Source organism: Strigops habroptila, chromosome 9, assembly GCF_004027225.2.
Source record: "Strigops habroptila isolate Jane chromosome 9, bStrHab1.2.pri, whole genome shotgun sequence".
In the NCBI taxonomy this organism is placed as follows: Eukaryota; Metazoa; Chordata; class Aves; order Psittaciformes; family Psittacidae; genus Strigops; species Strigops habroptila.
Genome location: NC_044285.2, coordinates 40,984,591 through 41,128,460, shown reverse-complemented (window position 1 = coordinate 41,128,460; position 143,870 = coordinate 40,984,591). Strand labels below are relative to the sequence as shown.

General features: G+C 46.9%; 3 protein-coding genes across 8 annotated transcripts in view; 1 reads left to right on the top strand and 2 right to left on the bottom strand.

Annotated features, from left to right (window-relative positions):
• FGF13 (fibroblast growth factor 13) overlaps positions 1–5,805 on the bottom strand; it is a 252,064-nt gene extending 246,259 nt beyond the window's left edge. Inside the window, exon 1 of one of the 4 annotated variants that reach the window (XR_003993173.1) lies at positions 5,595–5,733. Coding sequence is in view for 2 of the 4 variants with exons in the window: in XM_030497626.1 (XP_030353486.1) it covers positions 4,391–4,439 (49 nt within the window). In the remaining 2 variants the exon portion in view is untranslated. Of the gene's footprint in view, positions 1–4,390; positions 5,428–5,594 lie in introns of those variants that run through there. The other 3 variants (XM_030497629.1, XM_030497626.1, XM_030497630.1) reach the window with 3 other exon arrangements.
• A 54,776-nt stretch (positions 5,806–60,581) lies between these two features.
• On the top strand, positions 60,582–85,931 carry F9 (coagulation factor IX). Of its 3 annotated transcripts, XR_003993212.1 has the most exons (9): positions 60,582–60,696; positions 63,518–63,681; positions 63,996–64,020; positions 65,952–66,065; positions 67,771–67,899; positions 70,078–70,316; positions 72,082–72,199; positions 73,516–74,116; positions 85,920–85,931. XR_003993212.1 is itself a non-coding variant. In XM_030497894.1 (8 exons), exons 1-8 carry the CDS (start codon positions 60,627–60,629, stop codon positions 74,061–74,063), a joined length of 1,407 nt encoding a protein of 468 aa, XP_030353754.1. In that variant the 5' UTR covers positions 60,582–60,626; the 3' UTR covers positions 74,064–74,177. The 3 variants fall into 3 exon arrangements, 2 of the variants coding, with proteins under 2 accessions (XP_030353754.1, XP_030353755.1); XM_030497894.1 differs by lacking the exon at positions 85,920–85,931 and having other exon boundaries at positions 73,516–74,177; XM_030497895.1 differs by lacking the exon at positions 85,920–85,931 and having other exon boundaries at positions 70,078–70,321; positions 72,087–72,199; positions 73,516–74,177.
• On the bottom strand, positions 75,619–142,309 carry MCF2 (MCF.2 cell line derived transforming sequence). The gene is made up of 30 exons (XM_030497893.1): positions 142,054–142,309; positions 128,990–129,058; positions 128,351–128,465; positions 123,808–123,898; positions 116,753–116,872; positions 115,523–115,639; positions 107,192–107,341; positions 104,388–104,512; positions 103,684–103,798; positions 103,190–103,309; positions 101,587–101,778; positions 99,886–100,077; positions 99,574–99,745; positions 95,995–96,083; positions 95,343–95,431; positions 95,052–95,118; positions 93,110–93,225; positions 92,927–92,996; positions 92,475–92,567; positions 91,739–91,831; positions 90,651–90,776; positions 89,664–89,885; positions 86,053–86,145; positions 85,068–85,146; positions 84,501–84,564; positions 83,555–83,661; positions 83,361–83,473; positions 82,968–83,080; positions 81,425–81,525; positions 75,619–77,591 (listed from the first exon to the last, which is right to left on the bottom strand). The coding sequence occupies exons 1-30, from the start codon at positions 142,184–142,186 to the stop codon at positions 77,551–77,553; spliced, it is 3,387 nt and encodes a 1,128-aa protein (XP_030353753.1). The 5' UTR covers positions 142,187–142,309; the 3' UTR covers positions 75,619–77,550.
• Positions 142,310–143,870: the final 1,561 nt, after the last annotated feature.

Genomic DNA, 143,870 nt, shown 5'->3' with positions numbered 1-143,870 from the left:
AGTTGACCACAATAAGACCCGATCTACTTCTGGCAAACGCCTTGAACAGATACTCAAGTTCATGTGTCAAACCACAACCCCTGGGGCTTTTTGTCTGGGCTGCAAAAGGAATGGCACCCAAACTTTGGATAAAAGCACAAGGAAAAGCCCTGCCTCCCACCTGGGCTGGCCCAGCAGCAGGGAAGTGTGATAGCACCCTGCTCCCTTCCCTTTCTCTGCACTTGCTGCTAATTTTGATCTTGTGGACTCAGCCCAAGACATGGTCAGCTTACATGTTGCCTCTGCGCTGCTGCTCTTCAGTTCCTCAAGTAAGTTACTGTCTCATGATTCAGTACTATAGAAATATAACTGTTGAGATCAGCTGCTTTATTTCTGTCAGCTTTTCTCCAGACCTTTCAATCATAAGCTGCATTATACTATATTCCCATAAAGCCAGGAAAAGCAGTAATAGATACCTCAAAATCCTGACTTCTATTTTTCCTGCCAAGTGCTTTGTTTTCTGCTGTCACCAAATCAGAACAGTACCTACACTTCCACAATCTTCACCCATACTGTCACTGTTTCAATACACTCTTCTTAGGTTAGAAGCTATCAGCTTCAAAAACACTCCTCCTATTTTGCTTTCTGGAGAAGAACAACATACTCTGCATTTTCTCACAGCTTATGGCTGAGGTTATCAGACTTGTGGGCAAAGCTATCAAAGTTCCTTGCAGTGAGAACACGGTGACAGGAAAAGATCTCCCCTGTCCCTGCCTCGATGGGGAAGGCAACAGCACAGAACCCAGTTGGTAAAGAGAAAAACAAATGCAGATGAATCCTTTCCTCGGATTTTGTTTCAGATTCTCTACTCGGTCTCTTGACTTTCCTTGGAGGAGCCAGGCCAATTGCAAAACAGCCTCTGGAAAGAGCCTGGCTATAATGCCAAACAGCACGAGCTGCTTAAGGCCCAGATCCAAAGCACAAGGTCTCAGCTCACTCTCTAATGCCCTATATTCTCCTACAGCCACATGCCTCCCCCCAGATAAAAGGTTAGCAGAGATTTCTTTTGAAACAGGTTGTGTTGATACAGCGCCGAGGCTCACTGCCCACACTGCTCTCAAAGTGCAAAATGAAAGCTTTTTGAGGGAGAACTGAGGACAGCCAATTGTCCTGACACACACCAGCCACATGACAGGAGAAGAACCTGACTGGTGAGAACTGGGAATGTGCCAAGGGCGGTTTCGTGAGCACAGAACTAACCCCCATTGAAGCAAAGTTGCTACCAACCATCAGGCCACCACTGCAGGGTGCTGAGCTGGAGTTACCCAGGTCCTTACACTCCTGCTAACCCCAGAGAGAGTGCAAAGTGAGAACAGACACAGGAACCTGCCCCATGCTTCACACAGCTGGGACAAGGCTGCTCTCCAAAACAAGCTGCTTGGTACCACAAAGAGCTTCCACCCTGGAGCAGCATCACTGCTAATCCACCTTAGCGAGGCAGCTTGGAGGCTGTCACGGCTTATGGTATCCAGCAGCTCTCTGACACTCACACAGTTAAAAGAAGGAGAAAATAAATACATGAATGCCATGATCTTATACATACACATTCAGAGTTACTGCAGGGCTTTGCAGAATGTAAAGGTACACATCCCCGACTACAATATGTTAATCCACAAGCTTTATTTAGATGGGAGTAAGTTAATTCTCAAACATTCACTGCCAGTTTGAAAAGCAGCTGGATTTTGAGCACAACAGTCCTCACTGGGTTTTCTAGGCAGGACTTCTAAGTGAGGCAACAAACTCCAAATTGAGCAGTTACTTCCCTCCGGCTTAAAAAAAGGTATGAACTGAATATATATATATTTTTTTACAAATAGATTTTGGTACTTCTGTTACACCTGCACAGTGCCACTGATACTACTACAAGCTTTACAAAAGAGAGTAATTTAAATGGAAATACCCATTGCAAGACAGTGCCCACCTGCACTCAATTGTGTGCTGATTCCTACCAAAACCCATGGCCTTTCAAGGTCCTGTATAAATCAGGCTTTTCTACAAAGACCCACCCCAAAAGCTGGTTGTAGAAAGCGTCATTCCACATCTTACACAAAGCAGCTCCTTGCATGAGGACTGAATATGGCTCTCCTCAAGTCTCATCTCCTGCACAAGCCTGTAATGCATAGAAAGCTTCAGGAGTAAGAAAGGCTGACACTATTGTTGCTAACAAAGTACTCCACATTCCTCATGCAAATACAGCCCTGGGACACCTGCATTTACAGCAGGTGTTAAAATTCCATCCTATACCTTACAGAACGTCGGGTACATGCACATATTGTCATAAGAAGCTACTCTCATGTGAAACCTGCTTACACCGTCCTTTGAAAGGGTGGTTAAACCACACACGCTGCTGTCAGGACTGAAGTATTCCCAGTGCCACACCATAGCTGTAGAAACACACAGGAAATGGTATCCCGTGCTTTCCAGACAAATCACTGTTTCACTGTATATTTAAAAAGAATAAATAAAGCCTGGTTTTCCTGTGACTAGATCCAAATGAGACATTCCCATTAAGAGCAATAATAAAATGACCAAAAGATAATTCAGGTGGTTCAGAGAAAAATGGTTCAGAGGAAAAAAAGCATTTCCTATTTTAGTCTATGACTCCAGAGGCTAAAGAAGGCCATGCAGCCTCTGCATTAACTGGTAAATACTCCCTCCTTACCTGCACCTTAAAACCTTAGGTTATTAAAACCTTATTTCACAGACTGTAACATCACTCACTTCTTTAATGCAGCACCCAACCACCTCATACATGTACCAGCTCCTCCTGCTGCAACTAAACCTGCCTCTTGACTTTGGGATAAGGGAGAAAGTTTTGATATGAGCTCAAAGAGCATCCCAGCATCTCCAAGATGATCAGCATCAACTGTTCTGCTTGGGATACTCAAAAGTAATGCACCTTCTGGTACACTGTCACTACAGGAATCAAAGCCTTGTGCATCTAAGTCGTTACTGACTCAATAACAGCAGATACAAATGCCTTTGTCCCAGTGTTAAGAAATACACAGATGTCCCAAATCCCATACGCAGGCAATTTCAAACATGAAGTTAATACGTCACTAAAACTTGTAATTATAGCACAAAATGGAATATGTAAGTTTGATTTAAAACAACCCAACAAGTTTACAAGCAAGTGTAGCACAAGTACGGTTCTTTGTGTGTAGGATTATAACACAGTTCTAAATCATGCAAAATAATTCCTCAGAAAGGCAGGAATCTTTTGTTCTGCGTTGCTTGATCAATTATTTAAAGAGCATTTTAGTGAATAAGGCCACCATAAAAAAATACCAAACATCAAAGAAAATGTAAAAGCAAAAGATATTTAGATAGAAAATGTAGGGGGTTGCAATGCATCTGGATGGTGAACTTGATTGGGTTGTTGCGAGAAATACTGCTCAAAAGGCTGAGGGTTTGAACATAAGACGGAACATAGAATCGGAAAGAGTTAGACCATAAGAAAAAAGAGGGAAAAAATGAAAAAGATCTCAAAAATCTCGCATAAAACACAAACTTTCAAAATAGAGAAAGCTGAAAGTTTTTACAAAATACCAGAAAGACTGAATTGTTGTGATTTGGCCTCTCAGGCTGCTCAAAAAGTAAGTGCCAGGCAAGTGCTCATCACGGTTTATAAAACTAGTAAATAAGGAGCAGTTTTTCCCGGTCGGGGAGGCCCGGAGCATCCCACCAGCCCATCCTACCGGAGGCGTACGCTTGAGAGGACACACAGACTGATCTACAAACACATAGAACGACTCACGGGGGGCTGTCAAGCGCACCCCCCCATCGCTGCCCTGCAGCCCCCGGGGCAGGCGCCGCCGCAGCGCGGGGATGCGGAGCACGGCGGGGTGCGGGGCAGGACCACCGGTGCCCCCCCGGGGCGCACACACGCCGCATGCCCTGTGCCCCCCCCCAGGCGTGCAGCCCCGCAGCGGGCACCCCGTTCCCCGCCGCTCCGGGGGGAGCCGGGATGGGGCACCCTGCCCCTGCTGGGGGAGACCGCACGGACCCCCCCCCCGCCCCTCCGCGTCTCCATGGCGATGGCTCCGCGCTCCGGGGCCGCCCGCAGAGCTGAGCACCGCGGACCCGGCTCCCCCCACCCCAACAAGGGGATGGGAGGGGAGGGGGGGCACTTACTTCGGCCGGTACCGCATTAAGCCGGGCCCCCCTTCCCCGTGCCGGGGTAAAGGTGCAGCGCTCCGCACGCCAGGCACAGCTCACCCGCGCCCGCGGTCCCCCGAGCTACGGGCTTGCCCCGGAGCGGTGCCCCCCCCTCTCCGTCCCTCCCCGTAAGGTCGGGCTGCCCGCGGTCGGGCGCTGTTCACCGGGGCGGCTGCGCCTGCGCCTGCCTTACCCTTGAAAGCATCTTTCTCTTCTTTGGGCTTGATCACCTTCCCGCTCATAGACCCCAGCTTGGGTGGGAAAATCCCCGGGAGCGTCGCGGATTCCGGCTGGACCCAAAGAAACCTCGGGCTGGGGGCAGCGTGCGTGCAGGGTTGGGGGGTGGGGGGAGAATCTTCCACGCCGAAAAGGCAGAAAGAACACCAATAGAAAGGGAGGGGAAAGGGAAAAAAATCCCGGAGCAGGCGAGCTGCCCGCTCCCCGGCGCGGTGCCTCGGAGCCCGGCGGCGCCGGCGCGGTGTCTGCGGGAGCGGAGCGGTGAGCGGGGGGCTCCGGCAGCCGCAGCACCGAGCCCCTGCGCCGCTCAGCCGTGCTGGAGACAAAAGCGATTCTCCCTGTGTCTGCTTGGCCCCGGCCCCTTCCTTCCCCCCGCCTCCCCGGCTCTGCCTCCCCTCCCCAGGGCCAAGGAAGCGCAGCCGGTCCTGGAAGTCCCACCGACCAGGGGGGAGGGGGAACCGTGAGTTGTAGGGCGGGGGGTGGAGGATGTTTGCTTGGGTGTATTGGGTTCTGGTTTGTGAGTGGTTTTTTTCACCTCTTCCTTTTCACATCCTCCCTTTAATAATACTGGGATGGAGCAGCAAAGCTGCAGCCGCGGATAGGAGGAGGACGCGAGTCCTCGGTACTGCAGAAGAGGCGGCAGGTTTACGCTCGCCAGCAGCAAGAAGGGCTGGAGACAGAGCTGCCCCCCGTCCCCCTCCGGGGCCGCGCATCCCCTTCCCCATCACCCAGCCCGGCCCCCCATGAAACGGTACCGAGGGGGGCAACGCGCATCCCTACTGCCCTCCAGCCCCGGGATGGTTCCCCAGCGCCGGGCTGAGGGTGGCACAAACCCGGCTGCACCCGCTTTGGAGAATCACTTATCCCCCCCATCCCACGGAGGGGAGGCTCCGGGCCGCGGGGCTGCGGCCGCCGGCATCGCCTGGTCCCAAGCCCAGCAGTCTGTTGCTGCCGTTACTGAAGTGAGAAGAGCCGGAGGACAGTGGGGGGGACCTGGAGGAAAAGGGGGACATGGAGCTTCTTTTAACCGGGGACGCTCAGAGCTTGCGCTGCCCCGCTGCTCTACCCTGGGGTGCGGGAAGGGGCTGACCCGCCTCTCCCACCCATCCGCCCTCGAGGAGGAGGAAGGGACCCCCAAATGCCGCCGATGCTCTTCTCACCTGTGCTGTAAACTGCTTCTCCCCGCCCCGTCCTCCTCGGCAGGGGCAGAACTTCCTACACCGGGGGCCGCCGTCGGGGGAGGGAGGGCTGTTCGCGGGCACCCATCCTGCCCCGCCGGCCGCGCAGCGAGGTGGGGGGGTGACGGAAGAAAGGAGGGGGGAAACCCGATGCAGCCGGCGCCCCTTGGAGCCTAGCCCTGCTCGATAGCGCCCGAAATAAAGTGTTGGGTAGGGAGAGCTGCGAAGTGCCGGGGCGAGCCCCTTCGATGCGGCAGCCGGACTTCTCCAACCCACCCCCAGATTGGCTTGGTTGGAGGAAGGGACATGATAGACCTCGCTAAAATCAGCAGGGAACAAGGCAGGGATAGGCACTCCCCACCCCATCCCTGGGGAAGGCAATATGCTCAGGGCACGGCCCTCCCCGTGGCCTTTGGGCGCTACTCCGCTTATTCTGCCCTCCACAGGGGGAGACGCAACGCGCCTCCGGTGTAGCCCGGTACCGGAGGGGGGGTCACCGGGAGAGGCAGCAGCAGCCGGGGCTGCGCGGCCGCTAAAATTAGCGGAGCCGAATTCCTCTCTCCAGCGCTGGGGACAGCTGGGTGCAGATCGGCTTACGGGGGGTCGGCCCTGGTCCTGCCCCTTGGGAAAGGGGCCGCACTGCCAGGACATCACCTGTAATAGAGGAGGTAACCAGCCACAGCTTCTCCGTGGTGAAGTCCCACTCCCACCTCATCCAAGCAGATGGAGATCAGGTGTGGTGAGGGAAATGAGGGCTGATGGAGCTAAGAATGAAGAGCCAGGATCAGAGCTGCCACTTGGAAGATCTTGATGTTTGCGCTTATTAAATGACTTGCCCCTAAGAAAAGCACAAAGCACAAAACTGAACCTCAGGTCCTTAACAGAGCTCCTACATGCATCCATCTGCATTATGGACAACCTCTGCCCTGTGTCTGGAATCAAGGAATCACCCTGGCAGGGTTAGCTTTGCTTTGCCAAGGTTCAGGCTGTCCAGGGAAATGGTGGAGTCACCATCCCCGGAGGTATGAAAAAGACATACACTTAGGACATGGCTTAATGGTGGACTTTAAGAACATTGGACTCAAAGTTCTTAAAAGTCTTTCCCTACCTAAATGATTCTACAATTCCATGATACAGTAAGCCCTGTGATGATAGTGGACTATCACCAAAGAGCCCAAATATGACCCTCTGAGTGTGTCTCTGTGCTGCAGAAGCCTCACGTTTCATTTCACACTTGGAGCTTGAGAGACCTTGCTGTCCTTGGTATGATCACGTCTGTGCCTCTGGGTAGGAGAGCTCAGGAGCCATAAAAGGGTACAGATGATGCTTTGACTGCTTGTGCTGCTTCAATATAAGGCTGTTTTCCATGAGCCTTCTCAGTGATTATTTTATCACTTCAGAGACTTGCCAGAAGGATCAAAACCGTGGGCTTCCTCTTGGCTGCTTCTCTCCAGTCAAACTTGGACCACTGAAAGCAGGGAGTCGGAAGTGGAGGAGTGAGGAAGGAGGGATGCTGTGGTTCAGCCGAACCAGTGTGAGCCCCAGCAAGGAGATTTCAGCTGCCTGATATCAGCTCAGACCCTGATATTCAAGGCTCTTGCAGTGACTTTGATGAGAGTTATGGACAATTCACGCTTCTGGTCCGAGATCTTTCCCTCAGAGGCCCGTGATAAACGCTGTGCTTACTATTGACAGTGATGTTGCCTTGCATGAACCATTCTTGCCTTTGCTAGGAGATCTGTTAAATTTTATGGCACTAGTTATTCCATTGACCAAATGAGGCCCATACACTCAAGCTAAACACTGGAAGGAGGCAGCAGCTCAGCATGATGTGGAGGAACTGTACCTACTGGTGGGCAGAGAGAACTTCCTCTGCTGTTCTGAAATGAGTTCGTTTTTCCCCTTACTAGCTTGCAAGGCTTAGAAGTGTCAGTTAAAACAGCAATAAAATATGGTGTTCTGCATGCAAAACGTAAGGGGATTTGCATGAAGGCTTACTGCAGCCTGGGTTCAGTTTGCACAGCCTTAACTTTTAAAGCTATCTTGATAGACCAAGTATTCTAGTGGAGAGGATATTTGGGGTTGGGGCACTGATTTATGTCTTTAGATTCCCTCATCAGTTCCTTGCTTTGATGTGAGCATCTCTGGATTTGAGGTAGATCCTGTGAAGTCTGGCTTTGCAATGGAATTTTGTTAACTAACACCCAAATATTCAAACACAAATCTCAGCCTTAGTATCTCTGTACATCCCTTTCCCAACTATAGTAGGGAAAAGCATCACCTCCTTGCTTTCCAGCTCTAATACTGGAAACTGAGCAGCACTCGGATGCTGTGGTGGCAGAACTGATATGCAACAAGCTACACACCACAGCCAGGCTTACGCAGAAACGTACCTACACATGGCCCTGACGTGGAGCTTGTACCTCCCACTGACAGCATTCCTGAGTTTCTGAATTAGAAATGATTTCTGCACTGCCGGATAAACCAGGTACCCAGAGGAAGAAGATTTAGTGATGTTTAATGCAAAGAAATCGGATGCGTTCTGTGCACCTGAGTGGCGAGGGAAGATTTAAATTCAAGACTATCTTTGGCAGGGGAGCACAGTTTAACGTTAAATATAGCGAATTGCTCTAATTCACACCTTTTGTGCTCCTCCCAAAGCTGGGATGGAGTCATCTATTCCGAGTGGCTGCAAGGCAGTGCAGTCAAAGCATCATCTGTATCCTTTCATGGCTCCTGCTCTCTCCTGCCCAGAGGCACGGACGTGATCTCCCCAAGCACAGCAAGGTCTCTCCAGCTCCGAGTGTGAAGTGAAACATGAGGCTTTTGCAGCAGAGACACAGGCTCAGCAGATCATATTTGGGCTCTCTGAACACTTGCAGCTCGGGGCCGCTGTCTGGGAGCAGGCACACAGCAGAGCTGACGTGCTGCACGGAGCTCTGCTTCCACATAGGGTGTTTATTCCACCCCAAACATCTCCCAGAAGGTTCTAACTTGGCAGGGGCTTGGCTAAGATGGGTATCATTTACAATCTCAAGTTGTCAACTGTAAGTGCCTTTATACAGCATAACTATTGCTGTTTAATGTCCAGTAGCTGTATGGTTTGTCCATAAAACACACACTCAAGTCACGAACACGCTTTTCCCACCCTCGTAAAATATCTGTAGAGACATATATCCCCTGAGGAATTCTGGAGCTCACACAGATACAATAATGGCATTGCTCCTCAGTGTACTTTTCCCTTGGTTCTTTGGCTTATTCTCAAGTTGAAATGTTCTCTTTTCTGCAGGCAGTGGTTTGTAAAAGGTCCAGATTCTCCTCTTTCATATAGCAGGAATTATATATTACGTCTTTCAAGCCATCCAGCAAGTTTAAATTAGCTTTGTCATGATGGTTCCTGGTACGTTCCCAGTTACATCTAAAACCCACCCTACATTCAGGTGGAGCAGGATTAAATTAAGCCTTAAATTTGAGATTCCAGACATGATAAAGTCTCACTAATACAAGCATTTACTTCTCATTTCAAATTACAATTCTATATTCATACTGGCATCTAGAAGTATCTGTTGCCTTATGATAAAATAAGTACATGATTAAGCGGACATGTCTATAGTTTTGTTGCCACCGTTTTCTAATGATGCCTGTAAAACTGGTCCAAATAAACCCATTGCGCATCTCCTTATTGCCTGGTCTACCACTGATGTTTTAATTGGGATGCTAAGGCAAATTTCTTTACTACCAGTTGTGTGTTTTAACACAAACCACAAAGATGAGACGAATAGCACATCCAGGGCCAAAGCACAGCACATTTTCCAGCAGGCACATCCTTGTTCTTATGGATGTTTAGTTTGGTCCCCATCTTATTTTTACGACTCCCATTCCTACGCAGTCTTAAGCACTACACAGAAGAGCTTGTTTTGGCAGCCAGCTTGCTGTGCAGCATCTTCCTCTTTTTGGCTGCCAAAACTCAACTGCTATATGCAAATAGAGTTCCAGCTAATGGACAGTATGGAGATTGCAGTTTAATTTCTCTAAATAATGCAGTCTGATCAACAGAGAAGCCCTGAGCAGACGCTAGTGGTAATGATCACACTCACACAGTGGGCGGGTGTAACGATCACACTCCCACAACTAGGTGGGTTGGTCTTGGCTGGACACCAGAGCCCCCCAGAGCTGCTCTATCAGCTCTCTCCTCAGTTGGAGAGGGCAGAGAAATGGAAAGAAAGATTCATGGGTCCAGGTAAGGACAGCGGAAGTTCAGGTTAGATCTAAGGAAGAAGTTCTTTATTACTGTGAGGGTGGTGAGGTGCTGGCACAGGGTGCCCAGGGAAGTAGTAAATGCCCCATCCCTGGCAGTGTTCAAGGCCAGGCTGGACAGAGCCTTGGGTGACGTGGTTTAGTGTGAGGTGTCCCTGCCCATGGCAGGGGGTTGGAACAGGGTGGTCTTCAGGTCCTTTCCAACCCAAACCATTCTATGATTCTATGACAGGGAGAGATCACTCACCCGTTACCATCACAGGCAAGACAGACCCAGCTTGGGAAAAGCAAACTATTTATTGCCAATCAAACCAGAGTAAGATAAAACGAAATAAAACCTAAATCTTAAAAATTATCACTTGAAATCTTCATTTAGCAGAAATGTTTACACAGATTTGTACTAAGCCTCAGTAGATCTACAAAAGGATTCTTTTGTCTCAAAATCCTACTCAGATTACCCCTAGCAGAAGATTGCTTGGCAGCCTGCCTTGTTATGAGGTTGCCCCTCTCCTCAAGTTAGGTGAATTGCAACTGTTTAAGAAATCTCACCTTCTTTGCACAAGTGGCATCATTCTGACACCAGAGCCTTTATACATCCAGTAACAGTTTACCACCAGCACACTGTGGCTGCCCCATCCCTGGCAGCATTCAAGGCCAGGTTGAACACAGGGGCTTGGAGCAACCTGCTCTAGTGGAAGGTGTCTCTGCCTGTGGCAGGGGGGTGGAACTGGATGAGCTTTAAGGTCCCTTCCAACCCAAACCATTCTATGATTCTATGAAAACAGATTTTTGCCCAAGGCTCTTTCTCCAAAGCTGGTGAAAGGTTTGCTATAGAGAGCACGAAGATGAAAGACTTGGGAGTGGTTCTGCTGCTATTCCCAGCACAAGTCAAAGGGTGAAGGTGGTCCCTCACCCCTCATGAACATAGTAAAAAGAAGCACGAATCACTGTCACTCACTACTTCTTACTGTTTCAAGAAAGAGGAAAACGCCCTTCACAGACCCCATCATCCTGCACGTTACAGCCTTCCCCTTACAACTCTTGCTGCTACTTGGTCAAGTCTTAAAGCTTGAAAGGTTTTGAAGTCGAGCTGGAACAGGAGCTTTGATGTTAGACTCTGCCAAACTGCAGACTGGCAGTGGCGGCTCATCTCACTCCAGCCTTTGTGAAGCTGAGAGAAAACAGCATCTGAAGAAGAGGCTGAGGAGGAAAAATGTGTATGATACCAGATCTGGGCCTGAAACCCAGAGGTAAACTCAGATGGACGTGAAGTCCCAGTGCAATGGGAGACCTGACATTAGAAACCTTGGGCCACCTCAACGATAGGCAGGCAAGGACTGTGAGGAGCATTATGTGCTTGATCTGAGCTTTCCCTGGAGTTATACCACAGTTCCAGACACAGAAAGATAATAGAGCAAGAGAAAGATCACACAGCAGTATGTGAAAGGAAACTTGTCAAGTAGAGCACTATCATTATTGCAGGCTTGTACATGTAATGATATCACAAGATAACATTTTTTCATGCCTGACTTTTTCCTTAAGCATTGTAAAAATGAATCAGTGTTTGATTTTTACATGCCTGAGAGACAGAGAAATGTAATGATCAGTCTTTCAGACCTACTTTTGGGCTCAAAGAAATCTAAAACACACCAGTTATGCTTAAATTTCAGAGTGGATCCTTAAAGGAAAAGTGAAAAGACATTAAATTAGTTTGGGAAACTCATCTTAAAAGTAAGTTCTAAGTGTTGCAAGAAGCCTACACTGCATAAGGCAAGATTAATTTGAACACAGTCTTATGCACCAAGCAGACCTAGAATTGTAAATCCACAAAATAAGTTGCTTTTCCTTGTCATGAACCTATTACCTCTCTACTACTTTCTGTTCCTTTCCTGCATGAAATTGTCTTCCCCTTTAAAGCTCTATGCAGTTCATCCCAGATGCCTCAGTTCTCTCTAACTTGCAGCAATTTTAAGCAGCATTTGATGGAACTTTTCTAGCATTTCCTTCACTAAGTCATGAGCTGGGTTCAGTGCTCAGCCAGGATCTGAAGATGAAGCTCACCTAGATTACACTGGGCAGTGATGCACCGTTCCTCCCATTTCCTCTGGCCATGGCACTACTGCCATGCCATGTCACTCTGAGGCTTCCCGTTCATTTCCAACCGAGCTTGTAGCTGCCTCATAAACCTCTCATGTCTTAATCAGATGGTAGCTGGTATTTCTCATGTGTCAACTGAGTTTTGATGTTATGACATGCACAGTGCCACGGGTGAGCACAAGCAAAGAAAAGAGAAAGACTTTTCCCCTTTGGTTTCCATAGATTTGCTTGAGCTCTCATGACCCATAAAATTCCCACCTCACCAAGTGGGTGGCTGTGACAGTGGCCTAGCAGCTAGCTTGATCTTTGAGGGAAAGCAAAGCTTTAGCTCTGAAAGTCAATATTGCATGACCCAGAGACTTTCTTTTACAAAGGAGACTGCAGGTAAGTTGGGGGATTTGGATTTGCTCAAGGCAGAACATGCAGCTACAGCCTTTCTCCTTCAAACTGGCATCAAGTGCAGGTCCTTGCCTCACAAACCCAGGAGGATTTGCCTGCTCATCCTTTGAAGAAAACCACAACCCTTTAGGAGACGTCCCCTGTTCAAAGAACTGCATTTGGGGTTCTGAAAGGGGAAGAATTTTGAATTGGTTTATGTGTGTTTAAAAATCTCTTTCTAAAGCTCCATTTTAACTGTGTTGGCATAACTGATTTTTCTTTGACTTCTTGCTCTTGCCTCCTTTCAAAGCAGTAGCTGAACAGCGCGTTCAGGTCAGGAACATTGTATGCAGCACTGGTGTGCACCAACACTTGGCATTTTGGTTGAAGGCAGGACTGCACCCGGGTTCAGGGCTGGTGACAGCTATCAAATGTAGCTACAACTTGATTACTTCTTGTCCTGACATTCTGATTTGGCCTTTTCCTGAGCTGTTGCTAGATACTGCCTTGGAGCACCACTAAGAAGTGGTGTTTTCAGGCTCCCTGTTCCTCATTTCTCTCCTCCAGAAGTATTCCTAGGTATATATCCTTCCCACTTTCTGGTGGCACCAGGATATCTACAGATACATTATTTACAGCCACAAGGTCTGTCTTCCTGTGCCTCCAATCTGAATGCTCCCTCAGCATCTTTTAATAGCTATCACTATTTTGTATCCCTTTTTGGGGTTTTATTTCCTCGAGGGAGTATGCCAGCAGGGATGGGGCTGAAATCCTTCTGGATCAGGAGCAGAGGCAAATGCTGCTCTGTTTGTAAACACTCCATGGCTAAAATTAGCAAGAGTCAGAAGAATCATGGATAAACTTCAGGCTCCCCAAGCCACCCTTAGGAACGTCACAGGCGTATTGACACATCTGCTGCTGGTTTAAATAGCAACCAGCATTACCTTCCTCCAAGTGCTCCCCCAGCTGACTGAGGACACCACCAGCACCTTTTCAGCTGGAGAAACTATCCAGATCCTCCTTAACACCTTGCAGAAACTGGAAGGAAAGCCTTGGTGAGCTGCAATATTGTCCTACGTTTCAGGGTCTGATTAGACATTGGAAGAGCAGGAAAACCCTCACAGCATGAGCAGTTTGTAAGCAGGTTTGTGCTGTGCAATTTCAAGCTTGAGGGAAAACTAAGCCACACTGGGTACTGCAGACAACATTATCTAGGATGGGTAACCTCTACATATGCCTCTCCTTTCAGCAGTCTTGGGCAAGGGCATAGAAAACTGACCTTGGCTGTGTCTGCGTCTGCAGGAAAACAGGACAATAGAGAAGCAGTGGTATGCTCAGTGTGCTCAATAAAATCTATGCTCTCAGAACAAGCTGCCAACCAAACGATCTGAATATATCATGTTAACAGTTAAACTCACGTCTTTGTAGATCCTAAAGTAGCAACTTGGTTTTTTTGTTTGGAAATGAATACATACAACTACCTATCTAAAGCTTCTTTAAAAGGCATAGCAAAACCATAGCATCTTCTTTTTTTTGTCATCTATTGGTGTCATAAGACTGAAGGAGATTAAATTATACACAAAAGAAGTAGGTGGTATATTGGGGGTTGGAACTAGATGATCTTTAGGTCCTTTCCAACCCTAACTATTCTATGATTCTGTATTCTAAAAAGAAACAAAAGTAGTGGTACAGCCAAATCAATCAAAGATCTTCAGAAAAGGCCAGAGGCCAGAACAATACTGTTTGGAGTTTTATTCAGCGTCGGAGGATATGGTCACTTTTGATAGTGCAAATTCATGCCTATAAACCTGAGATTATCGAAAGAACGTACAGAAGGAATAGGTTTTATATAAGAGAGAAAAACAACTGAGCTGAACAGTATAATCCTCTCTGCCTTGTGTTACTGGCTCAACATGGTTAAAATGAACATCTTCATCTCCTCCAAAGAAATGAGGTAGAGAGAAGAATTCAGAGGGAATGGATTGCACCCAGTTCGCAGGCTAGGAGATGTTACTGAGCTTGTTCTGTACAACTAGTACAATTGCTGGTGCTCCTGGATCTTATTTGAGGAAAAAAGAAAAAAAAAGAGAAAATATTAAACTAGGTGTTTGTTATGGGCAATCAGGATATTCTGGACACCCAGCTTTATTAAATACAGCTGCTATTAAATATATAGCTGCTATCAAATATATACTGCTAAATATAGCAGTACCGCCCTACTGCCTGCTCAGTACTTTGCTCTTGAAGAGCAAGGGAACTGCTCCAAGGGAAAGAGCTCTACACAGTCCTGTCTATAAGGGTTTGCATAGGAAGTATTTGCCCTGATGCTTCTGACTGCTGTGCTCTTCATAGAAGCACAGAATCAACCAGGTTGGAAAAGACCCTTAAGAACATCAAGTCCAACCATCCCCCAGCACTGCCAAGGCCACCACTAACCCTTGTCACTGAGGGCCTCGGCTACACGGTGTGTGAACACTTGCAGGGACAGTGACTCCAGCACTGCCCTGGGCAGCCTGTTCCAATGCCTGAGCACCCTTTGGGGAAGGAATTGTTCCTCAGCTCCATCTAAACCTCCCCTGGTGCTGCTTGAGGCCGTTTCCTCTTGTCCCATCCCTCGTTCCTTGGGAGCAGAGACCAGCCCCCTCCTGGCTCCATCCTCCTGTCAGGCAGTTGGAGAGAGCGATAAGGTCCCCCCTGAGCCTTCTCTTCTCCAGACTAAACCCCCCCAGGTCCCTCAGCCGCTCCTCATCACACTTGTGCTCCAGGCCCTGCACCAGCTCCGGTGCCCTTCTCTGGCCCTGCTCCAGCACCTCTATGTCTCTCTTGCAGTGAGGGGCCCAGAGCTGAACACAGGATTCAAGGTCCAGCATCACCAGTGCCCAGTTCAGAGGGATGATCACTGCCCTTGTCTTTTACAGCCCTCTTCCTGCAGCAGACACAGCTGAGGCCATCAGTAAGAGGGCCTCCAGCATCATTAACAGCAGGGACTTTCCTCCTGGGACACTCTGATCCATCACTACTTCTCAGGGTGCTGCTGTCACTGAGAGTAGCTCCCCTGCACAACCTCATGCTGTCAGATACTCTCCATTTAAAAATGGATATTTCTTCCCTTATTCTTGTCTAATCCTGGACATTAAGGATCCACTTTCAACTGATTGTAATCATGGGTATCCCCTCCACTGACGTGAAGTGCAAGGGACTGGCACATGCTCTGCTGAAGCTCCCTCCTGCATGAAGCATAGTAGGAGAAAACCTCACCATGGCGGGAGACGGGCTGCCTGGGCAGGCTCTGATGGCAGAAGCCACCCCGCTGCACAGCCACCACCAGCAGCAGAGGTGTCATTGGGACTGAACAGCCTCAGGTACAGTCTAGAGGGAAGCAAAGCACTAATTTTGACCCTCCCAGTAATGGATATGGGAACACCGGAATGGGTGACAATGCACACTGCCATCCCTTGGGTAGACACATGCTGGGCACCGGGGACGCTGATACACCCAAGACCACCAAAAGCCACAGATGCTATCAAACAGACTCACACATGAACCCAGAGCTGCTATATTTGGAAAGCAACAGCATCTCCTAAAAAGAAGCAATAAGAGTCAAAGTACGTGACTGGAGGCACTTTTGGAAGAGCCATATCCTTTCCATTTAAAGTGTGGTGCTTGTCGCCATTTCCATTTCTCTGTCCTTGGCAGAACACATACACACGTACACCCTATCATGCCCACAGAATACTTGGCTGTGATTTAGATCCCCCAAATCTTTACCATATGCAAAATATCCCATCCATTTAAATAGGAGGATTATAGGAGTAGGAGGAAGCTTAGCACAAACAATAGCTGTGATCAGACCCAGCGTGCACGAGTGATTTGTGGGAAGTGCAAGACATATCAAAGATGGCAGGTGCTGCTCCTGCGAGCTATTTATACTCGTGGAGTCACTCTAGAAACACTTCTTAGCACACTCGTAGGATTCCTTTTCAAAGGGAGAGCAGAGGTGTAGAGCATGACTGCATGGGCCAAGCCTGTCATTTGAAAGATAACAGAATTAAGTCTTGCATAAAAATCCCTCTGTAACATACAAAGAGGAGTAACCTGCTATAACTAGCTTCAAAATAGGGAATCACAACAAACCAGGAGATATGTAACAGGAGGAAAAAAGGAATAGAGGGGAAGCAAATAAAGCATTTTCTTCTTAGAAAGCACTGATCTTAGAGATTGAGGCTCTGTTGGGATTTGGCCTGTTCTTTTCTTTAACAAAGGAATCCCTGTCTCCCATAAGAGGTAAATATACTTGGTAACCAGGGCTTGGCTGCTTGCTTCTGAGGTTCAAGAATGCAATGACTTCTTGTCCAAGAAATGCATTTAGGAGGTTTTGTCCCCAAAAAGGGATCCCTTGGGCATCGACAGGCAAAAGGCTGAGGGCAATGCTGTGGGGCTTATGGCTATGGCATGGGACGATGCTCTTGCACCTTCCCCCCAAACCACTTCAGGACCCTATTACAGGATGAAGGCTTTTGAATTCAAATGGAAGTAAACCCTAGAGCAAGAACCATCTGGGGACATCAGAGTCTGTCACAGCATTTCTCAGTTGGAGTGAGATGTTGTAAACCCCAGGATTAATGCCTTACACACTCTCCTTGGGCACAAGGAGGAGCAGAGATGCCACCATGATCTGAACCCTTCATCCCCACTGTGAAAACAGAGGGAGCTGCGATTCAGATGCCCTTCCAGTGATAACACCCGTGGTGCTGTCATCCCCGCTTGCATGTGTCTGGAAATAACTGTTTGAATTTGAAATAACTGCTATTTCTGATGCAGGGTTGCAGTTGTGAGCTGTGTAAGATGAAAAGGTTAGTGCCTACGTTATTTACATGTCAGCACGGTTCAGAGCCTCTAACAGAGGTTAAAGAAAGCAAGCCAAGATGAGTGCGACCTATCCTTTGTAGTCCTGATCTTAAGGCTTTTAGCCTGGCAGATCTGCATTAAAATGAACAACAGTTTCTGTGCTAAAGCTGGGAAATTCACTAAAAATCATTCTCCTTGTGTTCTGTTATTACAGCTGTGTAGCTTTCAATTGCTCCGCAGACACAGTTCTTGGAGGCACAAACTGCATCATTACCAAGTATCACTGTCACTGTGTCAGAACGAAGGCAATAACACAAGTCTCAGCAGTGAAAAGTACCCCCAAATCTCATTAGCAAGCATCTTCTTTAAAGCAAACTACCACAAGTCATTAATCAGAAAAGATTCTAATTTCAGACATGAGTTAACTGAACTTAAAGGGAACAAGCAGCTCTTAAAAACTGTCACCACAAGTGCATATGCATTAAACTGGAGAGCATTGCAGAACGACCTATTTCATTACCGATTCCGGGAAGCGCTCTGCCAGAAGCAGCTTGAGGAATCTATGAAATCTGCAAATTCCTTTCAAGAATTCTACTTATTTATGGTACTTGGTATTCCGGGACAGAGCTGAGGTCACCACCATGGTATGACTGCAGATACTTTTAGAATTAGTGAAGCAGATGCCATGCCACATCCCAAATGGTTGCAGATGGTGGGAGCTGTCATCCTTACTAAGAAATGCAGGGATGCAGTGACCTCCCCAAGCAAGAAGGCTGTTGGAGGCAGAGGAGGGCTCCATCTCATGCATGATGCTGTTATATTCCCACCTCTCCTGTCCTTCAGCTTTTTAACCCATCAGTAAGCTGGGGCCTGCAAGGATGCTGGGCAGGGATTCTTCATCAGGGACTGTAGTGATAGGACAAGGGGTGATGGGTTTAAGCTGAAACGGGGAAAGTTCAGGTCAGATGTAAGGCAGAAGTTCTTTACTGTGAAGGTGGTGAGGCCCTGGCATAGGTCACCCAGAGAAGCTGTGAATTCTCCATCCCTGGCAGTGTTTAAGGCCACATTGGACAGAGCCTTGGGCGACATGGTCTAGTGTGAAGCATCCCTGCCCATGGCAGGGGGTTGGAACTGGGTGATCTTAAGGTCCTTTCCAACCCAAACCATTCTGTGATTCTATAAGTTGGGAGGAAGAGGAGTGGACCAGGGGAGGGCACAGAGGGGTTGGCCATGACCATAGCATATCATCCCAGTGCCTGCGCTCCTAAGGTCTCTTCCAGACCAATGTCCAGACTAATGACCTCAGGACATCAACACAGATGCATGCGTTTAAAACCAATATAGAAGGGAGCAACCTGCTCTAGTGGAAGGTGTCTCTGCCCATGGCAGGGGGTTGGAGCTGGATCAGATTTAAAGTCGCTTCCAACACAACCCATTCTGTGATTCTATGATTCTTCAGCAGAGATCTCAGGCTCAACACCGCTGCTGGGTCCTCAGAACAGAGCTCTGTCCCCAGAGAGGAGGGAAGGATGCGGGTGCCCTGAGCAACCCCCGAGGCTGGGGAGCAGCTCTGCGGGTGCCGTGTGCCTGCATGTTGCATTGCCACTTAGTGACTAGCACCATAGCCCAGCAGCCTGCAATAGTTTGGGGGCAATAGTTTTGCTCCCATAAGAGTAAAACCACAGATGGGCAGTGGCTCTCTGCTTGCCTGCAGCCAGGGTCACTCCATTATCTGCCCTCATGTCCAGGCACCACAAAGCCACAAGATTTTAAATGAAAGCCTTGAGTGGTTAATGTACCAATTACCAATCACAGTGGTTACTGCTAAAGCAAGAAGCCAAACACATCAGTAACATGCACTGGAGGGTCAGACGCTTTATCTTGCAAGTGACCTTGCCTCACTGGATGCTGCACTTGCAAAGCGGATTGAAATCAACAATACAAGTGACTTCATCCCACTGTATTTAACCAAATTTGACTGTAAGCAGTTTAAGAATCTTTGTACTGTGTTATTTGATACAGCATACTGTCATATTTGTTTTTCCGTTAAAAGATAATTGAGGCAAACAGCATCAGCCAATAACTTAAAAAGAGAATGGAATCAACTAAAAACTCCCTTCTTTGTGCAAAAAGTTAGGTACACCTGTACTTACTGACGTCTAGTAGGGTAAGATAATGCTTCTCGAGAAACAATTCAGCTTCTATTCCTGAATCAATAAGAACAATTCCCATTAAGAATACCTAGAAGAGCTGCTTCTTCCTGAAGTGGGGATGAACTGAGAGCTCTTCGCTAATGACTTCTGATTCATTTCCTCAACTACCGGTAATGAAGTACTGTTGCATTCACTTCCATGAGGGAGGCACCTTCTCCTTCACCTTCTGAGCTGTGCCCAGTACACAGCTTCAGGTTTTTCCCTTTCCTGACTTAGCCAGAACTTCGTAATGGAATTACACTATGTGGGTACCTTTGGTCCCCAGGAAAACCAGGTTATTTCTAGCAGAAACTTTTGCTGTTTTAACAGTGCTGCTGGGAATACAGGATGGTCAGCAAACCAGCACCCACCGGCAAGACATTGAGGTTGGAAATTGCCACAAAGTCACATGGACAAATACACAAAAAGTGCTGTGCAACCTGGTCTTTTTTTCCTGCAGCCACCCTGGAAGTAACAAAGCATTGCAATACCAAGAAAGCATTTTATGGCTTTTCTAGGGTTCTTTATTATCCAGCAGTATTGAAGTAGCTTCCTGTGGCCAATACTGCTCTGAGCTGTGTGAAGCCAGTTCTCACTCAAACAGGCAACATGCTTCCCACACTTCAGAAAGAGCCAAAGCTCGTATCATGAAGCCTGTATCATGCAGCACAACTCCAAGAACTGAGGGCTCTGCCTGTGGGGTCATTATCCATAGAGGAGAGCCTGATGCCTATTCCTTCCCCTCAAAGCTGTCATTGGTTCCAAATGCTGTCAGTACATTTCTGCTTGGTTGTACAGTCACAAAAAATCACGTCAATTCTCCTGCTTCACTAGTTGTACTGAACCCAATTTGGCCTTTAGTCAAACTCATAATTAATGTGCAATGATTTAAATAGATACTTCTTAAAGAACCCACTCTCCGTACCGGACCATTATTGTATGCGGTTGGCTATTTAGCTTGGCCTCACCTTAAGCAGGAACAGAGAAAAGGGCTCCCCAGCTTTATAGAAAAAGAAGATATGTTTTTAAACCACATGAAACATGCCCTAGAAACTGATCTGACATTATTCACCATTGCAGGACTCTAATATCACTGCTTATTAGCTGAATATAACTGGGTGGTGACCCTTCAGAGCATTACAGCTAATGGCAAGATGGTTGTTCCTGGCAGCAAGCACAGCTCAGCCCTTGTCACCAGCCAGGGGTGCGGATGGGCTCTGAGCATCTGAGCCTCTCATCCATCCATCTGCTTTTAAACACAGCCTAATGAAAGAAGTCGCTGTTCGTTCCTTGAAGGATCACAGTACATAGAGTCATAGAATATTTTGGGTTGGAAGGGACCTTAGAAATCATCTAGTTCCAACCCCACTGCCATGTATAAACACAAAGAAAATGACCTTCCATCCAAAAATGTTGGTATTTTACAAATTCCTCATTTGTCTCTTTTCTCCCTTTGTCTCCTTTCTCTTATGCTGTCAACTAGATGCTAGGAAAAGCAGCGCTGGACCTGTGCTAGTCTGAATCATATTAGGCTTTTAATTAGAAAAGAAAAAGTCATGTCACCTAATGTCATGCAAGAAGATGCTCTAGAAGCACAGTGCAGGTGCTCGTGAGATGCTGAACAGATCAGAAGAGCACCGTCTGTGCTTCCAGGCATCACAAGCGTTCAGGCCCAAGGTCTGGCCCATCTCATCTTCCTCCCCATGTTCTATTAACAATGCCTTTGTCACTATAGATTAAACAGCAACGGATCAACTCTCATAAAAGCCTCTTGTCCTATTCCCTTCACCCCTTCCCACCTCCCACCAGTAGTACATTAGTCAGTTGCAAGTGCCGACTCGTGTTTGCTGGGCAGCAGAGTCAGGGCTCTGAGCATGCTGTTTGGGGATGGAGGAGGATCATGCCTGTGGAGCATGGAAGTCCCCAGGCCCAGCGAAACACACAGAGCTTGGCAGCTGCTCAGTGCCCAGTGCTCTTTGTGAGCTGCTTTTCAAGGGTTGGGTTGTATGAAATGTTAATTGTGATTCTGCAAGTTTCCAAACACCCTTTCCATTAAAATCAAGCTGAAGATATAAAATCTGTTGCAGAATGACACAGCAAAGCTGTCGTTTGATTTCTGTCCCATTTATGGTTGCGTTTCTTTGGATTGGCCACATTTTGTTGGGCTGCAGGGAGATAAACCCATCTTTTGTACAAGTCTGGAGTGTTTGTGGTAGGGACCATGTTCCTTTCTCAGCAGAGGGTCTGTGCGACGCTGAGGGTGTGAATGCCTCTCTGGTTTGAGACGCTCATAGCATCACATTCACTGATTCCTGCTGTCAGCAGGAAAATCCCAATTACCCCCATGAGGGAAAGAACATTCCCACAGAGAGGAGAAGGTGGTGGGGTGAGAGCTCTCTCCTCTATGCTGGAGCTCAGCAGCCACAATTAGCACTAGATGGGGGTTTCTAATGGGCTAACTATCTATGACGTACACTGGACCTGACTTCCAGGTACCCTAATGACAGAGATGAAAGGGCTTTTTTGTCCATCTGCGTCTGAGGGAATTTTGCATCCATTAGCAATTATGGTAATGGATCTATTTCCCGAGAATTAATTGCTCCTTTGCTCAAGTCCTAGACAAGTTTGCTGTAAAAATTAATTACTTGGCATATACAATATGCTTAACAGTCAAGCTATAAGCTAATTTTCGGGCAATGCATGGAGGGTCCCCAGTCTCCCAACTTCTCAGAGGAGTTTCCAAATATACAGTGAAAATCAGTTGTTGTCTCTCAATTTTTTCCATGGTATTTGACAGCCCCCAAATACCTGACCTGGCACTTGACAGCTCAGGACTCAGCAAACAGCCCAGGAAAGCACAGGGGTATGAATATAAACCACATCTGCAAAACAGCCTTCTCAACCAAATAATTCCCTCCTCCCAAAACCCCTGATGCTCTCCTCAGCGGCAGCATGCATTATGCCTGGAAATGGAGGAGGATAATACCAATAAGCAGTGGAGAATCTCGTTGGACAAAATACACTGCTCTCCTTTCTCAATTCCCATCTTCCTCCTGGGAGGGCTTTTACACCAGTGCTATGTACCAACAGGGAAGAAAAAGAGAGAGCTTTGTTGTCAGGAGATCCCCTAGCACTAAAAACCTTCATCTTTAGATCACTTTCTAGTTCAGGGACTTGATATTACAGCTCCACACCTCCCAAGTAGGTACCACATCCATTGTCAAGGTGGCTGATCCAAGACAGGAATGGATACCTTTGTGCTTTGCTGTCTAAGACAACTTGAGCTCCCATCACTGCCTTTTCTGCAGGAATCTCTGCTTTCTGCCTAGCTACCAGTTTTTATAAAACCAGAAAAAAGCCAATATTTTGCAACCTCTGCTCTTTTCGCCAGTTTAGTTGAAGCTAACCAAGAATATTCAACAGAGAAGGACAGCAGGATCACAATGAGGCTTCTTTTCCTTAGGGAAGCAGACTGACAATTTGCATAGCATGTTTGCAAGCAACCTAATTACCTCTCCTGAACAAGCTACCACCCACCAGGTAGCCCACAGTAACCGATGCTACGTGCTCCTCTTGCCTGCCCTGACAGCAGAGCGAAACAGTTTTACTTACATCAGCACAAAGATGTTGGCTTTGACCAAGATACGATCCTTTTGACCAAATGCCCACAATAAGCAAAGCTAAATGCTTTCTGTGCATGCATGAACACAAGATAGTTAATCTGCTTAGTTTCTAACATCTTCAAACAACAGGGATGCTCGGCCATTTTTCTTGGAGTTTATTGCAGCTATTTGCAGTCCCTGTTTCTCTCAGTAGCTTAAATATTAGGTTTTTTTATAGCTCTCAAGAACATATGTAGTACTTTTCACAAAAAAAACCCGTACAAACAGATGCAAAGGGATTGTACTTATATAATAGACATGACCCAACGTGTAGATGTAAATGAAAGGAGACAAGCTGGCAGAGGACAGAGAGGCTGGGTGCTCAAGCAGGAGAGCATGGGTAGCAAGGGTAAGAGCCTCCTGGGGCAAGCAGGCCCCTGCAGACCTTCTCAGAGCCAGTACAGGGCTTGGGAGGTTTTGCTGCTATTCACTAATAAGAACTGAGCATCCGAATGCCAGTATCAGAAATCTCAGTCTAGTTACTACACCAATACAGAGATGGCTTTCAGAAGTCCTGCCCAAAGTGTGGAAATTGCTCCAGCTGAGGAGGAAGTCAGTGATCAGTTCCCATGGGTATCAACAGGAAATAGCATTAAGGTAAGGTTAAGCATATTTAGAGGGGGGAAAAAAACCACGCAAATCAAGAGAAAAACCCCAAAGCCACCAAACCAGACAAGCAGCACCCTCCTGGTGGTAAAGACTATGACTTTCAACATAAAACTCCTTTTTGCCAACTTGTTTCACAAAGAACTGGTAAATGCTCTATTCCTGGCAGTGTTCAAGGCCAGGTTGGATGGGGTTTGAACAACCTCGTCTAGTGTGAGGTGTCTCTGCCTGTGGCAGGGGGTTGGAACTGGATGATCTTAAGGTCCTTCCCAACTCTAACTGTTCTATGACACAAGTGCCTTTAGCAACAAGACCATCCTCAACCCATCAGCAAGCAACCTGGATGTTAATACATCTTCTCTTTAGGAAATCAACGTTGAAAATGCACAGAACAGCCGTGGCTCAATGATTTTCTTAACCTCCTCCGTGTCCTCGAGCACTCACAGTTCATACAAGGAAAGAGCATTTCTAATTTCACGTGGACATGTGTTATACAACCTCGCAGAAGAATGCTGGAAATGATCATCTATGGAGAGCATGGGGCTTCCATCTGGCACCGCTTTGATTCAAGACTGGCAAAAATATCCAGTAGAACTGCATAGAAAATGCTGAGATCACCAATGACCTGAATGGTGTCTTCTAAGGGGAAAGGTGGGGAAGAAAGGCAATAAAGATAACAAAAATCAAGCCCTCTGCACAAAGTAATTTTAAGTAGAAAAAGGGAGATTTGTGGCTTGTTTTTTCCTGTGGTGATGTGAATGCACTGACTCCTGCTGCAGGGAGCCACACAAATCTTTTCCTCAAGTTTTAGTTACAGGAGGTGGGGAAATCACAAGTGCCAAAGGAAGACAGGTCAGGATTAAAAGCATAAAATACGTTGTTTTGGTCCCAGAAAATTCAGTAGCAAAGCCAGTCAGAAACCTTCAGTTCTGTGCTGAATGCAAACTGAAATTTGCCTCCATGTGATACCAAACCATAAACAGTGTCAGTTCAAGGGAGAATTTTAAGAATACAAACAGGTAGGAAAAGAGACATCACATGGGAAATTACCTCTTGGTCCTTATACCCAGAGATAACTGCTTGAACTGGAATAACTGAAAGCAAACAAACATGGACAGATCAGTTTTAAACTTCCCAGGTGGAGGCTTCACACTGCTGTGATCCAAGACAGAGATGGAACGCTGGGAAGGTTTCCGCAGTGCTCTGCTTCTTGCTCCCATTCAACTAGCTGCACTTTTATGTGCTGGGAAATGGAGGCAATGGGCTAAATCTCTCACATAACAGAGAAAAAGTACTTGGCCAGGAATAACTTCCAGAGAATGCCAGGGTTCAGGCTGCAGCATCACACTTGTACAGACTTCCAAACATCAGGAGACTGGCAAGACATTTTACTGTAACCCAGGGTATTTTTTTCTGAGGAAACTTTCAGATTTATTTCATAGCAGGGCTTTAAAAGGAAAAATGAGCTGCTTTCCTGGGACTCCAGAAAGCCCATTATGGCTTATTACAGCCATTTTGCATCTGACTGGAGCGATGAGAAGTTTTCATATCATTTAAAGGGGTTTTATTAAGTTAAGACCACAGATAGCATTTAGAGATATTGCACAAGTTATGACTAACAGGGAAATATGAGAGAAGACACTCCAGACAAAAAAACATAAGGCAAAGCAAGCCTATAGCACAACCTGATAATAGCAAGGACTATACCCCTCCTCTGTTGCTGCTCCACTGGTGCTAAGAGGAGGAACATGCCATCCTTTCATCCCACTCACATGTCTGGCAGCCTCTACATCCAGGACAGAGAAAGAAAGATCATCACCTTCTCTTTGCAGCTAAAATGCTGTGTGGTCCCAGGAGCAGGGACCCCTAACACAGGGATTGCTATTGCATCTTCCTCTTGCAGGCCATTTTCCCCACCTACTTCCCAAGCAAAAACCAAACATCCTTCCCAGCTCTTCTTGCTTGGCTGTGTATTTTATCTGCAGCATCTCTCCTGCTCATTTCCCCTCATTGCACACCACATGTGCCTCGTTTCCTAGGAAGGGACTCAGCAGCAAGACACATCAGTGTCTCCTACCAGCTGCACTCAAGCTGGAAATCAGGCAGGTCAGCACTAAACCTGGGGTGGTGCTGCCCAGGCTCTGCCATTCCATCCTGTCCCAACCTGGGGGCAAGTAGATGGCTGCTGCCACCCTGCTGCTGGGCTGGACCATGCTTACCATAAGCTGGCTTTATCCCTGCTCCTGCACAGTTGCCCAGGCTTTGCCCCTAAACCATCACAGCGTCCACACCCTGCAGGTGTTTGGATCTCTTTGGCCCCTCTGCTCTCCCAAACACACAAGCAATTTTTGGTTTAAATACTGAATAAACCAGCTCCTTTCAGCTTGTGTTTCCCTACCAAGGCTGCTTATCATAGAATGGTTTGGGCTGGAGGGGATCTTACAGTTCATCCCCTTCCAACCCCCTGCCACAGGCAGGAACACCTTCCACTAGAGCAGGTTGCTCCAAGCCCCTGTGTCCAACCTGGCCTTGAACACTGCCAGGGATGGGGCAGCCACAGCTTCTCTGGGCACCCTGTGCCAGCACCTCAGCACACTCACAGGGAAGAGCTTCTGCCTAATGTCTAATCTAAACCTCCCCTCTATCAGTTTAAAGCCATTCCCCCTTTTCCTATTGCTCTGTACCCTTATAAAAAATCCCTCTCTAATTTTCTTTTAGGTCGCTTTAGGTACTGAAAGGCTGCTCTAAGGTCATTATCATAGCCTAGTCCTTTCCATATACCCAGACAGATCTGCATGCACCCTTGACATACATGTATTTCTGTGTTTGGGGAACATGAAACATACTTTGCAGGCCCCATTTCTGCCAGAAGAGAACAGAACATCCCTGTAGCACCTCTTCCTTCAGTGGTATTTCTAGGATTGGTTTAGAGGGTGCTTTATTGAAGCCATTTCCAACACAAACCCTTCCAGGGCCTTTGCCCATGTCACTACCTTATCACAGCTGGGAAGTGGGTCAGTATCTCACCAGCACAGGGGGTATAACATGTGGAAAGCACTGAATGAAAACCAGCTTTATAACTCCCTGGCACCATTCTTAGAGGCTTAGCTGCTCTGCCTGGCACAGAATATTTCCCAGCCTGCAGGTTTTGCTTCAGAACATCCAGAGAAATGTAGAGCAGCTTTAAACACTATGTTTAAAGGAAACAGCCAGCTGCTAAATGCCTTGGCTGCCTACCTCTCTGCAGAGAAGGATGCAAATTTCTGAGTCTAGGCAGTTTCCAAACAAGAAAATCCAATTTCTGCCCAGCAGTGCTACTGCTGAGTGTTAAGAAATCCTTCTCTTTCTCTGAGCCACAATGAACTTAATCCAGGGGAAAACTTTCTCTTAAAATAAAGGGAAAAGCAAAAGATACAAGACATAAAGCAGTCTGGTGCCAGTTTTGGCACTGGAGCATCCCCAGCTTCACCTCCTGGCACAGCCTCTCTGTGCTGCCTTCCTTTTGCTATACAGTCATGGCAATAAAGGCAAGCAGGTTTTATTTCAGGGTGTGCAGCTCCTCATTTTATAGAGCTATAGATTAGATTTAGATGGACTAAATGCTGAAAGACCCTATATATTTCCCGATTGCTCCTCAAGGAGAGCAAGTGCCTTTGAGACCTCTGAATAAATATGCTTTAGGACCGAAGTGAAGAGGCTGCAAAGTGCATGCTGCCTGTGTGTAGCATGTTACCAAGGGAAGATCTCAAAGGAAAAAAACCCTCCAAACTGTGTGAAAACAAACTTAACTGGTGAAAACCACAGTTGGGAAACATCCCAGGCAGCTGTTCTTCAGCTATCTGGGGACCTGCCAAGTCTTATTTATCAGCTTTGAATTGAGAACAAGGGTGATAAATTCCCACCAAGAAGGTAATGTTTTTGAGTTATAAGCACCTAAAAATAGGCCTATGTAATGAAATTGCCTCCTCAGTCATAACTGGAGTGTCACTGGTGTAATGCACCATGTCCACCCAAAAGCTGGTGGGGTCCTGCATAGGGGTCATATTTATGAGGGGTACAAGTTACTCCCAGGGAGATTCCAGTTGGGCACGGGAAGAATTTTTTTCCCAATAAGATCAGTCATTGGAATAATCATAGAATCACAGACTGGTTTGGGTTGGAAAGGATCTTAAGATCATCCAGTTCCAACCCCCTGCCATGGGCAGGGACACCTCACCCTAGACCATGTTTCCAAGGCTCTGTCCAACCTGGCCTTGAACACTGTCCTGCCCAAAGAAGTGGTGGATTCCTCAACACTGGACACTATTAAGGTTTGGCTGGACTGGGTGCTGGGACATCTTATCTAGGTCATGCTTTGCCAAGAAAGGCTGGACCAGATGATCCTCGAGGTCCCTTCCAACCTGGTGCTCTGTGATTCTACAAACCCACTGAGTGAGGGATAGGTTCCCGTTGCTGTTGGTGGGCACAGGGCATCATTAGTGAAGGGTCGCCTGCAAAATCCACTCACCAGGCTGCCACACAGGCTGAAAATCATCACCAAGAACAGGTCCTCCCACTGCCCATGCCCACTTCACCCATGACTCAGGCAGAAGAACCTGCTCCATCTGCAGCCAGAGCAGCAGTGTTTTCAGCACCATTATTCATGTTCCTACTGGGATAACGCAGGATGATCATTTCTAAACATTACTCTTTCAGTGCACACAGAAAGCTCAGTGTTAATCTCTCAACATTTGCAAGGAAATCTTTTTAATCAGTAATGAAAGCCAAACATTATCTAGCCTTTATTCACCTGCAATAACAGAACACCACTGGTACCTTTCCCCCACGCCTCTTACCCAGGTTCATTTGACTCGATCTGTGGTTGATGTTTACTCTTAGCTCACAAAGCTCAAAGAGTTTATATTATTGATTTGCTGTATTTCAGGTTCAATCCCTTGGTGCCCGTCAACCTGAATGAATTAAGGCAGAAAGAGTTAACACCTTTTCTTCCAAGGCACAAACACGACGGTGGTTTATGTAGTCCACACATCAATTTGCACTCTGCCAGTGTTCAGCACATTAAGTGGGAAGTGCCAAATGCTGCAGCAATATTGATATCTGCAGCAGCAAAGGTATTCACAAACAGAGCCTGCTCCCAGCAGAAGAAAAAGCAATGTATTCAGAAAAGGAGAGTGAAGAGGCACAGCAGAGAAATCCACACTGCATGGGAACCATCCTTCCTTCACTAATGGCTATACTGGTGGGTTCTTACCCTGTGTGCAAACGTAGCCACTGCAGCAGTTTCCAAATCCTTTTTGTCACCACTTATTCATGCCATGTACCTCTTACAGTTGGTCTACAAGTAGATGATATGCACATGGGGACAGGGGCTATCACTTTATCTGGTGGCTACATGGCACTTGCTCGCTATCTCTCACTGCAAGAACCAGGCAGCACGAACTGAAACCATTAGATAGAAAGTTCAAAAGCAAGAAAAAGAGAGGCCATTGCCAGCAGCAATCAGTGACCCGTGGAATGCTTTCCCCTGCAGATTTGTGGATGCTCATAGCTTATAGTGAGTTAAGGAGTGATTGGACAAATCTATGAGAGAAAACTTCACCAGGACCATTAAAAACAAAAGCCGCTGCCTCAGGAAATCCTTGAGTCACTGATAAAGAGAAGCCTTTATATGCCTCCCAAATATTTCCACATGACAAGGACCCATGATATTCCCAGTTGCACAGGATGCTCTGGTCCAGCATCAAAGTATACAGCTCCTCTCATAGAGCTTCCCGTGGTACATTTGGCTCTGCTTAGGACAGGACCAACTGTTGAGACATGCTATCAACCATAACCTGTTAAGTTTAATTCCTTCAGATCCTCAGGGTTTCTCTAACCCCAAGAGGGGTCTCTAATGCTGGGACCATGCTCCACCAATGCCCCTAGGTGCTGGTTTGGCAGCAGAAAACACATGCATGTCATTGCCTTCCTGAGAGCTTTATGGTACATAGCACGGTTCCTTGGGCTTTCTGCAGTGTATGAGCTTTTTCAAGAGCATCTGCTTCCTTTTCAAAAGGGGCTTACCCAGTGTTTATTTTCAGCTTAGAGGAACCCAAAGATACAGTAAATGTTCTACAATTTCCATGTTATTTTTATCTCAATATATTGCATCCCCGAGGACATGACAAGAGGAGCTTCAAGAAGATTTAATAAGTAGCACAGAGAGGGAACAGGAACAGACTGGACCACTTCCTGCTCTGTAGTAGCTATGGAAAAAAATCTCACAGGTATATCAGCTGCAGGAAAATGTTCTTCATGTTCTTTCTTTCACTCTTCAGAGCACCAAGCACCAGCCTGAGGCATTGCTGCCTGGGTGCAACCACAGGAACATGTTGTGCCCAGAGTCATCTGAAAACTGCACTGATCGCAGCGAGGTGGGAGAACAGATATGGAGATGGCAAAACTGCTTTTATTTTCCCTTCCTTGGGAACTTTCTTTCCCTTCCTTGGGAACTTTCCCAATGAATTTGAGCTGAAAATGTGCCTTCTGGAATTTGGCTACACCAGTAACATAAGAGCAGCAACAGCCACAGCTGTGCACCTTAAGTGGCAATAAGGTTCCTGACTCGTATTCCCAGTGTCATGGCTCCATGCTGAAGCCACCTCTGTAGTCAGTCAAGTAGTATCACAGGAAGCCTTTCAAGCCTTGGCATGGGGCATTGACATGTAATAATACACCTTAAGAAGTAAATATGACTGAAAAAGCAAACTATTGCAGTAAAATATGGAGCATAGAAATAAAAGAACCTCTGTCTGGAGCACAGACAGGAGCTCCTGCAGTACTTCAACCACCAGCAATGGGAATCTTGAAACAACTACTACAACAGCCCATGTACCATTAACATGTTATCCATTAACCCTTTTTTCAATGCAAAAAGCTGAAGCAGAGTACTCCGGCGCTTGGTAGGTCCATAATCACCATCTCACCCACCTCCTGATGCTGTGCAGCATTTCACAGATTCAGCTTAGCCCTTTTCCATTCATGCAGAGTGGGTCAAGAAATGGATTGTGCCAACGTGAATAGTCAGCTTTTGCATTAATGCAGTTCCCTAGCTAAGTGTTTTTCGAATAGATTTGTGCTGGGGCTGCATGTCCAGCCACAGCAAATTTATAGTGACCACAGGGTGACAAAGCACTAGAATATTAAAGTCTTTGTATTGCGATCGTACTTGGGAATTGCTCGGTTGGCCCTGAAAAGTAGCTATAACTCTATAAATAGTAAGTACTTCATCATTTCTTGCCCACTTTAAACACACGGCTGTATTTCAATCATGGTTCAGAGTAAATCGAATTCCACGTGAGGTGTGGTAGAAGTGTTGTGCGTGCCAGAGGTGCACCTTAAGCTCATATAAATCAGCACAGCTTCATTGATGTCTGGGGAAAGAGTTCCAGTTTATGGCAGCTGAAGACCTGCAGGGCAGCTTTAGTATCACTCTCTTAAGACTGAGACACAAGTAAGTAACATTGAACATCACATTATTCACTATGGTCCTCACTGTCCTCCTGGGATCTACTGAATAAAAGGCACTGTAAAAGGGGTTATCCTCCCCTACGCAATTCACTCCTATAAAAATACTAGAAGACTTGTTTAGAACTACTTATGATTTGCCATAAATCTCAGTGCTACGACGGTACATTTTGCTTAGGAATATTACCTGGAAATTAGAAACCCAGTGAGCCATTGATTTTTAAAATGCCATGAATCCAAAATTCCTTCACAGCAGGATGCAAATAACCTCAAAGTAAATTAGTGTTTACCAGAGGGGAAAGGAGAACAGGATCTATATCCTAGGTAATGTTACAAACCAAAAGATTAATGAAGCCTGCTCTTGAAAACTCTAATGGCCAAGGTTCTAAAAAATGTACTTGTAAAAGGTAATATTAATTGAAGAGCCATGGGGAAATACACAGCTGTTAGAGCACAAATGTATTTTCCTCCTCTCTGCAGCTGTACAGCTTACTGTGCACACCTGAGTTGGGATTATGACTGTCTTCTTAATGCATAGTTGCACAGAGTCTTAGGTCAGAGGGAATTAAGTCACCCAGCCTGGCTTTCTACATAACACAGAAATACATATTTTACCTATTTACCTCTACATTGAGCCCAGCAACTTGACGTAGCCAATATTGTTTTGTCTTGGCCTCAGAAAAAGAAGGTCTTGAGCTCAAAGCTCTCTTTTCTCTGAGGATGACTACACCTGGTGTCTCAGAATGAATGGAAATACTCTTATATTACTGCTTTCAAAGGACTGTGAGGTACCGAAAAGGCAGAAGCAAAGACTCTTCTTATCCCATGTTCCTGAAACCTGGCTTTCAAACACACTCTGCTGGTGGCATCAAAGCATCAAAGTCCTCATCTGCTCCCGCAGGATAGTGCAACAGGCAGAGCCACCACGCAGCACATCAACACATCCTCTAAAGAGTTAATGCAGCACCACATAAAAGCAGGCAGCAGTGCTAAAAATAGACAACTGTTCAAAAACAGAAAGAGAAAGAGAAAGGGAAAAAAACTCTCCTTCAACACATCTTAAATAAATCCATTTATTCCAGGGTTTCATAGAAACCATATTGCTGAAATTGCTACAGGATAATTCCTTATAAGCCTTATAAGAAATGTTGCTGTCCCAGAGCCCCAGTACAAATCCTGGCAAGAATATTGGAGATAACAGATTGGATGCCATGGAAACCGAGACAGACCTAATTTGAGCAGTAACCATTGCTGTTATTTATTTAATTCTGATAAGCCATCTAAATGTAGAATGACTAAAGGTTCCTCCGCACTAAAAATAGCAGGCTTGTAATATTTTAAATCACAAATCGCTTCTGTTTAACAATATTTTGGGCAGCTGACATGAACGTTGTGCATGCACTTTTGAAAGCTCAAAATTAACCCCTTTTTGTTTCATATTGTAAGAAGAGAGCTTTGTCCCTTCCTTTTATGTTAACAGTGTATGTTAAGGGTGCCTTCCACCAGCCCAGGCTTCTCATGGTAGAGTGGGAGCTTGGATGTCCCTGCTGCCCCTCTCATCCTCCCTCAAGCTTAAAGCCAGTGTTGGAAAGAAGGCAGAACTAGGCCATACGAACCAAATTCCCCTTCTCCAACTGATAACAAGGATCTTCTGAAATTGTTTGATGTGAATATCTCCATAAATACAACATGTCCTGAGGCTTTGTGTTAGTTTGGAGCTGGCTGACAGCTCTCATCTGGTTTTGCACCCCTGTCTCCCATTCCTGAGCTGGAGAAGCAAAACCTCACAGGTGTAAATTAGCAATTTCTGGGGCTTTGGGATTTTTCAATGCTGCCAAAATGCATGGAAGCATGGGAGAAACAAGGCTGCTGTTGGGATGTCAGTACCACCTAAAGGCCAAATTGAATTTCTTCATGTCTCGGCTGTGTTTTTCCGCCTTGTAATCTTCACTGTTTCCACAGCAGGAATAACACCTCCATTTCTCTCCTAGTTTGGATTTTAACCTTAAAGTGTAAATGCAGATGTATTCCCTGGGAGATTGTACACACGGTGTACAACAAATAAAATCCTAGATACATTTTGTTCCTTGTATATTCACTGCTTAATGCACTCCTACCTCCGAACGGATCTTCATCAGCCCTGCTCCTGTCCTTACAACCTGGTTCCTCACAGCAGCGTTAGCATTTGCCTTTTGTGGGGAGCATCAGGAACCCGCCATGCCTCAGAAACATCCTTTTCCTCCTACACCTGCCTCAGTTTTCCATTTCACCATCTTTTGAGCTAGGGATTCATGGTGCAGGCAGCAAGGAAAAAGCAGCTGCTGATAGCACTAAGCTGTCCAGGGAAGCCCGATGCATGGGCTGGACTAATGACACTACAAAGCTGGATCCTCTTAGAATCACAGCCTGGTTTGTTTTGGAAGGGTCCTTAAAGCTCATCCAGTTCCAACCCCTGCCACAGGCAGGGACACCTTCCACTAGAGCAGGTTGCTCCAAGCCCCTGTGTCCAACCTGGCCTTGAACACTGCCAGGGATGGGGCAGCCACAGCTTCTCTGGGCACCCTGTGCCAGCGCCTCAGCACCCTCACAGGGAAGAGCTTCTGCCTCAGAGCTCATCTCAATCTCCCCTCTGGCAGGTTAAAGCCATTCCCCTTGGCCTGTCCCTACAGGCCCTTGCCCAAAGCCCCTCTCCAGGTTTCCTGGAGCCCCTTTAAGCACTGGAGCTGCTCTAAGGTCTCCCCTTCAGGAGCCTTCTCTTCTCCAGGCTGCCCCAGCCCAGCTCTCTCAGCCTGGCTCCAGAGCAGAGCTGCTCCAGCACTTGCAGCAGCTCCGTGGCCTCCTCTGGCCTCGCTCCAGCAGCTCCACGTCTCTTGCATTAGAGGATTTGCCAATTAACACCAAGTGGCACTGATGACATCAACATAGCAGTGCCAGTCTGCATCAGCTAGAGGTCCTGGCACTTCATGGTGGCCTGGATTTTGTACAGAAAGGAGGGAAATGACCACTATTCCACTTCTTTTTGCAGTTAGCTGAGCTCTGTAACATTAGCTGAGCCTCTCTTGTGTGCAGCACAGGGCTGAGGGGTGAGTTGTCACTGTTGTTTTCTTCAGTGATTCAGAAGTAGGACTGCAAAAAAGATATTCTGGGCAAGAATCAGAATGAATAAGAATCGCTTTCAGGATCTGTCACACTGGAGTCAGCATATATTTAGCTTCTATTGCTCTCGTTTAGAAACAGGGAGCAATGCTGGGATATTTATAGCCCTCAAAGAGCTTTTTCAATGGATTTCAGCTCCAAGGGTCCATGCTGGGATGGACAGCAGTGATACGCTGTATTAGTGTACCATGGTATACCATTCAGTCTATATATGGCACAATAAGACTGGAATTATTTTGGACAAGTACAGGTTACAATTACAGCTCTTTACCATTTCACTGACTGTGTGCCACAGGACTTAAAGCCAGTTTAAGGCTTTAATGGTTAGTAATCACACTCAGAAATGAAGGGTTCATTCATCGGCTTGGGTTTAATCTCAAGTAAGGTATGACTGCACAGTGAATTATTCCACAGCGCACGGCTCATGTTATCTCGGTAAATGAAATCCTGTTGGGCAGGCTCAAATGAAGAATCAGATGTGGCATTTTCCTCCAAAACCCTGCACAAGGCTTCTAACAACCAGGTTTTGTCTGTTACAGAAAGAGAAACAGCTTCTAATCCAACTTTCTGAAAGAAAAGTTGTAGGGGGGAGAGGGCATGCGAGATCTCACATCCTGGTTAGCTCTTTTCTCATTAGAGTCTGCGAAGATGCTCCTCTTCTGAAGAATATCTGAAGGCTGCTTTTCATAAAAGAAATCTCTCCCGAGTTAACCAAGTAAGAGCAAAGAAATACTTTCTGAAAGGATTTTTGTTCAGGCGGTTTCACAGCATGATAAAATGCTGATTATTCAAATATAATAGGAAGAGGTTGAATAATTTCGAACAGATTTCACACAATAGATGTCAAGCTGTCTATATTTAGACACCCAAATCTATACTCAAATTCCTATGTAAAAATGACCAAATGGAAGTTGGTTGTTACAGCTCATATCGTTGTTGGTATGAGTTTGTTGGTACCATTTCATTTTTCCTTTCTCTTTCTAACCCTCCTCTCTGCCACTAAGCTTCTTCCCCCCTGCTCTCTCTGCCTTTCAATAGCGACACATGGAAACTGTATTTGTCTTGGAAGGTGCTTGGACAGCAGCACCTTTGAAAACTTGGACCAAGACTTTGAACAATAACCAAAGACTTCCGTGACCCTAAAGAGATGATGTGGTGAAACCGCTGTAAGCCCAGCTCCTTCCTTCTTCTTTGGAGACCCCATCCACCACCCACCCATCTGTACTGATACCCCGAGACACCAGAGAAGAACATGTGAGGCTTATTAATGGATTACACATAATATTGTGTCTTAAATTTAAATACACACATTAGTGACTCTGCAGACTTCAAGGTACTTGTCTCCATACACACCAGTGCGTTCAAGATGAGAATCTGGCCACTATCTGTGTAAAAACACAGTGCTGTTAAACACCCAATCCTTTTGCCACCCCTTCACTGCTTCAAAGCTGAAACAACCTCTTACAGTGGAGAACATGGGAAGAAGTTGTTAATTCTGCCTAATTCTCGAGCCGCCCTTGACATTCAGCACAAAGACATGAGTGTACTGAACCAAGTGTAAATAAGGTTAACACATCAAGAGAATTGCTCCTAAAATTGAAATATGTAGTCATCTGCTGACAGCAATCTATTCTCCCCTCGCAGAGTCATAGCAGGGCCACTCTGACTACAGCTACGGTTGAGTCAGCATTCCCATTACCAACTGCCATTTTCAAGGATTTATATCTTGGACATTTGAAAAAACACAAAGAATTCTTGGCTGGAATTTCCATACAAGCTCCTTGGGCCTGATCACGCTTCTGTTCTCCACCTGGTGCTATCAGCTGTTCTTGCACAGCGTGAGTACGAAACACTCCAGCACTGAATTACTGGAGATGGAATCACTTTGCACAACCAGCACCAATGGCTGAAGGGGCAAGAGATCAGCGAATCCAACCCTGCAAAATCACTGCCTTTGCTGAACGTGGGTATCAGCAGCCTGCCAGAGCTGGAGGGTTATTTGTGTTAGAATCAAAGAAATTAGGTTTGGCAAATGATTTCCCTACTGTGCTGGGTAGCACCGTCACAGAATCAGGCATGTTATAAGCTGAAATCACAACTGTTGGGTTTGCAGTCAAAGTTTTTCCCTTAAAGACAGCTCTTAATGGGTTTACCGTTGGTTTGACTCCTGCTTGCAGTAGACAGGCAGGCTGACAGCTCCTTTGCGATGCAGTATTCACAAAGCTATTACCAGGGTTTAAAGACTGTTTATAACAAATTATTCAGCTACACAGGATAGATCTTCTGCAATGAAGAGATTATTCACTGACTATCAGTTTAGCCACAGGAAGAGGCACTTTTATCAAAAGAGGGAGCAGAAGAGAGGTTGTGCGCACATCAGCTGCCTCACTATCACCCTGTGGAATCAGAGGGAGGCTTAGCTCAAGATTTATGTTAAGGTTCTCCATCTGGCTTCAAGTCAGACCACAGATTCACTGCCCTACATCAGCTGGGTGAACTGTGAGAGCCACCAAATAACACACTGGAAGTTACAGCAAGGGTTCATATCAATCACAGCTTTGCCTGCCAGCCTGGCCGCTAAAGGCAACTTCTAGTCATAGAGATGCTCATGGAGACCACGAGTTAATTTTACAAGTTACTTTTAAATTACTAATTCGCATCCTACAAGCTGGTTATGTGTAGTAGTAATATGTAATAAATACAACTTAGAGTTACTTAAATGAATCTGACTTCACCAGGGCCAGTTCACTGTGAATGGGTTGTTATGGTCCTTCTTGATGTTACAAGAGCATTCCAACATGACATACTTGTGACCAAGTCCTTCACATACATAGAGGTTAACCTGGGATGGAGAGAGTATTTTTCCATAGCTGCTTCCACCATCTCTCCCTGCCCACATCAGCCAGCCTGTGTCCTGGGGTAGGTATGGAGCTGCAGGAGCCTTTGCAAACAGTGATATTGCCTGCCCTACCTGCTCTTTTGGGCATCCCCATGCTGAAGAACTTCTGAGTCTTCCTACCTATGGGCTCTACTGGCACAACTGAGGTCATAGCACATACTTCAATAAGAACTACTTTGTTTGGTGGTGTTTACACAAAACCTTGATGAGCTTTGTGTTTTCACTCTGTTTTCTTTGTGCTATTTTTCTCCTGAAGAAGGTGGTTTTATCCTATCGGCTTTCATGCAGTAGTACTGAGTAGTAAGAACACTTTGTTCTTTCCTGCCTTATGAAGCCTCCAGCACCACATCCATTGCTCCGTGCCGACTGTTTTTTCCCCTCCTGTGATCCATTGTGGCTGTCACTTACCTCTTAATGGCATTCAAATGGAAGTGCCATGCTGTCAGGCTAATCAATGCTAATGATATAATTTAAACGATCGACTACTCTTCAGAGACTGTGTTTAGTTGTTTTATACATTAAAGAAATTGAAGAGAAACAAAGCTAAAAGCTGTAGACCTCAGAATGCTGCTAAGTAAATCAGGCACATGTAATTTTGGCTAGAAAACACCTCACAGCAACTATTTATGTAAATATTGAGTACGTCTCAATGAGAAGTGTAATTCATCTCTTCCCTGGCTTTTCCTAGCTAGAACTAAATATTGCCGTTGGGATATATTTAAGTTACACAGAAGAATGAATGTAAGTCTCAATGGGAGGCTTCAACATGGACAAATGCTTAAGCCCTTGTGTAACTTAAAAAGGACACGAATAGTCCTACTGAAGTCAATGGGATTTAATACACATGCTTTAGAGACAAGTTGAAGCACGGCCTGAACAAATGTTGGTTTCATCTTCCAGAATTGTGTGACCTGATACCCTACTTCCAGCCGTAGCCCAGCTCTGCTGACTGCTCTCCATCATACACAGCACAAACACTAAACCCAAATCCTGTCACACTTGCAGCTTAATAGGACTCAGTTTTTTAAAAGTCACATTCCCCAGTCATTTTATCTTTTACCTTCTCTACTGGAAGTAACACTAGATATAGACTCAAAGAAGACCTTAGAGCAGCTCCAGTGCCTAAAATGGGCTACAAGAAACCTGGAGAGGGGCTTTGGACAAGGGCCTGTAGGGACAGAACAAGGGGAATGGCTTTAACCTGCCAGAGGGGAGATGGAGATGAGCTCTGAGGCAGAAGTTCTTCCCTGTGAGGGTGCTGAGGCGCTGGCACAGGGTGCCCAGAGAAGCTGTGGCTGCCCCACCCCTGGCAGTGTTCAAGGCCAGGTTGGACACAGGGGCTTGGAGCAACCTGCTCTAGTGGAAGGTGTCCCTGCCCGTGGCAGGGGGTTGGAACTGGGTGAGTTTCCAACCCAAACCAGTCTGGGATTCTATGATGATTCTATAATATGGCAATTATAAAACAAGATTCCAGGGAAAACTATTCACTAGTCTCTTTGCTTTATGCCCTTGTCAATCATCAACGTTTCATCACTGACATTACACTGGGAGTCCTACTGTCTGTATCTGACAGTACTCTCCTACAGGTCTTTTGCATCACCAGCATGTCCCTGCAGGAGGCACAGCAAAGAAATAAAACACAAACACACCTCTATAAGGACATGAAACCTGCAGGAGCTCTCGAGGTAGAAGAATACAGGGATTGGTATCTCCAGGGGTGGACACAGTCCTCATCTAACTGGGAGACATGCCATGCGGGAGCTTGTCCACCATCCTGGACAGTGCTAAGGAGAGGGAGGGTATGTGGCTATCAGGCTCCCAACTACCACAACCTCCTCCTAAGAAGGAGGTTTCTCTCCTTCTTACTGTCCCTCCCTCTATCCCAGCCCAGGTAGACATAAGGCAGGGCCAGTCACTGCGACCAGGAGAGAGGCTGCAGCACACCCATGTCCCCCACAACCCCCTCTGCCTTCAGCATCCCTCCTTTGACCTTATGGATGCGGAGAGGGACCATGGGCCAGTGCACTTTCTCCATACAATTCATGCAGGGGGGTCAAGCTGAGTCCAAATGCTTGTCATCCAAATCACTATTTAGCCTTGCATTCAAGCTGGTTTGGGTCTGTGAGCTATAAATACCTTCAAAAATCGGGAGGAGGAGATAAACTCTGTCTCAGGCAGAGGAGCAAAGAGGTGACTTGAATTTTAAACTCTCCTTGTCTTTGAAAGGGTTTGATGTGCCTACAAGATGATTTTTTCTGTAGGCAAAGTTTCTCTGTACCTTTCAAATCAGCAACATCGGAGAGGTTTAACCGTGGACAACACAATCTCACAGCTGTGTCAGACAAGGAGCTTCATCCCTACCCTATATAGAAGGTTTTCCAAGCTTCTGTTACCAAAAAGGGAACAGGCAAGCTGAGCAAACCTGTTTGCTTGCCAATTTAAGGATTACAATTCAAGCGAATGCTATGGCTCTGCACACCAAAGCGACTAAAATATTGACAAGGCTACTTCCAGGACTGATAGCACTGCTGAAAAAGAACCACAGTAAATAGGGCAATTGACTGGAAGCTAAAATGGTGCAGGCTTTCTGGGCTAAAAATTCCTTCAAAGATATTTATTAATTCATTATTCAATGATGACGTGCACAGTGCTGCACACACTTAAGCAGGAGGTGCCGCTGAAACTGCTTCTTGAAATTCTGATTTGCTTAAAATATTTAGTCCATTTTCATGCTAATTAAGGAGCAGTCAAGAAGGGAAACCATAAACCTGTGAGAAGAAAAGCAGACCTCATTGAAATGAGATTTGCCCCTTCCACCTTTCCCCACAGCCAAAATCTTACATGACCGTATAAACACCATCATGTATTTCAACCATTTGAAGAAATTAGTCAGAGCTACAGGACAGATTACAGCCAGCACGGGTCAAGAGATGAGGTATGTCAGTCATGGTCAAGAGTCAGACATGGAATCATAGAATTATAGAATGGTTTTGGTCAAAAAGATGATCTTAAGATCATCTAGTTCCAACCCGCTGCCATGGGTAGGTACACCACACACTAGACCATGTCGCACAAGGCTCTGTCCAACCTGGCCTTGAACACTGCCAGGAATGGAGCATAAGATACAAAATGCATTGCAACTGCTGTCAAAAGCAAATCAAGCTACTGCCGTGCTCCCAAACCAGGCTCTTCTGCTACTTCAGTAGCGGTAATTGTACATCTGGCAGTGAGGATTTGAGCACAGAAGCAGCTCTCCAGCCATCTCTCAATTGAAATTGTGAGTGGAGGATGCCAGAGCTGGCTGACCAGCTGGGAAACAGCAGGTTTTGCCAACAGGATCAAAAGACTAATCTTTCTGAACACTGTGATATTATTACTCTTGAGCTCTAGGTTTTGGGGGCTTGGGATTTTCAGCTCTCTCCATCTGTTTGCCATCCCGCCCACCTCCCTCCTCAGGCAACAAGCAAAGTGACCCACAAAGAGCCAGTCTGTGGAGAATGAGGGGCTGGCAGCTGCAACCCAAATCACAGATTTTGTGATAACAACAATTGGTTTTGGACCCAATCCAGTCATTAAAGTAGCATTTATTGAGACAGTGCATTTCATAGGGGTTCCAAGGCTGTTCCAGACAAATGTCCCTCCTTGGCTGACAGGAAGAGATTGACCACAGCATTGCAGCAAATCTTGCTGGAGGTTGCCAATCGTGGTACAACATGGAAACTGCAACCCATCACGGTGGAGAGAAGGCAGAGTTCCAATTTCATTTTACCTATCGAGCTGAAAGCAGTTTTCAAAACATTTCCCAGAAAATGTTGCCTAAAGAAACTAGTCAAATGAGTAAAACAAAAGAGAGCGATGCCTGGGAAAGCTGCTGCTGTGTTAGAGAGAACATTGCTCCAAGAAACTCTCTCATTGCAAGTATATATTCCAGCATTTCACAGTTCAAATGAGAGAGGAAGGAGAACTACCCAAGAAGTTTTGCTGCAGTGAACTGGTACAAAGAGGCTCCAGACAAGAGACAGGCAGTTGCATCTTCCTAGATTACTAGATTCCTAGAGCTATTTGCAAAGGATATGAAATGGGATCTGGGTGACTCTTCCCACCTGCGCAAGTTTCACGAGCAATTTCATTACTCTTCCTGCTTTACTCTTCTGTAGTCATTGAGAAGCGCCAGCAATGCTTTGGTGATACCTAGTCCTCCACACACACACAAAAGAAGGCAGAAAGGAGTTCTCCTTCTAGAACAAGCCCTGACTCATCCTGGTGAGTCAGGCTATCATTCACTTAAGTTTGTCTGGTAGCTCTGAATCTCCGACTTTGGATGGGTGCACAGATCTTTCCATTGGCAAGTGCCAGAAGTTAACTCTCTACACACTCATTAAAAGCCATGATGACCTAAAAACAGTGAACCAGGAACTTGCACTACATTTAGGAGCTATAACTGATCGTTGTCTCCTACATCCGTGCTCTCAAAGTGCATCTGTTTGCATAGAAACTCAGAAAGTACTTACTATTTACAACTCATCATTTTAGCTTTGATTCTTCACTGAGATCTCCAAATAAATATCCTATGATCCACCAAAACCTGCCGGAATGCCACCCACCCAAACAGACCCTATTGTGAATCTGAGTGATTCCACTGCACTTCCATTTTGATGGTGCTCTTGTGCCAGCTGAAATTTCTAGCTGCAAATTACATTTGGGAAGATGTGCAAATATTTTAGGTGCACAATCAATACGCTGCAGATGACAAATTACAAAGTAGGAAAGGAAGAGCTGGCCGTAAAGCATGGCTTCAGTGCTGAATTAAGTAGTCTAATAAAGTGACAGCTACCATCATGCAACACAGAGTTCTGATTCACTCTGCCAGAGAGTCCATTATTTCAAAGAAACATTTATATCGTATTTATCTGGGCCTATTCATCAGCTCCCATCAAATCAAGAGTGTCTCTACACTACAGATTCTTTACCCTTAAAATATAGCTGTGAAAATTATAAGGCAGAAGAGATGAAAGTTACATTACAGATAATGCAAAAACATCTGCTAATTATCTGTGTATGGAGAACTTCCCCTGCAGCTTTGAAAGCACTGGTCTGCGTATACCAAGCAGTGAATGACACATGTACAATGCATGTGGGGAAAGCACTTTGCAATGTTTTAATAAATATTTTCCTATTAAATCTGATCCTGATTTTTAAAGCGATCATAGAATCACAGAATGGTTTGAGTTGGAAAGGACCTTCAGATCATCCAGTTCCAACCCCCTTCCATGGGCAGGGACACCTCACACCAGACCATGTCACCCAAGGCTCTGTCCAACCTGGCCTTGAACACTGCCAGGGATGGAGCATTCACCACTTCTCTGGGCACCCTGTGCCAGCACCTCACCACCCTCACAGTAAAGAATTTCTTCCTTAGATCTAACCTGAACTTCCCCTGTTTCAGTTTAAACCCATCATCCCTTGTCCTACCACTACAGTCCCTGATGAAGAGTCCCTCTCCAGCATTCCTGTAGGCCCCTTTCAAATACTGGAATCTGACTGGTACAATCAACCAGATGATAGAGAAGCATCTCATCCTCCTGGTGTTCCTAGGATACCCTGACTCTGCCGTGCCTCTGGATGAAAGCAGGCATGCTGGTGCTTAGTGTGTCGGCAGCATGTCTATTCCAACTTGCCTCCCCGTGCCTTCAAAGGGAATTATGCTTTGACCAAGAAGGTTGAGCTTTTGCAGAGGATACAGCACAATTCTGCCCTCTTTCCAGAGCAGGCCATGCTGTAATGAGTCTCCTGAACTGCAAATCCAGCTGATTGCCTGGGATGTAAAGGCATTAATAATACTCTTCTACAAAGCCTCACCTATGAGTCCATGTCTAGTCCCACAGTTAGATGAAGCTTACACAGACATCAGTAACAGCTATAGCAGGTCCTCTGCCTATTTCCACCACAGCCCTTGGTAGGCAGCCCTAGCACAGCTTTATATAGAATTCCAAATAAAATTTAGGGACTCACCTATAATTTAGGGACTCACATCCCCAAGTCTTTGTGTACAGCCTCAAACCTTTCCCCAACCAGATGTACGCTAGTCCATAACTCCAAGAGTTGATGCTTCTCTTTCTCTGGAGCAGGGAAAGGAGGATGGTGGGTGTCCTGGTTTCAGCTGGGGTAGAAGTTGAGTTTCTTCATAATGGCGAGTACAGTGTTGTGTTTTGGCTTTAGTATTAATACAATGTTGATAACACACTGATGTTGTAGTTGTTGCTAAGTAGTGCTTATTCTAAATCAGGGGCTTGTCAGTCTTGCATGCTCTGCCAGTGAGGAGAGGCACAAGAAACCAGGAGGGAGCATGGCCAGGACAGCTGGCCTGGGCTGGCCAGAGGGATAATATTCCATGCCACGGAATGTCATGCTTAGTCTATAAACTGGAGGGAGTTGGCTGGAAGCCACTGATCACTGCTCAGGGTGGGATGGGTATTGGTCAGCAGCTGGCGAGCAATTGTATTAGGTATCACTTGTCTTAAACCACGACAGTGGAGAAGAGGTGAAGGAATCCAGGATGTACACAGGCACCATTCTGAGCTTGTCAGAAGATCCTAAAAGGGATTTAGGAGCCTAATGGCAGCATTCCCATTTCACACACACACCAGTGACAGTGTAAAGAAGTCCTCAGCTTAGAACATCTGAAGAGCTGTGGAGAGACCAAAGCCACCCAGTAGAAGGCTCCATCCATTTGCACCCCCTGCAATCACAGTGCTTTGGGAAGTCTTCCCCACACAGCTTAATATTTTCACCACTGCAGGAAGAAGCATAAGCAAAATTGGAGATTTTTGTCCAGAGATTTTTCCCAAAATCTGTCAATCATCTGTAGAAGCTGACCCCTAAATTCCTTATCCTCCTCCTCCACCTTGGTTTTGGACAAAGACCAACCCAAATCGCCTGTCTTAGGGGATTGTCCATGCGTTTTTCTGATGGACATTAGCTGGGATTTGCATTTCCTTCTCCTATCTGTGCAGCTGGTGCAGGTGAGGGCTTACTTTGTGGCCATCACTACATGATTTTTATATCTAGAAGTACTGAGGTGAGCAGCTAGATTCAGAGGTGTTGGAATGAGATGCAGAGAGACGTCTGCCTTAAGAATTTGATGGAGCACGGCATTATTCCCTTTCAAATGTGCGAAAAGCAGATGGGTTTTGAAGTCTGCTCCTCTAATGGAGGAAAAGGTGCTGGAATCTGGCTGTTTTGAATCAGAGAGAATAAAACAGTAAAAATGAGTGTGAATGAATGATTGGTCTGTCTCTCTCCTACATAAAAATACCATTAGCTCCTTTCTTGTGCCTCATGTTATTTACTGACTAGGTCGCTGAGAAGCCTGTGTTCTCCACCCCGAATGCTGCTGCTGAATGCACAAATGCTTTATTCCAGGGGGCAGATTGAGGCAGGAGTGGCTCTCCCCAGCAGCAGCTAACACTGTTAGTGGGGTCAAGCATCTATTTAATCTGCAGTAGCAGCAGGAAAACCAGCACGTGAAACTCTTCCTGATAGCCTCAGACCAAAGCACAGCAGAGGAGTCAGTAGCTCTGAGCCAAAGCCTTGCCCTGCTCTAGTTGTCCCACCAGCTCTAGGAGTTTCTGTCAGTCTAGGTATGAAACCTACACCCAACAGGCCCCACTTTGCCATCAGGAGTCAAGAAAACAGGGAGCCTGCTCAGGCCTTGAGCCTGCCTGGGGTTTTAATAAGGATCATTTTGAGGATAAAGACATAAAAAAGCAGCCTAGCCAGTAACTGAAGTAACTCCAAGAGACCTGAGCTCTCTGACATGACATGTATAGCCAAAGGCAGAGAAAGATCATGTTGTGAACATCCTAGTAGACCTGAGTCACAACAGAACTGGACATGTGTCCAGTTCTCCAGTAAATGCTGTGTCAATCATCTGTGGGTTTTACTATCAACCAAACAGGGACAGGATAATGCCCTTATCTACCCAAGAGATGACAGAGACCGTCATTACCAGGGGTACATATAGCAGTTGCCATTTTGTTGGATGTGACAGTGCCAGAAGCCTTGAGCTGCACCCTTCAGAGCTAAAGCAGCTCTCCCAGGGTTCGAGGGATGGACTTTTCCTACCCCAGGACAAGGGGAGACAACACAACTCCTAAGTACATGGTGATGAGACTGCATAAGGCGCCAGCCAGAATGGAGCGAAGCCCAAAGCCCTTCCTCCTGCATTACAAAGGATCCAGCTAAAAAACGTCAGTCAGCAAATAAGCCAGACACTAGGATTCAGTGTGAGTGTCAAGACTGACCAAAGCTGAGAAATAATGCATTTAATTATTGAGAGACCAACACAAGGCTGGTCCTGCTATGGTCCAGCCCGATTGTCTCCCCTGTGTCTGGGTTGCAGAGGGACAACGGGGGTTTGATGCCTGGTCCTGCTGGAGCCCTGCACTCCCCATACGGAGCGTGCACATACAAGAGGTGCCCAGAAAAGCCATCTCTCCTGCTGTCCACCACCACACACACCAACTATTTGGGGAGATGCAGCTTTGCATGATTGTTTTGACATCACCACCTCAACATCCTCATTACAGAAACTGCTGCTTGTTTGCCCCAGCTCCTGCATGCTCAGGCTGGGGTGAGGGCCTCCAGGCAGTGGTTGTGGGTGGAAACAAGCCAGCAACAGGGACCATCACCGAGAGCTTCACATCCTCCTGCTGGTTGTCATTTCTGATTTTGCAGCCTGCTGGCCTGGACCATTTGCATCCATTGTTCTCTGCAGAGTGAAGGCAGAGACAAGTTTTCTGTCACAGGACTTTGCTCACTCAGAAAGCAGGCTTCTTCCAATGCCTCGGTAGCAGTGGAGGAAATTCAGCACACTCCCACCTCTGAAAAGCAGTGGTCTTTAGGTCTTAGTAGTCTTTAGACCTACTAAAAGGCAGTGATCACCTGGGGTCAGAGCTGACCAGCTAATTTAAGAGCACAGACAATAGGATGAGGCTTCATGAAAGAGGCAAGTTTGATGGCTAAACTTGCAATTCAGAATCACAGAATCATAGAATGGTTGGGTTGGAAAGGACCTTAAGATCATCCATTTACAACCCTGCCATGAGCAGGGACACCTCACACTAGAGCATGTTGCCCAAGGCTCTGTCCAACCTGGCCTTGAACACTGCCAGGGATGGAGAATTCACCACTTCGTGGGCACCCTGTACCAGCGCCTCAGCACCCTCACAGGGAAGAACTTCTTCCTTAGATCTAACCTGAACTTCCCCTGTTTCAGTTTCAACCTGCCCTCCGTTGTCCTATCACTACAGTTCCTGATGAGGAGTCCCTCTCCAGCATCCTTGTAGGCCCCCTTCAGATATTAGAAGGCATCTCCCCACAGAAGATCATCTGTTTCCTCCATAACCACCCATGGGGTGTGGGGAGATGCAGAAAGCAAAGCAAATCTCATTGCACACAGGAATTTGCAATGTGAAAACAACATCAACTCTGATGTTCCCCCATGTGAAGGCAGAACTGAGGTCAAGCAGCAATCCAGCTTCAACCAAAGCATGAAGTCTTGAAAAGCAGGCTCTTGACTCCAGCAGTACAGACATATTTATTTCTAGAAATAGAAAGTTTCAAGCTTTTCAAAACATTTCTCAGTAAATAGGGCCTTAGGTTCCACTGCATGATCAGGGAACATAAGGAATAAAAATAGGTAGAGAGCCCCCGGGGAAAGAAAGAAAAGTGAACATTAAATCTGTTTGCGAAAATATGAAATAATCTTTCAAGCACATTGGCAGCAGTTTGTGCAGCAGAACCCAGCAACCTCAGGAATGGGCCATTTTGGGAAAGATAATTAAACTAGAGGTCAAAGCACATCTGGAGAAGCAGGGATGGCAATTACTTAGCCTCGATGCTTAACAATAGCTGAGAAACAAATTTATACAGCACCCTTCTGAGCAGTTTAGGCTTCCATTTTCCTATTCCAGTGGCTTAAGCACTTCTAAACTAGCTAATATCTAACCTGCAATGAAACAGTCTTTTCTCCTTGTGGCTAGACTTAAAAGACAACCCAAAATGCTCCCAAACTGTGTGAAACTGGCCTTTGACTTCCCCCCATTCCGATCCAGGCTGTCATATCGTTTAGCCTGAGAAACCAGACACAGCCACCTTGATGCCCATTGCTTTCCATCTGCACTGAGGGAAGCCAGCTAGATATAGCGTCCTTAATGACTTTTGCCATGGAAAAGCATGGATTATTGTGCCCAGGCAGTTTAATAGAGGGGAGACAGACTAGAATGGAGAAATGTGGTACCCAACAAATGGAGAGACACCCCAAAAGCACAGAAACCACCCCAGTTCTGGCCTCCATCAGCAGACTCTCAGCTTCTTCTAGAACCAACCACTTGCAAACTCAATGCTGATCTTGCTTTGAGCAAGAGGTCAGTCTAGATTACTTCCTCAAGTCCTTTTCCTGTGTGGTTACAAGGACCCTATATGGCATTGCAAAATGCCCAAAGAGGAGAAAACCCACCAGCAGAAGAGCTCTCAGCAGCAATTTGCTGTTTGCGAACTGGAAAGTAAGATAGCTAAATCACTGAAATAACAGGGGGAACATTTGGGGCCCTATTTGGAGGCCTCAGGACTGGGTTTTGTGTAAGAGGTGTAATCATACAACACCTTTTTGTATCACATAGAGACATCTACTTCGAATTGCTCCATGTTATCAAGCCAAAGCTTTAACATTTGCCTTATTGCCAAGAAACATTCAGCATCCCCACCACAACAGTTACATATGTCACAGTTTTGATCTCAAGGGGAATGAGTACAAGACAGATGCTTCCCTGACGGTTAATAACGAAGGCTCAGGTGGGAGCACTGGGCATCAGGTAATACTAGCTGCTGAATGGGCTGCCTGCTCTAGGGCAGTAGACCAGAATACTTGACCTCTTCTTGTTCAAGGCATCTGCATCACTCCCGGGTGCATGGTTTGCTGTACGTTGCCAGTCAAGAAGATAAACCCGTGAATACCAGCCTCTGCAGAGCAGCAAAGTGAAGTGGTGTTATGCCAAGAAAGGCAGGCAGGATGATTCAGAGTTGCTTTTAAATTACAGGGTTCCTTCAAAGTGGCAGCCATCTGCAGTCACACAAACTGCAAGACAAGTGCCTAAGGGAGACAACTCAGTTTCTTTACTAAATGAAGTGGAAGAGGCACCTTACTCACTCTCACCCGCTCTAATTGCTGCTGTTTCCATCAATTTTGGGGCATGAATGTTGAATAAGAAAGAGAGTTCCTATTTTAAAACCATCCTTGTTTCTTCACTTATGCAAAGCCAATGGGAAATAGAAAAAAAGTCTAATCTAAAGCTTTGATCCTGCACATTCCTGGAGATGCCTTTAACAGAAATGCATGTGGTGGAATGGGTTTCTGTCTCCATAATGTGGTGAAGCCACACAATTGTCCCCAGGCTGTCAGATTTCAGGTGTTCAGAAAGCAGTGGGGTCAGCCTCTGGATTTGGATTCATTCTTGGGACTCCTCCCCTGGTACAGGGTGAAAGAATTGCTTTGAACCTCCAGCCTAAAGTGCATAAGGGTCTTCCCAATACATCATTTCTTTAATTCCATATCAATGCTAAATGCATCTAGAATTCTCCAGCAATGGTCCTTGGCCATGACCTCTTTTATTGTCCTAGTGACCATTCATTTGTACTTCTTATGTGAAGATGCTTCTGTTCAACTTCCAAGATCTCATTAGAGCTTTAAGTGCTATATTAAAAAGCTTCCCCTTACAACCTTTTGTTCAAGATGTGGAAAGTTAAGACTTGCCTTGATTAACACAAACCTGTTATTCTAGTAGCTAAGCAAATTGCTCAGGTTTCTCACAATGAGACATGTCAATCAACCATTCTAGTATTTTGGTAAGTCTTCTGGAAGGGAACCCTGATTAGCCCCAACCCATTTTGAACTGCTGACCTAGACAGGCTCAGTGTATAGCAAGTACATTAGCACAGAGACAATGTGCCCTTCCCAGACTATATGTGCTCCAGAACCACATATATCAAGAACCACTAACATTTTGGCTATAGGGGAGCTCATATTCAGCATATTTTCCCACTGGCCATTCTTTGCCATCTCTCCCCATGGCACTATCCTGACCTGTGTACTGGAATCTCATTGCCAGGGCTATTTCCAGTCAGCTGATAAGTATCATGGAAAGGGAGAAGAGAATGAGCTCTCAAGAGCACTCACAGCACCAGCAGCAGACAGGGATCATTTTGAGGACCATTAGTTAGGCAGCTTTAAATCCATCTAATACACACAACATTAATTTTCTCACTATTTACTCCAGACAAAGAGCTCTGTGATAGCGAATTATGTGTCTTGCAGAAGTCTGTGTATATTCTGTTGTATAAACCCAAGTGTTTTCATCAACTAACCTTGTAATCTCACCCCAGATATACTATATCAGACTCCTTCAGCAAGGTTACATTTCCCTTAACCCATAGTGATAGGAACAAAGGAGATTTTTCCTCCCATAACTCACTGTTCATACCAACAGCCCATAAAATCTGTGATTCTCTGCATACATTCAAAACCCAGCTCGCTTAGTCACTTTTTTCTCCCCTTCACTCTGCCATCACTGTTTTATTTGCATTAGCTTGAAGCATAAACACCGAAGACTTAAAAACATCCCTATTCACAGCAGGTAAAAAAAAAAGAGAGAAGAAGACAGTGAATAAAACAGCAACAAAAAATAACTCTTTCTCTCTGCATCAAAACTCATTTTTATTTCAAAGCACTGGCTGTTTTCTGCTATTAAATGTACCACAGAGGCTGCAGGGTAGAAGACTACAGAGATCTGCCATTACACCATTCTGTGAATGTAAAAGGAAGAAATGGCTGACAAATTATTCACACATCTGAGCATCAGCAGAATGAGGATGCATCAGATTTGCAGGGTAGTTAAAAACAATGGAGAGAAACCAGGCTTACTTGTGGCTCTGCACAGGCTTCTGTGTCAGAAGGGCTTGGTTTAGCTTTAAGTTTCCTTTCATTAGAAAGGATTCCTCTACGAGGAGATACTCTGTACATGAACCAGGGATGTCAGGTTCTGCAGAACATTTACATACTTTCAGGTCTGTGCAGAAATGCTACAGAAAGACCCTCACACAGAGAAGTCTTTGATCAGCCTCTAGTGCTGTTTCAACTCCTAGAGGTGAACCAGCAGCGCTCTCAGCTTTCATTTCTACAGCAGAGGACCAGAAGCCTCAAAGATATGCAATCAGCTCCTCTAAAAGATCAGAAGTAAAAGACCGAGGGGTTCTGGGGGTAGCTGCAATATCAAAGAGATGTGTTCCCATTTTACTTCTGTTTCATTTCACAGATCACCTTCAGGGGCTCAGACCACTTCTACAGCTGGAAGCGGGTCTTTCCACCCAAGAAGCTTTTCATTTAATGAGCCCAGGGCAGAAGCCTGGATAAACTTTGTACTTTGTGGTCATGGATATAGTTCTGTCCTTTCCCACCCCAGTCCCAGGTTACACACTGTCCCATCCAGTTGCTTTTAACAGGTTTTTCTTTTAAGCTTCTTTTGACTTCTTCTCCTTCTGCCCTTCATCCCCACTGCTACTGAGCAGTTCCCAAACTCTTCTCTTACTCTGAGGAGAGGAACCTGTCTCTAAATTCTAGCCCAGATTTATTTATGACTGCTTTATACTCTGCTATAACATCACTCTTTCTTTCCTCCTGCAGGGCACAAAATTCAGGTTAAAAAATGCCAACCAACAACAAAAAATCCCAACAAGATTTTGTGTCAATCTTGCAGAGTATCTCCAGCCTTCAAGCAATGTGCGCGCTGGCAAGACGTAGATCTGCTCTTTTCTGTAGGTATGCGTTTTGTGGTGTTTAAGAGGAAACCAGAGGGAAAAGCTGATATGAAAAACAAAGGTCTTGACCAAGCTCAGCTTGATTAGGTCTCTACAGAGCCTGTGTTGGGGAAAAAGGCGTTACTAAAGTTTAACTCTGAATAAATTACCTTCTGAAAGGCTTAAATTCCTTCTCCAGCTAAAAAGAAATCTTCCCCAGGCAGGACTACTGCTCAGTGATGTCGGTTTTGCAGGAAGCTGCCTGCAGAAGGAATCCACAACCAGACCTTTCCATGCTGGAGCATCCAGGGAGAGGTCTCCTCCCAAAAGACAGGGCTGGGAGTATGGCACTGTGTCTGCAGTTTTCCCAATGCCTAACTGGGAGCAAGTCAAATCCCAGTTCTATGTGATATTTAAAGCTCCCAGAGGTGGGATGTGATGCATGAACATCAGGGATACAGCAAGCTTCCTGCAATGCACTTCTTTCCCAGATCACTTCTTTCTCTTCTGGTATGCTCGAGTTTAGCAGCACACATTGCTATTTGTTTGCCTCTGATGAGCTTGTCACTGTTTAGAGCAACAATGAAGACACAAATGGCATTTAGAACTTTCACTCGGCAGATTAGAGGCATTAATTAAAACTCATTTGGTTTCAGGCGCGATAATTTGTTTTCCTTCATTCTGCCATCAACAGTTTTGGTGCCACCTTATCCTTTGCAATGAAGCCCGACTGCAGCAGCCCTTTCAGCTGAGGGCTCAGCTACCTTCTGGCACCAGAGAGGGGAAGCTGAGCCATCTAGAAGACAAGACAGAGGGGATGGCTTCATAGGCTGAACTAGCAGACTCAAGAGAGAGGGTTGAACCTACATTGTGCAGAGCAAGTTAAGAGGCTCAGCTGAAGTCAAGGTGCATTACCTAGCTGTATATTTGCTTATCTATGAAATTACACACTTCTGAGAAAGTCCTACCTCATTTAATAGGTAATATTTCCTTTTATCAAGCTTTTTATTGTTCCATGTCCCAGAAATTTTCACTGACAATTCAATTGTACAGGGTAGCTTTAATGCATGACAGGAACAGACTGTGCCCAGTATAGACCCTCCAAAAGCACTGCTGGTCTTACCATAATGGGGCATTAGCCTGAAAGAAGAGTCACGGAGCTGGCTTAGCTGTCTAGGAAACCAGAGCTCTCTGACCTGGCCCTGGCACTCTTTCATTTCACTGTCATTGGCTCCATTTCTTCTTCCTCTTCCCTGTGGATTGTTGGTGAAGAGGTTTTATCTCCCTGTACTTTGGTACAGAAAACCACTGTGAAGCCCTTATTTCCACTGAATTCTGCATGCATTGATGGGGTGCACACACACACACTAATGCAGGACTTTCCCATAAGAATAACTTCACTACTAAGCGATTAAAACAACCTAGTGTGGTCCTTCCAGTGATGGTTAACCCAACAACCTTTACAGATGATAACTTTGCAGACATTTACCAATGAGACAATTTTCTCTGGGAACTCACATTATAAATGAAGGTTTTCAGCATTCCTCTCTTCCCAGGAGGTACCAGGCACCTCCCCAGGCAAAGCAATGCCAGCCCCATGTGCACTCACGATTCAGAGGTTCTTTTCCAGCAGACAACATGATGCAGATTAAGTTTGAAATTGTATTTGATAATCGCTATTTCCTTCACCACTGTTTACTGAGGTGTAGAGAATTATTTTGAAGATTTTAATCTTTTTTACTTTTTCTTAATGAAAGAAAAAGTACAGGCAGTTCAATCTGTGCAGAGGGAGATAAAGTTTCCTCACATTTCCCAAACCTCAAGTTTTTATCCTCTGAGATTACAGGAGTTGTTTGCTACATAGCTAAAGCAAGGAAAAACAGAACTTAAAATAGGACAATAAGCACCCAAGGGCCCCATATAGAATCATGGAATATTTTGGGTTGGAAAGGACTTTAAGATCATCCAGTTCCAATCCCATGCCATGGGCAGGGACACCTTCTACTAGAGCAGGTTGCTCCAAGCCCCTGTGTCCAACCTGGCCTTGGACACTGCCAGGGATGGGGCAGCCACAGCTTCTCTGGGCACCCTGTGCCAGCGCCTCAGCACCCTCACAGGGAACAGCTTCTTCCTTACTTCTAACCTGAACTTCCCCTGTTTCAGTTTAAACCCATCACCCCTTGTCCTATCTCTCCAGCATCACCCCAGTTTCTCTCCAGCATCCCTGTAGCCCCCTTCAGATACTGGAAGCTGCTCTGAGGTCTCCACACAGCTTCTCTTCTCCAGGCTGAACAGCCCCAATGTTCTCAGCCTTAGGGAGCAACTTGGTGGATCTGCCTAGAGAAATCCACCATTGCTCCTATAAGGTCAAGCCATGAGAAAGAAAGAACCACAAAGGAGGTTTAACGGAGGAAACAAAACCAAACCCGAATTCTAGCTGTGCTACATAGAAGACAAAAGTGCCAATCACTGTTCCAAACACTGCAATCTGACTTGAAGGCCTTCTTTAGAAATGACATTTGCTCTTTGGTTTCAACCATGGATTGTTTTCCTCTTTAGAACGGGGCTGAGCCTTTAACATTGCTGCGGAGCAGAGATGCTGCTCATAAATATTGAAGGACTCGGAGCTTGAAGTGGAAGTCAGGATTTGCTGGGTGATATTTCACTTTCCTCTAAACAGTTTGTTCACCATTAAAATTGAAAAATCTTAATTTTATGGTAATTGCTCAAAGATGTTCATTCACTCCCCAAAAAACCCATGAGCCAGGAAGGTAGTCCATATATAACTGCGTTGGGAATAAACTTCGGGGAATTGGACATAGCCCAGATCAGATTTTCAAGTGCGTTGTAGATTACCCACAGCCAGAGCATAGGTCAAAAATATTTACTAGCATTGAGCTTCATTCACCTCCCAGGAGTAGTTTAAACCTGGAGCAGACAACACAGTGTCCCAAGGTTCAGTTGTGTTTGTCTTTAGCCCTGGGGGGTTATTTATTCCTGCACTGACACAGCAGCATTGTCTCCTGGCTTTGCTCTAGTGCAAATGTCCCCCCATGGCAGGGGGGTTGGAACTAGATGATCTTTAGGTTCTTTCCAACCCTAACTATTCTATGATTCTATAATAACCAGAAGCATCATCTGAATTTTCTATTATAGTAATACCAGAAATATTGCTTGTGGTTAAGGATGGCTTATGATTAATCTGAGTAGTACTACGATAGCCTTAGAGAAATGCAGAAGAGCAGAATTGCATGGGAGGAGATAAGGCAGAAAGGGAAAGGAAGGGATTGCATCATCACTCTCCTGAAAAGGAGACAGATGTCCTCTTTAAAAGCAGCAGAGTAGTGGCTATGTGGGATAACAAGTGCTATTTTAGATGTCTTTTTGTACCACGGTCATTTAGGTCCAACACAGGCTGGAGGGTGATCAAGCAGCTCCTGGGGATGTTGACTCCAGTCGCTTGTGCAAGGCACAAATAGACTCATTGGCTTTTATGGATCAGTGCCTGAACTCCCCTGAAGTATCATCAACTCTATGAGTACATCTCTCTATTCATTTTTTCCAGGCTGATCCCTGTCTGCTGTGCCCATTGTGCAGCTCTCCTTGGGAACACACAGTCCCTTCTTGCATGCCTGGGAAGTTCCCTGAATGCTTCAGGCACCACAGCAAACTAACCAGAGAAAGAAGAAAGAAAGAAGTGGAGACCATTCAGAGGTGGTGACCTGGCTGAACTGCTGAGGGGAGGATAGGTCCTCACTGGTTCATTGCACCGCTATGGATTGGGTTAGTGTGATGATTGTCAAGTCCTGATAGCTGCTTTGCTTACTGGCCTGGTTTTATCCAAGGTCTAAGAGCCAGTGCTATCACAGACTCCCAGCCACAGAGTTTTGCAGCAAGGCAGCCCACTGAGAGAAGGCCAAACCCACAGCCCCATTACAGTCAATGATGCGGCACAATCTGGCCCTAAATCTACAAGAAGATCCAAGACGAGGTCAGTACTCGAACAACTTGAGCAAGATGAATTGCTTCCATCCTTCATTCCTTGCACTTAGCTGGAAAGCTCAAAACCTTGAAGAGAAACGCTCAGGCCTATATTAATCTATAGGAAGAGCATCCGTAGCATCTTCATGTCAAATCAGGATTCATAGCTGGGAGCTGTGATGCTTTTCAGAAGGAACACACATCACAAACTCTTCATGTTCCCATGAGTTTGACACAACTTTCAAGATAAAAAGCTGATGTGAAGAAGCACCCATCAAAACCTTTTGGGAGATGCCTTTTGTGATTTCTGAGATAATCCTCTGCAATTTCAAATCAGGATCTAAGCCTGAGCTGTGGAACTCCTGCATTTTTTCGAAGAGATGAACCTAATTTAGAAAGCGTGTATCATATATTTGACATCGTGTCTTTTAACTGGTTGTATTGTCATGCATGTGAGAGATTTCACTTGATTTATGAAGTTTACAATATGCTTCAACTCAAACAGTATATTCACATACTCATTGCAAACAGTGCTAGCTAGAGCAAGATGGAGACTTTTCCTAAAGTAGGATAGGAATGCTGCTTTTTGAGATTACTTTGTAGTAGTTTAAATGCAAAACATTCAGTAAAGTTGCAATTAACAACTTCAACTAAAAGTTCAACCAGTGCAAATCTGATGAAGCACCATCGCATTCTGTACAATCACCTCGGGTTCCAGCCCTCATGTTTCCCTTTGCATCCTACTGTCCATCCATCCTCTTATTGTCAAGGCTCCCAACATCTTCTGAACAGATGGAGCAATGGGTTTGCTGGAGGAGAAACACCTTTCAGAGATCTGTTTCAAAGCAACCTCCAGAACTCTCATTCACATCAGCCTGGGGCTGGACAAGCCTCTATCCCACACGTGTGCCTGGGCTATGACAGGGGTTGTGTCATCTCGTGCCAAGACACAGTGGCAAGCCAGCTTTTAAGCTTATATTTAATCTAGTTCTTGCTCTGTACAACGATGTTCGAGCTTGGTGATTGATCTGACCCATCAAAACCTGCAAAGGCTGCTGTCTCCTCTGAGCTTTGTTTCATTGCTTTATCCAAAGGTTGAAGTGGAGATGGCAAAGTCTAAATTTAGAGCAGCTTCAGCAGCCCGGTGTATCTCTCCGTGTTTGCACTTTCTACAAAGATGATGACCAAACCAAATCCAGATTTCCTTTAAATCTGGCCTGTTTTAAATCATGAAAGATATTAAAGCTGCTCCTGTGAAACATGCTGCTCCATGAACTAGTAATTGTGTTTACCTTCTACATTGGGAATTTGTTGCTTGCATTCCTGTTTCTTGTTGCCACTCAACACGAGGAGCTTTTATTCGAATAAGACTATTTTAAAGCACTTTTACACTCACGTAGAGTCAGGGACTTATTTACTTTCTGACAGTTATTTACTTCCCGTAAATATTTCACAGCCACAGGATCTCCCAGATGAAAGCAGAGTTTGCTCCGTGCTCCTGCTCAGGAGTCTAATTAAAAAATGAGTAAAACGGGAGGGACGGAGCTTAAGCGCTACCCGTGATGGATGTATCTGGAGGGAATTCAGTAAGGGGAGGGACAAGTATTGAAGTGTCTGCATAAGAGCAGAAGAAAAATGACCAACACAGGAACTGAAAGCCCTGGGGTGGATATAGGGGGAGTAGGGGAGAGGCTTTCAGAGCTCTATGAGCCAACACAGCTCCTGCACAAACTTCGCTGCCATCACTGAAGAGTTGGTTTCTATTTCACATCACCAAAGCCAACCACCTCCTTTGGCCTGAATACTCCTCCCACAGCACAAAAGTCATCAGCAGCATCTCCTTGTGCCTGCAATCCCATTAGCCCAGACCCAAGGGGACAAGGATTCTGCATCCCACCCATGGCATATCCTCACCTGGGGTAGGTCACTAACACCACTGACCTCATACACCTCAGTATCTCCAGAGGCTGTGGGACTTTTAATAGAACTGGTGTTTTCTCCTGTATGTTAATCATTACAACAGGATGATAGGCACTGCAAAGGACTCCATGGCTGTGCTGCCTCTATATTTGGATAACTTCCCACAATCACTGCTCCAGAAAAAGCAAGGGACTTCAAAGTAATCAAATAAAGAAGGAAAAGAAAACAAAGATCAATCATTACTTTCCCTGGCTTCTTTTTTTCCCCCTTTCTTTTTCAGAAATAGCTTGTTTGCTGTTGGTTAAGGAAAGATTATTTACCACACTGTCTAGAGGGCAAGGGCAAATTGCAATTTGCTTAAGGTTTTGAGTGAGGATTTTTCGCTTAGATGAGTGCTTTTGGAGACAAGGGAGATTATGAACAATCCTTTAACAAGATCCTTGAGCCATCAGGCTGTTTAACATCATTGATCAGTGCAGGCAGAGCACATTTAAAAGAAATCTATCAGATGAAAATGGAAATAGCTTTCTTGTTCTGACTTCTCATAAACTTCATTTCCCCTTGCAGCAGAAAGCTTCTCTGACTTGAAAGACAGGAAGATGCCAACCCTGAGGTGGTGGCCCTGGAAACACGCTTGCCCTGCACCCCTTCCACCTCCTGCCTTTGACACAAACACATCCCCAGCAACAACATGTATGTGATGATTCTGTTCCAACAAGAATGGGATATTTCAACAAGAAAAAGCCCCAAACCTAACACCGCCCACCAGGAGAGGCATCTCCTAACAGCTCATTGCCAGAGAAAGCCTTCTTAAATAGGAATGAACATGACTTGGGAGTGTATTTTCCAGTGCCTAAAAGGGGCTACATGAAACCTGGAGAGGGGCTTTGGGCAAGGGCCTGTAGGGACAGACAAGGGGAATGGCTTTAACCTGCCAGAGGGGAGATTGAGATGAGCTCTGAGGCAGAAGCTCTTCCCTGTGAGGGTGCTGAGGCGCTGGCACAGACTTTTCCCAGAGAAGCTGTGGCTGCCCCATCCCTGGCAGTGTCCAAGGCCAGGTTGGACACAGGGGCTTGGAGCAACCTGCTCTAGTAGAAGGTGTCCCTGCCCGTGGCGGGAGGTTGGAGCTGGATGAGCTTTAAGATCCCTTCCAGCCCAAACCAGTCTATAGTTCTATGATTCCATGATTTTGAATAGCCTTTTTTTGAGAACATAGAAGACCAAGTCAAAATATAGCCAGATCTGGTTGACGTCACCCACCTAAATGGCTTTAATCTCCAAAATGCCTATGGTGGGGAATCACAATTCTGGGGATTTTGTTGGCAAAGAAACACTTCGCTTTCAGTTTAGTGCTCCAGAAGTTGACAGCAATAGTAGTAAACAATAAAAATCTTTTGTATTAACAGGCTTGTTTATTCTAATGATGCTGGTGTTTTCTGTGAAGATTAATTAGCAGTAATGTTGCAAATACTATTACAAGTGAAATACGCACCATAAACCGAAAATAATTTGACTGACCTATGTTCTGAAGTAAAATATTTATAGTAATGAGATTCTAATTATCCTTTGTTATGGTAGGCCATTCTCTACACTCCTCTTTATTGATAGGAGATGTATTGTTTCAGCATGTTAGCTCAATTTATTGTCTAACATTTGCATTTGCTCATACACAGAAAATGAGAGATGATCATTACCTTCGTTTTGCATCCAATTTACATCAACAGCACATTACCTCATCCTAACTCATTTATCTACCACAGAAATTTGATAACAAAAGCTCCTGTCAGTGACGAATAAAGATCATTTCCAATGGAGCAAGAAGGAAGAAGATGAATGATAGGTTCCAGGACCTTTTGTTTGCTCAAGAAAGGGAAAATAAAGGATTTTTTCCACCTAGGCAACACAGCTCTCACAAGGCTGTAACTCACATTCAGCACCTCCTATTTACCTGCAGCTGATGGGTCTTTTCTGCATACAAAAGTAACTCGTGCGACCATAAACGTCTCTCCCATTTGCTTCACAAAAGAACATTTTTAATCTTTTGGACTGAGTGCACAGAATTTATGGTTCAGAAGCTCAAGCAAACACTTGAACAACTACCCAAGGGCTATTGTAGCCTCATAGCAACTAACAGCTCTCCAGCCTGCGAGACACAAGCACATCCAACACAGGACGTACTCTGCACCTCACTGGGTGGTATAGATCTGCTTGTGAGCACTCGTGGTGCCATGAAACACACTGCAGGGTTCTCTTGCATTGACAACAGCTTGCTTTGCTGAGTGAAACCTGCCAGCTCCCCTCTACAATCTCTCCTGCTGTAACAAGCTGTCAGAGCCTGCTCGCCTCTTGCTGCTGCTCTTAAGCACAGTATTAGAGCTAAGCCAACACCAAAAACAACAGCATCATCAGCACACTCTCAAATGGGGTTCTGCTCTAAAATGCCTTAAAATGCCTCCGTCCAAGACCTTTTGGTACGGTGCAATGATGGATTTCAGCTCTGCCCTGTGCAGAGGGAGAAGCAGAAACTGGGAAGCAGGTTTTGAGGAACCAAGTCGTCAGCAGAAAGCCCCCAGAGTGGAATGAATTATTTTGGCCTACTTTTGCTACAACTGCTCAAGGAAGGAGGGGAGAGAGAGTGGGAGATTTCTGACCTTTCCAGAAATGAATGCTTCATTTATTTCTTTACAATATTCAGTATTTTCCCAAGAGCAATTACTCACCATGAAACAGCTCTTCAGATTGAGGGAAAGTCAGAAGATGGGAAGAAATAGAGTTTAAAAGTTGTAAGTAACTGACAATTAAATACAAATGGTTTCATACGAAAACCCACTCTTTCTGTACAAAAATCTCCTTTTTTCCTATTTCATTACCCTTGTCTTCCCTCCTTTTCAGTCTGCTCTTTGGCCAGAGTGGATCAGGAGCAGGCTATAAATCTGCCCTAGACAAAGGCTGCCCTGCAGCCAGGAGCCAGCATTTTATCAGCACATCCCTACACCAGCCCAATGTCCAAGCCTCCAAGTAACAAGTTCCTTCCTGTGGCCTCAAACTCCACATGTTTCCAGGATTTGCCCCAGCAAATCTGGATAATGGACCATTAGTCTCACCTCACATCATCCAGGTTTTCAATTAGATAACCCACTTATTAGGTAACCCACCCAACACGAGATTGTGTTTGCTAACACAGCCCTGCTCCAAGGTTGCCTGTTTTCCCAGAGGAAACATAATCTATAAGGTTTTCTTCAAGGGAATTGTGCCTGCTCTTTTGGACAAAACATGGACCATGCTGAAGCCTTTAAAACATTACTGTGGATTTTCGTATGGCCAGGAACATCACCTGGATAAGAATGGGAATTCCAGCGCTTTAAAGAGGTTCACTGAAGCTGAATTGATTTATTCTTGTGCCATGCTCAACTCCCAAACACGACAGCAATATCCTACAGGGCAGAAGATGAGCCCAAGGACTGCAACTACCTTGTACATGAACATGCCCCCTCCACTAACACCCATGCTGCCATTTCAAGTTTCAGCAATGGCACATCTGGCGACCTTCAATTAAAGGGTTACCCAGAGTCAATAAACAACCACTTGCACTTTGGAACTATTGACTGAGCTCCACCACCCGAACAATCTGTTAGCGAGTGGTTTGGGCAGTGGGAAGAAGATGGCAAATATCCCCCTTGTATTCTTCATCTGGCTTCTGGGAGCTTGTCTTGTGGCAGCCGAAAGTACAGGTGGGTTCCTTTAAAACCTATTGAGTCCTTCACTTTTGGGTGCAGGAGTTACTGGCACAGTTTGTCACTAGATGGTGAGACAGTCTCATATGAGATGAGAGTTTAGAGGGACTGCTGTGTTCCATAATTCCTTTCTTTAAAGGTTCTTTAAAGGTGCTTTTCTTGGGGATGAAATAATAGTTCTTACTCTGATCTTACACAGAAAGTGTCACAGGGATTAATTTATAAGAATAGGATTTTTCTTGCATTTTTTTTGAAGCTTTTAAGCTGGATTCAGCCATTTTAGAGTGCATGCACCCCCACATTAAAGGTTAAAAAGGGGAGAGCTTTGCTGGTAGAGTAACATCCACGTCTCTACGTGTGCCATCACTTTGTCCTGGAGTACAAACAAGCGCTCGCATTCATAAAACAGTCATTGGTTTTGCCACTGTAAGAGCTGTTTAAAGCCAAACCCAGCGTGAATTTAACAAAGGCTGTGAGATGCAGCCAAAACTGTAGACAAGGTAGAGTAGTTGATGGATGTGGGCAATCACACATAGTAATGCAGGCTGTTGCTTGATTTATCTGTAGCAGCAATGTTTCCAGCAGAGGCTGGTTCACATCCAATGTGAGTAGCTGCTCGGTGCAAGGCCTTTCTTATTTCATTAAACATTGCAAATAATAGGTTAAAAAAGGGGCCTTTCCCCAAAATGTTGGCTTAGCAATGAAGAGTGAGCAGAGTGTCATATTGGTACCATCACCCAGGTGTACCTCCTATTAAATACTATACTTAGCCATCAGGACAGGTCTCTCCCACAGCCCCTTGGCCCAGACCCCCACCACACTGTGTCAAATACTGGTTCAGAAGTTGCTATGCCATGTATGAGTATATTCCTGGTGTGAGGATGGCTACCAGTCAGGGTGAGTACAATGCCTGTGACCCCATGAGGCCTGCAACCTTCAGTTCAAATCCAGTTTTGCTTGTAAAGCAGCATGTGGGATCAGGAAGCAAGGGAGAAAGCCAAAAGAGATGTCAGAGAGGTAAAGCTGCTTTCATTAAAAGGAGTTCTCTTCATTAAATGGGTTAATTGCAGCAGGTGCCTGGCACATCCCACTGGGAAGAGATGAAGGAGCAGGTCTAATGCAGCTCCTCAGTTCACACTGGGGGATGTGTGGCTGCTCTGAGCCCTTTCTGTCCAGCCTGGAGGCTGCAGCCCATGCCATGAGAAGAAGGGGACAGGTCTCCTCCAGTGAGGCTGTTCCCCCTCAATGCCTCCTTGCTTTCGGCCAGTCTTGGGGATCTATATTCACGTGAACCTCAACCCTGCAGGTGGGATGGGACCAGCCACCCCACAGGGGCTGCAGTGATTGAAACTAGCCTGGCTTCTTCAGAGGTTAGAGCCTTGCCCACCAATATCTACTGCCAAACAACCAGGTTAAGGTCAGGGATCTTAATGCACTCTGGTTTTAACCAAAACCACACTAGTGTGAGGAAGGCAGAGGTGCAAGCTTGCTGTGTGATGATTAAAAGCATTACAAAACCTGTTAGTTCAGCTTCTTGCAGAGAGATCTTTAGGTGATGGGGCTGGTTATACCATCAGGGCAAGGTGTAAATCAGAGCAACCTGCCTTGGGGTCATGAGAGCTCAACAAAACCGATCCTATGTGGGTTTAGAGAGGCTGGGATCTGCTCTGGATCAGGAGCAGAAGCTGGCCATGAGAGGGAATGAGTTCTGGCACATGGCCCTCACAGTTCGTGCCCTCTTTAATCCTCAAAGGGAGGAGGCTCACTCATGGGTACCTGAACCCCTTCCAGCACAGAGCCTCCAGAGAAGGCTCCGTGTCCTGTGTGGCCACCAGCAGCTCCAAGACTTGCTGCTCTACCGTGCCATCTGGTGACAAAAAGGGACATGGCTGCGGGCGCTAAGGGAGGTGGAGAGCCAGGAGGGGCTGAGGAGGCAAAACAAGAAGCTCCTCTGAGTGAATGATGTCTATTTGAGAGCGGTGGGATGGGGGAAGCGCGCTCAGCAGAGGTGGAGGGATCTAAGAGGTGGGTCAGGAGCAACACAGAGAAGATGCTGACCCTGCCGATGGGATGTCCTGCCCGGACATCATTCATGGTATAGCACCATGATGGTCTGCATGTCCTTGTGCTCTTTATCAGGTAGCCACCATGGGAAGGCTGATGGTCACCATGGACATCCCATCTAGACTTGGGGTCCCTGCTGGTGCTTTCTGGCCAGCAGCTTGGCCAGCAAGTTGAAGGTGGATGCACATCACCTTATTGACATAACGCAGACCCCGGGGGTGAGGAGGGCTCATTTCCTGCCATCAGGAAACAGTGGTACCCAGGCACGTGAGGAGCAGAGAGAGAAGCAAATGACCCTGGCTTCCAAATGGCCTTTTACAGCCAAAACAGGCAGAGACAAAGCAGGACAATTTCTGTGTCCAAATAAGACCTAACTAAACAGCAGCATGAAAGACCCTATCATTTTACCCTCTCAGATTATTCCAATCTGTGCATCTATGATAGGAAATACACCATCTGCTTTAGGGTATATAAGCGTCAAACCTCAGCACTCCTAATCAGACCTTTACCATTAGCCATTTCTGTCTATCGACTGCTTTGACTCTTGGTTGTCCAGATTTGATCCTAAAGTTAGACACCAAAGAAACCTCACATAGGTGACAACACCCCTGAAATGTCCCCAGCCATGGGGCAATGGGGGGGTGAACACATGAAAAGAGCTTGCTTTTGAGGAGAACAGAGCCCTGACAGCCCATTCCAGCTGCATCACACAGTGTGCGCTCCACTCTAGCCCCTATTTCTTTTCAAATCACAGTCTTCATCGAGAACAAAGAGGCAAACTCGGTTCTGCAGAGGCAAAGAAGAGCCAATTCAAACAGATTGGAAGAGGTTATTCCTGGGAACCTCGAGAGAGAATGCATAGAAGAAAAATGCAGTTTTGAAGAAGCCCGGGAAGTGTTTGAAAACACAGAGAAAACTGTGAGTATCACTGCTGCAAAATGGCAATACCCTGATCCCCCCCAGCCCGCACCTCTATGAGCCTTTCAGGTGAGAGGGAAGGAGTGAACAGCAAGGGGAAAACTCGCCAGGGCCAAGTGTAGGGTCTACTGTGGCTTATTCTCACTTGTGATCCATCAGTTGGGCTGAGAACTGCTTTAGAGGGATGTTAGTCACCACTGGGATTGTGGAGGTGGTTGTTCTCCTGCAAGACCTTTGCTTTAGGGTCATCCTTCTACTACTTCGGTGCCCAGGAATTAGAAATCAAAGGAAACTTTTCTGCTTTTCCCTTTCAGATGGAGTTTTGGAAAACATACATTGGTAAGAAAACATACATTGCTTTCTCCCTGTTGAAGTGCATAATATTTGTCTCTTGGTGCATAAATAGATGTTTATTGAAACAAATATATTCCAGCATTCAGAAACTGTGTAATCACAGAGCTAGAGTCATGCACCCTATATCCTGCATCCAGCCTGGGCCCATCCCATTTGTATACAAGCCAAATACTGAACATTTTCTTTGTTCAAGCATGGTTTCTAGAACAAACTTCACGGAATAAAACCAGTTCACACAGAGCACCGGATCTGTCGAGCCCGGGTCACACTCTGGGCCTTCTAATTTCAGCCCTGCTATAAACTAAAACAGGAAAGCAATAATGAAGAGCCCTTCAGCAAACGGCTAACGCTGTTCTCAAGCAGAGCTCTCCAGATAAGGCACAACCTCATGCAAGCACAGTGTGAATCCCTAGAAATGCCATTTTAAAGTGGAGCCTCAACATGATCATAGCAAGCAGCTGTTTGCAATTCACACCAGTGCTCCCAAACCCTCTCTTCTCCATCATTTTCCTTCTACCATCTACGTTTTCCTTCCAGCCTCCACCCCCCATGACTCCTCAGTCCCTTACCACAAAGATTTCAATGCCCACTAAAACATCTGAAACCAATTCTAAGGACATTTCAATAAATGAACTGCTCTGTAGATTGGCGAAGCTCCCAGAACATCTCACTAAAAAGCCTTAAATAATTCAGGTTATTCAGTCCAGACTATACCATAAAGAAGTTACATTTGCGTTGTAGGAATGTCCTCTGAAAAACCAGCTCAAATGAAGCTCAACACTGCATTTCCCTGCTCACTGTAAACAAGTAGCTCTTCAGATGTAATGAATGCCGTATATTCCCCTATCATCCAGGTTCAGCTTAGAAGCTGCTCTTCCCAACAGCAGCTTACAGGAGCTCACCCCTTGCACAGCACCAAGTGGTACCAAGCCCTGATTGCCCCCACCAGGCAGCAACAGCAGCCACGATCCACATTGTATGTGCAAGGTCCACCACCATGCCTTAGACAAGCTTTGAACAACCTGCTCTAGTGGAAGGTGTCCCTGCCTGTGGCAGGGGGTTGGAACTGGATGAGCTTTAAGGTCCCTTCCAAACCAGCCTGGGATTCTGTGATTTTATCCCTGTTTGCAACCTACCTTCTGCATTCCAGCCCATTGAAAGCACCATTAACAGCCACATTTACTGGTGGGACACAAATTCATGAAGACATTCACTTTCTTCCTTGTCCTCGTATAACCATTTCAAAGCACACCTCCCTGTAATTTAACATTGCTGACTTGCTCTTCCAAAGTGTTAGATCACCAGTTTTGCAATACTGGGTATTTTTGTTAAAGCCTCAGCTTCTCAGCTGTAGGCAACTGTGAAAAGGAAAGCCCTGGTATGCAAAGAGAAATCTAGACTAGTTAATAGTAATGTAATCCTCAGAAAGAGAAATGACTGAGAGTCGCAATCCTCATACACAGAGAAGGCTCCAAACCCAAGTGGACAGGTCCAAACCTTCACAGAACAAGGACGGTAGTGTTAAAATAACTCAGATTAGTAAATCCTAACCACTTTTGAGGAAGCAAACCTTCTAACTTTGTCTGTCTAACTTAGCCAGGACATGAGGTCCTGTTGAGATGTTGCATGAGGGAGACCGAAGCGTGCTGCTGAAACAAGCAGAATTCACCCACATGGGACAGGGTACATAGTTCAAACCATGGGTAAAGCACTGATGATGATGTTACCCCAGCGCTGATGTTGTCTGTTGTGCACTTGGGTGTGGGATCTGACTTATTTTCCATTACCAAGAAGGAAGGTGTGTGATCCCTACTTGTCTTTAACAGGAGGCTTGCGCAGAGCAAGGCTCCAGCGCTTGGTCATCACCAGCCATGGTGGACGCTCATGTTTGTTAATTCTCTTGTCTTCTCTCCAAGATGGAGATCAGTGCGACCCCAACCCATGCAAAAATGGAGCTGTTTGCAAGGATGCAGTAAGTTCCTACGTGTGCTGGTGCCCAGCTGGATATGAAGGCAGAAACTGTGAGATAGGTACGTTCCAGGGGCTCGCCCTGTGGTTGTTCTGCCCTACTTGAAATCCCACCAGATCAAAGTGCACACAGAGTTTCATCCTACTAGAGAGCTGTTTCAGACGCATTCACCTTGCTGTAGGGCACTGCATGAATGTGCCAATTCAGCCTGTTGGCAATGGAGTTACAGGTGAACATGCTTGGGGATCCAGGAGCGGATGTGTCTGTCCTCTCCTGCCCTTGGTGAAGCCTCCACTGAGCACTGAGATGCCTGCTCTTTCACAGGGGTCAACAGAGACTCAGGCTCAAGGTCTTTTGTTCAGCACACTGTGGGCTGCCAGCTCAAATGTTGACTCAGAGACCTTCCTTTATCTCCCCAGCACAAGCCCTTCTGGGGCTGCTCGTCAGTCAGGGACAACGTGCTCACCCTCTGGAAGCAGCAGCTTTCCATCGACCCCAGTGGGGCCCCCATCCTCTACCTCCTTCTCTCCATCCCTCCTGCCAGGCTGGGCAGCAGGGCAGGATTACTGCAACCTCCTCTGAATAGCACTCAGCTCAATTCCTAATTATAATTATCACCAGCAACCTTGATTCCAAAGGCAAACAAAAGGCAAATATTTTTCCTGATGGGTTGAGGAGTTTATGAAACCCAAAGAGCTGATAATTTAAGCAAGAGGGATATTCAGCTCTTATATTTATAATATAATCAGGGCTGTGCGACTCGCATAATGTGCTAGACTCACTGCACTCATAAAAGATTCTCTTTCTAGTTGTGCTGCTGCTCTGGCAAGAGAGGAGCGTACGTTGAAAAGAGCATTTCAAAGCTGCATCGAATTTAAATAGTCTTATTGCAGATTTCTGGTGAAAGTGAGACAGGGACAAAAATAGAGCTAGAAGTGAGGCGTGAAGAGGAGCTCTGTAAAAATAGTAAATGATGGCATGAAAATGGCTACAGGAAGGGAGGTGTCCTTGAGGAAGTAGGAGTGGAGTTAATCTGCTGTGAAGTGATTAGAAAAATCACTGAGAATTAAAAGAGTGTCTGTGGATTAGTGGTTTACCACCTGCAAGAGATGGGGTTCCCACCACAGAGTGCAAGTGGGGTGCGAGAAGACACAGGCGAGTCATAGGAATCTCACTGTGCCTTGGGTTGGGACCCATTTCATCAAACATCCTGCTGAAATGGCTCTTCCACGTCAGGCTGCGATGATTGACTGGTGTGTCAGGAAGAACATATGGCTTTGCTTGAGGTTTTAAATACAGAGCCCAGCGATAATCCCAGGACAAAGCCCTTCCTGGGGTCAGAGTTTGCTCCCATTCAACACACGATGTTCTCCGCTAGCATCCTACATTGCCGTAAGCACGGGGGGAGGAAAGCAGCACCACAGTGGGGAAATCACGTGGCTCCTGACCAAATATTTGCAGGAGGCCTTTATGGTCAGGCTGCCAAACCTCAGACAGCAGCAGGAGGCTGTGCCAGGGCTCAGTGGGACCAATCTCGGGGCCATTCCTCAACCTCAATCTCAAAGAGGTGCCCATCATGAGCAAAGATGTGATTTAGATGGAGGACATAGATGGAGGACACTCTCCTTGCAAACAAGTATCTATTTTCCATAGCCAGGAACAACCACAGTGGGTTATAGGCTGAAAGCAAAGGCCCAAGTCCCAGCAAATCTCTGATCAGTTGTATTTCAAGAGAGCTTTCTCAGTTTTGTTTCTATTTCTTTCAGACTTCACTTGTGCTATTAAAAATGGAGGCTGCAAGCACTTCTGCAGGCACGACCCACCACAGAAGGTTGTGTGCTCCTGTGCTGCTGGCTACAGACTTCATGAAGATGGAAAGTCCTGTGAACCTACAGGTTAATTTTAAAGTGTTTTTAAGAGATTTGGGTGAAAGTTTCCACAGTCTTGTCCTGGATTTAGATACATGAATCTCATAGAGATGCAATGCCCTGGAAACCAGCCGTGTTTTCCTGCTTAGCCAATGTAAAGAGGTTGTTGACCCTGCACTTTCCCAAAGGCAGATGTGGGGTCAGGCTTGAAGGATGCAATTTAAACACCCTTTTTTAGCCTAGCTGGGTGGAGAAAGAGGATAGTTCTCCAGGAATTTGTTCACAAAGCAAATGCTCCTTTCAGATGGCTGCTCACACAGGTACCTCTCCCACTTGTACCTTATATTTCTAGATATGGATCAGTAGTTTTCTGGAGGCAGAAATGCATTGTTCAGCTACACCAGCCTATATGCTGGTATCCATCCATCCATCCATCCATCCATCCATCGCTCACTTTCATGTTCTTCCAACAGGAGCTACTATTACTGATGCTACATCGAGGATGTTCTGGGCTTTTTCAGCACAAAAGACAATTTTTCTTACTGTAAATCCTGGAAGTTCATTTCATGGCTGATCATCATGCAATGTGTTATAATTGGGTGGAGAAAAGTGAAGCTTTATGGTGGTGCTGTTCTCCCAACAGTGTGTATCTGGCACAGAGACCCTCAACAGCAACTAGACTCTATGGTTTAGCTGTGGTATTGAGTGGGGTGGAGGGGAAACGCATTGCTTGAGGTTGAAACTGCATAAAAGGCTAAAGAATAGCTGGTTCTTGTTATATTCCCCAACTTTACCCCACTCTTAGGCTGTTACAACATCTCTAACTACACCAACATGTACAATCCCAACCCACCAAAACACAGCAAGTTAATGGGGCATGAACATCTCAGAAGCACACCTGACAGAGGAAAAGGAGATTGAGAAATATTTTGCCACCTAAGATCAATTTAACATTTGATGCTATTTGTTTTCTAACACCCGAGTGTAAGATTTGCAAATATAAGCAAGCATATGGCACTCACACGGGTGAGTTAGGTGCTGAAGGTCTGGTAGCTACAGGAACACTTTGAGCTCCAAAAGCATTTCAGCAGTCAGTGTAGGAAGTATCTTAGGCTGGGAGTTGTTCTGTTAATGGACATCATTAGAGCTCAGGCCTATGCTGCCCAACACGCTGTATCATCACTTTCACTGGACCAGAAAGTTTTACTGTTAGCGATAAGATCATCTTTCAGGTTGGGTAATTGTCCTTCCTGCAAAAGCTTTACTTTGGTTGGCTTCGAAACCTTCATTTCCCAGCCTAAACCACACAGGTAGCACTTTCCATCACTCAACACTTTTTGAAGCCCTATTCCTAAAGCGAACTGTTTAAAAGAAGTCTGAAATCTCAGCAGGCCACACTTACGTCTGATTTTACACTAATGTTTGTTTGCACAGTGCTGTCGAAAGCTTTGCAGATGAAAGACAATGCCTGATGCTATTTACTATTTTGACTGTCACTATCAGCAGGAACTCGGCACACGCTGCGTAGGAGAGAAATGGGAAGAGTTCATCTGAAATGAACCTACAGATGAGATCTTCATTAACAGAGAAAAGCTACAACTCTAGAAAGAGTTTATTAATGTTTTCCTCACCTTGGTGCCAAGTGGGATTATCTGTACAATTGGCAGATAAGAGTATTTCCTGCCCTCTCCCAGCTGCACTTTCATTGTACTGGGGTGACTGGCTGTAGAAATGTCAGCCAAGCACCCGGCTGCCTACCCCAACAAGCATCCCTGGTATGCACCTCAGCATCCCATGAGATAAGGACACAGCTGCACTGTCCCATCAGACAGGAGCTCTCTCACAAGCTTTCTTCTCTCTCAGAGCTGTTCAGATGTCATTTCTAAAGGCCAGAAACAATTCAGGTTTTGCTAGTCTCACATATAACCTGCACTGCGGCTCAAAGGCACAGGCATCTATTTGCAGGGAGAGCACACAGTCAGCCCAAAGCCCGTGTCAATCCCATAAGAGGATGCTGAGAGAAGGCAGCATTTACCTCCTCACCTACAGCCTGTGCCGTGGTGTAAGCACTGAACCCAGGACAGTGTTAGTCCCAAAAGAGGGTGCTGAGACGAGGCAGCGTTTCCCTCCTCACCTACTCCTCTGCTTGCTGTAATCCTCAGCATAACACACAGCCATTCCTAACTATGCCTATTTCTCTCCCAGTGCCGTATCCCTGTGGGAAGATCACGGCTCCCGAAGCAAAGAGCAAGCTCACCCGAGCCATAAACACCTTTGAGCACTGGAACATCACCAATGATGAGCATGATGATGCTCCTGACGAGGGGCTCGACAACACAACGGAAACCAGCACTGCCACCACCACGAAAATCACACCCATAGTCAAAACAGGCACCCGGGTTGTTGGTGGGTCTGACAGCATGAGAGGAGAGGTGCCCTGGCAGGTACTGCCTATTTCTGCAGCTCCCCTGCAACCCCAGCAATCGCTGTGTAGTCATTTCCTTCTGAAAGCAGGCTCATCTTGCTTCTACATACCCAAAACCTGTCTCTGAGGTTAGTGTATCAGTAGATCTCAAGCCTAACAGGTATACAACTTCTTTCTGCGTACAGCTTTATGCCACAGCAACAAAACTTACTTGGATGGGGGTCTACCTGGCAAAAAAGCTGGAAGTCAGAGCCACAGCAGCCTTGTCTGGCTGGGTACAAAGGATGCGGTTTTGAGCTATAGCAGCAGATTGCCCAGCAGTCCATGAATTTACCAAGATGAAGCTGCAGGGGAGGGGAGCTTTGCAAGGCACAGCTTTGCAAGGAACAACGCAGCTCATTTTTTGGCTCCATCAGTTTCAACAGCTCCATGATCACTTATACCAACAAAGGACCTGCCCTTGTATGACATCTCCCAAGCCCAGCTGCTCTTTCTTTATCCAGTTTGGGACATCCTAGTTATTTCTACCTCACTAGAAGTGCCATCACAGCAAGGGGAGGGCTGCAAAGAAACCTTCAACCCACCACTATGCAAAGGCTTTTAAATTGCTGTCAAAGGGAAAGTTAGCTCCTAGCTTGGATCTTTCCCAAAGTCACCTACTGCCCTTATATTCTACTCTGGCATCAGTGAGCACAGGAATCTCAGTGGATGAGAGTGCAAAGTAATGAATTCAGATGAGGGTTTAGGAATGGCAAATCTCTTTCTGTTGCCAGCTCTGGCACAGGCCGACACTGGTGATGTCAATGAGAAGTTGCCCATGCAGGGATGTAAAAGCCCATTCACAGAGATCAGCCAATCGCTCTGTGTCTGCTCCATGGAAAGGTCAGGAGCAGGCATCTGCCCTCTGTGTCAGGGCTAAAAAAGCCAGTAACGTGCTGGGGGCAATGCACAGCCACCAGATGCAGGAGGTTTGTTGTGGGGTTATGTTTTGTGTCTGAAGGGAAGAGGCTCTGCCCTAACCATGCAGAGCTTCTGGTGTGGGACAATCCAGAGGTGATGCTGGCACCCTCCACCCAGTCACAGAGTCCAGAGGAGAATCAGAAAGTTAAACAGGAGAACTCAGTATTGATAAAGAAAGCAAGTTCACATGCTTCAAGCCCACCAAGTCTGGCTCATCGGCTGGGCTGCTTCTGCCAGGTGACAAAGGAAGATGCTCAGCCTTCAGGGATGCATGGGAAGTACGAGGTGGATAGACAGTGACGAGCCACATCACGTGAAAGGAATGAGATGATGGGGTTATAAAGAAATCCTTCTCTTAAATACAGTCCACCAAGTCAGCTGATCAATTTAATCAGATATAGCGAAAGGGATGTCTTGGCCTGCACCCCATGAGTGCTGAGGTAGTTTGGTACCCAAACGAAATGGGTAGTTAAGATTTTTGCCCTAGTTAACTAGTTCAAACCTAGTCACTGGCAAAACACTTTTAGTAGGGACATGCTGAGATGTTTGTATTTCACGTGCTCTGAGTTTTGTGCTGAGGTTTACACCCTCCCAGCCTGGCAATAAAGTGCAATGGGGCACTAATGTGTGTGGGGCTGCATTGGCCACCCTGTGTGACAGCACACAGCACGGAGGGGCACGTAGTAAGCAGCATCTCTGTCAGCACTGAGTCGGTACAACCAACCCACAGGCTGTTCTACAGCCAGACAAAATCCCTGCTCCCCATTCTTCTTCCCCAGGGACTTACACAGACCCAGGGGTTTGATTTCCCTCTGCTCCCACAGGTTTATCTGGTGGACAGTGAAGACGTGGGCTTCTGTGGTGGATCCATCATCAACGAGAAATGGGTGGTGACAGCGGCGCATTGCCTGAAGCCAGGGGACAATGTCACTGTTGTGGCAGGTGAGCACCCAGCACAGGAGAGGGATGGGCCACTTGGACTGGCACAAGGCCCTACACAGAACCCTTGTGGAAGGCCAGGGATTTCAGTTCAGATGCTGCTCCATGAGCAGCGGGTGGAAGCAGCACTCCCCTCCCATGTCCTCCTTTGCCTCTCCACTCCCACCCCTGAAGCACATTCTCAGGTCCCCAGCAATAGTAAGCAGCCGCAGCATAGGAAAAGCCTTCTGACAGTCTCCCCCCACATCAGTCTCGCATCCCCACTGCAGAAGCACAGCCTGGGAGGCAGCTAACATTCACAGTGTGCTGCAAACCCTGCTCCCAGAGCACCCATCAGCAGCACCAGCCACCCAGCATCACCCCAGCACAGAAAGCCACCTCACCTCTCCCGCTGGGCTCTGTGCTGCTCCTCGCAGGCAGACACAGCAGGCACAGGACACTGCCGGGGCCAGGAATGCTGCAGATGTTGTTCAGAGGAGATGGTATGTTCTGGAGCTGACAGCAAAGCACATGGGAGCACTGCAGCACGGGTTAAATGTGCCCTGAGCCTCCTGGGCTGTGAGGAAGCGAGCGGGAAAAGTCCTCCTGCTCTCTCATCCTTCAGCCAGGAGAGGAGATCCAGCTCCAGGCAGACTCACACACTGCCCATGTGCCAACCCAAGACCACAGAACATTGTCCCTTCCCTCTACCTGTTACACAAGCAGGAGGGGAGGTAACAGGCTACCGGCAACTCAATTACAGGAGCCTGAAGCTGCCTGCAGCACCCTGCAATCACAGGCAGCTGAGCCTCGTGCAGGGGCCCAGGGGCACCTGTGAGCATCAGGGGGCTCTTTGTAGCCTCCTACACCCCATTCTGCCCCATGGTGGTGCGGGTTTAGAAAAGGGAAGGTCAGGTTTCTTTTCAATAAGAAATGATTTATTTTAAACAAAGGGTTCTAATTCTAGAGGTTTCCCCCCTTTGATGCAAGGGCAACATCCCCTTACATCTCTTCAAGGGTGCTAAACCCCTAAAACATCCACATTGCTGCTAACCTTGGCCAAAGCATCTGGACCTTTGGCACTTGATGGGCTGGTGTGTGCCTGGTGGCACATCTGGGGGTTCAGGTCCTGCTGGCTGCAGGGACTGAGGAGGTGCTGCTGTGGGAGAGCCTCCGATGCCCCTTGACAAGGAGCAAGCGGCTTGGCCTCAGCACAGCCTGAGGACTGGGATGTGCAGAGCTCATCCCTTTACAACCACCCATGGGGGTGGCATCCTCAGGCCATGGTCTCTGGTCTGGCCATGGAGTGGTCCATCCCAAGCCAACGCTTGTCTCTGCAGGTGAATACAACACCAAAGAGGACGACCACACAGAGCAGCGGCGCCAAGTGGTGAAGATCCTCCCGCACCCCACGTACGACGCCAAGATCAACAAGCACCACAACGATATCGCCCTCCTGGAGCTGGACCAGCCGCTCGTCTTCACCAGCTACGTGACGCCCATCTGCCTGGGCAGCCGGGAGTTCACCAACGCGCTGCTGAAGCACGGCATGGGCACGGTGAGCGGCTGGGGCAGCACGCTCTTCCGCGGCCGCCCCGCCACCGTCCTCCAGGTCCTCAAGGTGCCCTTCGTCGACCGGCCAACCTGCCTCAAGAGCACGGCCACCACCATCCTGCAGAACATGTTCTGTGCCGGCTTCCCGACCGGGGGCAGCGATACCTGCGGAGGGGACAGCGGAGGGCCCTACACCACCGAGATCGAGGGCACCTGGTTCCTCACTGGCATCACGAGCTGGGGCGAGGAGTGCGCCAAGCCAGGGAAATATGGCATCTACACCAGGGTCTCCAAGTACGTGAAGTGGATAAAGGAAACCACGAGGCTTACCTAAGCCACGGGAGGATGCACAGTGCTGGGGATGGACTGATTACTTGGGGAGAGACCGTAGCACCGACGTGAGTGTCAGAAATCATTGTGTTTTAATAAACATCTCTGAGTGAACTAATTTCTGCTCATGGAAGGCTAAAGTTGAGAGAATGCGGTGGAAATGTGGTAATGAGGAAACAAAAAGCCCTTTTAATTACCCATGGCTGCATGCCCGAGCACACCAGCACTGCTGAGATGGTGTAAATCCCCAAGTCCCAAATGCAGAGGCTGGTAGGGATGAGCTGGGGCATGGCTCACCCATGCCCTGGGCCAGTGTGCCACCGGCATTGCCCATGGATGCTACACCACAGGCAAAGGGAACCCAGCACCAGCATCATCCCTGTAGCAGGAGGGAGGTGAACACACAAAGCACTGTACCTGCAGCACTCTTGGCCAGATATTTTCACATGAGCAAAGCCAAGATGGATCACAGGCAGCAAGAAATGCTCCTCCTGCTTTAGGATGGCATAGAATTGGCAGTGTAAATGACCTAAAACCTGTATAAAACTAACCTAAAGTTAGTGGCGGGCTTTATGCTAATGATTTCTGCTGAGCCTTGTTAGGATTATGAAGAGAAGTGCTTAGTGCTCATTACCTGTCCTGGTCTCCATATTAATCATGTTAAGTTAGAGGCTGCAGCCATGGATGCTGCTTGTGGTGATGGAGACAGTGCACTGCCCTCCCCATTGAGTTTATGGGATGTCTCCTGAGTGCAGACAGTGTGGGACACCCCAGTCTGAGCAGAAACCTCACTGGAAGGTGCCTGCCCTGTGCCCAGGGTGGGAAATGGCATTGAGACACATGGAGAGAGAAGTGGCATCCCAGGGAAAGGCTATAGGGGACATAGGTCTTCTGTTGGGCTGGTTCAAATGGGCTTAGCTCAAGGGGAGGGAGCAATCCCAGAGGAAGGGAGGTTACCTCTGATCAGCGCTGGTTCATCTTCTGTCTCCTTCCATGGAAAACTCCAGGGGTGCATGGGCAAACAGCACTACCTTGTGGAACCACACCGTGACACCCAGCACGGATGTGCAGCTCGGGCACAGGCTTCACCTCGCTGCAGGCATCACGGACAGGACCAGGGCATGTCCCCAGAGGCAGAACCCCATTGACAAGGGTCTTCTCCCTTCTGCATGGTGATACATGCCCCAAGACCATGTCTTGCCCCCAAACCACCTGCAACAGGGCTGCTGCTGCCCCTATAGCCCCCATGTACCCACCACCCTGTGGTCCCCAGCCCGGACCAGTGCTGGGATGCAGGACTGTGATGGAGACCCCCTGAGCCAGGGCGGGATATCAATAGCTGCTATTTGAGATGCTGGTATGAGCATTAAGGTGTCTCTCCCAGTTTCATTGCCACCACATCCAGCAGGAAGCTAATCGGATCATCCCCTACTGCTTATTTTAAAACCAAAATGCATGTAAGGAGGTTCTATTTGTTCCAAAGAAATTAAATAAAACCAATACTGTGAGAATTATGTTTTTCCTCTCGAATTCTATAGCAGAGGTGTCTCTGGACAGAATTGCATCTTCTCAGATGAATTTATTTAACAAGTTTTTAATCTTTAAATATAGATTTAACACATTTTTTTACAGGTACATATACAATATAGTTCATTTCAACTTGCAGTCAGAGAAAACTCTCCACTGTGATTTACCCCTATACACGAAGAGCCTAGTTCAACAGCATACTTAAGGTAACATACCATGTCGTGTGCAAAGTTTCAAATGTTAAAAACCTCAGACTGTACATTCAGATTGGCAGAACCGATCAACCTCATAAATTAGGAAAAGCTCAGATTTAAAACTATGGAAGACAAAAAAAGATTAAAACCATTGAATATGCAATGTGTGCTATGTTTGAGACAAGTATTTACAGTTGTACCTCAAAATGTGTACTGTTACCACAAGAATCGTTACCGCTAATAACAGCCCCAAGAGTCATTTCAGACACTGCTGGTTTTCCACCTAGCAAGTGCATTGTGACCAGTTTTGACGTGGATGGAAATAACCATCAGTGCCTTCAAAGCTCTCTGCTGTGGTTGCCAGTGGGTGAAGAACACTGGGATCTCTCCAGTTCTTGCTCAGTCCAGACTCAGCTGGTCACATCTATGAGGGTGTATGGGGGTTACCCACAATACTGGCCACCCAAACTGGAACCAGCCCACTGCTGAGGGCCAGCGTGATGGGGAACCCCCTGGGCAATCACAGCCATGAAGCGGGTCAATGATTTCCCCATACAAAAGTGGTCACTGAATAACCCAACCCCAATGTGTTTGAACTCAACAGTGTGGGACTGCATCTAAGAACCCCTGGATCACAAATCAGAGTCAGATCATAAAGGTCCCCCTTCAGTCCACGGTATAAAACACTTCATTTTGACGGGACAGAGCAAATTCACTACCACATGCAAACTATTAACCCTGCTCTCGACACAGTCAGATGCTCTTTGCACACATCTGCTTAAAAGTCAAACCACCTGTACCTATGTTCTACAAAAGCAAAACTAGACAAAGAAACACCAACTTAAATGATGAGTGTTCAATATGCTGTTTTCTTTCTCAAAAGTTCAATAGATACATTATTGTTAAAGATGCTGAAAAGTAGTGTCTTATCACAAGAACATCCTTAGTGCAAACATGGACATTTAACTTTGATTTATGGCACGTGTTCCAAAAGTACATACATTTAATGTAAACTTCAACACTTGCTCAATACAGGTTTCAGCCTCGGGACGCTTTGGGACCCTAAGTGATTGGTGACAACCCTGAGTTGTCAGTTTGACCTGATCCAAACCTCACTGAAATCAATGGGACTGACTGCAAGGGGCTGGAGTCAGGCCCTAAGTGCAAAAAGAGGATCTTTAGTGTTATTGCATCTTCACGTGTGAGTCAGCCAGATGATGCTCTTACAGAACATTACATTCACATAGCTGAAGTAGAGAGCTAAGAAAAACCCAGCCATAAAATCAATTCAACAGGACATACAGCTGCTTTGTTTGCTTTTGTTTTTCTTTTTGGTGGTGATGTTTTTTGGTTTACCAAACCTCAACTCTTTTATTTGCAACTTCAACAGTGGTCAGCTAATATATGGAAGTAAAGCCTTCAACCTGTAGAGGAAATTTCAAGCATCTAAACAAAGTGTCAGGAAACTGTAGCGTACTTTTCTGATGAAACGTGATGAATGTCATGGAAAAACAGCAGGTAAAATGAACAAAATACTGTACTTTCCAGAGGAGAGGAAAGAAAAAAGGGATAGAGCAGAAATGGCTTCCTTGATGACTATGAGAAGCTGCTTAGGACCCCGGTCCCGTTCAGTGCAGATGAAGCTGTGGAGGTCTGTGAATGTGATGAATAGTACAGGACAACTCCAACTATTGTGTTATTTCTCTGTAACACTTAGTTGAAAGCTTCCAAAGAGCATCGAAAATGGGATGCTACTAGTTCACCCTTAATTCAAGGGGAACTAAACTTTCTCGTGTTACACAGGGCGGCATCTATAAAGTAATGAAGAATGATGTTAATATTAAAGCATCTTATTCCACGAAATACATTGTTCCCTGCAATCACGTAACATTTGTATAACAGAAAAAACCCAAGTGCTCTCCTGTGGTTCTCCTTACAAGCTGAACTCCCACTTGCTTCAGTGAGAACCTTGCCTAGGGCAGGACCACAGGGTTTGACTCATTTCCATCACCTATCACTTGATTATCACAGCATGACCAGCCAATATCTTCTCTAGACTCCTTATTTTGTCAGGCTTTTTTTACAGCGTTAGGAAATAGCTGTTCTGTGGAGCTGGCTGGCGTCATGGATTGGACAAGGAGACCCTGCTTTACGTTTCAAAGGCCCAAAAGAACTCAACAGTAGCTCTAATGGACCCTGCATACATACAAAAGCCTGTGGCTGCATGTTAAAGTGCATGAGTTCTAGTGCAAACAGCTGTGCTGCATCTGCAAAGCTATGAATGGCATTTTAAGTGGAATTCAGGCAAAACCGGTGCGTTTCAGCCAACATGCTCATGCCAGCCTGCAGGAGCTCAAGATATCAGCCACCTCTGATACCCTTATCGGGCAGATTCAGGCCACAGAAGGGGTTTCCTCAAGCTCAGCACAGTCGATCCCCACCGCCCTGGCCAGCAGGAGCAGAAGACATGCAAGCTGGGACCTTCAGGCACTACCAGCAGCGGATCCCCTTAAGGCTTGGGAGAGATAATTTGGCAAGTGGGGTGTTAAAGCAAACTAGGAGAGGGTTTCTGGCGTGTAGAACAGGAGCCTGCATCCTCCTTAAGCAAAGCGGGTGCGTGCCCCTTGGCACGGAGCATCCTTCCATGCCTGCTCCCTGCCTTGGGGCTCAGGTTAAATCCTGCCATGTAACTCGTTTTGCTGCTTAAAAGAACTTGTAAGTTGTTTCATATATATGATAAGCAAAGGCATTTATCACTGCTTCCATTTTTCATTTGAATTCCTGGTTTATTCAGGCTACTCTATTTCCTGCTCTCTCTAAAATAAATCAGTCTCATGCAACCTCCACGCAGTGAGTGCAAACTGAACACTCGCCCTTGTCTCTGTCCAGCTTTTAAAGGCCAGGTGAAAAAAGCTGAAAATGCTTTGGTTCCATTTTGCTCTTCCTTCCCCCCTAAAAAAATCCACCACGGATTTGCACAGGAGACAGAATACATCCATTCAGAAGAAAGCAGCAAGGACTCATCTCAGAAGAGGCACACAAGGAAAACTGGTTTTTAAAACAACCTCCAAGCCAGTCATCTTCCTCCCTAAAAGCCTCCTGGGCTTATATCCAGGCCAAGATGTACAGAAAGCTTAATAAGGTTTCCTCCTCACACACCTTTGCAAAAGGAGATATGCATCAAAATACTTTCTTTATCAACAGTTACATGGCATTGCCAATAGTAACCCCTTATCTATAAGGGCAATTACCTATGGAACCATGTGAGGGAAGGAAGAGAAATCACCCGTGGATCCGTTTGGGTGTTTCAAGCTGAGGCTGCACGGTGGATTTGCAAAGCTGGCAATGGCAGAAGGGTAGGGCATCGACCAAATACACACCTGATAACTTAAAATGGGCAGCAAAAAGTTCCCTGCAACTTCATTATGGTTTGTACTCGCTCAACACTGGGGTAATTTGCACGAGGGGAGAGGAACAGCTTGGAAGCGTGTGCGTATCAGCCATCCTGTGGTGGGAGCTTTCTGTTAGGGCCTCAGTATAAATGTAAGAAAACACGTTAGGGTAAGAGAACCATTTCACCTATTCATCTAAAGGCTTTGCACTGAAAAAATCCAAATCCCAGGTCTGTACGAATTCTGGTTATGAAATTCTGTTATTGGAGATACAGTTCTATTTATTGTGGGGACCTGGAGCTGAGCAATAACAGAGGCACTACCCCATGAAGGGCCAGGACTGCATCTATCCCAGCTCTGAAGTGACCCCAGCAAGCTCTAAGCTCTTAGGGACCCCACATGTTAATCAAGTTTACCCTGCTTACATGCAAAGCAGCACTTCAGCACAAGCAGCTATTAATATGTGAGGGCTACAGTGCTCCCTCCTGCCCCTACTTTGCTCTACAAGCTTGGCTGCCTAATTCTCCCTCTGCTATACTGGAGCAAGAGCTCCATCTTCTGAAGAAGCAAGAAAGAGCCTAACAGAACGCATCCCTGAGCAGGCAGTGGTACAAAGTCACCTGCAGTACAAAATGACCAGTCCACAGAGGAAAGGGAATTGCTAAATGCAAAGGTATTGTGTGAAAATCAGTTTTCAGAGTGCAAGTACGTTATGGCTATAAGGACACATCACTGAAAAGCTCTAGGAATAGCTCTAGGAAATGGCAAGAAAACATCCTACCTCATCCTACAATATTGCCTGGAGTGCATGTAAAATTAGAATCATGCCTGGAGACTGCATACACACCATCAGCAACAGGGAGAGGGAACAGGCTTCATCTTAACAGGGAAAACAGAGCCCAGTGCAACACGACTGCAAAGCACCTGGGCAGTGGTGTGAGACTCACAGGAGGAGCTCTCTATGGTTTTGCCTTGTGAAATCCTCACCCAGCAACTCTATAAACCAGCCTGGAGCTGGGAGTCTCTAGATTTTGGGGGATATGACCCCTGACAAAGCAAACCAGTTTGCCAGCACTCTATTTTCAAGATGAATTTATGGCTGGAGAAACCTCCTGCCCAGGCTGTGGTCCAGGACTCAGTGAGATGGGATAGCCAGGCTTGCTGAGAAGACAACACACGGTGCTCCAGGGTGGGAGCATGGCAAGGGGAGTCCTCTCAGCTGCACTGAGAGCCCACTACAAGCTACTCCTCACATACAGTCAGAAAACCTCCAACCTGTGAAATTCAACTGCACCAAAGGGGGTAGAAAATACCTTCCTGTATAAGAAGGATTTCACTGAAATACACTGGAAAAACATCAAGAGTTGACTGGGATTTTAAGCCTTTCAGAAGGCTTCCTTCATGTTCAACAAAACAATAGATTTTGACGAAAAGGAAGTATTTAAAAAGAAATCTACTTGCAAAATGTGTTTCATATGGTCCTAATGAGTGTATTTTTAAGTGGACTAAATCTATGTGGGTTTTCTGAGCTGCTCCCATGGCAAACCCTGGTCTCCCGTTTCCAGTGGACAGCATGGTGATGAGGCAACACATGGAGCGGTGATGGTGATACACAAGCAAGGGCGACAGGCTGCTCTTAAGGCATTTTCTTGTGTCCTCTGTTACGCTTCCCTGCCTATTTCTATGTACATTTATGGCTAGAAAGTGAGCAATAGGATTTTTGAGACTAGAAGCCTTCTGCCAAAACCTGGTAACTATTATAAATGTTCTTCTAACAAGCAGGCAGCAATGAGGGCAAGAGGGAGGCTGCAGAAATGAAGTATTGCCCTTAAAGTGCTGGGGGTCAGGCCACGGCGTCTTTGGCAGCAGGAGGAGATTTTGCCTAGGCACCTCCTATTCCCATGGGATTTGAGCTACAGCAGCGAGGAGGCAAAGCAGTCCCAGGAATCCCTGCTCAGACTCCATCTCTTCTCCCCAGTCTTCTACCCAGCGCTCTTGCAAAGAAATCTACGTTTTTAAATGCTTGGTTTTAATTGACTAGTGCCTAAAGTCACAGTAATGTCCTAAGGTGTTAACAAACAGCAAAATAAAAGCTTAACTGACTACTTTTGCAGGCTTTTGGGAGTAGCTGCTTTCTGGTTTTTCCTGCGGAGGCATATGCAGCCGGATTTAGTACATCAAGTGTAATGCAAATGGCTTAAAAGACCTGACTGGAGTTACAAACCACGTCTGCTAGGTGTGCTATATGATACCTGTGACTTTGGCATTCCGAAATCTGCAGTCACCGACCACTAGCTGCAGGCTGTGCACAGGAATCCAGCCTTCTTTTCTTCTGTTGAGGTTTTTCACCAACCTTTGAACGACAACAGTGTTAGTAAATGCAGCAAACCAGCCCAGCAGCAGTTTGATATGAGCACACCCCACACAACTCTGAGTGCAAACAACTGTGTTCAAACCAGGGAAGCATTTTAACAGGAGCTGGGTGTGCGTTTAAAGTGTTCTTCTCACCTAAATATAGGAACCTAATTAAAAAGCCTACATAGGCACAGCTGCCTTGGGCCCCTCTCTAGTCAATGGAGAGGAACATGGCTCGCCAGAGCACACATTATTCTGCCTGAGACCTCCAGAGATACCAGTTTTCCTCTATTGACTACTGACGGAGCCAAGGGCAATAACTTCCCTCACTTCTCTGTTATTGAGCTGGACTGGTAGGATGAATTTAATCAGGGTACTGTAAGTAAATTCAAGCCAAGACCGAGGCAGCTGGAAATACTCATGCTCATAAATGACATCCCTCTGTCTCATGCAGTGAAATATGTGCTAATGGAAAAGTCTGGTATGAGAAATCTTTGCCTGGCCCTGGCCAAAGACACCATGAGGGGTGGTGAGCATCCAGCAAAACTGAGATGCTTTACATCTGGCTTTTGCTAACAACGAACCCGTTCTGCAGAATGCAGTTGGACTAGATGCTCACTGTAGGTCTCTTCCAACTGGAATAGTCTATTCTATTCCATTCTAATTGCCCTTGAAGTGCAAGGGCTGTAGATGTCAGCCAGGAATCCTCCACAGGGCTCCATGTCTGTGCATTTATGGGCTAGTGCCTGCACCAATCTGATCTCCTGCTAATATCACCCTTCCCACATCCCAAACACAGCATCAGCACGCTGTGCTCTCTCCTACTGAGAGCCTGAGCTGGCTGATGAGAGCTAGTCAGGAATCACCCTGGAAAGACAGCCAGAAATCATGGCCAAAGTGCTGCAAAAATCAGGGAGGGCACACTGTCCCCTGAGACAAGGATGGTTCAACAGGCAGGAGGCTGGGTATGGTGACTGCCAAGGCAACGCTCGCAGCACTGTTATACTATGAGCCACAGCTTTAAATACAGCAAGGGGATGGTGGTCTACAGCCATTAACAGGTTAACACTCATACAGCTGTTTGAGGCAGGAAAATATCCTGCAATTACTCAATATTGCTATTAATAAGCCCAAAGGAACAAAGCCAACAGCTGAGCTAGGGTGGGCAAAGAGCTCTCGCTTGAAGCATCATGAAGCAGGGGCTGTGAAGACATTGGTAAAACTGAGATCACCCATGGCAAGGGAAGTCCTGACACGTTTTCCCAGCCAAACCAGTGCATATGGCCTCTAGTTTTGGCAAGGGAATGAATTCTCCAGCTTTCTGGAATAGTCTAAAACTGAATCAGAAGCTGCAACAAGTGTTTCAAAAGGCAAGCGAGGCTGCACAGCACTGCCTGTATCTCTCTTAGAGAGAAGGCAAAGTCATCTTAAAATACCTACCACTGTCCCTCACCATCTTCATGCAAGAGCTGAATCTCATCCCCGTTTTTCACCAGCAGGTCCTCTGATCCTCTCCTCTTGCAGTCTGCAAGGGCTTTGTATCTTCCTGGAGACTGTGGTAGTAAGACAAAATGATCTTATTTAGCTGCCTTTCCTATCACAAAGCTCTTATTCCCGACTGCCTCGGGGAACGCGATGGAGCCCTATCAGCCACCTTAATTAAAATTACTCCAAGAAGCTGCATCTGAGACATCTCCTCATTCCCCACACTGAGATATGGGAAACAGGAGAGTCCTGGATGAGACACATCCATTATGCAGTGAAGCAAAACAAAGCAAGATAATCAAAACAGCAGCATCCCAGCTTTGGGACTATTGCATCTCTTGTACTAACCAGCTGGTTCCCGTCCTCCTCTTCGGTGTCCGAGCAGTTGGAGAGGTACTGGTTACCCGACCACTCCTCCAGCCCCTCGCAGATTTCCAGAGACTGGGACATTCCTGGCCAGCCTGAAAGACAGGGTGCAGCTCAGGCTGGGGGTACCCCAGCACCCACACAGCATGCCCCGAAGGAAGGGGAAGGGTCCATACTTCTGTGGGGCTTGTTCTGGGGGGACGGGAGCCCACTGTCCAGCATCACTGGGCTGGTGCGCTCTGAGTCGTTCTCTTCTGAGCTTATGGAGGCTCTCTGCTGCTTTCTGAGGGGTTGAAGCAGAAAAAGAAAGAAAAGAAAAAGATAAATCAATTTTAGTTTTATTTTATGAATGAACATGGTCAGAAAGAATAATGGTACTTCACAGAATCCCAGACTGGTTTGGGATGAAGGGACCTTAAAACTCATCCAGTTCCAACCCCTGCCATGGGCAGAGACACCTTCCACTAGAGCAGGTTGCTCCAAGCCCCTGTGTCCAACCTGGCCTTGAACACTGCCAGGGATGGGGCAGCCACAGCTTCTCTGGGCACCCTGTGCCAGCGCCTCAGCACCCTCACAGGGAAGAGCTTCTGCCTCAGAGCTCATCTCAATCTCCCCTCTGGCAGGTTAAAGCCATTCCCCTTGGCCTGTCCCTACAGGCCCTTGTCCAAAGCCCCTCTCCAGGTTTCCTGGAGCCCCTTTAGGCGCTGGAGCTGCTCTAAGGTCTCCCCTTCAGGAGCCTTCTCTTCTCCAGGCTGCCCCAGCCCAGCTCTCTCAGCCTGGCTCCAGAGCAGAGCTGCTCCAGCCCTCGCAGCAGCTCCGGGGCCTCCTCTGGCCTCGCTCCAGCAGCTCCACGTCCCTCTTGTGCTGTTGCCCCACAGCTGGATCAGGGCTGCAGGGGGGGTCTCCCCAAAGCGCAGCAGAGGGGCAGGATCCCCTCCCTGACCTGCTGCTCACACTCTGGGGCTGCAGCCCAGCACATGGTGGATTCCGGACACAAGCACACACTGAAGCCAGGTCATGGGGTGCTTCTCATCACTCAACACCCCAAGTCCAAGGTTAAAGACTTCGGCACCTGGTTTAAGGTTTTTTGGGAGGGGAAATACAATTGCTCCTGGGACTCACCCATCACTCAGCTGGGAGGACAGCGGGAGCTGGTCTGTGCACGAGCCTGGCTGCTGCTTCTCCACTGCAGGGAGGACAAACACCAGCTCAACATCCACTTTCTTATTAGTAACCATCACACTAGAAGCATTGTTTCAAAAGTCAGACATTTTATACAACCCTAATGATTTCTGTTTAGAGAAAAACAGACCTGGGGAGTCTGGCAAAGCACGTACTTAGTTATGATTAAGATGGTATGTTAGTGCAAATTCAATAGTGAGCATGTTACTGAAGATTATATTATGCTTAAAACTAGGCATCTGCTATGGATCTTGTAGAATTAAGCCTATGATTGCAAATGTGAAATTGTACTTCTGTAATTCATTTTCACATAAGCACCTGGCTCCGAGTGCTCCAAGTTATGTTATTTTCCTGTGTAAGACCTCACTCCAGTATCTCACTACTAGGCTGCTTCTGAAAAATCAATTCTCTGGTGAGTGAGAATGAGTGGATCTGAAGATCAGCAATGTGAAAATAGGGAAGGTTCTGCTGCAGAGTGAATGCCACAGAGAAACTGGCCAAAGGTACCTTTTATAAGCTCCTGCTGCTTGAACAAGATTTTTCTGATTTCATTCAACCACGCCATCTTCAGATCTACTGTTTGAGCCTGGAAGAAGAGAAAATGAAGAAGCATCCATTATAATGTATGAATAAAACCTTACTTCTCTATGCTGTAATTATCTGTAATCCCCTTTTATCCAAAGCCACCACTGAATTTTAACCATTCCTGATCTTTTAAAAGCGATGATCCCCATTACAAAGGCAAAACACAGTGGAAATTGTGGAGCCATCACTACAGCACAAGGAATGCAGCAATAGCACATGTGTGCATGCATTGTATCTCTTTGACAAAATACCTAGAGGGCCAAATCTGTCTTTTGGCTACACACATCTGCTTTATGAATTTAAGTTGGCTGCTGTGTTGTAACATAGAGAAAAATATATCAATCAACACAATGGGTTTTCCTGTGAACACCCCCTTAGGCAAACATTTCACCATCATAAATTTCTATTCAAAATGCTATAAAAGGAAAAAAAACCAAATCAAAACAGGAAGGAATCAGGTCAATTGAGTTACTACTTTGTAGATGAGTCAAAAGACTACTGGAAATTGCACCATGGAAGCTAAGACTTTGCTCTGGGAGAAGATCTGACACCTAATTGTAGAGGAGCAGACAGCATTATAGAATCATAGAATGGTTTGTGTTGGAAGGGGCCTTAAAGCTCATCCAGTTCCAATCCCTGCCACGGGCAGGGACACCTTCCACTAGAGCAGGTTGCTCCAAGCCCCTGTGTCCAACCTGGCCTTGAACACTGCCAGGGATGGGGCAGCCACAGCTTCTCTGGGCACCCTGTGCCAGCGCCTCAGCACCCTCACAGGGAAGAGCTTCGCTGTGAATGAGGAAGAAGAAATGCAAGTTAAATGTCTGATAATCCCATAAAGATCAATGGAGACATTTCCTTAACACCGTTAAGAGCATGCACATATATCCCGATATCTGAAGCTACAAACCTGCACGACATAGACCTCTTCTCTCCCACTGTACCAGATTTCAAATTTCCGATGATCTCCTTTCACATTCTCAGTTATTCCAACTGCATTCATCTGCAAATCCAAAAGAACCAAACCATCAAAACCTCTCCTTCATCCCTATGAATCCAGGCTCTTTCTGGCATGCCAAACAAACCTGTTTCCAGCTAATTTAACACATTTCATCAACTTTCATTTCAGTAGCAACTGAAAGCCATTATCTGACTTATCCCCTTGACTTCCCACCAGCTTGTTGTATTTGCAAATGCTTTCTGAAACCAGTCAATGGACCTTAGGGAACTTTCCATTCGGGAATCAGGAGAACTAACTGCAAAGTCCTTTCATACCTCTTTCAGCATGAAATTTCTCAGATGAGGCCTATGAAGTTTTATCAATGCATGGCACATTATTGTTCTACATACATTTTTTTCTGCCATGTTATTCTTTATTTTCTCACTTTAATTCATGTTTCATTCTTTCAGCAATCTTTAAATCTCATTTGTGAAGCCCTTAGCTCCTTTAGGAATTTTAGTTCTACATCTTTTGGCCCCTGACTGTCCCTGTGGTTGAGACACCATCTCAAGGTTTCCTAAAGAAGGGTTGATTTGTGGATATAGAGCCTGAGCTGCCACAAACCTGCCTTTCAGGACTTGAAGCTAGAGGTGGCTGAATGCTGCTGTACAGAGGTACCTGTTATCACAGACCATTTTTGGATGGAAATGCCAAAGGCCCAAATAATTCAGGATCTGCACAACGTGACCCACTTGAATGAGTAGCTCAAACTATGACTAGAGACCAAAAAACTCTTCAGCAACAGCAGACCTCTGATCCCACTGCTGACAATGCCATAAAGCTGAGAAATGCTGTAATATCTGATATCACATAAACCATCTTCTCACTCAAAGCAAAGTTTGCATCTGCTTTTTCATACAGTCACAGAATCCCAGACTGGTTTAGGTTGGAAGGGACCTTAAAGCTCATCCAGTTCCATCCCCATGTCATGGGCAGGGACACCTTCCACTAGAGCAGGTTGCTCCAAGCCCCTGTGTCCAACCTGGCCTTGAACACTGCCAGCGATGGGGCAGCCACAGCTTCTCTGGGCACCCTGTGCCAGCGCCTCAGCACCCTCACAGGGAACAACTTCATCCTTGTATCTAAATATGTGCATCCTCAGAGCTTTTGGGTTGATGATGACTACAACAAGTTACAAACTAGGTCACTTGTGCAAACTTTCTGTTCCTAGTTTCTTTTTCAAACATTGGTGCCCATTTTCACTGACTAGGAGCAGCCTCAGGAAACAAGCAGCAAGCTGACAAATAGCTTTCCTCATTTCTTCACTGCTTAAACAACAGAGCTCTTCTGAACCTGTGAGAAAGCATTTTCCTCTGGCTGCAGAAAGGCCCATCACTGAGCAACACCTAGCATTTCCCTGCCTCACGTTCCTTTCTCAACCCAGCCCTGTGCAGCCACATTTGACACAAGTATAGAGATCACTAAGCAGGACTGAGCTTGCAAGAATAGATGATCTTAAGGTCCTTTCTAACCCTAACTATTCTATGATTCTATGAACAAAGCCAGTGACCATTTGTACATCTACAGTTTTACACGTGTCCATTGGTGTTTAAAAATGCAGGGGTGAAAATGTGCAGCATAGTCCTGAATGGTGTAGTGCCATGATACCTTAGTGTCATGGTTTAACCCAGGACACTTAAAAAGCTGCATCAGGCTCCATTTGGATTTTATCAAAACCTAGAAAACTTAAAAGACAATGTTATAAAGGATATAGAAAGGGCAGCCTAGAGAGCACCTCATCCTGTCATTGCAAGCACCATGCATCTTGTTTAGCACAGCAGTTTATACAGAGGCTCCAACACAACTACCCAGGCATCAAGGTATGAAGTTTTAGATGATCTACTGTGACGAGGCGAAGAAAAGTGTCAGGAACAGACATATTTAAGGTCTATCCATTCATGTTAGTGGAATTTGAAACTCAACTTCCTCCCCCTGAGCAGGATTTGCTGTTCCTCAGTAATGTGTGGCTCACTGCAGTGCAGACCATGCTGGGCCAGTGTAAAGCTCATCTGCATCCTCTGCCAGGGTGGTATGTGGCACTGATTTACTTGCCACCACAGTGAGTGATGAACCTGCATCCTCCAAGTTACTGAATCCCAGCTGAAGAGGTATTTAGCACTGGATGTTTTACATAGTATGTAAAATATTATCCTAAGGGCTTCTTCCGTTTGTTTTACAGACATCCAGTTACACAGCTTCTACCCAACAGCTTGCTTTAATTCTGAATCCCAAGAAAATATTCCTGCAATGAAAAATAACTCCCTGATACTACCATGAATCAAATAAATGTCAAGCTCCAGAGAAATTATTCTGCCCTCAGGACAGCAATTCTGAAATGGCATTGTGTGGATGCAATCCTGCAGCATCCATGGATTCTCTAACCCCAACCTCTCCATGTGGCAACATGGACAACTGGGAAATAAGCCCTTCCGAAGCGAAGAAAAACCCTGGCCACGTTGCCTGGACTTCTAAGGCAGGATTTTCTCCTCCGAGCAGGCTTTCCCCAAGCTGCCTCTTCAGTTCTTTCAAAACCATGTCTGGTAAAACAAGTAATACAGGGAAAACAAGCTCTCCAGAAGGAAAATGATGCAGTTTGGGGAAAACATTGAAGTACCTAAACATATGGCCTGGGATTTGCTTTTAATACATGATTTGTAACATGCACTGGAGCCGAACAGACATATCTACTGTCATTTTGCTTTCCGACTACTCGTGGCATCTCCCTCCTAGACCCTGCTCAATCAGGGACCTGCAGCCTAAGGCCTCTGCCTCCAAGTGCCCTTTTCCTCCCATTTTAAGATTATACCCATATTGGGTTTTTATTTATTAAGAAAAATAAGGCAGAGAACCAAGACAAAACGCTGATATTAAGAGAGCTCATCACACATAGTATGCCATAAAGTCAATTCTGGAGGAGCAGTTTGGGATTTTTATTGATAATAGCATTTATAGGCTTGAGATAGTAGTTTATGCCCCTCATATTTTGCTCTTCATCTGATAATTGTACTTTTAGCTGCAGTTAGAGCCTGTGAAAGGACAAAGGCAATGAGGGAAGAAGAAGAGTTATCTCTGCATCCTCCTGGCTGGGAAACAGGGCTCCGGAGCAGCCAGGCAGACCCCAGCCCAAGGGACCAGCAGCATGAGGATCCCCCTTGCTCTCCCAAATGGAAGATGCAAAGGGCCTCCCTGGTTTCATGCCCTTGAATCCATGCCTGGAAAGCACATTGGGGCAAGGAGAAAGGCACCTTCTCATCCCTGGGACTTGCCCACAGCTCCATGTCCCTGGCAGATGCCATCACATATGTGACTCCAAGTCCACAGGCACTCCCAGCTGCTGCTTCAGCTATGGGTGCCCTCACAGCTTATTACAACCAACAGCCTTTCATGGGCATGGCACTTCCATATGGGGCATTACAGCCCTTAATAGCAGAAAACAAACCACTGTGTTAGAGGAAAAGTACTCTCTGGGTCTGCAGAGTTTACAATATACATGGCAATGGCCTCAGGTAAGAAGTCCTTACTTTCAAAAAGTGCTTAAAACTGTAAGATGAGGTTTTGTCATATCCATCTCCGTGCTCCTCTCGCTTCTTGCAGAAGACCAAGGCTTTCTCGTACAGGAAGAGATGCCTCTGCATTGGCTTGAACCTGGCAAGATCCTTCATTTTTGTGGGACCTTTCCGGTGTCCTGTCCAAACACTGAAAGATCCTTGCATCAACACCTTCCCCAGTTCGCTCAGGTCACCCTGGTGAGAGCATGACAAATAAAGCAAGAAAGAAAAAGGCATCAATTGAAACATAAGGACTGGCCAAACAATGACAGGCGATGGGGCCAGCTCCGTTCCAAGGCATGTCACTCTAAGAATAGGTCTTCCTGGAAGGATTAGATGATGTTTTGGGAGTGAGGGCATGGTGCCAGCAGGGAAACAGCGGTCTCGGACGCAGGGCTGTGGCTAGTCTATGTGAAGGGATGCAAGTCAGTAACTGGAAGAACTAGGAAGATAGGAAAGCTCCCCAGCTCCTATGGACATCCAGGCCAAGGACTCTGGCTTCATCAGTGGGAGACAGCAGAGGAGACTGGAGCCTGAACAGAGGTCTCAGAGGATGGACTTCTCAAGGAGGCCAGGACTGGGACCAGCAGCTTACAAAGCCAAGCCCTTACCCTTCCCTGAAGCCCTAGGGAAGACAACTACTTCAACAGGCAAGGCTCAAACTCAGCCTCAGAGAGCATTTTGTTAAATGCTGAACGAAGACACTCCAGGTCAGAACTAAGATGCATGCTGGAAAATACTCTCAAGAACCACCAGGTGGCAAGTGTGGGCACTATGCGATTTGGATAGGTCCTTCCAATGCGCCTATTTTCCCAAATCAAATGGAAAACTGTCACTTGTAAGAGCTCCTTCATCCCATTCACTTCGTAGCTCTTCTAGTACAGCTTTTAGCTCATACATTCCGGGACACTATCCATTCCCAACGCATCATCCCATCTCTCATTACCCAGATCTACTCACATCATATCCTGTTATTGAAATCTGATGCATAGAGTCATTGACCGACTTTAGTAAATCCAACATTGCAACCAGAGCTTCTTGAAGTTCCTGAACTCCATCACAGCTCGTGCTGTACTTTAGCAGCTCCTGAAAATAGAAATGGAAGAGCACATGTTTGCACTTGAACAAAGCAGACTTTGCCATCTCGCCCAAGGTTTCCAATGCCCAAGAGCAATCTACACTGCCTGGGTTTCTTTTGTCATATGTCATTGGAAAGAAGATTCACACTAAACCACAATGAGTATGAGGTGTGGGACACATCACTGAAGCATGGCCCATTTTTGCTGGGTTTCCTTAAGGATGGTGTCAGGTTATAGAGCGGCATCACGCTCGTATGAGTCCTCTGTGTTGTGTTTTCCTGCTTGGTAGGAAAGGTGGAATGAGGCTCAGGTTTTCCATTAGCTGCCAGTATGTCACATATGCCTTCAAACGAGGTTGCAGCAGACAGAAGGAAGAGAATTTATAAAATCCAGAGCTTTAAAGTCAATAAATGGAAGGCAGATTAGGGAATTATACTATTGATATAAAATTACTTTACTTTCAGATCTCCCGTGCCCACTTACAGCTTCATGCGTACTCATGTCTCATTCGAGAGGTGGGGTTTAGAAGCCACTACCCCAGTGTTATTCCCACTTTACCAAGTGGGAATAACAGCACTGCCTTGCCTCAGACAGGGGACATGAGAATAAATGCATTAAACACTACAGGCACTGTAACAACCCGAGGAGAAGAGATGCATCAATCTCATGTATTTCATTTACCACACTCTTATGATCATCTCTGGTTCAGTTTGCTTAGAAGTGCTTCTATCATTTTGCACCTCTGAATAGATTCAGTCTTTCTCCCCTTAAAAAAATGGCCTGTTAAAAGCACTTGTTCCTTTTCCAGCTCTGTGAATTTTCATCTTCACTGCAAGTCACTCCAGAGGGCTAAGATAAGCAACATGTAATCTAAAGCTTGGTGCTGATTTACAGGTAACCTTTAACTGAAGAATAAACTGGCAAACAAATCAACCTCCTGATGCCCTTTCACAGCAGAAGAGGAAATACCTTCAGAAGTAACTGGTATTTTGTCAGGCGCTGCACTGGTTTGAGCAAATAGGAATCCAGGCCGAGTTTGTGCTCTAATTTTCTTTGGCATTCCTGGAACAAAGAATTCTGAGTAAGTTCTGCACCAACTCAGTAGTTATTCCTACCAGTTATTCCTAGGGGGCCTACAAGGATGCTGGAGAGGGACTTTTCATCAGGAACTGTAGTGACAGGACAAGGGGTGATGGGTTTAAACTGAAACAGGGGAAGTTCAGGTTAGATATAAGGAAGAAGTTCTTCACCCTGAGGGTGGTGAGACGCTGGCACAGTTTGCCCAGAGAAGCGATAAATGCTCCATCCCTGGCAGTGTTCAAGGCCAGGTTGGATGGAGCCTTGGGTGACGTGTGAGGTGTCCCTGCCCACGGCAGGGGGTTGGAACTAGATCTTAAGGTCCTTTCCAACCCAAACCACTCTATGATTCTATGATTCCAACAGCATGACTAGTGTGGTTTGATGACTCCAAAGATTTCATGTAAAAACATCATATGCTGCCTAGAACTAAAGGGATTTTATAGACGTGTAAAATAATGTAACAAATAGACCTGCCTTAAAATCCCTGTGTAGAAGAAACTCCAACTGCTATTTTTGTGAGGCTTCCATGCAATGGTGAACGGAATACGTGGGATGCTGAGGAGGATGTTTGGGACAAGTGGGTGTCCCAGGATAATGCCTGGCTCAGTGGAAACAAACAGCTCACCTGGAAGAAGGTGCTCTCAGAGCACTGCCTCCACAGGGACTCCGACCGGGGCTTGTTCTGGCAGTACTTCTCATACATCTGGAAATCCTCTCGCTGTAAGGGAAGCCGAAAGGCAAGTCACACGCATGCACAAAGCCTGCCGGGCAGCCAAACCACATGAACACCCAAGCTCTACGTTTGCTTTTCTCTCCGCTGCCAACTTCAATATCTAAAAGTCAGAGTTTGGGTTAAAACACCCCACTGCTGGGAATCACAGCAGACCACAGTGTAGTCACGACTGCTGCTCACCCCATCTGCTGCTGGCCATGCACCCACACTCCCAGCCTCGCTGTTGGTGTTGTGGATCGGAGGCATCTCGCTCCACTGGCATAACTGAGATGTCTCAGAGTACGACAAACCAGGAGAAACATTGGCCTTCCAGTCTGCTTTATATGTGAAAATGAGTCACCCACCCTGTCTAGGAAACAAAATCCCACTCTCTCGGGTGCTCCCAGGCAGCTTTCCAAGCTGTGCAGGAAAATTCTGCAAGAGATGGGAGAAGAGGCAAAATGCAGCGGTGAGCAAGGGATGGTTTGGGTACTGAGTTGTTACAGGAAATCAGTTTGATAAAGATGGGAGTAAAGCTAGCATCGTACTTGTTGTGGAAGTCATATATCTCAGGCATGTTTCCGAAGAGGACATCCTTCCTGTTCCTCAGCACAGGAGGCATTAGGATGAGCATGGCAGGGTTATCCATCTCAGCTCTGTAGCCCTGCGGGACGCAAAAGGGGCTCATCACTCCGTTGGTAAGGCCTTGGCTTGGCATCTCCTCGAGGGCGGATGAAAAGGGGACGTGGACAGACTTTCAGTACAATCTGCTTTGTTTCAAAGTGCAACATCCCTTCTGTTTCCTTATTTTTGTTCTAAACCCCTGTCTTTCAGTCCCTGGGCACAAGGGTTGTGGTTTGGCAGGGAATGGCTTAGGATGACTCCTGTGGGGCTGGCCAGCACTGAGGAGATGCTCTTTATTCACCAAAAGCAAATCTCAGCCACTCTCTCTTTGCTATGGCCTGACTGTGGGAGAGGTCCCAAAGGAACACTTGTCTGGGTTGAACACATCTGCTGCTATGGCCATGGGACACAAGAGTGACAACATGTTTGGGGTATGCAATTACACACAACCTCACAGGAACCAGTGCATGAGGTGGCTTGTCACAAACCAGAGACAGCTTGAGATCAAATATCAAAATCAATGGGCTTTCTGCTCTTGTATAAGACCTGCTGAGCATGAGGGTCTATGCATTCCTCAGTGCCTTAGGCTCTCTGTCCTCTGTGGCTCCCTAACCCTCTTGAAATCACAGCCTCCCAAACCAGGGAGGAGCTGGAAGGGACACCACTGCACTACAAACTGTCAGGTGGAAGTAGGAAATAACGCAAAGTTCCCCTTAATAACATCACATCATCACACCAACGCAAGAACATCACCAGATGGGGTAAACAACCTAACTGTAAGGTAAGAAGAAGGCATGGCCAGAGCTCAGGACCATCACTGCAAAGAGGACATCAAGTGGCCACTAGCCACAGCTCGAGCTGGCCACACAAGTCACTAAGCATTGCATAGAGAACTAAAGCCACACTAAGAACGAAGGCCCTTTTAACATGAGAAGCAAAAATGTTCACAAGAATGTATTCAGCATGTACAGCACATCTTCTCTGGCTTTCCAAATTAATCTCTCACACTCACTGTGGTTAGAATCAGTATTCCTTACACTAAGTGGGCATTTTGTAGTTGATTAAGGATGCAGGAGAAGATAACTATCTGGAAAATTAGTCATTTATATTTAACCACTGCAAGCAGGCTGCCCTCTTTAAAGGAAACACTGTTTTCAGAAAGCTTTAATCTATTTGTCCATTTTTCTCCATCTAGACTCGATATGCACAGTAATAAATCTGTATACTTGCCAACTGCTTTATCACACAGAGTGTGGTTCGACACAACAAACGTCAGTGCAGAGCAATTACCTGTAACTACCTGGAGCCCAACAGATTTATATCCTACTTGCTCCTGGGCAAAACACGAAGGGGGAGTGCAATTTAACAGCCAGCTTGGTTTGGCCATCAGCAAGAGTTCTTTTGGAATACATTAGAAGTGTCTAAAATAGCAGTAAGAGAAATTATAAACTGGTTTCTAAAGAAATGTGCTTTATACGTTCACAAACCCAGGACAGGATCCTCCCAAGGAGAAAACACAAGCTTCTTTGTCTCCAAAAGGTAAAGGAAATTAGAGAACAGTTAAAAAAATCACAGCTTTTTGTACATTTTCCCAGGCACTGATAAATTACCAGTGCTTTTGTGTACAAACAGAAGGTTCCTCCCTCATTCTAGATGAAAAACTCATCCTGACACCAACTGTTCCTGCAGATGCCTCCAACAAAGGAAAACTAAAGAGAAAACATGAACATTTACACCTAGCTTGGGATCTGACAGTCTGGTGGAAACCTGCCCCACCACATCGTTGCTTAGTTTGACAGGGTGGCAGGTTCTGTTTTGTACAAGCCACGAGGGAACTGTAATGAGCAACCTGAAGACATGACTCACCGTCAAAACAGTGAAGAGCTCCTCCACGTACACTCTCTCTGTTTCTATAAGCTCATTTATGACATGGCTAAAATACAGAAAGAAATAGAATTATATTCTTTTTATGTGTGTAAAAACCCCACAGTGCAGTTCAACCAGCCCAAACCACAGCATGATCTCATGAACAACAAACACAGGGATGATAAAACAGGTAAAAGCACAAGAGATGATACCGACGTCCGGTTGAAGGAAGACATGGATGAGGCAAGAAATAAATGTCGTGTTGAGTGATGTAGAAGGGTGAAAACTTACCCTTTTAGTATATCCAAGTTGTCATCACTGTCTGATATAAAATACTGTAAGGAATTCCGTTTTTCCTGGTAGTCGTGCATGACTTCAATCTGGAAAAGAGATGGGATGCAGTGGGAAGAGCTGCAGAGAGGTCATGCAGATGAGCCCAGGATGAGCCCAGCCCCTGATGTTGGCACAGGAACTCTTTAGGGAAGGATGGAATATGCTTCCTTTTAAGAAATCCTTTGTGACACACAGCTTTTAAATGACATAGCACATAATGGATAGCCAAATATTCCCAAATATTGCTCTGCTATATAAAACCTGAGAACACTGGTAACATAATTCATAGGCGAAACAGTGGCAGATGGGCAGTTTTCCTAACATTTTCCTTTCCAGTGACAGACATCACTGTTATGCAAAGAACAAATTCAGGATATAATACACAGGAAATCAGTCTCTGTGATTTGGAGAAACAATCCCAGATAGATTTCGGGTGCTGGAATAATCCAACTAAACCATATGGATAGGAAAGGGTTTGGGGGTTGTTTGGGTTTTTAAAGGAAACAAAAAAGAGCATCCTCGAATCCAAAGTCTAAGTACAATCCATTTTTAGAAGGGTTTCAGTTCTTCAGTGCATAAAACTCATTGAGAATTCATGAATAGTTTTTACCTTGCGAGAACTTGGGGTTTTTCTTGATGTTTTCTTCCCAGGGAGAGAGAGATCAAATGAAAACTTCAAACTGGAATTAAAATCCACACCTTGGGTAGAAAAAAACATAATTGTGTCATGTGCATTTATAGCAAAGGAGATGGTTCACATGGAAACTAGTAAGTCACAAAGAAAAATGGGATATGTTTTAAGAACGAGTAATTAGTTAGCTAATTGTAAAATGGTTTGTGTTGGAAGGGACCTCAAAGCTCACCCAGCTCCAACCCCCTGCCACGGGCAGGGACACCTTCCACTAGAGCAGGTTGCTCCAAGCCCCTGTGTCCAACCTGGCCTTGAACACTGCCAGGGATGGGGCAGCCACAGCTTCTCTGGGCACCCTGTGCCAGTGCCTCAGCACCCTCACAGGGAACAGCTTCTGCCTTATCTCCAACCTGAACTTCCCCTGTTTCAGTTTGAACCCATCACCCCTTGTCCTATCACTCCAGTCCCTGATGAAGAGTCCCTCTGCAGCATCCTTGTAGCCCCCTTCAGACACTGGAAGCTGCTCTGAGGTCTCCACGCAGCTTCTCTCCTCCAGGCTGAACAGCCCCAATGTTCTCAGCCTGTCTTTATAGGGGAGGTGCTACTACAAGGAAGCTGACAAAATAAAGGGTATCCACCTCAAACAACAATACTAAATCCAAACAGTACAAGTCACATGGATGGTCATAAAGGCCATAAAGTTAGAAATAATCAGAAAAATACCCAACATCCATCAAGTTAGTACTGTGATCAAAACCTGAGAAGGTCAAAGCCTGTGCAAATGACAGAAAACAATAAAATCAAGCTACCAAAAGGAACATCCCACACTGGGACACTGGTTTAAAGTCTTTTTATGAACATAGAGCAGATGCTCAGCTGGTATGAACTGCTTCTCCCCCTTGAATGAATTTATTGCTATTGTCAGTAAATAATTACAATTTGTAATACTTTGGGTTACAGAGGTAAATTGGAAGCTTAAAAATAAAGCATCAATCTCCCCCATGAGTTATACAGTATCTTTCAAATACTTCTTAATCCTCAAGAGTCAATGTGGCAATTCTTCACCCAAAGGGCCTTTTCCCCCAGCGTGAATGGCAATATTGGATTCCTCCAGCCTCAGTGATAGCTCCACGTGCCAGCCAGCCCCAGTGGCTGCACCAAACTCTGAGATGGACCAAAACTGAACACATTCTCATGTGCAATATTCACCTTCTTTACAAATAGAAAAAAAAAAAGAGGCTAGCAAAGGAAAACCACAAATTAACTGGACTAATGGAATATCTTTCCATTATGGTAAAAAAAGGTATCACAGCACACATGGATGCAACAGCAGCTGTGTCTACATTGAAGGTTTGAAGAGTGCTGACACTGAAGAGCCACCTTTTGTAAAGCAGAAGATGTAAGGAGAAAAACGGGTGCAGAGGAAAGCAAACCCTCATGGAGAGCAGGCCCTCATCTTCACGTGGGGCTGCTGTAAGATAAAGCTCTGATGTATTATCACGTCAATGAGGCCTTAGACCTCCACGTGTAAACACGCCACATGAGAAGGAGAGAGATCTGGTGCTGCAGAGCAGATCGGAAGCATGCATGTGGTGTGACCCATCATGGACAGAAAGACCCAAAAGCAGCAAGGACTTGCCAGTGGTCCCACTGGGAGGAAGGGAACACAGATAAGAAGTTAGACAGGAGATGGTCATCCACTCCAGCCCGGTGTTCTGCTGCAGGAGTGAATCTGCTCCATCATTAGGGCTCTGTTGCAGCCTCCTGTATTGCTTCTGCACATCTCACTACATTTTATGGCTCAGGACAGGACAGATTTATTCTTTTGTTCCACCCCCCCCCCCCCCCAAAAGTGGTTTCAAAATTAGACCAACATTTACCAGACAGGCTTCAAATCCAGGGGAGAGATGAAAGAGGAAGCGTTTGTCCTCAGACAGAAAAAGAAGAGGGGGAGAAACAAAGGAAAGAAAGAGAAAGAGGACAAAAGTACCGTGCTCACAGGTGGCTTGGTTTCAATCCACACCATAAAACCATCCATCTCAAAGCACTCCCAGCAGAGCCCAGCATGTGTCTTTGACACTGCACATCACGCCAGCAGGCCCGCAGCAGTTTGATGTTTTGTATCAAACAGAGGTCTTATTAAATGCTTTCTCTGCATGAGCTATCCAAAAAGGAGCCTTTTGTCTTTCCCTGCTTGCTGGCTATGCTCATTTCAACACACTTGATCATTTCTTTCAGGAAGAGGATTAATGGAGGATACCAGTGCTTTGCAGGCGACTGAGTGCCTTTGCTAGAAGAACGTGCATCCCATAAAGGCATGAAACGAATCCAGCCAATTGATGATGGTCTTACAACATCCCATAGAGGTGGCCACCCATTTACCCCTACTCTTTAAGTCAAGATTTCCTCCTTAGTGCTTTCCTGTTTCTAGAAAGCTGGAACAGTTACGTTAGGTAACCCAGAGCATTCTTCCTGACAGGATTCAGAGGGCAGCGTGGTCTAGTGAAGGTGGCATCAGCCTGGGAAGAGGAAATCTGGGATTTATTTGCTGCACTGGCTTGCACCTCACGTAGTTTAATGCCCCTCACTGCCTCTGCCTTCATCCCCATCCCGCCACTAGCTTGGCTATTCACATTATGAACTGGAGCCACGTTTACTGTTGTATGATACCTGCTACAATTCACCATAACCAATATCCATTAATTCATTGTAAAAATGCTGTGTTAAAACACAAATGTTTCATTGCTTTATGCAGTCAGACCACTGAATTTAATATTCCCACAGAACATTGTACGTCCCTTGTTTAAAATACATGGATGTTACTTCAGAATACTTTTTAACTCCAATACATACAGGGCTGTATGTATCGGAATTGGGCCAATTGGGCTGAGGATTGAAGTTGTAATGTTATCATTTAAAGCTAACATTGTGCCACATCCCATTACCAAAATCAGGGCAGAACATTCACTGACCTCAGCTCGACCAGAATTTGTACTTTTCTGGGCATTAATTATTCCACAATTGGGATTTAAGGAAGACATCCTCGAGGAATCAAAGGCAGTTAAGCATCCAGCTCAGTTCTGTTCATGAGATTAATGCTCCTCATCTCTCCAAGCTCCTTTGCAAACATCAGTCTGACTTTATGTCAGCTTCAGCTCAAGACAGTCACAAAGAATAGGTACACTAATACATTTATAAACCTTGCCTCTTCTCCCTGTAGTACTAATTTACCAGTTTTCAGCCCAGTAGGATGCTAGTAAAGCAGAACGGGAAGCACACGCTGTTTACAACTCTCTTGTTTCACTGAGTAGGAAGTGAAAATAAATACCAAGCAACCAGCCCTATTATTCACACACGTATGGTAACACAAAATGTGTTCCCATATGAGGCAGGACACAAAACTGAAAAGACAATAAATCATCTCATATACATTTAGCATTACACAACGACTCTGTATCAGCCAGCAATGTTTAGCTGGTTTCTCAAGACCATCCTCAGTCTTACTCTTCCAAAAGCAAAAACATCATCTGAAAACACCATGAATGTAAAGTATTTTACCATGTTTAGGAGAGAATAGTGGTGATTTTGATCTGGGTGGATTTTCTGGCCTTGGGGCTACCAATTGGACGGGCCGTACGTGTTTATCCAGCAGCTTCTTGAAGCAAGACTGACGGTTCTCAAACATGCTTCGAACGTTTTCAAGCTTGACCTGCACTGACTGTATCTGGCACTGCAGAGAGTGAAAGAGACTCCTGTGATCAAATAACTATCAGTATTTTGCACTTTGACTCCAAACAGAGGACTATAAAGCTGACAACCCCATGCACTTGCTTTATACTTGTGCCACAAGGAACTGGAGAGGTTGCTTACCTTCAGTTCCGACGTTAAGACTGACTCAAAATCGTAGTGTAGGGCTTGGGGATCATAGTTTAAGTAGGTTGAAGAGCTTTCAAGAAACCTTTCTATGTCCTGAAGAGCTTTCTGAGCGCCTTCTTTAGACTGGCACTTATCCATCTGCTGGTTGGCAAGCAGGTAGGCACCTTCATCACAGCACTGCAGAGCCTGGTGACAGCAAAGGGAATGGGACCATCAGTGGCACCCCTGCTAAACCAACATTCCCATGAGGAATATCATTTACCAGATTTGTACGTTCAACCTGGAGCTAATTAGTAGCCCTAAAAACCTCAGCAGCTATTGGGTTTTGATTAGTAGAAAGGCCACATTTTGTCTGGAGGGTTCTCACCATACGCACCCAAGTTGTGCTGCCACTGAATAAAACCAGAGCTATAACTGACACAGCAGCACTATCTGGTGCGTAGTTGAGACAAATGATAAGCAGATCTTTATTTATCTAACTCAGAAAGCTAAAGGGAGAAATAGAGTTTATAAGGAGACAGGCAGGGATTTTTGTGGTAAATGCCTGGCTCAGTGCAGACCTGAACTGTGAGAAAAGATCAAAGAAATTGCATTCATGTCTTAAATAAAGAAAAAAAGGATTTGAAATTGTACTTTAAGCTTCCAACATTTAACACATATGTAATAGGTTCAGCTGGTACTCATGCACTGGTGCACACAGGTATGAGAAGATCATGGAGCGGTTTCAGTTGGAGGGGACCTTAAAGCTCATGCAGTTCCAATCCCCTGCGATGGGCAGGGACACCTTCCACTAGAGCAGGTTGCTCCAAGCCCCTGTGTCCAACCTGGCCTTGAACACTGCCGGGGATGGGGCAGCCAAGAGGACCTGTGAACGGGAAGGGAGACCATGGAGAGCAGGACCATGACATGCTCCAGCAGAGCCCACGGGCTACACCACTAGCACCAACCAGGACTGCCAGGAACCCAGGAGAGGACACTGCCCTGCAGATGAGAGCCGGCTGAGGAATGGCCTGTCCCCACACATTAACACAACACTGATGTGCAGCACACACAGGGGTAAAACAAGTCCCAAGTCCCCCAAACCAGTGAAATGGAACAGGGCCAAACCTCACTGCTTCTCTTAATGGTCTCAAGCATATCACAGCCACGTGCCTTCTGGCCTAATTAGCGTGAATTTCCCTAAATGAGTATTTGATGCTGATTAAGATATCAAGGAGCATTGAAGCCACACGACTCCACTTCCACGCTAGCACACAGCAGCTGTGCTTATCTACCAATCTGTCACCTCATTTTACAGTCAGCTATGCTCATTCTTACTAAATCTCTAAGAAAAACGGGCTGGCATTTACCCAAAAGCATCCCCTCTATTGCACTCAGTGTGGAAACCTTGAAAGTCAACTAATAGATGGACGCAGCATGAAATCATGACCAACAGCAGCAGCTGAACTTTGGTGTTCTGAAGAGATGCCCACCTCTTTCTGCTGACTATTCACAGCAGCAGCAGATAGCTGTTTGCTAATTTAACCAGCTAAGTGAGGGGTGAAGCACTCCTCCAGCCTCTGTGGGATGCTTTCCTATTATGAACTGCTGAAGCAAAGCTGCAACTTTCAGATGCGCCCAGCTAAGAAGTGGAGATGTTAACCCCATGGAGAAGCTAATATCTGCTTCTCAGGGCACGGTGTCTCTGAACTCTACCTGCTGAAGGCGGGTATGGAGGTCCAGGGTCTTTTGCAGCCGCATCTGCTTCCTTTTGATCTCATCAGACAAGACATCGGAATGGTGCCGCAGCTCGTTGCATTGCTGGCAGATTAAGTTGAGGGCATAGTGATGGTTTGCTGCTAGCTGGTGTCCGTGTAGTATCACCACCTGGGCCTTCCCTATCAGATCCTTCAGTGAAAGACAATTGCACACTTAGTGAATGTCAAAATATCTACATATAACAACACGAATCAGAGCATCATACAATCCCAGACTGGTTTGGGTGGAAGGGACCTTAAAGCTCATCCAGTTCCAACCCCTGCCACGGGCAGGGACACCTTCCACTAGAGCAGGTTGCTCCAAGCCCCTGTGTCCAACCTGGCCTTGAACACTGCCAGGGATGGGGCAGCCACAGCTTCTCTGGGAAAAGTCTGTGCCAGCGCCTCAGCACCCTCACAGGGAACAACTTCTGCCTAAGAGCTCATCTCAATCTCCCCTCTGCCAGGTTAAAGCCATTCCCCCTTGCACTTTCTCATCTTCCCAGATTTTAGGTACCCATGGAGATGACTGCCATCAGGAGCAGCCAGAATAGGTGGCTTACACAGGATAAAATGGCACCCATGATATGGGAAAAAACCCCACTTTTGCTATCCAAAAAGAGGATGAAGAAGAAAACAGTATTTTACCAAACCAGCAATGCTGGAAACATATTGCTGCCATCCCCAGGAACTGCACTCTATAAGAACCTGTGTCTCATGCCCAGTTTAAGCACACTATGCACATAAGCACGAAAGGGAACTTGAGCAGTTAAGGTTTACGGTGAAAACAAACCAGGCTCTTTGCAGCAAAGCTTGGTGCTGGTCAGTGTAATGGTTATGGCTTCTCCAGGGTTGGCTTTCTGCTGGGACTGCTTCCCTGTTGCACCCTGCCTGCCTGGCCTTTTGTTCCTCCTCTCTCCACACACATTTCATTCAAATGGCCACAAAGCCTTAGACCTTTCCCCAGGACTCTTATTTTCCAACAAGCCCCTGGGGGTTGTGTCCAGATCCCTCAGGATCTCCCCACAGACCCTGACACACTTGTCAAGCACATCCCTTTGCAAAAGTCACATCCTCCGCTGGGCTCCTGTGAATCATCTCTCTCCACTCTTCTTTCCCCTACATCTCTTAGTCTTTCTTCATCCATATGTTGTGTTCAAATCACAGACACATCAAGATAGCAACTTTTTTTGCCTCTCCATGTGCCTGGTAACCAGTCTCTGCCTATTAGCACTGCTAAAGCACTTAACATATAAATAATCCTTCTTCCAGCTCATTAAATCCCACGCCTCCCCTATGTTCAGACATTTATCTGCTCTAGATTTTCCTGGTGGCTCAGCGATTTATTTTAACTATGATAATTAAATACCCTGTTTCTGGCTTTCAGAGTGATCACAGCATTTCTGCACACAGCAAAGACACAAAATCAATCCTTTTCGTGCAGCCGCCTCCCAACAGATTACACTAGAACCAGGTAATGCCAGAAAACACCTCCTACCACAAACTCAGAATGTGCCTCTTGTGTTTTCATTAGTGCTTCTTTCTGTGAAAGCTTATCTCACCTGAGCCATACCATCGAAATGAGCCAAGTCCTTGAGCCTCTGTTTTACTTGGAGGACACTGTCACCAGTGTCAGGCAGCTCTGCTTGCTGACCCGTGAGAAATTCAATGGCATTCTTGACCTAGACACAAAGAAGAAGACTGCTGCAAAAAGGATACAAAGCACAGGCAGAACATCATTCTCAGACTGAGATTAATCACACTTTAGCCAAGACTGCTAAATCCAAGCATAAAACTACTGTCCAATAACTAATCACTAAATTCAAAGATGCTTCTATCAGCAAAATCTCTGTGACTGCAGGGCAGTGATACCTAAATTAGCTCTGGATGAGGAAGCACCATGGTCTCCCCAAGCTAGCCAGCGCTGCCAGAGCCAAGGAACTGCAGCATGAATCAAACACTCCTAAAATAAAAAGCACAAAAGCTTCTCTCATCTCCCTTCCCTTCCGTCTCCAGCTCTTCCTTCCACCACCAGCAGCAGCGGGTCTGACCATACCTCTTGAAAACTTTGCTCAAACTTCCACAGTTGTAAATACTGCTCCATTTTTAACTGATGTTTTTCCCAGAAGCCATCAAAAGCAGTCTCCATCTCACGCAGCTGACGGAGTAACCTGCAGCACAGGAAAAGGACAGGACCAGAACAGTTTGCAAACAGAGAACAAGCAGAGATGGGCAATCCCTAGAGATCGCATGTTCAGGTCTTCTGGACCCAAGCTCCCAGAAGCAGTCAACAGATGCATATATATGACATGTGAGGAGCTCAAAGAGAATGTTAATGGAATCATCACTGCAGATGACAGCACCTGTGTGAAGCAGTTGTTGCTATCTCCATTTGTTTGAATAATACAGAATCACAGAATGGTTTGTGTTGGAAGAGACCTTAAAGCTCATCCAGTTCTAACCCCTTGCCATGGGCAGGGACACCTTCCACTAGAGTAGGTTGCTCCAAGCCCCATCCAACCTGACTTTGAATATCCAAGAGCCTAACATGGGAGAACCCTGCATCTGCTCCACAGCCTCATCAAATCAGTGGGGGGAAACATCAGAGCAGGTCAAAGTCATTTGACAGAAGTCTCCGAGCAATTTGATGGGTCTGGAGCAAAACACTGGTATCTTTACCTGTTGCTAGGTGACCTAAACAACACATCTATGCTTAAATAACTTGAGCAAAACAGGCAAATAGGACCCTGGTGCACTCACCGATTCACAGTCTCCCAGTCCCCAGGCCTTTCACGGGGTTGGTCCTGGCTGCATTCCCCAGAGTCCGGCTCTTCAAAACTGCTCAAAAGCAAGTTTCCCTCTTTTGTGACTGCTGTAATGTCTTCCTGTATAATGCAAAACAGTTCTGAGTCATTTGGTGAGGTGAGGACAAGCTTTTTCATGTTTCTCCTGCCCGAGTTTCCCTGTATGAAATGAAGCACCAGTATCCATCACACCAAAGGACTCATAGTAGATGTTTTAGCTCCTGGAGCTGGAGGAGGCTGAACCACAGACTGGTCACCAGGCTGGGTGGAAACTGGCACACATGAAAACATCAGGCCACTAAAGGATTCAAGAGGCAGGAGGACAGCACTACCATGGGTCCTCCTTGGTCAGCAGGTGAGTTGATATTAGATATCTAGCTACAAGTTCATATATCCAAGCAAGTATTTCTGTTTGAAGGCTGTGCTTCTCCACCAAGGTCAGGACAGGAGGTTGTAAGAAGAGAGCATCCCATAGCAGGACAAAGCTAGGACTGAAACCGTGACACCCCTTGCTAGAACCTGTATCTGTAGAAGCAAGCCACCACACTCAATGTAACCTGCACTTAGGGAAAATTTAAAGCCTTGGTGTGATCAGCACCATCAGCTGAGGTGCTTTGTGCTGTGTTGGGCTCAGCCCCATACAAACAGGTGCATTCAGTCAATTATTTTGGGAGACCAAACACAGAGGTGAGAAGGAAAGAAGGAATAGAAGTGGCTGAAGAAGCCCTGAAGGAGAGACCTGTGCATGGCTCCATTGGACAGCCAACTCCTAAAGGAGTAAGAGCTCATCCTAGGAGATGGTCAGATTTCTACTGCACGGAAACAATAGCAAAAACACTTTAGGTGGAAGATTCAGAGAGCACAGACTTGTTTAAGCATCTGCCTGCCCCAGGTAGTTCATAGCAACCTAAACACACCAGCACCTTCAGGGCAGCAACCCAGCACCAGAAGGACACAGCCACAGGAGCTTCTCCTCTCCTGCACACAAAGCGTCCACTGCCAAATTGCATCCCTGTCACTAGAATATCCCAGCAGATGACCACAAGGCAAACTCCCATCTCCTTTTGATGCTACCACATGCAGGAGACCCAGAAGGGATGAGGAATTCTGCAGCACGTAGACCACAGGTGGCTGTTATTTCATCCTCTTACATCTCCCTCCCCAAATCCCTGCCCTCCCCTTTTGATTCAAAGCTTTCATTATACATGTGCCAAAGTGGCCTGACTATCAGATGGATGTTAACTTGATTTCTTCCCATTCAGTATATCAAAGAGGTTCACTTCTTAGTTACTCTTTTTAATTAATTTCTGCCATTTATTTCATTGTGTTCGCAACCTGCTTCTGTGCAGGATCACAGCTACAGAAACTATTCTGATCAACTCATTATCTGGACTCAGGAATCAGCTGTACCAGTCTTGGGCTTGCCATGAGAGAGACAAGGACCCCATGTCTTGCTGTCAGCACAATCTGTGCACAGTTTCTCATCTGCTTTCATCCTTCATGGTCTTAGAAGGAACAGAAGAATAAATCCAATGGATTTCATTTCAGTCAAAAGCCAATGAGTGGTTTTGATATTTGAAATTAATAGATGAGGCATTACAAGCAACAGATGCCTTGTAGCGAGTGCTGCTGTGCTTTATATGCAAATGAAAACACATGACGTGGTTTATTTCTCCACAAAGGAAAGTGTGTTACCGACTGGTTTACACACAGGACTACATTGTGTAGTCGGTGTTTGCTCCCTACACTTTGGATGTAATCCTAAACACGACGTTTCAGTCAGTAAGTCCTACTGCAATATATGTAGCTGCTGTTTTACACTACAGCTCTCTTCATGTTCAAGGAATAAAGGATTACTGGCAGTATCTATAAAGATCCTCTCTACACACACACATACATTTATGCCTAACCACAGCACACTTTGGATGTCATTCTGCATATTTCTTACAGGCAGCCTTCTGGGACCTCACAGTCATGCCAATGACAAGTGATTATAAATGAGAATAGATACACTTCTTTGACTGATGGAAACTAATCCTGGCATACAGCAAAGGAGCTCATCCTCCAGACACAAAGCACGGCTATTAACATGGGAATTGTTTCTGAAGTGAGGGTTTGGGGACAAGCTTCTGCTGTGCCCAGGAAGATGCAGGAGCAGCAAAGACGACAGGTTGACACAGCAGCAGCTGGGGGCACTAACGCTTCCCCTAACCCCTATAATGATATTAAGATATTAAAGAAGCCAATGTTGTGAAAGACGAAACACAAAGGCTCATGTTGATTCACATCCTGAATGCTCTGTACCATGCATTCACACAAAAACTTCTCCTTGGGTGCTCTCCAGCACAGTTCCTTTAATCCCCCCCAGGGAAGCTGCATCATGCAGAGGATCCTGGGACAAACCACCCCTCCAGACCTGCTGCTGCTCTCTGCACGCAGCTTCCTCCAGCAGTGGGAAGGAAGCAAAAGGAATCCTCCCGGGGAGCACAAACACAGAGGTGACGAAGCCTCCCACCCGCCCTCCTGCCAGCGAGACAGGCGAATCCCACAGGAGGAGCACACCACAGACACCAAACAGCAAGGAGGCGGCAGCGGAGACAGGCTGCTGGATGCTGGCAGGGTAATTTGCTGGAGTGGATGGGTAACATACAGAACGAGCCATGCTGTGTTTTATCTTGTCAACACATACACATGGAAGGGAAGGAGGAGATCCCACCTTGCTGGGCAAACAGGGGCTGGAAACACGCTGCTGATCCATACCTTCAGCTGGTAGTACTTCTCCGTGCGCAGGGCCAGGATGCGCTCGATGGAATACATGTCATCCGGTAGCTCGGTCTCTGCCAGCTCCGTGCCAAAGGATTGTAACATCTGGGCAATTTCCTTCACAGTTAGTGCAAAACTCTCTATGGCCTGGTGGGAGATGACAATTGCAATCAGCCTGGGATTCGGGATACTCCTACAGCTCAATAGCAGTGCACAAAGAGCCATGGCTGGGATCTATAGAGAGGCCAAACAGCTTGGCGCGAGAGAGGTGGGTGGCATGTCCAGATGTGTGCTGTGGTGCATCAGCTAGCGGCCACCAACACGTGGCTCCTAGTGCAGACCGAACGCACAACAGGACTGTATTAGGCAGAGACACTAGATGCTTGGGTATTTGCTGCCTCTTCTTTGGATTTTTTCCTGCTACATATTGGAGGTCTATGGCATAAGGCACCATAGAACCCATCTCACATATTCATTATATCATAGAATCCCAGCCTGGTTTGGGTTGAAGGGACCTCAAAGCTCATCCAGTTCCAACCCCCTGCCACGGGCAGGGACACCTTCTACTAGAGTAGATTGCTCCAAGTCCCTGTGTCCAACCTGGCCTTGAACATTGCCAGGGATGGGGCAGCCACAGCTTCTCTGGGAAAAGTCTGTGCCAGCGCCTCAGCACCTTCACAGGGAAGAGCTTCTGCCTCAGAGCTCATATCAGTCTCCCCTCTGGCAGGTTAAAGCCATTCCCCTTGGCCTGTCCCTACAGGCCCTTGTCCAATGCCCCTCTCCAGGTTTCCTGGAGCCCCTTTAGGCACTGGAGCTGCTTTGAGGTCGGGCCCCAGGGACTGTCGAACTTGCAGCTGACACAACTCGTCCTGCAGCCCCATTCCTCCAACTCGAGACCGGGGTGACAGCTTGTCAAAAGGCTGCTGAAAACATCATTGAGTGTCCTGGTTTGGGGCCTAACGGTTCTGTCTCAAAGAAAAGCAGAGGAACCCATCCCAAAAAAGGTACAGGAGTGCACAGCACCACTTTATTTCATTTGCAGAAGCAGTGCAGGTGGTGTTTCACTTGTGCTTCATCCTACAGAGCAGCACGGAGCCCTGCTGAAAGCTGAGAGCATCACCCACGACATGCACAGCCACGACAGCAGCAGCGCTGCTGGAATCAGAGCGGGGTTACTCCACACAGGAGGGTTGGGGCATTTCTGCACAGGGGGAACGTGCCCAAGGCAGAAACTTCAGCTCTGGGCACTCTGGTGCCCAACGCTGCAGCCTTCCCCATCCCGCCCTGGGCACCAGCTCCCGGGGCAACGGGAGGCAGCACGGCCCCAGCAGCACAGGCCAAAGGCAAATACACTCGCGGTCACTTCTCGGCTCTAAACAGCTCCCTCCAGGAGAGGACAACGGGGCTTTCTAGCAACTTCTGCTGCCTTCCCCTTCCTCTTACCAGGAGATGGGCACCGCACATGGAACTGTCATGGAACTGTCATGGAACATCTATGTCACAGCGACGCTGGAGAACTTGAGGGGCCGCTGGTGCCACGGCCCTTCAGTCTGCTGAGCGCCAGGGACCAGACCGGCTGCTCGGGCACCACAGCGGGACCCTGCAGCCAAGCACAGGAACCAGGTGGCGATAGAGATGTCTTCAGCAGAGACATCCTCAGCTTCGGCCAAGCGGCGAAGAGGTGACACGGGAGCCCCTTGGGGTGCTGCCACCGCACCTCCCGCAAAACAAAACACCCTTCAAGGTTTGCCTGATGAATCCTGAGCCCTGACCATGCAATTCTGTGTTTCAGAGACCTCTGCCAGACCCAGGAAGCCTGCACCGTGCGCCTTCCTCTTTGCACTGTATAAGCTTGTCTGCAGCTTCCAGTTCAAGTCCATCTGGTGGGGCAATAACGGAAGCTACATCGTTATTGCAGAGGATCTCTTCCAACAGGAAGTGCTTTCCAGGAGGGGAGCACATAAGATCCTGACGGCCGAGAACATGGCGGAGTTCCTCCTCCAACTCCACCTCCACGGCTTCTGCCCAATGGAGGAGGATATGGTGGTATCCCTCCCCATCAAGGAGCTGCAGGCATTAGCAGCAGCAGGGCCTGCCCTGGGACAGGTACGTTGGTTCCTCCACACACAAAAGAACCCTCAATCATCTTGTGGCACCTGCTGAATGCTGACAAGATACACGTCTGCACCAGCATCATTCCCAACAGGCCCATTCCACACTCGGGTGCTCTGAAATGAGACGTATTTGGGTTTCTCCATTGGAGCTCAGGCTTTTGAAGACCCTACACTTCTCTGCTCCCAGCTGCTGAAAACACAAGGGTGGTCATGACTGACCAAAACTCTATCCTAACATTTCATTCAGCCAAAACCTGAGGTTTAAAATGCCCCAGCAACTCCTTTTGAAGACCCGTGTTTGTCTCTGCAGATGCAGATGCTGAGTTACCAGATCTCTGTCTGTCTCCGCCTTGCACCAACAGCAACTAACTCCTCTCCCTTGCATTTTGTAGCTGCTCTTCTACTACCACCCCTATTTCCAGGAAGATTACCCCAACCTCCACAAGATCGAGACGTTGGCAAGAAGCGCTTTGGAAGAGTTGGGAGTGGCCACTGCAGTCCCCCCATGTCCCACCGTGGAGGACACCAAGAAGAGAAGGCACCAACGTGGTGCTGAGCCTGGTGCTGGAGCTGCAGAGGAGCAGAACAACACCCAGCCCTCTGCAGCCACCCGCTCCACACGCACCAGGCGGGGGGCTGCTGCAGCCGCCCCAACAGACACTGGTGGTCCCTCCCCACCAAAACGTAGGCGTAGGTAGGCTGGAAGAGCCATAGAGTAGAGATAGGTTATAGGCTAGTATAGGAGTAAGTAACTGTTGTTGTAGGTGTTTCAATAGGTTGTAGGTTAGTTTAGGAGTAACTGTTGCTCTAGGAGTTTCAATAGGTTATAGGTTAGTATAGGAGTAAGTAGCTGTGTTGTTTGTTGTTCTCTAGAATAAGATTTTCTTAGAATCATAGGATTATAGGATAGTTATACTATATTTTAGTTATAGGATAGTTAGTGTTGGAAAGGATCTAAAGAGCGTCTAGTTCCAAGCTCTCTGCCGTGGGCTGGGACACTTCACACTCGACCATGTCTCCCAAGGCTCTGTCCCACCTGGCCTTGAACACTGCCAGGGATGCAGCGTTTACCACTTCTCTGGGCAACCTGTGCCAGCGCCTCACCACCCTCAGAGGGAAAAACTTCTTCCTTACATCTCAACTGAACTTCCCCTGTTTCAGTTCAAACCCACCTCCCCTTGTCCTATCACTACAATCCCTGATGAAGAGTCCCTCTCTGGAACCCTTGAAGGCCCCTTCACATAGGGGAAGCTGCTCTGAATAAATGTTTCTTATAGAAATGATATCATTTCTCTTCAATAAAAGCTGCCGTGTGCTGTCTCTGCAGCCTCACAGTCACTGTCTCCACACCCGGGGCGGGGGGTTGCCTTCAGGCACATGAAGGGTTTGGCTCCAGCCACAAAAGCCAAAGGCCCCAGATCAATGTCAGAGTCTCTGCCCGTGCTGCTCTGCCAGGCAGGGGAGCACAGGAGCAGCCTGATTGCTCGGCTTCTCCTCTTCACCCTAAAGACGACCTTAAAGCTCATCTAGTTCCAACCCCCTGCCACGGGCAGGGACACCTTCCACCAGAGCAGGTTGCTCCAAGCCCCTGTGTCCAACCTGGCCTTGAACACTGCCAGGGATGGGGCAGCCACAGCTTCTCTGGGCACCCTGTGCCAGCGCCTCAGCACCCTCACAGGGAAGAGCTTCTGCCTCAGAGCTCATCTCAATCTCCCCTCTGGCAGGTTAAAGCCATTCCCCTTGGCCTGGCCCTACAGGCCCTTGGCCAAAGCCCCTCTCCAGGTTTCCTGGAGCCCCTTTAGGCACTGGAGCTGCTCTAAGGTCAGGCCCCAGGGACTGTCGAACTTGCAGCTGACACAACTCGTCCTGCAGCCCCATTCCTCCAACTCGAGACCGGGGTGACAGCTTGTCAAAAGGCTGAGAGAACAGCATTGGGTGTCCTGGTTTGGGGTCTAACGGTTCTGCCTCAAAGAAAAGCAGAGGAACCCATCCCAAGAAAGGTACAGGAGTGCACAGCACCACTTTATTTCATCTGCAGAAGCAGTGCAGGTGGTGTTTCACTTGTGCTTCATCCTACAGAGCAGCACGGAGCCCTGCTGAAAGCTGAGAGCATCACCCACGACATGCACAGCCACGACAGCAGCAGCGCTGCTGGAATCAGAGCAGGGTTACTCCACACAGGAGGGTTGGGGCATTTCTGCACAGGGGGAACGTGCCCAAGGCAGAAACTTCAGCTCTGGGCACTCTGGTGCCCAACGCTGCAGCCTTCCCCATCCCAACCTGGGCACCAGCTCCCAGGGGCAACGGGAGGCAGCACGGCCCCAGCAGCACAGGCCAAAGGCAAACACACTCGCGGTCACTTCTCGGCTCTAAACAGCTCCCTCCAGGAGAGGACAACGGGGCTTTCTAGCAACTTCTGCTGCCTTCCCCTTCCTCTTACCAGGAGATGGGCACCGCACATGGAACTGTCATGGAACTGTCATGGAACATCTATGTCACAGCGACGCTGGAGAACTTGAGGGGCCGCTGGTGCCACGGCCCTTCAGTCTGCTGAGCGCCAGGGCCCAGACCGGCTGCTCGGGCACCACAGCGGGACCCTGCAGCCAAGCACAGGAACCAAGTGGTGGTAGAGATGTCTTCACCAGAGACATCCTCAGCTTCGGCCAAGCGGCGAAGAGGTGACACGGGAGCCCCTTGGGGTGCTGCCACCGCACCTCCCGCAAAACAAAACACCCTTCAAGGTTTGCCTGATGAATCCTGAGCCCTGACCATGCAATTCTGTGTTTCAGAGACCTCTGCCAGACCCAGGAAGCCCGCACCATGCGCATTCCTCTTTGCGCTGTATAAGCTTGTCTGCAGCTTCCAGTACGAGTCTATCCGGTGGGGCAATAACGGAAGCTACATCGTTATTGCAGAGGACCTCTTCCAACAGGAAGTGCTTTCCAGGAGGGGAGCACATAAGATCCTGAAGGCCGAGAACATGGCGGAGTTCCTCCTCCAACTCCACCTCCACGGCTTCTGCCCAATGGAGGAGGATATGCTAGTATTCCTCCCCATCAAGGAGCTGCAGGCATTAGCAGCAGCAGGGCCTGCCCTGGGACAGGTACGTTGGTTCCTCCACACACAAAAGAACCCTCAATCATCTTGTAGCACCTGCTGAATGCTGACAAGATACACGTCTGCACCAGCATCATTCCCAACAGGCCCATTCCACACTCGGGTGCTCTAAAACGAGACTTATTTGGGTTTCTCCATTGGAGCTCAGGCTTTTGAAGACCCTACACTTCTCTGCTCCCAGCTGCTGAAAACACAAGGGTGGTCATGACTGACCAAAACTCTATCCTAACATTTCATTCAGCCAAAACCTGAGGTTTAAAATGCCCCAACAAGTCCTTTTGAAGACCCGTGTTTGTCTCTGCAGATGCAGATGCCGAGTTACCGGATCTCTGTCTGTCTCCTCCTTGCACCAACAGCAACTAACTCCTCTCTTTTGCATTTTGTAGCTGCTCTTCTACTACCACCCGTACTTCCAGGAAGATTACCCCAACCTCCACAAGATCGAGACGATGGCAAGGAGCGCTTTGGAAGAGTTGGGAATGGCCACTGCAGTCCCCCCATGTCCCACTGTGGAGGACACCAAGAAGAGAAGGCACCAACGTGGTGCTGAGCCTGGTGCAGGAGCTGCAGAGGAGCAGAACAACACCCAGCCCTCTGCAGCCACCCGCTCCACACGCACCAGGCGGGGGGCTGCTGCAGCCGCCCCAACAGACACTGGTGGTCCCTCCCCACCAAAACGTAGGCGTAGGTAGACAAGAAGAGCCATAGAGTAGAGATAGGTTATAGGTTAGTATAGGAATAAGTAACTGTTGTTGTAGGTGTTTCAATAGGTTGTAGGTTAGTTTAGGAGTAGGTTACTGTGTTGTTGTAGGTGTTTCAGTAGGTTATAGGTTAGTATAGGAGTAAGTAGCTGTGTTGTTTGTTGTTCTCTAGAATAAGTTTTTCTTAGAATCATAGGATTATAGGATAGTTATATTATATTTTAGTTATAGGATAGTTAGGGTTGGAAAGGATCTATAGAGCGTCTACTTCCGAGCTCTCTGTCATGGGCAGGGGCACTTGGCACTCGACCATGTCTCCCAAGGCTCTGTCCCACCTGGCCTTGAACACTGCCAAGGATGCAGCATTTACCACTTCTCTGGGCATCCTGTGCCAGCGCCTCATCACCCTCACAGTAAAGAACTTCTTCCTTACATCTCAACTGAACTTCCCCTGTTTCAGTTCAAACCCATCACCCCTTGTCCTGTCGCTACAATCCCTGATGAAGAGTCCCTCTCTGGAACCCTTGAAGGCCCCTTCACATAGGGGAAGCTGCTCTGAATAAACGTTTCTTATAGAAATGATATCATTTCTCTTCAATAAAAGCTGCCGTGTGCTGTCTCTGCAGTCTCACAGTCACTGTCTCCACACCCGGGGCGGGGGGTTGCCTTCAGGCACATGAAGGGTTTGGCTCCAGCCACAAAAGCCAAAGGCCCCAGATCAATGTCAGAGTCTCTGCCCGTGCTGCTCTGCCAGGCAGGGGAGCACAGGAGCAGCCTGACTGCTCGGCTTCTCCTCTTCACCTTAAAGACGACCTTAAAGCTCATCTAGTTCCAGCCCCTGCCACGCGCAGGGACACCTTCCACTAGAGCAGGTTGCTCCAAGCCCCTGTGGCCAACCTGGCCTTGAACACTGCCAGGGATGGGGCAGCCACAGCTTCTCTGGGAAAAGTCTGTGCCAGCGCCTCAGCACCCTCACAGGGAAGAGCTTCTGCCTCAGAGCTCATCTCAATCTCCCCTCTGGCAGGTTAAAGCCATTCCCCTTGGCCTGGCCCTACAGGCCCTTGGCCAAAGCCCCTCTCCAGGTTTCCTGGAGCCCCTTTAGGCACTGGAGCTGCTCTAAGGTGTCCCCTTCAGGAGCCTTCTCTTCTCCAGGCTGACCCAGCCCAGCTCTCTCAGCCTGGCTCCAGAGCAGAGCTGCTCCAGCCCTCGCAGCATCTCCATGGCCTCCTCTGGACTCACTCCAACAACTCCACAACCCTCTTGTGTTGGGGTCCCAGAGCTGAATTCCTTTAATTCCTCTAGTTAAACCACGCTGGGAACCACCTCCAGGCCATTTGCCTTTGGAGATGTATTTGGCTTCTTGTTGATGGATGTTTCCAGCTTTACAAGCCCGACTGGCGGGTTACGATGCAGTCTGGCACCATAGCCACCTCATCCGCAGCTTCACCAAGAGGACAAGGGAGGGAGCTAAACGGAGACAAACTGGAGATAGTGGGATGGAAATGAGTGCTGTTGGTACCTCCCCAGGACACCCCAGGCAGACAGTGGGAGCTCAGGACACACAGCATAAACCATCACAAAGCTCATGGCACAAGCAATAGTGGAGTTATTCCAGCTACAATGCCCTGTGCTTTTGCCTTTATGCTGAGCTCCACATCTGCTGATGCGGATGATGCTGCAGGACAAGGGACACTAGGATGGCTGGTACATTTTTCATTAGTGCTGTGATTTGTTGGGAAGGTAACTGGGAATCCAATCTGCCCTTAAGCATAGAATGATAGAAGAGAGTGAGTTGGAAGGGACCTTAAAGATCACCTAGTTCCAACCCCTGTACCACAGGCAGGGACGCAATCTGGGAGACAAAGTGCCAGTGAAAACTAAGTGTACAGGAAGCATAGAAACACATGGCAAGCCACAGCTCAGGGAATTAAAGGCCTCATTCCTGGCAATATTAAAGGAAAATTCTTGCAAAGAAGAAAAACCACGAAGGAAATCATCTGAATTCTCTGCATTTGGTCAGCATGCAGGAAACAGTCTCATTGCTCTGGTTCCCCAACACATTCGTGATATTAATCACATGAAACAACCATTATATATATTAAAAAAGGTCTATTTTTGTAGCTACCATTAAGGGAATTTTAATAAAGACTTAAAATGACAAATCTTTTGGGAGCAGTTTCAAAAGGAGCAGCTTCAAAAGGAGGGAGTTAATCATCTAATTCCTTTATAAACCCATCAAGCGCCTAATGCCACTTGACTCCTTTGCAAATCTGACAGAGGAAATGCAGTTGTCTTCAGGGGTTACTTCCAGCTACCCATTACTCATTGCCTTACAGAAAACCTTTCTCCACTGATCCCAAACACCCAAGATCCCAGTGCTCAGCCCCGGTACCTACAGTCCTGAAGATGACCCACTCGCTGTGGCAATACTCCAGGGTGCCTCCAAACTCTGGGGTTAATTGCTGTTCATCAATGTATGTCAGCAGGTCACTCACGGAGCTCAGCATAACAACCTACAAGCAAGGCAACACCGTTAGTTGGTTGAGCATCACTTCTACCCATACACAGATCAAGCCTAAGAAGCTTTTATGTATCTAAAAACTGGGTTTGCACTAAATATTGTTCTCCAGCATGGGGTTCTTCTCATGCTTATGGCTTAACATGGCTTTTATTTGATGTATTTGACCATTTTGGCAAGGCAACCCTGATCCCCCAGGTGCTTCCTTCCTTGAATGCAAAGCACACCGAGATGCTGCAGTATCTAACTGCAGAACAGAGCTGCAAGCAGAAGTAATGCAGGGTTTTGCAAGGAATGACCAGTAATCTTGAAAAATATACATACATTTTAATAACTTATGAAGCCAACTTCAAATATATACTCATGAGGTTTTGTGTGTCTTGATCTGCCCTGGGATAAGTCATGAATTTTCAAAGTTGTGCAAATGACAATCCTTTTAGAGTGAAAAATGCAAAGCTTGTGAAAGTCATATCATTTCCTAAAGGAAAACATTAGTTTGTGTTATGCATTTGTAATTGCATCAACTTAGACTCCACAAATATACTTTACTTCTCTTAATTATTCTTATTATGTCCTATGATCAAGGTGGCTTTAGAAGTCTTGGAAACTCTGACTCGAGAACATAAAACACCATTTCAGTTGCTATTTTAGAAACAAATACCAACACGATGTTGGTATGGAGTTTACACTGAGATGAAAATGGGTGGAATTCATAGCAAAAGCCCCATTAGACGTGTCTTTTGACATTTTAGACATTAAACAAACTCCTGAGCATGGTTTTATCCTCCACAGAAGCACGCAGCCTATATGGTGGATGAGGACAGGCTGAGGACAGGCTGAGAACTACCCACAGGCTGAGAACTACCCACAGAACTACCCACCACCCACTACCATGGCCATGCTCTGTGGGGAGCAAACTGCACAAGGAAGCTGTAAAATGCTACAGGAGAGGTTTGATGGAGAGAGATTGATGGAAATAGGGTATGTCTGGCAAGGACACTCTGGTTACTCCACGTATGGGTACCTGCAGAGTGAGACACTCTCATCCCCAACCTGAGGTGCACGGGCAGCCTCTGATCACACACAAACACAACAGCTCTGCACGTACCGGTAACTTGAGCAGAAAATCCTCCTGACTGAAGCGAAACCCAATGTCAGTGAAGGTGCGCTGGAAAAACCCCGTGGGACGAAGAACCATCACTAGGTGCAGGTTCCCCGGGAAAGATGCCTGCAAGGAAACAGAGAGGACATTCACCCCAGGGACACGGCAGGTCCAACAACAGCTTCCAAATGCCTTGAAAAGAGGGGAAATATCCAGATCTTAGTATTCTTTAATGATTGCCCCTGAAAGCTTTTTCTTATTTTCAAAACAGGAGGGAGACACTGTAAGCGGTTTAGAGATATGGGATGTAACTGCATGAGAATTGTCCAGTCCCTCTTCCCTTTAGAGTTCAGCCACGCACCTTGGAGGACCACTTCTTATAAACCTTAATACTATATATAATGTTCAGCATTAGAACTTGAGGAGTGAAATTACAACTTAGCAAGGAACAGAGGGGCTGGAACATCGAGAGGAATAACAGACAGATTGAGGCAGCAAAATGTATTGCCAAACTCACTAATCATCCCATAACTGCATCAAGCATAGTCTTGTCCCTGGTAATTACCAGGCAACATTTCATTTGTGGCAAGAATTTGGAGTTTCCTGTCTTCAGGCATATGGTTGGCAGGTGCATTCCAAATGGGTCTGTGGAAAGGGTGTTTAAGAGTGAAAATGAAGTTTTAAGCAAGTAGGCGTCATATCATTAAATTATAAAGCTAAGTGCATGATGCAGAGACTTGAGTTAATTAAGACATATGATTTACCCTGAGATCCTGCCATGCCAGGTTATATTTCTCCCTATATTCCTCCATATATTATCCTCCTTCGTGAAACATGGTAGTAGTATCTATACCAAGGGTGAGAGTAATGAACGTGTTTAGGTGTTTTGCACTGCAGGGCACTTAATCTGTGTCTTCTAAACCACGACTGCTCCTGTAAACATGCATTAGAAGAACATGAAGAACAATCATGTTCTTCAAAAAAACCATGATTTACAGTTGAGATCTGACATCCATGAACTGCATTGTAACTCTTTTTCTTGTGTAGGAAAGGTCAGGTTGTGGCTTCCACTGCCCACAACTCCACTTAGAAATGGACGGTGGCTTTTAGGATCAAATAAGCCACATAAATTCAATATATTGATCTGTTGTTATTTTAAGTAGGAGCAGGAAAAAAATGAATTCATGAAAATCAAGTGCCAAATTCATACCCTTTGGAAGTCAACAACAATGGTGCCAGGGACATAGATTTGGCATTAAAATCAAGCAAAGCATTAAACAACAGACACATTGGTGCTGGCTCCAGGCCCTGGGTGCTGCCTCTCTGTTACCCAGTACCTGGTCAGCACACAACTGCTGCCAGCCCCAGGCACACAGCGATGACCACAGCCATGGGACACCCAAAGAACCAACTTCCAGACCCATCAAACCTGCAGATGGACCAAAGGTCTAAACCCAGTCATGGAGTCACCAGAGCTTCGCAGCTCTGAGACAGGTCTTGGCCAAGAAAGCATGGATGAGAGGCTGCAGGAGATCCAGGTTTCGCTCCCTGCCTCAATGCCTGCTCAATTAGCTCTACAAGGAAGGTCAGCTCTCCTGCAAGACAACTCCAGGCAGGCCCTCCAACAGCCCAGCTACAAGACACAGCTCTGATGAGAAACCCACCTCAGAGATCCTGCTCAGCTCAGGACTTGTAACATTAGCTTCCCATATTACTAGAAAGAAAATCATCCACACGCTACTGCATATCTCTGAGGAGTTGGAGTGGTTCCCCACTTTGAGGAGAGTCTCTGCCCGGGATGCAGAAACCCTTCCCTGAGGAAAGCACCACCACAACTGGGATGCAGAAACCCTTCCCTGAGGAAAGTACCCCGAGAAGTGGCACAGGCTTGTAGACATCTTGAATGAACTGAAAATTTACAGCATTAATATTTCACTGGAAGGCCTTTGGCAAGCTCAACACATCCTCCAGTGCATCCCAGAGAAGCTGGCTGCCTCTCCTACCTCACCACACCGGCTCTCTGTTGAACCCAGCAAACACTGCTATTGCTCTTTCCAGGCCTGTTGGCTGACCTGGCTGGTCTTTGACACCCTTCACTATGGCATCCCAGAAAGAGATGTGCCAGTCTGCATTCATGGCAATGTTGTGCCCATCCCTCCAGAGCTGTGAGTCCACCCTGTGTCATTCCCTCTTGCCCACCCTTATGTCCCTGTTTGTTTCATTTTAGATCCTGGTCATTTCCCAGTGGGAATTTCTCTGCAGACAGACTAATAGTAGCATCCTCCAACAAGGTTTCAGAGATATCATCAAGAAGCCACCACAAGCTGTAAACCTCAAAGGAAAGGATGCTCCAAGACAGGCCCTACATCCCTGGCATTATGGCTCAAACTGACTTGAATCAAAGCTTTGTGAGGCCAATGGTCCTACAACGCTTTAATTGCTTGGAGGATGCAATTTTAGGTCCTTCTGCATGGTTATGAGTCCACTGTAGGTGAAACCAATGGGAATATCCCACAGAGTTTGAGGGAAGTCCCTGTTTTCTGTTCAGAAACACAACAGTGCTTTCAGGTCTCTGAACTTCAGGCTCCTGCCTTGACCCTCTCCTGAAAAACGCATCAGGAATACCTTTGAGAAGAACAACCAGCCAGAGATGCATCCTCCCTTGGTCTTATCTCATTATCCCTCTTCATCCCCTGTTCCCTTTAACCCTGTTGGGCACTTCAAGCAGAGAGAAGTCTGCTTTGTCCTCTCCTACTCCTTCAAGTCCTCTTTGACACGCACCCTTTGTGCACAGAGCAGACTCCCTGGAGGAAAGGCCTGGGTCTCCAAACCGTATCACCCCATGGGAACGTGCAGACTTAGAGTGTCTTCTCCTACGAGCCCTTGGGCAGAAACTCACAGCTCCAGGAAGGTGGGCCAGTGGCCAGAAGGCAGCAGAATGCCTGCCAAAACCACACTGCAGCAGCTACAAGGTGTGAAACACCTCACCGAGAGGAAAGGTGCCTTTGGACACCTTTGGTTTCCTGAACACGGGATGCCAACACATTCTACACAACAGAGGGGAAGAGACCATAACCTGGCACTCATATCCTCCTGCCACATCCACCACAGGGGCAAACTCCCCTTTGATACAACTTCACGCCCCATACACACACAATGGTATCACCTCAGGTAGCTGGGTTTCCAGGTGATTTGATTTCCATCCAGTTTAGAAAGCATTTGGGCCTTTTTCAGCTGATTTTATACACATAGAATCAAGGTCAGCACTTACGAGTAGCTACAAAACAAGCTTTGCAAATGACACCTAATATATTTCAAGCATTGAAAAAACAAACAAGCCAAAAAATAAGCTTGCACAGAGGCAGCCACCAATCAAACCATGTCCTGTGTCCTACAGATGTAAGATAAAGGATTAAAGGTTAAAAACCTCATATATATATATGTGTGTGTGTGTATATTTATATAATGATAGACCAGTAATTCCTCAGAGATAACATTCCTGAAGGGACTATATCTATTTAAATCACTGCTGCAGTTGTAGTTTCTAAGGGCTGAGGTGTAGTAAGTCACCTGCAAACTCAACTCTAATGATACTGCTGGAAAAAATTCCTTCCCCACAATACGTTGGGAAAAGCAAAGACAAAAGGGCCCTTAATCTTGCCTTATGTTTTATCTTATTACTTAGAACACTACAAAGAACCTTGTGCATTTGGCAACCTTGGGGTTAGGTAACACAACACAGCAGAACCTCCTAAAGCCTTTGCCCTCTGCTATTCCTCTGCAGCATATCAGGAAAGGCGGAAAACTCTCGGCACAATTCCACTAAACCAGGCAGTTGGCAACATTTCACTACTATTAACTCTCTCCCTGCCCAAAGACCATGCTCAGGACATACTCCTCCTTCTGAGGACACAAATGTGTGCCTCTTAAAGCCCCAGCTCAGCCAATTGTTTAAATGCACACTCAACTATAACCCCGTAGAGAGCCCTGATATAATCAATACAGATGAACTAGGCTAATACAGCACAAGAACAGGCATGCACTGAAAGCATCATCGTTATTATCTCTTCAGTGAATATCTCATCCTGATACATTTAATGTGATTTTTCCCCAATCTTAGGAATTCAGTTTTCAGGGAATATTTTTCCCTGCAGCATACTGGGACATTCAGAAGGTCGGAAATCAATGAACACAAAGAAAAAGTAGTATCTGCCAGCAAGTTTGTTTCTGAATGATGGAGACTGAGGCTAGTGGTCCTTGTACATACAGGTGGTGAAGTTCATAGAATGATAGAATCACAGAGCACCAGGTTGAAAGGGGGCTCCAGCATCATCTGGTCCAACCTTTCATGGCATAGCACGACCTAGACAAGATGCCCCAGCCCCCTGTCCAGCTGAGCCTTAAAAGTGACCAACCTTAAAGACTTTCTGCTGTCCCTTAAAGGAAAAGTCACACAGCAAAATGCCAGGCGCTGCTCGTTTGAGCTTTAACTCCCCCCAGAGTCAAAATGAAACTCCGAAGCGCTCTGCTACCTTTATTGCAGCCGGCTGCAGCATTAACCCCCGAAGATGCTGCGAGCATCGCTGCCGCACACATCCCACCCAGGGCCCGCTCCTTGCCAGCGGCTCTCTCGTACCATACAGCAGCGAGCACAGCCCTTCCCAGGACATGTCGCGATGCGACAAGCAGCAGCACTGCGGGACAGCGATGCCCGACGCCCGCCCGCACGGAGGATGCTCTTAGAATCACGCCATTAAAGCGACTCCGGTCAATACTCCCGCTTCCTCCATCACCTCCCGCACACCCCCCTGGTACAACGAGGCCTCTTTCCACCGCCCCCCCCTCCGTGTTCGCTGCAGCACGCCGGGCCCGGAGCCTTACCGCAGTGCTGCCGGCCCGCCGCCCGCCGCGCCGCGGGCTCGCCTCGGCCATCGCCCCCCGCCGGGACGGGACCGCACCGGACGGGGCGGACGGGACGGGCTCCCCCGCTGCTCGCCCCGCAGGCAGGCAGGGCAGGCAGGCAGGCAGCAGGCAGCCCTGCCGGCACCCGCGCCCGGCTCGCAGCACCGCGCTCCTTCCTTAGCGCCGGGTTTGCTTTTAAGGTGGAATGCCAAAAATCATCCTGCAATCAGGGCCAAGCGCTTTTCCCTTCGAAGATTGGGCTCGCAGCAATCCTCTCGCCCCTTCCCCCCTTCCTCCCCGCCTTGTCTCAATGTACGTTTCCTTCAGGATTTTGGCGGGGGAGCGAGGAAGGATGCTCCTGCCAAAACCTGAGGTTTGACCCTGCCTGCACGGCCTTGCTTCCCAACGCACGTAGCACCAGCGTGAGCCTGCTCTGCCCGTGCAATTAAGAGACACACACAAAGAGTTAAACAAAAATCAGTCTGATCCTACATTTTTCTGGATCAGATGCACAAGAGCAGAGCTGCGATTGCATATACACATGCTGAAAAAATAGGACACTGTGCATTTGAAATTCAGCTTATCTGCACTTCTTTATTCCAAAATTACACAGAGATCAGAAGGAGATTTTTTTTTATTGCAGCAAAGGCTTAGGAGTGGAAAGAAATCAAGATGTGATCTTCTATGTTAGCTATACAAAGGCAAGTCCAGTTAAACACCTCCTGGACGCAAAGATCAGACCCTGGTTTTAAGGCAAGATTCCCAAGTCTTTAAGATTTAGTGGACACAGGTTTCCTGCTTGTCACTCCTCTTTACACAGAGCATCTCCACACTATTGACACAGACAGCCCCGATACTCCAGCCAAACTCACTCCTCTACATGGACACGCAGGCACACAAATAGGGTGTATGCTCAAAGGTCACTCCATAATTAGATTTCCTTATTAAGCACAAAATGAATGACACTTCTGTAGAAGCCACAAATTAGGACAGGGTTTTTTCCCCCCATTTGAAACTTCCAAACTACATAAAGCAATCGCATCATCCTTAAAAGATGCTCTCAGTAGTAGCGAACGCTGGCAGTGGAACTGAATTTTGATGCTCCCTTTAAAGCAGTACTTTTTAAAAGCTCTTTCTTCTCTGATGGCATGGTAACCACGCTTGGAAATTCAGTTTGAAACATTCAGGAACACCAGAGCCTAAAATACTGACAGAGGCATCTTATGCGCACTGCAAAGAGGTAACCCCCTCTTCCTTCCACAGGATGCCCATCAGCAAAACACCATCAAAGCCTGACATTTTGAACACCAAGTTCAGTATTACATACTAAAATAGTGTAAGATCTGACTTTAACAGATCTAACCAGAATGAGGTAAAAGCTTTCTTTCTCAGTATATACCATTTGCTCTATTCTCCATCAGATGGATCAATGTCTTTAACTGTTCAGTGATTAAAGGCAATAATAAGACACCCCGAATATTTTCACTGACTTACCCACATAAAATGTGCTAGCTGGAAAAGCATTTTTTAGCTCCTACCTACCCATGCACCCATAAACCTGACTTTCCCACACCTGCATGCACTGCTGTAACACCATGCTCTGATTTCACAGGACACAATGCACTGCTGAGCTGCAAAAAGCTCATTTTGAGGTAAGTGCAGCCAGGATATGTGCTAATGATGTGTAGCACCTCAACATATGTCATATTTAAAATACATGAATGCACATATAGACATTTAAAATAGATTTTGCCACCCATGCCCACATACAAATGCTTGTGAAGCCTGTTTTAAGAACCTAACACTGTCAGTCACCGACAATCGGGTAAAACATAGTCTCATTAATAACCAGTGTCTAGAAAGAACATACATTAAGCCACCATCAAAAGCACAGAACATGGCACAGAACACATTTGAACCCCTATGAAAAAGCACAAAACCAAGCAAATGAATCAGTTAATACTCAAAGAGCTCATTTACACACTCAAATGGGGCATAGAGCTGTGCCTGAATTAATTATACTGCCATAAAGCAAACTACTACCTAGAGAGAAAGCATGAGCATCACTAATCCTGTTTCCCAGTGTTTTCTTGAAAGTGATGCATAATGGGCATGATGACTTAGTGTATTAAAATAAATTAACATTAAAGAGGACTTACTGCTATTTTTTGGAGAGTCATTTTGACCGATGTCCATGTGTCCAATCTTCTATCCAGGATCAGGATAAATTTGGTGTCTGACTCATGTTGACTGTGAGATAAGAAAACACCAAGAACCACACAACATTTTGAGGGAACGTGACTCTGTTCCCCCCCCCCCAAAAAAAGCCCAAACCCCAGAACACAGAACATAAACCACAATGTGACATTTCCACAAGTGCCAGGAAAACATTTCCCTGAGCAGATGCCAACAAGAAACACCCCAAACCTTAGGATGAGCCCAGGGTTAAGCATCACCTTTGAATTTTGCAGGAGGTGGAGACAACGGATTGGTAGAGACACACACTGGTGAAGACAACAGCTTGGAACCCACATTGGTCTGGAGAAGACCTCTGAGGAGGTCCAAGCAGGCAGCCAAGATGCACATCCCTTTGTAGTCAGCTCTTCCTTCCCAGGGGACTTGCCACCTCCTTGCCCAGGTTACAGCAACCAAGCCATGACTTGCTTTGGCACAAGGCAACAGAGGTGACACCACACCAGGGAAGGGAGATGCCAGCCTGGCAATGGGAAGAGGGGGAACTGGGGCTGGAACAGGCTGTCAGGGCTTCCCCAGCACCTCCTGAGGCCCTGTTGGAGAGGTGGTGAGTGGTAGGAGGCACTTTCTAACACACTCTGCAGGCACAGGCTTCCTGGCATCCCTCTGACACCCAAATCCTTTAAGTAGCTTTAAAATCCCCATTCTTACCAGGCAAGGCAGCAGTACTGGGGATGCCTGGGCTGACAGTGAGCTCCTTACCCACGTGTAATTCAAACATTGCCTTCCTAGGCTAACCAGACACAGCTCAACCAGGCTGAAACCATGACAATACACACCCCAGGGCAGCCTGAATTACAAACTGGCATCACGTTTGCCATACACAGGTAAGGGTATGCTGGCTTGTAACCCAGTCCTCTGATGCGAGTGTATTTACAGGAGACTTAGGTAATATTTACAACATTCATTTAGTGGATGCTGAAACTGGATAACACATCCCATGCTACCCTATCCGGGCACCTCAGTGCTGCAGAGAGGCTCCCAGTACACGTGCTGGCTCCCAGAGCTGGGTCAGGTATCTGCACTGGGCACTGGCTTTGGTACTTCTCGTGTTTGGCAAGTGAAAACACATGGGGGATTACTCAGAGGTATCACACGGCAGGCAACACTCGGCAACTTCATTACATGAAGCCAGTGCAGGAGCTCTCGTTCGATGCACATCTCGCTGCTTTGGCACGTGATAGCCACACCTTTGGCAGATTTAAAAGGAATTAGAGGTTGTGCCAAGAGGAAAAGAAACAAAATTCCCTCTGGCTCATACTAACAATTGACTGAAGAGATATAGAGGCACCCAGCTCTGTCCTACATAGATCTTAAGGATCTCCAGCATCAAACCCAAAGTGCAAAGGTTTCGTGCGAATTCATACATTGCCATTGAGGCACAGTGAAAAAGAGCAGAGAAAATTAACAGTACATTTTACACATGGGTTGTACACAGAACTTCTGCATGTAATGAAGTGTGAGGTTACACACTGTGAGCTGGACCAGGCACAGCTTTTCAGCCAAAACCTTTTCCAGCTAAAATAGTTTTGGCAACATGAGACGATTCTGCAGGTTTCTGTCAGCTTTGTTCACTCCACTGCTAGATAAAGACCCAGGAGGGTGCAAGGGGGGAAAAGGATCCTTTTGTTTGAGGGAAAATAAAACCCTTCATTTTTTTCAGCACATCCTAAAGTTTTAAAAGGTCTCTGTTCTGGGAGAAACAATTCCCCAACTCCCCATGGTCTCCCAATCTAAAGAGGGGCTTTGGACAAGGGCCTGTAGAGACAAGACAAGGGGAATGGCTTTAACCTGCCAGAGGGGAGATTGAGATGAGCTCTGAGGCAGAAGCTCTTCCCTGTGAGGGTGCTGAGGCGCTGGCACAGGGTGCCCAGAGAAGCTGTGGCTGCCCCATCCCTGGCAGTGTTCAAGGCCAGGTTGGACACAGGGGCTTGGAGCAACCTGCTCTAGTGGAAGGTGTTCCTGCCCGGGGCAGGGGTTGGAACTGGATGAGCTTTAAGGGCCCTTCCAACCCAAACCAGTCTGGGATTCTGTGATTTCCCAACAGGCTGTCATTGAAAAACCAAACCCAAACCCATAGTGTTTACACCGCACTGCTGCCAGCATAATAAACCTGAAGAAAAAAGCCTAGAATCCAAGTAATTTAGCAAAGGCAGCCTGGCTGTAGTGCACTGTCAGTTCATAACTGAATGCCAAAGCATGCCATCTACTCAGGACAAGGTTACACTCAGAGAGCTGCCTCTAAGCACGCTCATTTACTTTTATCAGTTCCCTCACAGACACAGAGAAGAAAGTTCCAAAAGCCTTGAAACCTACTGTGGGAAACGTTGAATTTATTCTGGAGCAAGCCTGTCACTATTTGCAAGCCAGGCCTTGCAGTTTATCAGATTTCCAGTCCTACAATGTACCTTTTAGACTGACAATAAAAATAAATCAATGCTTTCTCACCAAGGCTGCAACGGCTGCTCATTTGCATCCAGCAGCAGAATGATGGAGACAGATAACAGAATCGAGGATTATTTCTCTCCGGGAGCTTCTTGTCACTTTTTTTTCCCTTCCCCTCAATTTTGTACGTGTTGCAGAACACACCAGACTAAAAATAAAGGCTTGGGATGCTTTGCAGGAGGACTTGAAATCAGATCCCGGAGGCTGCAGTTGTGAGGTTTATCAGAGGACTGAGAAACTCCTCATGGCTGGTGGGATCAGAGCATGACAGCAGGACCTGCTGCCTAATACTGAAACGCAGGGGTATTTATAGCCACCAGCACCCTTTGCTGTGTCACTACTCTGTGTTATCAGCCATGGGTCTGAATCACTTTGTACTTCCCTTCCTGATCTAAGTGAAACATGCAAAGCGTGTCTAAATACCAGAAAGTTGGAGAGTCAAACAAGATGGAATGGAATGGAATAGAATGGATCAGAATGGAACAGAATGGAACAGAACAGAATAGAATATGATCAAATAGAATAGAATAAAATGGAATAATTAGAAATAGAATAATTAGAAATTTCGTTATAAATTTCATTAGAAATTGGATTAGAAATTGAATTAGAAATGGGATTAGAATACACTATTTCAGTTGGAAGGGACCTACAATGACCATCTAGTCCAACTGCCTGACTTCTATAGGGCTGACCAAAAGTTCAAGCATTACTAAGGGCATTGGCCAAATGCCCCTTAAACACTAACAGGCTTGGGGCATCAACCACCTCTCTGTAATTCTCTGCCAATGTCTGACCACCCTCTCAGTAAAGAAATGCTTCCTAATGGCCAGTCTAAACCATTCCCACATGGACCCTCACTGGATCCCAGGGAGAACAGCATCTCCCTGGCCATGTCTCCTCCTCAGGAAGCTGCAGAGAGCCACAGGATCACTCCTCAGCCCCCTTTTCTCCAAACTGTATAAGCACAAAGCCCTCAGCCACTCCTCAGAGGACATGCCTTCCACATGTTTCTAAGATGGTCAGGTATCAGGCAGGCTGTTATGGTGGCGGAAGGAGCAGAGAAGCATGACTGAAGTGTTTCTACTATAAACACGCTGAACATGTTTGAATCACCAGCAAGCTCGCAGCTCTCATTAGCTGCTTGATTGAGTTGGACCTATTAGAGGGACAGCAAGACTGCTCATCATGCTAATGCCAGGGTGTTTCCAGTCACATGAAATAAGAAGCCCTGGAGAAAGCGGGCAGAGCTGGGAAGTGCAGATGCCCACAGGACTTCAGAGTCCATCCAAAAAGAGGCCAAAGGAACCAAAAGCTCTTTTTCTTTCCTGTACATCTTCCAAGGCAGCCGCTGATGGAAATCTCCCATCGAGCTGCTGTCAACCTGCTCTCCCTCCAGGAAGAAATTCGCCAAAACAGGCATTATTCAAGGAAATTAAGCATTCCAGGTAACTGAGTCACAAGGCTCAGTAACAAGGAATAGGAGGGCCATTAATCTAAGTATATAGCCCTGTATGTGGCACAGGCTGCTTAACCCCGAGACATGAGAGCTGCGGCATGCTGCTGGGCCAGAGCGTGGAATGGGGACCCCACACGCTCTGCTCCTGTAATTAGTCCCTTCCTTGGGTACCTTCTGCTTTTTCCACAGTAATGACTCTCTATTTGTACATGTCAAGTATTACTCTGCAGCGGCATGGCATATTTAAGCGGTGACACATGTCCAGGCTTAAGGAAAGCTTGCTGTTAATTAGAAAGTTAATAAACTCAATTTATGATACATGCAGGCTGACAAGTCAGAGGGATGATGGCCACTTTTTACCCTGCAGTGACCGGCACATTAAATACTACGCCTGGACACCGTAAGGGCTTGCGTCGTTCCATCTTTTCCCTCTTACTTGCTCTGAGAGCTGAAGATAACTGAAGTTTGTCTCCTTACCCTTAAGATCCCCTGCCCGACCCAAGCAGGTCTTGCCCATCACAGGCAAGAGCTAGAAGGGAGCCACATACCTGGGGACTGATGTTAGGTATGTCAGGACTTTAGATACGATCTCCTCCGGCACCTCATTGAAGCGAGCGTTGTCAGGGAGGGTGATAATCCAAGCCTTGTCCTTCCCTCGGCCACCTGGAATAAGGACAAGGATGCTTCCCTGGGTTGCTTTTGAGGAGGGCCAGCAGCAAAGCCCAGGAACACAGGTTAGGTCAGAAAACACACTGACATCGTTATAGAATCCTGCCTCTGATTTCAAGCACAACACACATGCAGAGGTGGTAGAAAGAAACCTATTAGGTACCAGATGTTGCCTTCATTTACTGAGTGTACTTTACATGGGACAGCAAAAGAAGTCAGAAATACAAGAACAAACCAGCACGTTGTCTGGAACCTACAGAAATCCATGTCAAAGCAAAACCCTTCTTAATGTGTTGAGTGTTTGAAGGTAAGAATATTTCACATGGCTTGAGACAGAAACCTAATATGCTCTTTCAAACGGCCTCAATGTTTTATTAACAACATTTCTAATGGCACTGGAGGCTACCTGATGGATAACATCACGTGCAGAGTATCGTTTTGCCAAATAGCATGGAAGTTTGACTGGGGTATTTAATTACCACAGAGAGAGAGAACCTGGAGAAGTTCACTGTACTCACCAGACAGAAAAGCAAACTCCTTCATTAAATCATCACTGATGTCCTTTGCACAGATGGGTATTGTGGTTTCTGGTGGGAAAAAAGCAAAAGCAGCAGTCAAAAATGAAGTAAAAATCCAAATGTTTATCAATGTGTTCACCCAAAGGTGGGACTTGAACCCAATGCAGCTTCCCTAAATTATACGTGAAATCTTATAACAAAGGACACAGGGATCTCCTAGAAACCAGTGGTTCTAATGATCCAACAGGGTAAATACCATAAATCAGCAGTAAATGTATTCTAGCAAATGTATTAAGGGAGTTTGGGTGCTCAACAGAGTATATCCAGTGTTAATTGTTATATTTTGGAGTTACTAACTTTATTCCCCTATCCTGCACACTCCCCCAGTGCTCCCTAACCTTGGCAGTACAACGGGCTGAGGTTTCTGCTGGCATCAGCAGCGTCCAAGGCTGCCACGCTGGGAACAAAGTTGGGTTTTCACACTGTTATAGCCTTTAATTTTGAGCAAATGAGCTTCTGAAATCATGGTTCCATCTGCACTGGAAAGGCTGTTGTTCTGGCTTTGGGTTAGTAGATTTCTTTTTAATTAAATAATGGGAGAGGCTGGTTTCATGCCACATTTAGCACGCTGACCATTTCAGCGGCAATGAATGGTTACACATGATTTTACCTGTCCCTGGGAGAAGGAAACACAAACCAGACTGACTGAACACAAGGGGAGCTTAAAGCTGGTCCACATTTTTCTGGATTATCTATGAATGGAATGATAGCTTAAAATTAAACAACCTTGTTCCTGCAAATAAATGTTTCCAAGCACATCTATACAGATTAAAGTCCTTGTGCTCTCTGATAATCACATTTTAAACACTGATTATTGCACAGAGCCGGTCCTAGGGAGTAATCTTCTGGCTGTTCCAAATGACACGGGCTACATATTTCAGCACACTCCAGCGTAATCAATATTTATTCTATTTCACTGTTTCCAAAGGCTTTCTGCTTACTCCAGCTTTATCTAAGGATTTTTCAGGCCCTCGGTGGGCTGTATGGAGCAGCAGCACCCAGAGGTGCACGAGGCAATGGGAACCCTGCTCCCGCATCCCCACTGGCTATGGGCTCCTCTCTGCTCTTCCATGCACACAGCTTTCCCTCTTATAGATAAAAATGTGATTTCTGTTTGTAAAGGATCAAGCCTCAGTCCCATTGGCACCGACAGAAGCATTCTACATTTTAACAGGCCACAGAATGGGTCTTGCTAAGAAAGAAGTTTGTCTTGCAAAGCTATTTCAAGTATTTCTCATTCAACTGCTTCACCTAACCCCAGGACAAGCTGCAGCAATAGATTTCTTCTCTACCAGTAGACTTTTTTTCTCCACGTCAATAGTTTCACACTGATAAAATTCATATTTAATAACTTCAGGCGTTCCAACACATGAAGCAGATGATGATATTAAACACGCTGGGCTTTGAAAATACAAGACCAAAGCTTGTGCACACGTATTTGCCTCAGAACAGCATGGGGCTGTTCAGCAACCTGTCTGCTTTTGTAGTTGAGGTGAAGCCAGCTCACCTTCCCTACCCCTGGCTTGGCCATGCACCATAACACCCGCCTGCGACCCAGGTACTCATTGGTGACAGCAAACACAGCTACAGGTGTACAAGTAAATGAAGCTTTTGTTTCTGGTTCTGCAGTGATATGGGAGGGATGTGCTGGTTTATTGAGTGCTGTCAAGGAAACAGGCTGGGGAAAGCATTAAAACAAGCTGGAGACAAGTATGGTTGGGAAAAAAAGCACTTTTCCACAGGTATTTTCAAACCTTGCTTAATAGAAAAGAAATATAACCTCAAACATGCATGTTTTAACCCAGAGTGCAGTGCTTATTCTCTCACATCTCTCTTACCTACAATTTATCATAGAATCCCAGACTGGTTTGGGATGAAGGCTCCTTAAAGCTCATCCAGCTCCAACCCCCTGCCACGGGCAGGGACACCTTCCACTAGAGCAGGTTGCTCCAAGCCCCTGTGTCCCACCTGGCCTTGAACACTGCCAGGGATGGGGCAGCCACAGCTTCTCTGGGAAAAGTCTGTGCCAGCGCCTCAGCACCCTCACAGGGAAGAGCTTCTGCCTAATGTCTCATCTCAGTCTCCCCTCTGGCAGGTTAAAGCCATTCCCCTTGGCCTGTCCCTACAGGCCCTTGTCCAAAGCCCCTCTCCAGGTTTCCTGGAGCCCCTTTAGGCACTGGAGCTGCTCTAAGGGCTCCCCTTGAGGAGCCTTCTCTTCTCCAGGCTGCCCCAGCCCAGCTCTCTCAGCCTGGCTCCAGAGCAGAGCTGCTCCAGCCCTCGCAGCAGCTCCGTGGCCTCCAATGATCATTTCCCAGTGATCATCACGGACAGTGCAGAAACCACCCCATGTTTTCACTCTGCTGTGCCAGGGGGGCTGCAGCAGTCCCTGCTGTGCCATCCCCTGTGCAAACATGGGTGCCCATGCCTCTGTCCCGCACACGCTGCCACATGTACCACCATGGCCACACTGGCAAATGGAACTGGCATTTTGGGGTTTGAGGTGCAAAACATCATAGGATGGGATTTCCCACCACGCTCAGGAGTCCTGCTTTCCAGCAAGGACCTTACTTCCCAACATTAATTCCAAGTTTCACCCTTGACTTTGGCACAGAAGTGGAGACCCAGATTCCTACAGCACCCTTATGACTTTGAGTTTCCTGCTTCCCAAGGGATGACATTTCCGGAAAAGGGCACTCAGCCCCTTCAGAAAACCAGGCCCTTCTGAGTCAGCCCCAACTTGAGCACCCAAAATAACTCATTTGAGGAAAAACTAGGTGGGAGCACTTTACTTCAGGCAGTGAAGGCTCAGGGAGCATTTCCCTTACAAACCCTCCCCATCTCCTGTTGGGTAGGAGAATCCAACAAGCAACAGAGGAGCAGGATAACTGCCCTTTGGTAAGGCCAAGGCACAACAACAGGCTGATTGTGGTCCCATTAGAGCTGCTCCTTGGCCATTGAACCCAACGTCCTGGGCAAACGTTAGGGAAAATCAAGTGCTGGCATCAGATTCACAAGCGTGTTGCTGTGCCTGAGGCGCATCGGTGGGATGCTGCTATAAATCCTTTACAGAAGCATGACCCTTGTCCTCAAATATGAATCTCTGGAAAAAAGAGCAGTGAAAGGCAGTAGGGCACCGAAGATATCCGCCTCTCAAACAAGGCTTCACTTGATGTGCATTAGCAAACTGGGGGTTCTTATTTGAAGGACACTCTTGGGACAGTACAGAAAAGACCCCAGGGTACTGCCTGCACTGGCTATGAACCACATAGCCTGCATCTCACATGGCACAAGGCAGAGGAAGTCCAGGTTTCATGCAGGTCCACTTGTTCCTCTTAAAAAGAGGCTTTGTGATCATCGGCTACTATAGAATAGACCTGTGCTGTTACAAAATCGAGCCTGAACCCCTCATGTTACAGCATACCAGAGCCCTTTACAAACTGCACCACTATCCCCGCACAGTTGGTATGATCTCAGGCTTTAGGGTCTTACTAAAAACAAGCAGCATCTCAATGATAAACTGTCATAACAGTGTAGTAACATCTTTTATATAGGCTCTAACCTGGGTATTTATAAAATGCTACTGCAATTATTACATTCAGAGACTCCTCTATGGAGGAGGTCGTTGCCATGACACAGAGTTTTGGAGGATGCGTGAAGCCAAGCAGGGAAAAGACAAAGGGGAATTACAAAGCTCTGTACCCCATCAAGAAAAACTAATGTGGCTCAGCAGGGAACCTGCTGACCCAGTCCTGTCCCCATCATTTGGCTTACACAGTGCACAATATTTTGCTGGGTCCTCTCCATAGGACCACATCTTGAGGCTGTTGCACAGATTGCAGCTGTGAGAATGATGCTCATTGTCAGCGATCCTCCCTTTCAAGGGGATTCAAGCACAGAGGGACTTCTACAAAGGGTGGAGAGGGGACAGCTACAGTTTGAGTCCAAATCCCTCTTATAAACCTCAAATAAACAGTGAAGATCTTTGCTCTTTGGTGACTATTGTTTTCTTTCCCTTTCCAAACTTTGCAGCCCCGCAGCATCTGCAGACAGCAGCTGTGTCACACATCTGCCAAGCCGATGGAAAAGCGCCTTTTGCTTCACGACACTGCCCAAATATTGTTTGCAGCTACAAAATGCATTTGGAGATGCCTTTGTTGTGAATGAAGAATAGCAGCTCTTCAGAGGAGAGTTGCTGCCGTAGTCTAGGAAACAAAACTGAAGTAAATCAAATGAAAAGGGTAAAGGATCACGTTGAGCTTCTCTGTGATCTGCTTGTTCTCGGCTGCTTGTCCATTCACACATCTGCACCCAGCGAAGCAGCATTTATTTGGTGTCAAGGGAGCCTGCAAAGCAGCACAGTTATAACCTATTTCCACTTCCCTCGGTGACTTTCTGGGCTAACCATCAGCCAATGGTTGCCTTGGGTTGTCCTCCTGTTCCTTTGAGGCTAGTGATGCCTATAACAGGGACCTACACAAACCAACAGCATTTACAGGAAGGTCTGGTGCTCGGCGGGCCCCTGAGTGAGGCCAGCATCAGTGTGAGCCTCCCAGAACAGCCCATGGAACACAAGCAAGGCTGGGTGTGAGGATGAAGCCATCCCCACCTCATCTACTTTATGCAGGAGTGAGAAAGGAAATCCCTTGGAGCAGAACGCCCCAGCCATGAACCCAGTGCAATGCAGAGAGCAGCCCTTTCAGCTCCTCCTGCTGAGGCTGCTCCACTTTGCAAAATTAAACATTTATTGGGCAAAGAATAGAAACACGGCGTTGTCTGAGGAAGAAGACCAATGCACCACCCTGCAGTCTGTCCCCCTAACTCAGTCTGCATTGCTATGCCCACACAAAACACTCCAACAGAGATACCCTGCAGCCCATCGCTCCGTTTGGATAAGGGGAACAATTTCACTTGAAATTTAATTATCTGCAAAAGCCAAACAGCTCCTCCAGGAAGAATCATGGAAATCCATCCTACAGCAGCAGTTGGGGCCCAGCACGCTGCAGGAAACCCGAGTCTCCATTGCCCTGGTGCGTGTCTGTGCTGGTTTGGCTGGGATATAGTTAATTTTCTGCACAGGAGCTGGCGTGGGGCTGTGGTTTGGATTTGTGCTGGAAACAGAGTTGATAAGCAGAGATGTTTGCCCTATTGCTGAGCAGTGTCAAGGCCTTTTCTGCTCCTCACCCCACCAGTGAGGAAGCTGAGGATGCACAAGGAGTTAGGGGGGGACACAGCCGGGACAGCTGACCCCAACTGACCCAAGGGATATCCCATACCATAGGGCATTATGCTTAGCATGGAAAGCTGGGGAAGAAGAAGAAAAGGGGGACATTCAGTGTGATGGTGTTTGTCTTCCCAAGTCACTGTTATGCGTTATGCTTTGGCTGAGCACCTGCCTGCCCATGGGAGGTGGTGAATGAATTCTTTGCTTTGCTTTGCTTGCATGCATCGCTTCTGCTCTACCTATTAAACTGTCTTTATGCAACCCACGAGTTTTCTCACTCTCACTCTTCCAATTCTCTCCCCACCTCACAAGGAGGGCAGAAAGCAAGTGGCTCTGTGGGGCTCAGTTAACCTCTGCTGGAGTTAAATCACAACCACATCCTAGGATGAATGGTTGAGCCTCACCCTGCTTTCTCACTTGAACAATTCCCAAAGACTTTGGATTCAACCCAACCCACAAGAAGAAACATCCCCATCCCCCTATCAGCACACCATGTCCTGCAGGCGAGACAGAGGGAGTGAATAGAGCAAAAACACTGGGTTACACTGTCTGCAAACTGCCCTGCTGTAACCAGCAGGCTTGCAGGAGGTCTACATAAAGGCTGACCAAGTGCCTGTCCCTTGAGAAGGAGCAGGACAGAGCATTGCAGAGTGCAGTGTTCAACCCATATCTTCCACGGATCACACCTCACCTATGCAGTCTCCAAGCAGTGGCTTCCCTGAGGAGTTCATACTTGGAGAAGGATCCTCATTTCCACATCACCGCATCCACCCTCCCACATCTCCATCCTGCTCCGTACCTGCCCAGGGATAGGACAGGACGCTGTGTACAGGCAGAGTAGCATTTACACACTGTTTGTGAGAACCGGAGCCAGGAAGGACCAAATCCTTAACAACAGAAATAACATTTTTATCTATAAGAGGAAAAAATGTGTGCATGGAAGAGCAGAGAGAGCCCGTGGCCAGGCAGCGTGATGCTGGTGGAGATCCCGTGCTGAACTGCACGTTCATTAGAAGCAGAGAATAGGACATTGTGCTCCACAACAAGGCCTGCTGTATTCACCCAAAGCTTATCCACAGGACCTGGTCTGAGCAGTGAACTGACAGCCAAGTCCTGAGGCTGCTTCCTGGCTTTGACACTAAACTCTTTGGTAGCCGGGAGCAAATTGTGTCTCCCGCAGCTTCAGTGCCTCATTGTGAACGGGAACAGACACACGTGCCAACAGGATACAGCGCTACCAAAGGGCAATGAGCATGTGTGACAACAAGAGCAGAAACAACCCCAGCAGCCCCCATCCATCAGGCTGATGTGGTGTTGATGTGCTGTGCAAGAGCTGGCATCAAAAGGAGGGTGTTAAAACCCCTGCTGAACCAACCATTGGATGGTGTAGGACCAACCTGGACAGCTGGGAAAGGAAAGGTCTCCACAACCCACAGGACTGGTTTCCAGATGCACTAAAGAGCTGAAGGTCTTGGGATCGGCACTGAAATCCACCAGTACTTATAGGGTTTGTCCACTTGGCTCACAGGGACCCAAGGTCCCACACCAAGGACTTCTAACGATTCATGGGGCAGAAAAGCAGAGGGGCCCAACAGTAAGAGGCATTTCTACATAGTTCCACCACAGTCATCCAGGGCTGCAGAGCACGTAAGAGCCTTACACTGCAATTGCACCTTTATAGCTGAGGTAACAGCCTGGCCACAGATACAGACCTGTGGGGACCTTTTCCCCATGTGAGGAATGTCCTGCAGTAAAGCACACCCTGCATCCATCAAATTCCTTTCTCTCCACAAAAGATGCTGAAAAAATTAGAGACTTGGTTGTGCAAAGTGTAAAACCTGGTGAGGTCCTCTTCTGCATTTGCAGTTGATCCCAGGTCCATTGCAGAAGCTATCTGTGTAATTCTCAGTCATCTCTAACAGCAGCTCTGAGCTGAACACACCTTCATATGCACCAAAACCACCTTCAGCTGCTCACACATCCTGCCCTGACACACAGACACTCACTGCGGGTACCTATTGCAAAGGCACTGCTGCTGTCCACAGAACAAACTCACCTTTAGCCATCTCAGTGCAAGAACAACAACTTTGCTGCTGCCCTAACCTGGCACACTGCAGAGTGTGTAATTCCAGGTGGGGCAGCCATTCCCCATGCCAAGCAAGCAACACAAAAGACCCATTAAAATATTTATGGCAGAAAGCTTCAATACCCTCGACTGCTGCAACCCCTTTGTGTTTCCTGCCCATGGGGACAGCTCGTACCTTGCTGTTACCAGAGGCTGCATGGGAGCATCCGCATCCCCCGAACCCTGGGCACCAGCCTCATAACTACAGGCAGTCGAAACCAGGTTTTCATTTGGAGGAAAGATTGGCAATTAGATGAGGTTTATAATGCCCGTTTTTTCCGGAAGACATGATGTATTTATTGATCCTGAGGACGATCATGGGGCTCCTCAGCTGGTTCTGTCAATAGCCTGATGGCAAACCTCCACCTGCCACATGCAAACCTCTCAGTACATCCTCAACAGCAGCGCTTGCAAACCCCACTTGTGCAAGGTGGCTGAGCTGCCACCTCCTTAGAAGAGCATCAGCACAATATGGGGGACAAGAGATGGCAGAGCTGAACCCCATCCCTGGCAGCATTCAAGGCCAGGCTGGACACAGGGGCTTGGAGCAACCTGCTCTAGTGGAAGGTGTCCCTGCCTGTGGCAGGGGTTGGAGCTGGATGAGCTTTAAGGTCCCTTCAACACAAACCAGTCTGGGATTCTATGAAATTACAGTTCAGCAAAGAAAAGGGTGTTTTCATCAGAGACCAAAAGGGCAGCAGCCACCACACCACTGTTTCAAAGGGACCCAGCCCCTGCAGAGCCATGCCCTGTGCAGGACCGGCACTGGCACCCTGGTACAGCCACCACTCTCCACAGCCACATGGGCACAAACACAGACCCCTCTTCCCTGAATCATTGCCACAACTGTCCATGTGTGAGCACGCCACAACGAAAACCATGATGTAAACTTCACCAGGAGCATCACCTCATGTCACAGATGGGAAATCAAAGCAGTTACGTCAGGCAGAAACAGATCAAAACCACACGGAGATTGAAAAAGGCTGTGGAAAGCCCCAGGAGGGTTAATCCAGCACTAGGTGTGACAGGTTGGTCACCACGCCACGTTCAGAGGCTCCTTAAATTACCCTTTGTCAGCCTAGGGAGGATATTTTAAGGAAAGGCTCACTCTTTGCAAGCTCTTCCTTTTATCTCTCCCCAAGCACCTACTCCGGCACAGCGTAGGAGGCAGGATACGGCACCAGATGGTCCTCTCTTCTGACCTAGTGGCTGTGCTTCTCCACCGAGGCCTTCTGGGGCTTGTCTGCAGTGGATGCTTCAGCACAGACACATCTCCATCCCCCAAAGCTGGGAGTGTGCTCAGCTAAGAAACCATGCAGCCAAAAAACCCTGAAATGAAGCTTCTGAAGGACTAGAATGACCTTTTCAAAAGGCTTAGATTTATATACACTGAGGAGAAGAGTACAAATGGAAAGGAAAATGATGTGAAAGAAAAAATAAAGATAAGAAATAGGCAGGAAACGTTAACTCAGTGCAGACCAGGCTTGTGGACCATCACACAGGCAGCTGAATCATCACCTTACAATAGGAGCTGAGCGGCTGTTGAAGAGGGATTGGATAGCACCGCATCCAGGCATGCACAGAGTGAACCTGGATCACAAGTGACCCTGGATCAGGCCCTGGGGTAGGATCCTCCACTCCTGGGCATCCCTCCAGCAACCATCCATCAGGAATCACCGGCTGAGGAGAGCAGGAGCACCCAGAGCACTGGCTTGGCACATCTGTGGTACCTCACTAACACACCAAACCAGCACGACCTCCTTCTGCTCACCACGGGGCAGTGGGGCAGCCAGCTCAGGATCCCACCTTCATGGGAATACCATTATCCAGGTCCATTTTGGGAGCTGGAGTTAGCACAGAAGTGTCCTCAGGAGCCAGGGCTGCCAGCGAGGAGGAGGATGCTCAAGGGAGGTTAAAAGGTCCAGCCTGTCCCCGTGTGATGGAGACCACTGAGGTTTCTTTGGGGGGTGGAATCTCTTCCAATTTAGATTTGACAGCTGACAAACTGTGGAAGCTTCACTCAGAAAAGGCAAAGCAAAAATCAACTACATGGCAACAAGGCTTGTGTGTTACGGATAATCCACTAACGCACGGGAACAAGATACAGGATGCTCCAGTGTTTCCATGTCCAGTCAGATAAACTATCTTCTCACATCACCCCAAAACTAAGTGAAAAGTAGGAAAGATAAAAGCCACTATACATGAATTTACATCTACTGCAAGAAACGTAATAAAAGTTTCTCAACACCCACCCGTGTGGATTCAAACGCAGTGTGGGAGTTGAGAAAATCTAGTTTCTTGTGTTCCTGCTACTTAGGAGCTTCAATGTCCTTTTAGTTGTCTCCTAGTCCCAATTTCAGTCATTATGAGAGGCTCAGGTGCACACCAGCACCAGGGCACGTTTGCCATCTGGGCACATTTAGCATCTGCCACCAGAACATACCTTCTGGCCAACATCAGCAGCCTCCAAACCGGAGCCCATCCAGAACTAAAGCCTTCTGAAGCCAAATAAAACCATCACTAAAAATATACACACCTTAATGACTTTCCCATCATCATTCAATCCCATGCAAGTGGTGTTTTTTCCAAGCCAAATTCCAGCTTTGGGCACAAAGGGACAGCAGTGAATCCTTGGGCCCCATCACCTGCCTGGGAACATGGAATTGAATTCACTGAAGTCAGTGGAACAATTTATTTGCTTTTATAGCCCCCAGAGCCAGGAAACTAAATGGTGCAGCCAGGTTCCCACAATGGCATCACCTGGAAAGTCGGCTGCAAAGCGTTCAAGGCCAGGTTGGACACAGGGGCTTGGAGCAACCTGCTCTAGTGGAAGGTGTCCCTGCCCGTGGCAGGGGGTTGGAACTGGATGAGCTTCGAGGTCCCTTCCAACACAAACCATTCCATGGAGATAGAGATGCTCAATTCTGGCATTCTCCTGTTGACAAAAACACATCTCCAAACCCAGCCAAGCACTTTCCTGTGGCAGGAGGAGGTCAGTGGCATGGAAAGGGACACTGGTGCTCACTGTCTGTCTCACACCACGCAGCCCTCAGACAGACAGACACCATGGAGCAGCAGATGGATCCCTGCAGCCTGCAGGCAGCTCAGCCAGCATGGGTTCCCATAGGGAACAGCTCTGCCCCAGGAGCTCCTGACTCAGCCCTGCTGTCAAACCAAGTCTAGCATCACCCAGAAGGAAAAGGGATTCAACGAACAAGGCAGCATCACCCAGCCCATTCCACCACAGCTCCTCACACTCCTGGCCCTCTGCACCCAGTCTTGCATTGGCCTTCAGTTTTATTGCATGGGGGATGCTGGCAGATGAGAGCGTTGAGGCTTTGGCACAGAGCAAGACGGGCAGTGTGGGACCTGAGCTGCGCTCACCACACGTACCAAAACAACCACCATCACACCAACATGTGTCAGTCAGCACAGAGTTGCCTGTTTGAAGCTCCAGGATGTCCTTTGCCCCCCAAACCTGACTTGAACAAAAGGCTCTTACCACAAGCACAACCAGTGATATCGAGCTCTGACCTCCCCATCTCCAAGCACACAGAGGAAGCTCCACATCTCCAAGCATCCTCCACTTTGGTGGCAAAGACAGCGCTTTGTAAGAGTCCTTCTTTCCCCCCCACCACCACCATATTTCCACTTCAACAACACTTCAGTTGCTTCCCTCCCACTCAGCCCTGCTGTCACTTCACTTTTGTCCTCCTAAATGAATGATAAACCATTAAACTGTGGTTGTAGCAAACGGGATGTAGGGAAAGGAAGCACATCCCACGTACTACTGACTGCTCCCAGACTACTACTGCTCTGTGGTCCACCCAGCAGGGTCTGCGCTGATGGCAGCACAGAGCTTCCACAGGGAGGGAGCCCAAGCCGTTTCAGAGATGAGAATGGCTGTAAAAGGCTTGGGATTTATACAGGCTTATCCCAGGTACAGGGGAAACACCACCTTCTACTAGAAACAACCAAGTTTCCTGCACCAGTGTATGAAGGGGAATGGTTAAAACATGGTCTCAGATCAGGCTGAATGCTCAGAAATCAGCAACGATGGGAAAAAGAAAACCTTCTGATTTACTTTTAATCTCACGATTTAGGGAACATTACTCAACTTTATATCTTTTTCAATATCTCATCTGAAGAAGCTATGTAGATGCCAAACCACATGTCCATATCCTGCAGCTATAACCACACAAACATGCCTTTGTGGAGATATCTTGATTCCATACGAGCATCATACAAAGGTCGTCTGCCAAGAGCTGGTCAGAAGACAGGGCTCATGCTCAGGGAAACCCTCTGCCCGCTCTCACCCGGTTTCCATCACGTTGCTCATAGAAGATGCTGTTCACCATCTGCATCCCCGTGTCACCCCACTCCTGTTCCAGCATGTGGGTGTTTCATTGCTAATACCAGTGCGAGGAGGATCAGACTGTTTTAATCACATCCGTTCCAGCAGCACCCTGTGCTGACTGACCCCACCACCCCCCCTCTGTTTCCCTACCCCCTATAGAGGGTGCAGGCAAAGGAGCAGGTCAGCATGGGTCCAACAGGCAGGACCACAGCAGTGGAAGGTGCTGTCGTGGGCATCATCCCACAGGACATTATAGCACAAGCAGTCATGAGAAGCAGGTGACACATTGGTAAAGTCCTCACCTATGACTTATACCCCCAAAACATTCCTCCCGCACCCCAAACTGTGCTCTGCAAAGAGGTCAAGGAAACGGGAATGAGACTGGGAGCTTTTCGGGGGTCAGTGTGTCTTTGGTGTGCCTGGCAGGGCTCCAGGCTGTGGAGAAGTGAGGAATGATGAGTGCCTTCACCTCCTGACAACGTACACATCCCACAGCAAGGCTGGAGCCCCCCAGGATGCCACCACCATTCCTGGATTATGAAAGACCATTGCAAGAAAAGCCCCTGTTCTCCCCACAAGGGAACAATATAACAAAGTCAGGGCTCCACAGTTCAGGAGCAGATCGTTGTCCACCCAAGGAGGCAGCAGAGCAGCTTACAGCCTGGGATAAGGAATCATATTGCGTTTGCTTCTCACATGGAGGGTCTACAGCCATACAGCACAGCAACATCATCACCAATCAGTGCATTCCCCAACACAGCCTGAGACTGAGCGAGGTTTAAAGCCCAAGGGATGAGGGAGAGGAAAGAGGAGTCTGACAGAGACACTTCACACACATCTACTGCTTTTCCATTTCAGAAACTGGGAAAGGCACATCACAGTCCTCAGGCTAAGATGCAACTTCCCAGGAGAAGCTTTCTTTAGGTCTGCCCATGGGGAACCTGAGAAGGGACTAACACCGGCAAATACCCTTCTGCTCACCGAAAACAATCCCTCTTCTCCCAATGGCATTTTGAGCCGCGCATTCCAGTACAAGGACATACCAGCAGCACAATGCGAACAGCTTCTCCTTACAAACCCGTCCTACACGTACCACGCAGGACATCACAAGAAGTATCACCCGAAGTCCTCAACCCGAGGCTCCCGGCGGCCGGACCCGGGTACCAACGAGCCCGCCCGCCCCGTCCAGGATGCCGGCGCTCCTCCGCGGAGCCGGGAGCCGCGTCCCGCCCGGAGCAGAGAGATGTCCGGGGAAGCCCTCCGCTCCCCGGGTTACCTGTGCCACCCGCACCGGGACTCACCGGCGGCGGCGGCCTCCAGCAGCGCGGCGGCCCGCAGCAGGCAGTAGTAGCGCTCCATCTCCCCCGCCGACGTGCCCCCCGGCGGCGGGCGGGCCGGGGCCGGGGCCGGGGCCGGGGCCGCGGCCAGGGCCATGCCCCGCGGCAGCGCTCCGCCGCCCGCAGCGCTCCGCCGCCGCCCCGGGCCCGCGCGGCCGCCGAGGCGGGGCCGGGGGAAGCGGGCGGCCCCGACACGGCCCCGACAGCGGCTCTGCCCGCCCCGCGCACCGCCCCCAGCGCCCGCCCGCTGCCGAGCGCCGCTGCGGTCGGGATTGCTGCCCGGCTTAACTCCCGCGTGTTTCCAGCTTTTCTCGCCTTTTTTCCCGCTTTTCTGGCCTTTTTTCCCCTTTTTTCCTACCCTCGTTTTTCCTTTTTTCCTTTTCTTTCACTTTTTTCCTTTTTCCTTTTTAATTTTTTTTTCTTTTTTTCTTGCGTTTTCCCCCTTTTTCATTTTTTCTTCTTTTTTCTTTTTATTTTTTTCCTCTTTTTCTCTTTATTTCCTTTTTTCTTTTTTCCTTTTCTTTCCCGTTTGTACTTTTTGGTTTTTTGTTTTTCTGTTTTCCTTTTTTTTTTTTTTTATTTTTCCTTTCCCTTTTTTCCCCTTTTTCGTTTTTTCTTTTTTTTTTTTATTTTTCTTTTCCTTTTTTCCCCTTTTTTCTTTTTTTTATTTTCTCCTTTATTTTTCTTTTCCTTTTTTCCCCCTTTTTCTTTTTTCCCTTTTTTCCTGTTTTCCTTTGTTCCCTTTTTTCCTTATTCACTTTATTTTTCCTTTCCTTTTTTCCTTTTCCCCTTTTTTCTTTCTTAGTTTCTAACTCCCTGCTGCTCCCCAGTGTCCCAAACCCACTCCCCGCCTTACTCCCTGTAGCACTTCACTAAGAAAAAACCCATTAAAACATAAAGTGTGTTTCCATGCAGGCAGCATTCAAGCAAATTCCTTCACCAACATATGAGAACATGAAGCCATTCCACAGCCAGAGCTGGGCAGAGCTCGAAGCGCAGCACCAACCTGACCCACCAGCCTCAGTTTCCCCGATGCTGAGGTTCAAACGATGCCAGCTCATTGTCACCAGGAGCCTGAGCTGCTCGGGAAGGCAGCACGGAGAAGTGGATGTTCTTGTTTTTCCAAAAGAGCCTTTTAATTACGCTCCTCAGTGTAATAGCAACCTTTTTCCAGCACTTCAGCAGGCAGGGCTATTAATTCAGGAGCCAAGCTCTAACAATGGTAGCAGGAGAAACACCGTCTTTTGGCAGACCTTCCCACATTGATATAGAGCTTTTCAAGGAAAAATGACCCATTCAGTCAGTGTTCCTCATTCCTACCACAGCAGATCCTCACAAACTGAACACTGAACAGGCAATTTTCTGTCTGGTTATAAAGCACATCTTGTGTGACAGCAAGAGTTCATGTGCGGTTACTCATCAAAACATCCAGCTCAGGTGCACAGCAGTAAAATGTGGTTATAAAATAGCCATACGCAAGGTTATGAGCACAGAAAGACAGCCATGCCACTTTCCTGCTGTTTTCTTATCACAGGAATGCTCTTTTCCTTAAACTGCAACAGCTCATGTAGAAATGACGCTCACCTAAAACCTCTTCTTTATTCTACCATGACTGATACCCACTTCTAACACTGGCTTTGGGAAAACTAAAGCTAGCCAGTGGAAGATACAGCTATGTTATCCCTAAGGTTTGGCACCAAATCAATTTCTTGCTCTCTGAGCAGAAAACAAAGCAGCGAAGACTGGATCTGGACCAGGTCTTTGTAGCCAATGCACCCTAC

Bases quoted from the DNA above. Each gene is read 5' to 3' on its own strand.
- F9 (XM_030497894.1), top strand. From the start codon at position 60,627: ATGGCAAATATCCCCCTTGTATTCTTCATCTGGCTTCTGGGAGCTTGT. The intron at 64,021-65,951 runs GTAAGAAAACAT...CTTCTCTCCAAG, and splicing joins GTTTTGGAAAACATACATTG to ATGGAGATCAGTGCGACCCC. The intron at 67,900-70,077 runs GTTAATTTTAAA...TTTCTCTCCCAG, and splicing joins AAAGTCCTGTGAACCTACAG to TGCCGTATCCCTGTGGGAAG.
- MCF2 (XM_030497893.1), bottom strand. From the start codon at position 142,186: ATGGCCCTGGCCGCGGCCCCGGCCCCGGCCCCGGCCCCGGCCCGCCCG. The intron at 128,466-128,989 runs GTGAGTACAGTG...TCCTTATTCCAG, and splicing joins GGAGTTTGCTTTTCTGTCTG to GTGGCCGAGGGAAGGACAAG. The intron at 95,432-95,994 runs GTAAAAACTATT...TCTCTTTTCCAG, and splicing joins AAACCCCAAGTTCTCGCAAG to ATTGAAGTCATGCACGACTA.